The 144,179-nt window shown below is 42.1% G+C and overlaps 1 pseudogene; it reads left to right on the top strand.

Moving 5' to 3' along the window:
• The first annotated feature begins 16,427 nt into the window (after positions 1-16,427).
• Positions 16,428-17,456, top strand: LOC135986444 (histone-lysine N-methyltransferase SETMAR-like; annotated as a pseudogene).
• The last annotated feature ends 126,723 nt before the right edge of the window (positions 17,457-144,179 follow it).

The following is a 144,179-nucleotide window of genomic DNA, read 5'->3' as shown; positions in this document are numbered from 1 at the left end:
CTTCAGAATTGGGGGGCAAAAATATTACCCTGACTTTCCCGCCACTGTTGGTTGTTTGGTTTCAATTTAGTGTGAACATGAGTCCCACAGTTGCCAGCAGTATTAAAACACTAGACCATGCTTTCTGGTTCAGTTTGTGTGTCTCAGGAAGCCTATGGCTAGCACTTTCCAGCTGGGAAAGCCATGGTCACCCATAATATAAAATTACAGCTTGTTCCAATCAGAGCTTGCCAGTTCAGTTTAAAAACAAACAATCCCATCTAATTTTCTCCATGTATGTTTTTCCTGCATATTCTTTAGCTTTGCCTTGGCATTTCTATAGCAGCAGGAGGCTATTATCTTGTCAACAATGGTCTATTGCATTGACATTATCTCTTAATTACACAATTACTTTGTTATGTACTGTAGTACGAGCAATAAAACATTTGAAGTACTTCAAGCAAATATAGTTTTAAAGGTTTAAAAGAAAAAAAAAAGCCAACCCTTAATTCAAACTATCTGCTAAGTTTAAGTACTTTTTTGTTCTCTTGATAGATTAAGGAAGTAATTGTACAATTAGTGCTAGTAGGTAAGATGGTGATGGTTGTTGGGATTAGTAAAATGATGCTCTTTGTCTTCTTCTCCCTGAAGACGTGTCAAGAGAACTGAGCTACTTTACTCATATCACTCCTTGTCATATCACCATGGGACTCCTCAAAAATGGCTCATGCTGTGTGGCTGGAGTCATCCTGACAGCAATCTGCATCTGCTAGCTGCGCCGTCAGGAAGCACCGGCCTGACTGCAGTCCTGGGTACGTATGGGGTCACATCGCAGCACCAGGTACAAATCTGTGATAACTCCAACAGTGTTTCACTTCAGAGAAGCTAACCTGAGATAGCACACTGACACTGCTCTTGCCTGCAGGTATGCTGGATGCGCAGCTCATGGCCAGGTACTCTGATAACCCACTCCCATACCTGCCAGGTTATCACTCACTGGCAGCTGCATCTTGCTTCAGACTTGCTCCAAACTAAGTCAACAATACTTTGTCATTGACCTTGAATGGCAGCAAACTTGGGACTTTGTAGCCTAGATAAAACTGATGTATTTGGCAAGTATTTTATTTTAGAAACGAATCTCCTTAGCCCCTTAAAATTCTAACGCTGTTGACTTTTAGACTTATTAGTTTTTCCTACAACCCTTACTTTGCCTCCTGACAAAATCAATATCCCGAAAATAAATAAATAAGCATACAGTGTGAGCATCTAAATTGAAAAGCAGCAGTTGGCAGAGCCATGCATCTTTAATCTGGATTTAGGCAGCCAGATAAAGTGAAGCTTGGCAAGACCCCTCAGGCAAACCATTCAATAACTTACTGTACTGCACTTAAGAAGTCCATCAGTCCTTTCCCTTTACACAGGTATAAAACATCCATAAGGCAGGAATGCTTCCAGTCACCTCTCCCACAGCTCCCCTCTGCCCCTCTCCTGGGATAATGGAGGAGGATGGTGGTGGCTGTTGACTAAGGCCTTGTGTGTCAACACAGAAGGGAGGACTAGCCCCCAGGGTTGCTGGGGAGAAGAGTTGGGATGAAGCTGGAGGAGCAGGTTGCAGGTGTAAACATCTGTTACCAGCTTCACTGAGGTCCTTGCACCGCCTCAGCCCTGCTCTGAGTGGAAATGTATTTGAAAAGGAGGGTCATCTTTCAATAGAGGGTGGGGTTTTTTTTGTTTGGGAGAACCATACAGGGAGGGTTTGGGGGTGGTGAACTAAGCATGACTTATTTTCTTGTTTCTTCTGTAGCATTCTTAGCACTGTCAGTCAAGATCTAAACAAAAATGTAACAGAAAGATGCTTCCAGCTGCCTAACTTCTCACCCGCTCCTATTGCCAGAGGATTTTAACTGAGACCCTTTGCTACTTCTGGTAATCAAAGAAATTTATAATAATGTTGCATTATTGGAGAAGAAAGAGAGAGGAGAAAGTGTAGGTCTGCTATACATCACCCAGGGAACTAAAACCAGCAGCTCTGCGGTATTATCTGAATGTGGATATTGCAGTGATGGACAATGAATAAGGCAGTGAACAGAGCACGTAAGTTTTTACACCAGGCTGTTTGCTTCCTTGGGTTTCTCATCAGGTTTGCAACACAGTTTAGCTGAGATTCAATGTCTATTTTGTACTGAAATATTTACTAGAGCAAGGAATAAGACTAAGCTGCACTGAGATCTCAACTGAGATCTCAGCCCCTTGTGACACATTGTAGATGGGTCTAAGCCCATTCAGGATTTGCAGAAATGTGAATGTTTTTAGGAAGGATTTTAAAGGCAGAAAATATTAGCATTTCTCAGGGAAGGAATCTTTTGCATAGGACCAGCAGGGAATGAGTGAAAAAACAAGAGGGGAATGCTTTTTCTTTCATAGAAATAAATGTTTCCTAGTAGCCACTGGATAGTGGGTCAGAAAATAAATGAGATCTGTCTGACCTTTTAACATGTTTATGGCTGTGTGTTACATGCACTAACACCTCTGGCAACCCTGGTCTCAGGCTCTAAAAGTATTTTCATAATAGGATTTTTGTGTTTGCTGCTTTTGGCCTGATGAAGCTGTAATGCCTGAGAAGTTCAAAGGCAGCAGGTACTGAACCCTGGCTCTTCTTTTTTTTCTTTCCCAGAGGGATGCAAGTATCAGCTGTCAGCTAGACTTTATGCAAAATAATTCCTTCTGAATTACTAGAATAAACACTTTTCAAACATCTGCATGAAGAAGAAAACCAGAAGACAATGACAATCAGAAAGATGGGGAGCAGGGGGCAAGGACAGCATAAACACATAAAATGTCTAAGTAGACCTGAAGAGAAAGGGCCATGCTTTGTGAGCCATGTTGCCACAAGTGCTGTACACTACAAATAAATGAGCTTGTTTTTCTCTTCTGCTTGTTGGCACTGCTGCTCAGATAGGTCCTGCCCTCCTGTCCCACCTCTGCAGCTCTGTGGAAAGTGATTTGTAAGTGCCTTCTGAGACATCTCATTTTTCAAGCCCTGCATTTGATTTAGTTTCCAAATGTTCTTCATAAAATTTTATATTTAATGGTTAAAGATGTTTATTCAATAGTAAAGACAAATGCTTCATATTTTTTTAAAAAAGCTAATCAAATTAATTCAGGCTGTGGTTTTTGTGGGGGGTTTGTTTATATTTAAAGGAAAATATGAAATATTTTGCCACATTTTAACGTCGTTTAACTTTTTATTCTATTTAAGAAATGCAATGAAAATACAGGTTTCTTGAACAAAATCCTGACCTATTATGTTGTTGTATTTTCACTGTTCTGTACAGGTTGCTGTTTTCCAGCAACAAACAGCCCTGTAGGATCACAGGGGAACTTTGGTCTTTTGCTCTGCTCTGCCTTATTCCTCCTGGCTAGGACTCTCTCTACATTATAGCATAAGCATTTGTTTTTTACTCTTTTTCTTCCTTGTTCAGTCTTACAGCATACCCGCCTCACCCCACTCCCACTCTTTTGAGTCTTTCTGCTTTGTCTGCATTTCTGCAAATGAATCATATTTTGCATCTGTTTTTGTGAAAAGGGAAAAAAACAAAGCAAAACAAATGAGCTCTGTGAAATGTCAAGGAGGCTGTTAGACAACAGTCTTGAAAACGGTGCCTTAATTGCATCACTAATGGGAGTTTTTATCTAATTGAAAAGCAACGAAGCAGATCATTTTTTGTTGTAGCTTCCATTAAACACTGCCTGAGAAGTGGAGAAATCAAGAGAAACCACAAAACAAATCTTTACAAGGGTTGGGGGGGTCTTGTTTCCAGAGAGAGAGATGTGTGTCGTTGGGGACCTGGCTGCCTATCTCACTTTTGTAGGCTGATGCTGCCTACAAAACCCAGTGGAAGGTTTAAGCAGCCGTGGAGAGGGGGTGGTGGGCAGTCACTAGGTGTGCATCAAAGCTACCTACCCACAGGGTGGTCTAATACCCTCTCAGGTATAGGGAACTGTAAGTCTCTAACTTCTGGGGTTTGCAGAGCCTGTTTTCATTTGGATTTTATTGCTTGACACCACCTACCTGTGAGTAACTGATGTGGGCAGTTGCAGTATAAACCTTATTTTTTTATAAACTTTGTTAAATCCTTGCACTGTAGATTGAAGCACACAAAAAGGGTATTTTATACTTATGATACCTATAGGCTCTAGGTATATCAGGCTTACTGCCCATGTGGAGACTGACTTGCACATATACAAGGGCCCTGAGATGTCTCTCTAGCAGTGCAATTACTTACTCCAGGATATACTGAGGTGCCGTCCCTCTGCAACTCCTTTTCAAAACACATCCACAGGCAATCAGCATTTCTCCTGTAAGAGAGGAAAAGTGATCTGTACTTGTCCAGTTAAGTCCTGCCCTCCCATCTCCAGAAAACCTTGACAGATTCAATCAATTCCATAACAACCAGCAAGCTGACAATAAAACTAGAGGCTAGCTGGAAACCAGCCTGGAGCAATGCCATCATACAGCCAGAATTTAATAATGTGGTCCTTCGGGAGTGAAAATGAGATGGGATTCCTATCTCACTGCTCTGTGCTCCTTTGGGAAAGCAGTATATTATTTTGTGGACTCTCCTGGACTCCCAGGATGGGAAACACTAGTGAGTGGAACCACAAGGTATGCCTCTGCTCTGGTATGTTAACATGATTGTGCCAAGCAGCATCAGCAATCTGGCCTTGGAAAATATGAGATTTCACCAGTAGCTCTTCTTGTCCCCTTGTAGGGGTGCAAATCATGACATTCAGCCCAGGGACGATGGGGATTCAGTATCAGGGCTTAAGATTTAACTATGTTTGCTTCTACCTGATCAATAAAAAGAAAAGCCATATGTTTTTCTTGCTCTTGGACGTGATCTCTGTTTGAAAGTAGATATCACAACAAATGAGTCTGGAGCTTTAGAGCTTATTCGCACTAATATTTATGAGTGCTTGTGGTGCATAAGTGAAACAAATGGTAGCCTAAATTGTACTGGGAGAATATGAAGGATCAATTCAGCAAACAAAAGAGGCTCTGATCTTGTTAGCTATACAAATACACACAAAGCACATTCAGAGAATAATAAATATCTCCCATTTCAGCAGCTTCTTTCATTCTCTGAAACTCTCTCTAGAAACTGTGTATGCAGACAGAGATCCCACCAGGCACCTCTTTGGCAATGTATAGTATCTGCAAGCTGTGTGTACAGCGTCCTTCCTAGCATCCTGTCCTGCAGGTGCTTCACAATTAACCCAAATCAGATATAATTGCAAATTGAGTAATTGAGTAGCAATTGAGCAGCAAATGCTGCTCAATTGTCCAAGCAAAAGAGAACCGACTATCCAGTGAACTGGCTGGGGAACATAGCTTGGCAGATTGTGACTCCCTGTATGGAGAGCTGGTGTAGATAATATTCTTTTCCATGGAAAACTGCCAAGGGACCTTTAGTTATAACAGATAAGTAAGAAAACTCAAAATGTGTGTGCCATTTGAAATACCTCTGTGCCAAAGGTGGATCTCTGTCTGTAATAATACACTGGGGTGATGGCTTGGTATAGACTCTGGTCTAACACACTGCTTACTTTCTTATCTGTACCCCTTCCTATGTCAGTGTGTTTATTCTTCCGATAAATATTCTGGCCTCTGTTAGCAGAACAGGCTAAACAGAATTTTGCAATAATTAATAAAATCAACTGGTCAAATTAATTTTACTTTAAAAAAAAATCCTGAATGGGATAAAATGTCCCAGGTTTGACAGTCTCCTCAGGGAAATTCTGCACAATTACATTTTGTTATGCGTGGCATTTTCCAGCAGCAGAAATTGTGCAGCGTTTCTGAAACAGAAGCTGCTGTGCCGGCTTCCTCCAGGCAGCCTGGCTCCATGGCAGCTGCCAGATATGTTGCTGGGGCTTTGCAGGTCCCAAAGTTTTTTAAGGCACTGCCGTGTCCAACTATTGCACCACAGAGGGGTCACTTGGTGTTAGACAGTGACCTAGACCATGGGACTGAGGTCCAGAGGTGGTTTTCAGACCTCCTTGAGCTGAACGTTATGGGTGGTGATTTTGGGGCAAGCTCTGACATTTGTGTGGTTGCAGCTTTGAGGCTCAGAAAGAGCCTGTGCTTGAGGCACAAATGCCGCACAGTGGTGGCACACAGGGGTCTGTTGCTGGAGGGCACATCTCTGTGGCAGCAGGTAAACCTCCTTCCTTAGATGCCAATGGGGGCATGGCAGCCTCCAGAGGCTGAAGTCTTGGCCCAGACTTTCATGGGCTCTTGAGGCTCCTGCAGCAAATGCAGACAGAGTAAAATGTGGTGTTTTGGCATCTAATGAGATGTACTGTTTGGGGGTTGTGGCTAATTATGTTCCCTCCTTAATTTTCTTGTTTGTTTGGGGTTTTTTTCTCTCATTATTAGTTTGATACAACAGTGCAGAAGAAAAGAGTAGTAGAGGTGCTGAAGCAAACTATTTTTTTCTTAACTGTGGTGTGAGCAAAATTACATGTTTCACTTTAAATGAAAAGTACTATTTGAGGAACAGAAGGTGTCCTGGAATCTGTTTTCTAAAAGTGAATTTCTATTTTTTTTCTTCAAAAGGTGTCTCTAGGAACATACTCTATTTCCATCTGGCTTTACTGAGGGTATATGCAAATATTGCCTTCCAAAGAGGAAAGAGAACTGTGAGTCTTTTTAGCTCACTTTCCATGATCCTCCCTTCTTTGTCCATCATCTTTCATGTTCTCCCACCTCTGCTGTGCTGGTGATACTGCCCTTATCATTCATTCATTGCATTGCCATGGAAGTACCTTACTTATCTCTGTGAACAGGCATTGCTTCTTTCTCACCCCTACGGTGACACTGCCCAGAGTCGCTGTCACGTGCAGGGCTGACTGTGCACAGGAAGAGCATCCTGGACAGGGACCCCTGCTGTAGTCCATCAAACTCCTGTAGTATTTCTCTGCTCTGATTTTTGAGGAAAAGCAGCTATGGGTGAGGGGAGAGCGCTGCTTATCAGCCTGAGGCGATGGCTTCCCTACTTCCTTGGGCACCCCCAGGTGCTCTCTTGCACCTGCCCATCTCAGCATAGTGGTCAGTGCTCACCTGGGGGGGCTTTTATCCTCAGCGTTGGCCCCACTACGTACACACAAATAAATGCAATGTTTTTAATGGCGTTCCTGGGCTGAAAATAATTTGGATCCTGTGTAGAAATGTTTTCAATAGCCTCTCTCAAGCTGAAGGGCTCAGTCTACAGAGGTGTTTACAGGGGAAATACTGTTAGAAAGGAATGGCAAGAGACTCTTGGAGCTAATAATAATACTAATGTTACAGAACTAAAGCAGAGGAGATAGAAGTCATTAGGAATGAAGAGTGTTATTTAAGTAGAATAAGAAGGTATTTTAGAGAACTTGGATAGATTAGCGGGGGGGAATGCTGATGAAAAAAATGTATCTACGCAAATAGGCTTATGAATTAGTGAACATAGTTAAGAGGATTAAAAAGAAAAAATTAAGCTAAATAGTTGAGATAGGAATAGTGCAGTGGCTTTAAGCAGGCTGTGTTTTATCCTGCTCTGCAGAGAAGGAGTACAAAAGAGCTATCTGAGCAGTGAGCCCTGTGGCACAGTGGGGACTAGTGGTGCTGGGCATCTCCTGAGGACTTCTCGCACTGGCACGCTCGTTGGTGAGGCTGTGTCTGAAGCACAAGGCAACCTCCTCTTGCTGGGGATGCCCCTCTAGGTTTTGGAGATAGAATTCCCTATTTATAGGACCAGTTAATATCCTTCTGCTGGAAGTTGCGTCTGTGTCAGTGCTATTTCAGTAGACATCAGGTGCTGTATTTTTCAAACATGAGTGTTTGCAATTATTGCTATCCTTCTTTCCAGATAGCTATTTGGACATTTATGATACTTGAGCATGTAACAATGGCAGCCTCTGCCTAGTAGCAAGCAAGAGGTTATTAGCACCTTTTGAAGAAAAGTGCATTACAGGAAAACCTATGGGCAAAACCTGTGACAATGAAGTCAGTATGCAACCTGATTTCAATTACTGAGCAGTTTATTTTCTCCTCCTCATATAATTATCTCTACTAGAATTGTGCTGCTGGCATTACTAAGTGGGTTTTGACAGTCCTTTGGAGCATTTAGGTCCCAGTCCTCTAGCAGCACTTGTTTAGCATGGTTTAAACCTCCTTTTCATGTGGGAAGTGATTTCCAAGTGGACACCAGTCTGCCAGAGACATTGTCATGACTGCAACCTTTGGACCCTGCAGTGCTCTTTTGTTGCAGAAATTCCATAGGACCAGATAAAAGAAGAAGATGCAAATCCCTTTTCTTTAGCAAAATGCAATACTGGCAAAAGCTGGACCCATTTTATTCATGCCTGTTGGAGTCAGGGTCCAAGCCATTAAAAAGAGAGCTTTAGGAGTAGTTATCAGCAAGGAAACCTGTGGGCCTTTATGCGTGTGATCTCTACACACCACGTGGTCATACACCCTTCATGATTGATTGCAATAATTGTGACTATTCCACTATAAAATAAGAGGAAAAAGGTTTTCCACTCCAAAGTAACCTTAAATGTTCATGCTGAAATGAAACCTGCAATGCTTTGAATTTTCCAGACTTCCTAAGAAAAGCAATGGTGATTTCAGTCCTGTTATTGGAAGTACATGAGAGTATAACATATCTCTAGTATTACACTTGCTCTTTCATTAATCTCATCCTATCTATCTACTGCAGTGGTTGCTCAGGGTTGTTCTAAATGTTTGTGTCAAACTCAGGGGAAGTGATGGGATATAGAGCAAAAAGGAGGGCTCCATAGCAAACAGTCAAGAAAAAGGAGAAACAGTCAAGATGAAGGGGTATGTGCAACTGTCTCAGAAGACGGGGCTGAGGAATTGCAGAAAAGCCTGTGCAAGGGCCAGGAGGAGAACAAAGAGAGCAAACACTGCCTGGGAACAACCTGCAGTAGGGTTTCCAAGATCTATCTGGTGGCTGGGCTTTGTTGTTAATGCTGTAAACCGTTGTCAGCTGTGAACAAAGTCTGTCCTCAAGTTCAGCCCAAAATTTCTGTTTCTTACATGTCCTGTATGTTTTCTGTCTTTGGGAATTGTTACTGTCTCATGTAACTGTGCCTAGTTCTTATTCCCGTCATTTACTACAACTCTCCACAGGCATCGCAACTACTGAGGGCTGGAGCTTTGCTTGTAACTCTATTGTCTGTCTTAGGAATATGAGGCACTGGCTTCAGGATGCATTTGGACCTGTATGTAAAGGCAGCTGGAGCTGGAAAATGCAGTTCTGACATCACCTTCAAGGCCTCAAAAACTTTATTTTTGAGTAAAAACAAATCTGTGTGAATATTCTTCCTACCATAACAGAGCTCTGTAGGAACATTTCTTTTCAGACTGAAAAAGCTTACAGAGGTGTTCTTATTTTTCTGCTAGGGTCTATTTCCTGGTCTGATGGGAGGGCCAAACCTGCTTCTCAGAGATCTTCCTGATGAGACTCCTAGTTACAGGTAATGTTCCCGTCAAATGTTTCAACTTCGGTGAAACACTGCACTTCAATAAAAATGCTTCATCAAAAATATTCTGACTGGCTCTACATGTATGGTCCTTTTTTTTTTTTTTTTTTTTAAGCATTGCAGAATTAACATTTCCAGCTGAGCTACTTATGTTCTTAAGCTGTTATTATGCCGGCAGTGAGCATTCTTCTCTTGCTGGCTGGTACTGCAGCCCAGATCCACCGGCATGTAAATCATGAAACCTGTGTTAGCTGCAGAAAGGCACTGTAAGAAAACATTTGTTCCCTAAGTCAGCCAGCCCCATAGGGGAATCTGTCCCACTGATTTGAATTTCTTCTTGATGTTCACTGTCCTGCATTCCTCCGCTGTCCTATTTTTTCTTCCTGCTCCTCTGTCTCCACTCGAGGAGCAGCACATAATAGATAGCAGGATTTTTTTTCCCTCCTTCAGCAAGCCTGATTGAGACTTCCATTTTTTGCCTTGCTTGTTGATCCAGCAGAGCTAAGCTCATATCCTTCATAATCCAAGGCGACGTGACAAGGCTCTCTGGGGACTATCCCTGCACACTACATGAAAGTACAGTCCTATAAACAGTCAAATAGTTTTCCACTACATCAAATTTGCATTGCCGTGTTGCTCAGCTCTTGGGGAAAAAAAAAAAACAATGACAAGATTACTCTCAGCCTATAACATGCTGAATTTGAAGAGATCTTTTGTCCTCTGGTTTTTGTGGGGTTTTTTTGTTTGGTTTTTTGGGGTTTTTTTAATTATTGTTGATATAGTTGTAATAAACAATTTTTCTTGTCAAGAAATGTCTGAGCGCTCTTCCACTGTGGGAGATGCTGCTATTTCTAAGCATGCATGAGGACACTGAGGTGGAGAGAACTTGCAGGTGTGGGTTTTATAGTGCTCAGCGCTGCCATCTCCAGCTAAAGTTTTGTTATCCAGAGCACCCAGCCATCTCCTCCAGGGCAGAGCTGATAACAACAGTCTTTGGAGAACACAGTGTATTTTCCGATGACCACAGAGCAGGACAGCGTCACAGCAGTGAACTCCTGGACTAAGAATCAATTTCATTGACTTGCCCTTCCTCTGTGCATCCAGCCACTCACCACTCTCACCTTGACAAAAAATTCCTCTCCAAAAGGACATTTGGGCAACCAGCAAGGACACAGATGTCAGAGGTGGGACATGACTCTGGTGCAGACCCTTGAGGCATGTGCCCCAAGTGGGGAATCCCCTCTGACTTTTTGGCCTTTTGTTTCCCTGCTGCAGCCTCATTCACTGCAGTCCCAGCAGAAGGAAGGAAACATTTTAAAGGGTTTCAGCCTGCCAGAGGCTGCAGGAATTATTTCCCACCTCCTTAACTTTGTAGAAGCTTTGCTATTGCCTAGATGCAAAAACACATCAAGGCGATATCTGTTGCACACCTGGACAGACAATGTAAACTTCCGGTCCTGCTTCTCTATCTCCACCTCTGTTGCAACCCAGGCACCCTGTGAGCTGCAGCCGGGAAGCACAGAGGAAAAAGTCTGGTTGTGGTGTCCTCTCAGGTGCTTTCTGCACACTCCCCAGAAGGCCTGCAGGCTGGCAGGGCAGTGCTGGAAAGCTGCCTGTCCCTTGGTCCTGGGGAAGCCACCTGTGACCAAGAGTGAGTGTCAGGCCAGTTAAATCCTGTTGAAATGGGTTAGTGACGTGGCTGCATTTTCTGGGGCATCAAGGCCCCTCACTCCAGACAGCTCCTGAGCAGCAATCGAAGGACCCTGGTTTTCACCAGGGCTGAAACGGTTTGGATGTGAACCTGTAGCTCTGCATGCTAGCCTCAGTTTACCCTCTTTCTGGGTGAAATATCTCATGGGAAAGACTGCCAGGGCCATTGGCTGATTTTCCCGATAACTGTGCCATGCAAAACCACTGAACAAGTATGTTCTAAGATATCTTTTTCCTTCCTCACTCCAGATCTACTCTTTCCCTTGCTTTTTTTTTTCTCAAGTATTTTCACTCTAAGTGCTTTGTGGCTCTCCCTCACCCATCCGCACACACCTGCCATGGCTGTCTTTCAACCAGGGGATTTTGGAGGGATTAAGCAGGCAGACAATATTACCAGTGTCCTGTTCCCTCCAAAGCCCTGAAAAGCACTTGTCTTCTGGTATTTGCATATACCTCTCACTGCCTGCTTGAAGTGTCTGACCTGCAGAGACATTTTGGAAAAGAGGATCAACACCTTTGTGTAGCTGCTGGCCAGGCAGTGAGTCAGGGCTGAAGCTGGGATGACGTGACAGGAGACGCAGCTGTCAATGCTGCTCTCTGCAGATGGGCAAGCCAGCCTGGATAAAGGGGAACAAAGACATGCCCTCCAAACTAGAGCCAAAATAAAAAGAAAGTTTAAAAACCAACCAACCAAACAAATAACCTGTTATGTGATACTTATCTATAAGCTGTCATAGACAGAAATCAGTCTGTGATCCTCCTTTCCTGTAGTTAACTTCCTGCATATACAGAAAGTGGAAATTTAGAAGATATTCTTTGGAGGCTGGTGATAGCTGAAAGGTCCAGAACAGGGCAAGGACATCTAGAAAGACTCAGCCTGTATTAACACCAGCTCCATCAGTTCCTGGTTGCATTGCTTGTTCTGTGTTACAAATTCAGCCTCGATTTACACCCAAGGAGAAAGAGCTTTTTTCCAGCTACTGCACTGATTTCCTGTAGTGATCTACATGTGGTCTCCACCATCCTGAGTCTATTGCATCTCACCTTCACCTTCATCCAACCTAATCACATCCATTCCTGTTCTCAGCTGAAGCCTCTCTCTCACCCCTGTGTCAGAAGATTTCTTCTGCCTCTTTCACTCTTCAGCATACCCGTCCCACTGCTCATCAGAACAACACTCACAACAGGTTTTGCTCCTACTCCCTGGCTTCCTCCTGTAACTCTGCTGCTTCTCTGTGCCCCTCAGCCTCGCGTGCGGCGTGCTTCTCAGTTGTTCTGTGCAGTGTGGCACTGCTCAGCTCCTGTTGCCTTGCCCAGGAGCCCTTTGAGGATGCTTTGCAATGGCTCAAGCCATGAAAAGAATGTTGTGAAAATGGTTTCAACAAGCAAACAAACAAAATGCTTCCTGTTTTGCTGTTTCTAGAAGAGAACAGAGAAATGGAAACCCAGAATTGTTGGTTCAGTCTTGGTCATTTTTTTTTGTGAATGAGTGGAGGGTCAGACCAACCTCTCCGTTTTCAGGGGATTAAACATATACAGCGGCGCCATAGCTGTAAAGGTCATAAAGGGTCAGAGGAACATGCCTTTCTTCTCATTATCCCTCCAAAATCTGCAGAAATCTCTCTACCAGATTTTATTGCTATTTTTTGTGGCAAATCAAGGTTGCTCTGCTGGGTGTTTTATAGCACACACAGGCACAACTGTGGGCTGGTGCTGCCTGCCAATCTTTGCACCCAGCAGTGGTAGAAGACCTGCTGTTGATGTAACCTCCTGCATGTGCAAGTTCCTCCTCAGGCTGGTTAACAAACATCCACTTCTTCCAGAAGCAAAGTATCACGATCCCAACCTCGGCACCCAGCTGCTACATTGTTGCAGTAACAATAGTGCTATTCTAACTGGAAGGAGGTGATGTTTTCCAGGGATTCATTGAGCAAGAAAGGCTCTGAAGTGTGTGAGATCTGAAGAGGGCAACAAAAGACCATTCAACATAAAGGTACTATCATTTTCAGAAAGTGGAAGAGAAGAATAATATGATCTAATAAAAAGTATTACATTTTGTCCCTACATACCTTGCCTCTCCAACACAAAAATAGACTAGAACAACCTAGTTTGGCCCAGATATAGATTTAGCAACTGTTGAATGGTTTCCAGTTGGACAATAGGCAATTGGAAGTGTTGGAAGCAGCGGAAGGAAATTGGGAATTGCTGTCTACCCAGTCCTGGTGTTGATAAAATCAATTAGCTTTCTTCTCCTTGAACCACCATTGCACAGACCCATACTGTTTTGCACGTTTAAATGTGCAGGCATGACTGCTGGAGCCAAGGGTTACTCACGCATCTGTGTGTTTAATTGCATGCACAGTTGCAGTGTGAAATATTCAGGCAAACAATTCCTGCAGCTTTTGCCTCCTTTGAAAGTATGGCCCAGTGAACCCCTGCAAGCTGCCTGAACTGCAGTGACAGCCTCGCCAGTCAGGCAGTGTGTCTGTTTTGAAGGCCAAGCTGTCATGTCTTATGCACCAAATCCGCAGTTCAAGAAACCCCCTCTTCACATTCCGCAGCCTGCATCCGAGATATTCACCCACAGACTCCTCATCTTGCTCCTTCTTCATCAGGTCACCTGCTTGAGAGGCTGAGACCTGGCATGGATAGAGGGTGGTGGGACAGGCTCTTCACTTTTTCCATCCTGCAACACTATCCCAGGAAAGATGTGGTCCATCTATCACCTATTACGTATGGGTTGGAAAAAAGTGAAAGCACCTGCTTAGACTGTTATTAGTTTAGGAAGAACCTGGGTTTTGTGATTAAGAAAACAATTACTGGCTCAGACCTCCTGCCCTCTGGCTATGACACAGGTGTCCAGATGGCCTTGGGCAAGTCACTTGAACTCCAGGGAAGCCTTGACCCCAGCTGTTTTCCTCCACCCTGTTGCCTACCTCACCTCTTTGCATCCATTTGCCTGTGAATCCCTGTGGACCACTGAGATATCTGGGCAGTTAAAAAAGAAACAAGCTCTCTGGCACTAGCTTTATAATAGATCCATCTACCATATTTTCCACTTTCACTAGAAATAAATGGAGTATGCCAGAAAAGAAAACAAAAAACCAGCAATGGAAATCTCTGCTTCAGTTTGTCAGTTGTTGGAGCAAAGAATATCCTGGTTATCACAGTATGGGTTGTCTCACGCAACACAGTGCTGACCCAATGCTTCTGCAACACCAAACCAAAGATACCCCACTTCTGAGACTAGGTTTTGTCATTACACTCTTTTTAGGTTTGGATTCATAGTTCCAAGATGTGAATACCTTCCCCCTACCCCTCACTCACCCTCTGCCAAGCCCGTCATAATCTACAGGTAAGGCTGAAGACAACAGTGGGATTTGCTCTCTCTCATTTTTTTCTGTGATTTGAAATCTGCTGCATTTCTTTACTGTGGGAGAAAAAACGATCTTCTAACATTGGTGTTAAGTCTGTTTTCACCCCACGCCTCCTTCTACATCTCCTCTCATTCCTTTTAAAGACAGCTTGACTGTGGGTGTGAAATACAGCACGGGGAGTCCATACATTACTTCCCTTGAAGTAAATCAAGATTTTCGCTATTTCACAGTCATTTTGCCTGAGCTATTTACGTAACTTTTCCTAGGCGCAGGTCCAGGCGGTTTGCAGGGAGGTTCAGAACCCAATTGAGCTGTCAGTCCCCACTTTCCTTCTCAGGGCAGTTGCCTCAGTGCAGCCACTGCCAGTCTACACCTGGGTGCAAACCAAATCAGGTTTGTGCTGTATGAAAAATGTAGCCACTATCACACTCCTTTTTCATTCCTCCACCTGATCCACTGAGGATAGCTCCAGCTATCAATTATTTGGGAAATTGGAGCCACCTGTGGGGCACAAAGACCTTTATCTTTGCATACTGTGCACAGCAATGATAGGAACTGGGACTCCCATAGGAAAAACACTATTATTATTTAAAAGCTGTCGCCTGTCATTGCTCTGCCCTCCTCCAAGGTCTCTGCAGCTTTCTGATTGCCTGACGGTTTGGCTTTATACTGATTTATTGTACTCACGTAAATAGGATGACTAATGTGTTTTCCGAAAGGTAACTCCACACCCAACTGTAACACCCCTTTTTGTTCTGCGTGAGCCCTTGGGTGTTATTTTCTTTCCCATATCCATCCTGAATTACCTTGTTTCCCTTGGGCTTCAAGGGTGTTTCCAGTATCTTCAGGAAGTTTTGCTTGTGTAGCAGTAGCAGCTCATAGCTGCACAAAGGGTTGTGGTTTCAGATCCTGTTTAGATTACTGAGCTGCTTTCCATGTGCAGCTCCAGAGCTGCTACCTCACCAGCATCTCTCCTCAGCAGGAGACTGTGTCTGGAACCACTGTGTCCAGTTTTGTGCCCCCAGTACAAGAAAGACATCAGCAAAATGGAGCAAGATCCTCTTGGCAGGATGTAAGAAAAAAGGCGGAGAGATTGGATTTGTTCAGCCTGGAGAAGAGAAGACAAAGGGGCATTTTACTGGTCTTTTCACCTGACTTAAGGAGGTTATAGGGAAGATGAAGCCAGGCTCTTCTCAGAGGTACACAATGTTAGGTAAGGAAGCAAACGATACAAGTTACAGCAAGAAAAATTATTCTTCATAATGAAAAATAAATCCCCCAGGAAGATGGTGCAGCACTGAAACAGGACCCAGAGGGTCTGTGGATCTCCACTAGTGGAGAAATTCAAAATTCAAGTGGACAAGTTGCCCTGCTGGGAGCAGGGATTAGAGCAGACAGCATCCTGCAGTTCCTTGCAACCTGACTTATTCTGCAATTCTGCCTCCCATCCCCATCTCTCAGGAAAGTGCTGGGGAGCGGAGGGGAGCCTCACCCAGCTCTCCTCCCTACTGACTCTGTGTGGCTATCCACCATAAAATATTGCTGGGAAAGGAGATTTTGAGAGGGGGAGAAATATATTTGCATGCTGGAAAAACGAAAGGGATTGTGTTTTTTCCATTATTGAAATTTGCCATTTGATATTGGAATACATTCTTAAATAAATGCGGTTATGTTATACATCATTTTAACGTACTTTTCTTGCCTTTTTTTTTTTTTTTGTTGATTGGTTTGGTTTGATTTTGGTGTGTTGTGTTTGGTTTTTTTTCCCTACCCCTACTGACTTATTACTTGCTGTTTATTTTATATTTATTTTAGACTATGGAAATAATGTTAGACAAAAAGCAAATCTGAGTAATTTTCTTATTTGAATTCACAATGGGTCATAAAGCAGTGGAGACAACTTGCAACATCAACAATGTATTTGGCCCAGGAGTTGCTAATGAACATACAGTGCAGTGGTGGTTCAAGAAGTTTTTCAAAGGAGACGAGAGTGTTGAAGATGAGGAACGTAGTGGATGGCCATCGGAAGTTGACAATGACCAATGGAGAGCAATCACTGAAGCTGTTCTTCTGACAGCTACATGGGAAGTTGCTGAAGAACTCAACGTCGACCATTCTACAGTCATTTGGCACTTGAAGCAAATTAGAAACGTAAAAAAGCTCGACGAGTAGGTGCCTCATGAACTCACTGAAAATAAAAAAAATCGTTGTTTTGAAGTGTTGTCTTCTCTTATTCTATCCAACAACAATGAACTATTTTTTGATTGGATTGTGACGTGCAACAAAAAGTGGATTTTATACAACAACCAGCAATGACCAGCTCAGTGACTGGACCAAGAAGAACCTCCAAAGCACTTGCCAAAGCCAAACTTGCACCAAAAAAAGTCACAGTCACTGTTTCGTGGTCTGCTGCCAGTCTGATCCACTATAGCTTTCTGAATCCTGGCGAAACAATTCCATCTGAGAAGTATGTTCAGCAAATTGGTGAAATGCACCGAAACTGCAACACCTGCAGCCGGCATTGGTCAACAGAAAGGTCCCAATTCTTCTCCATGACAACGCCCAACCACACGTGACACAACTGACACTTCAAAAGTTGAACAAATTGGGCTACGAAGTTTTGTGTCCTCCACCATATTCAGCTGACCTCTTGCCAGCCAATTACCACTTCTTCAAGTATCTCAACAACTTTTTGCAGGGAAAATGGTTTCACAACCACCAGAATGCAGAAAATGCTTTCCGAGAATTTGTTGAATCCCAAAGCACGGACTTTTATGCTACAGGAATAAAAAAAGTGATTTCTCGTTGGAAAAATATGTTGATCGTAATGGTTCTTATTTTGATTAATAAAGTTGTGTTTGAGCCTAGTTATAATGATTTATGGTCTAAAACCGCAATTACTTTTGCACCAACCTAATAATTCCTTCTGCCTGTTAACATTACCTGTTGTTACTGTCTTTTCCATTTGGCTAGAAATTTTTCTGTAGGGAAAAAGAGAAATTTGGCCTTGCGTTTATGGAAGTCCTGTGCAAATGGCCTGACTGTCTATGCAGTCTCTACCAAGCTGGGCTGAGCTAGAAACAAGCAATTTGTGAGAAGAAACCACAACAAGTTGAATAAACCTGTGAGGAAATTTTCCCAGTTGTAAGTTCAGGGGAGAGGAAGGCATTTATTTATTGAATAAATCACTGTCTTGTGCTGTCTCTGTGTTTGTCTGTGGCTTTATCTATTAAATGGAGCCATTAGGAGAACTAAAATGCTCATCAGACTCATTCAGGATGAAAACACTTTCCCTTATGTACCAGCTACTTCTTACCACGAGAAACAATTTCCCGTCTCTTGGAGGCCTTTGCTATACACAGCATGAAAGTGATGGCCTGGGACAGCTGAATGGTGCCATCTTAAATCTCTACTTTGTTGACCATGATGAGTCAGAATAAATGCAATAAATTGTGCTGTGTTGGTAATGGGAAAAGCAATGAAGCAAGTTCCAAAACAAGAGCAGGCCACTTTGCAAATAATAATTCCACAGTTGGTAGCTCAGTGGTGATCAGAAAGCCATGGCAGTCTGGTGGCCAGACCATCCTCTCGTGAAATGGGCTAAGGGTTTTGGTCCAGCCCTTGCCAGAGGTGTGTGTAAGGTGCAACAGGCCTACAAAGAGTGTGCCTGGAGGTAGATTTGGCAGCCTCCATTTCTTGCCTTTAGGTTCTTCATATGTATCAGGATGAAAACACTTTGTTGGAAGTGAGCTGGGGGATCTTGACATTGGTAGTTGACCTGGACAAGCAAAGTAAGTACATCTGCTTGTTCTTCCTTACCACATTGCTAGCAGGGCTAGTGGGAGTATTTCATCTAATGTCAATGGGATTAACAATCATTTCCCCCTCAGTCAAAGTTTGAGTGAAATTTTTTTGCCTTAGATGACATTTTCCTGCTTCTCCAGTCTGATGGGACCTGAAGCCAGACTGAGTGGAGGCTGATCTGTCCATGCTTATGCCTTATACTTAGAATAAACTCTTCTAAACCATCAGGTTGTTAAGATCAAAAAGCCAAGTTGTTTTAAGGATGCTGACTAAAGCGATTCACTTTCTAAGAAATGGAGGAAATTCAGTTAAGGCAAAAGATAAATAAAGGGCTCTAGAAATAAGTGTTCCCTGACTTATTGTGTCTTTGGCCCTCTACTTCTCTTGACCTTGCTCAAAGTGCAGCTCCAAACCAGTCACTTGGTCCCACCTTCCCCCTTCCAGCATCTTCCTCTTCTCGTGAGCTCAAATCTGCCATCTCTTTGGAGGCAATTGGGTAGTTGCCTCAGAGGGACCCCTGACCTTCCCATGTCATACAACCAGCCTCCACCCAAAGCAACATCACACAGCTGACAGCAAAGATGCAAAACTATCCATTTCATGAAAAAACTATGCTCTTTTCTTGCAGACAGGTTGGTTGCTTGGCCTCCTGCAACTAAGCCTTCTCTGTTTCAGTGCAGGAGTGCCCTGGCTTTTGGCTGGTACCCGTGCTGGCTGTAACCAAGCATGGATGCTACTGGCAGCAAGGTGGTGGCATTGTGGAGTGCTGCTGAGGCATCGCTGATGCAATCAGGTGGTGTCTGTGGTCTGTGCTGAGCCTCCTCAGTGCACATCAGGGCCACTCTGCCCCGCGCCGGCTTGTGCATGCACGGCTGGGAGTCTTGCACAGGCGCAGCCTGCTGTAGCTATTGGGTGAGTAAAGTATTTTCAGGGCATCGCAGGCAGGGGAGCAAGTTAAGAAATTATTCAGTTTGCTGAGAGTGCTTTGGACAAGAAAGCAGGTTTGTGATGGGGTGAGGAATGAGAAACTGTGATCTGTGGTGACGACAGAGCATTTGTCTGCTCCTGCACCTGCCTCCTACACTGACCAAAATCTTTTTGGACAGAGGACATATTTCCACACCAGAAATTTAAAAATTCAGGGAAACAGAGAGATCTTTCTCTCTTTCCCACCCTTCCCACTGCTCACATCTACAGCTGATGTCTCCTTGTTGTGACTTGTACAAGACAGATGAACAGCCCTATGATCAGCCAATATCTCTTTCAAAACCCAGCCAGAGCACCCAGGTCTGACCTACTGCCTTCCCTGTACTGCCAAATCCTTGCAGGTGTCCCCAGACCCATGTAAGAAATATGAAGCTCTGATGATGTTTATTCATCAGTTACTATATGTGATTTATTGTTTCCTTTCCCTGCCCTGACCCCAAGCTGAAGCATGCACACACACATACACATATATTGTTGGCAAGCTGAAAAACATGCAGGCTACAGTGAGCATTTCATGTAATACCTTTATAGGATTAAATATTTGAACAGTTCCATTAATCTTGCAGTTAGCTGCACTGAACTGCATTACGCTCACCAGCAGCAGCTGGAGGAACAAGTGCCCAGCCACACTGCCAGCACAGTTACCCACCGATCCCACTTTGGCGTCCCTGATCATCTAATCTGGGGAACCTTTTACAGAACCAACATCCCACACTGGAGACTGGAACCAACATCCCACACGGAGTCCTCAAAATCCTTTACAAATTGCTTATTGAAAGAGATTCCCTCCTATAATTTACCTTCCTTTACCTTCCAGTGTTAAGCAGCAAACAGGCTGCAATCTGATTAGCGAACTGTGCAGAGCATGGAAGGGGAAAACAGGGAATTCAGGCAAACAGTCCAGGTGGAGGGGATCCAGCTGCTCACCTACCCACTTCTCCATGACTATCTCCTTCCAAAAGGAGTGAAAATCAGTGCCTTCTTAGATCACAGTTTTGAGATGTCAGAAACAGACCCTGTGTCCCAGCCCATTTCTTATCCCAGCCTGCTTCTGCCCAGGTTCTGCACCAGGTGGGATGCTGTTGCACAGGTTCAGTTGAGAAGTGCTGAGTCCTGTGGTGGTTTTCATGTGTTGAGAGTTTGACTCAGATCCATTCAGCACACCTTGTCTTTCCCTGACTCCTCTGCAGTCCATGTCATATACAGGAGCGATGACACTCGACTTCAGAGGTTGTTCAGTTCCCCAGCCATGCTCTGTCCTATTGCAGAACAGGGACAGGTTCTTGGCACTAGAATGAATGACGTGTGACCAGAGTAAAGTTGACACAGGTGGGAAGAAGAGAATCAGGCTTAAGGTTTGTGTGCAAAGTATAATCATCTGGCAGTTTCTCCAGGCTGCATAATGAACCTGCTCAATGTAAAAATGATGCAGTTTCTTGTGATTCTAGAACGCCTCCTCATTAAAATTGTACATTTGCCTTTCTGTAAAAGGTGACATGAGAATGTGCATATTGCATCATATTATAAAGCAGAGAAAAACTGCAAGCACCATCTCACATTCCTAAGTACAGCAAACACTGCTGGCATCTCTAATATGAAAGTTTTTAATTTGATAGTTTATATTCCATTAGCATCCCTCATCTATCAAACCTGAAGTGCATAAATGCAACATGGCATATAGTACTTTGCATTTGCAAAGACAGTGCTGTGAGGTGCATAAGAAAATATTTCTTGAGGGTCTGAAAAGTCATTTTCAACATGATCTTGTATTTGCAAAACTAAAAAGGAGACTGGAAGTGAATGGGCTGTACAGATACTATGTGAAACCATTACAGAGTTAGATTTCACAGACTCTCCACAAACATCTGCCTGTTTACCTACTGACCAAACAATTGCCTTATCTAATGATCCATTTAGTCTGTTATTGTGCTGCTCCCAAAAATATCAATGGCACTTGTTTAAGAGGCAAGGAAGAAAATAGTGCCTACAAATGCTTTTTCTTGGAAGGAAGCTACTTCCTGATGTTTCAGATTGTGATCGACACATGATCAAACATTGGTGTCCTTAGTTTGTTGAATCCTCTAAACAAAAATTTCAAATACTTAGAGGTCTTTAAAGATCTCTGTTTTGTAGTCTAAAATAGGTAATCTCATAAAAGAGAATGAATTTTTAGCTGCCAGGTGTTGAGTGCTCTTTGAAAATTAGGCTACTTTTAAAGGAGTGTACTAAAAATCCTACTGCCCTAAATCACTGCATGTTTTGGAAAATGCTGGCTGCTGCTTTTGGAGAACATTAATACCCTTTTGGGATGAGCAAAAAAATGTTACATCTCCTTTCATTTGTGTGCAGAAGTCCATTGATTCAGACTCCCATTGTGGGTTATTCAAAGGATTACACATAAGGTGAGTAGTCCCCTGGTATGTATTTGATTGTATACTTAATAGGGGGCATTCTGCTAGGCCATTTGACACTAGTCAATAACACAAGCACAAGTAGTGACTGAATGAAATTAAAGAAAGACAAAAATCCCAAGACAACTATTTGTCTTTGCAGCATGCAGCTGCCCAGTGGGACTCTATTGCAGAAAGCCGCTCAGGCAAGGTCAGACTTTGATAAAGGACAGATACTCTGTGACTACTTGAGCTGTACAAGATAAAGTAAAAGTAATCACCCATGATTCAAGATAAAAGCCTGTTTCCACAGAGCTCTCAACCTTTTCTTCTTCTGCTTTGTGTACAGCAAGCATTACACCAAGACTCTGCTGTCATTAGACAATGCTTGGATCATTCACTGACTTAGCTACATAATAACTTCTCTTTGAAGGGAGATTTCATCTGCAGTGCTATGGATAGCATCATGGTCTCTGACTCTCATATGCCCTCAGTAGTAAATGGAATTAAGTTAACACTTAGATGGTAGGTGCAGTACGGGGATCAGTGCTTGACTACTCCAAACCATTGCTTTGCAGTCTAACCTGATATGAAGAGGTGTTGCTTCAAATCCTCCCAGGAGTTTGTTCCTGACTCGCAGAGGTACTACTCGTGGAGGTGGTCATGCTGTGGAGGGCTCACACAAGCCAGGGCTTCTTGGGTAACCCCTCAGATGGTGAACAAAGTGGACAGACGCAGTCTTGCTGTGTCCTGTCATAGTAGGGAGCCAGACTTCTCCCAGAGACATCAGGAATCTTGAAGCTCCTGGGAGTGACTGGGAAGCAGGAGTTGCTCTATGCACTTGAGAAAGCACCCAGCTCTTAGTCAAGATTTTGGGATGCTCCAAGAGACAGGTCTTTCCATAGTGTACTTCATTGCTCTTCACTGCACAATGCTACTGGGCTCAGCCTGTATCCAGGTCTGGTGTCTATGGAAGGAGCTATAGAAAAAGATCTGGTGCAAGTATTCATGAGGTTTGTGGGCAGTTGAGGAGACTGGGATTTGCACTTGCATTTTATACTCTCCTCTGTCTCTTTAATTTGGTTAAAACAGAACATCACCTTGCATGTGAGAATCCCTACATGGATTTGAAGTAGGCAGTTGAGCCAAAAACCTGGATCTAAACATAGTCAGTGCATCAAAATGGGGATTTGTTCACAGTCCCAGAGCACCTTCTGTGCCTTCATCTCTGCCCAGTGGAAGCAAGCAAACAAAATGTACCAAAAAAACCACCAAGAGAAACTTAGCCATTGTGATTCACAGAAATTTTGCAAGAAACCAACAGAGAATGACAGCACACAAATCCCAAAAGTTGTTGTTTCAGACAGCACTACAGATGCAAACACAGAGCCCAGGTGCTTTGAGACCAGCTGGGAAGGACTGAAGTCAAACAAAATCTGTTGCATTGTGTTACTTTAGAACCACCACATAGAGCTGAACACCTTGAATCATGGAACCTATAGCCCCTTCCTGCAGTCATCAGCAAATACTTATATTTGTGAAGAGGCTGAATACCCCACAACTCAAGTTGATACCTGCACATCAAGTGCACTTACAGATCCCTAAAGGAAACTTGTCACGAGCCAAAGATGACAGGACATCTGCCAAGAGCCATGTGTTCAAAGTAAACTCATTTATGGTTGCATCCATTTCAGAGTGGGATTTCAGCCCTGTGTGCAGGGGTGGATTTGAAGTGTGTTTTGGGGAATCATTAAATTCTCAGCTCACCATTTCTTCTTCACTCCCTCCTTCCACCCTCCATCTGCAGTGGATTCACATGTGATGTCCGGCTGTGGTCAATACCTCAGGTTTTTTTGGTAGCTTCAGTCTGTTTGCATTTCTGCAGTGTTTGTATTTAGTGCAATAATTTTATTGTATACTGTGTACCTGGTTGCAATCTATTATTCTGGCACTCAGCGTTCATGCAATGTGCCCCCTGGTACTTGCTTCTTTTCCCACAAAATTTTGTCATATCTGGCATCAGCTTCAGACAAGAGTCCTCTTCTGTAGGAGACAGATCCTAGGCTTTTAGGTCACAGCTTCCACTCCCTTTTCGGTCACACCTGTAAAATTCAAAGATAAATTGCCTTTACCATTTCCTTCAGAATATCCTTAAAAGTGCTCTGGAGACAACTACCTTCACCTGGAAAACTGGAATTGAGTGGAAACTCAATTTTTGGAAAATACAAGTGCCCCAATACAACACACTGGGGTGCTGTTGGAGTGCAGCAGGCCAGAAGTGGAGTCAGCACAAGGCTTCTGTGTGAAGGGAGAATGCATTTCTGGAAGGAGACAGGTAGCACCTTTCAAGCTCAACTACTTCATAGAGAACTTAGTGCCTCTGGTGTTGTTGCAGATGCCCTTTAACTCTTCAGCCTGGGCCCTTAGCCCAGAAAGAGGCCAGCACCATTAGGTCACATATTTAAAAGGAAACATCCATCTGAGGTTGCAGAGCCAAATGACAGCCTCAAATGTTGTAGCTCCTGTGATGCTCCCTGCTTTAGCAGGTGGATTGGACTAGATGATCTCCAGAGGTCCCTTCCAACCTCAACCATTCTGTGGTTCTGTGATTCTGTGCTAGGCATAGCCCATGAAGAACAGAGCATGCAGCTTAGGGATGGCATCAGCCCCTGGCTTCTGAGTGAGGGTTCCCTTCCCACCCACGTGCTTTGGGGTCCTGCAGACTGGTGCTGGAGTCCCACACCTTTGCTGGTTGCTGCTCCTGGGAAAACCAACTGCTATATTTCACCCAAACAGGCAAGAGCAAGCTGGGTCAAGATCCACCTGGCATGTGAAAAAGGAAACTAAATGCAGAAGGAAATCACACTCAGTTTCAAACAAAGTTTATTGAACTGGTCCAAATCACAGAACCCAGTCTATCTGCTGCTGTCTTAAATACCCAAAAATAGAACTGTGGGCATGTGTGGCTGAAGATGAGGGGTGACACACACACATCCAAATAATTATATGTGTATATGAATGCATTACATACCTTTGATCTCATACATATATACATTAATATATATGAACTCCATTTTTACATAATCCTGTCATATCACAGTGAAGTAGGTGAGCTGCTTTTACTGAAATCAGCACATGTGAGTTTTTCAGAGCAGAAAAACAAAAGAACAAAACCCCTGCAACTTCGCACTGCCCAAGAGTGGTTTCTAGTTACAATCACTATCACAAATCACCACTGCTGAGGGATGCAAAAGAGAAAAGCTGAAAGATGATGGCAGAATTACCAGCAGCTTTCAGAACAACCTGTGGAATGCTAATGCAGAGTGTGGAAAGCTTTAACACTGAAACCCTCTGAGCAGGAGAGGCAAATAGAAATAGACAAGGAAGGAGAAGACACTGGCCTGTCAAACAGTCATTGACAGGGCCCCAAAATGGAAACTTTTCAGCCATGTTTAGCCATTAACTTACAAACAAGTGAATAACCTGAGATGTGAGCCGCTAGTGTGTCTATGAACAGTTATAAGGATTTGTGTGAAGGGAAGAAAATAAATAATCAGAGATATATATTTGATATTTATTCAATAGTTTGCTGAAACATTCACACCATGAACTGAAACAGACCTGATACAAACTATGCCAAAATCAATCTCAGTTTCAGTGCATACAGGGAGCCATAGGGCCAGAATCCAGACTGCTGAGCCTTTTTCTCCTGTTCTTTCACACCGGTTTTATGCTATATTTATTCTGCAGAGTTATTGCAGCACAGTGGAATGGAGAATCCATTTTAGTACATTAGGTATTTATAGAAGAAAATCCATCTGATGTTAGCTCATACTTAAGTAAGAATTGTGATACAGACCAGTAATGCCATCCCTGAGACAGACTGCAACTACTAAGAGTTGTCTTTTGTTTATTAACCTTTATTTGGTATTTATTTTCTAAAGAAAAACTTTAAGGGCTGTCCCTTGAAGTCAAACTTATTACAAAAGTGTGATGGTTTTCATGCTAAAACACCTCAACAGAGTTTTACAGAGATGGATATGACCTGCACTAAGGCAGGCACCCAGAGGAATGCTGGCTTCAGGCAGAATCCTGCCCCAGGCAACATGGGACACCTCAGGGATAGGAAGGGAAAAACAAGAGAAAAGGATATGTGGGTGATGGCAGGACACAGAATATAGCAGAGAGAGAGAACAGTGATCAGTGTTCCCAGCAACAGCCTGTATACGGACAACCTCTGGATGGGAAAAATTTGTAGGTCCTTGGAAGTGGAGATTTAGTCTTCTGTTCCACCATCCTTTAATGGGTAGGATTCATCTTCCTTAATCTCAGTGGTTTAAAAATTAGTCTGAGGTCATTATCTAGACTTGTGTAGACAGCAAAGACAGGGAACACCACAATACAGGACTGATGAATTTTCTTCCTGAAGTGTTTTTTTTCTGTCTCAGTCATATTATTTAGGGAGTTATTTAACTTGTAAATGGTTGCAGTTAAGAGAGACGATTCCCACCTTTAATGGGTGGGACATTTTGCTGGAGATGTGGATGGAACCTCCACAGGAACTTGAAATTTGTGACTTTCTGTCTCTGACTCTCATCCTTCCCCTTGAGATGGGAAGTGGTAAGTTTGTGATGTAAATGCATTAGGGGATCAGCATTTGGTGCATTATGATAAAAATTCCAGCCCATAGGATTTAAGAAGCTCCAGAGCCCTAAAACATACAGCAACAGTCCAGTGGCTGAGGTGCAGGCTATGAAATAGTGCCAGCTTCCCCAGTGCTACAGGCTGGTCTGAGCACTGAGCTGAAAGAAGAAAGTGAATGCAGAGCCCATGGGTGGTGACTCTCACCCTGAGCTCCTTTAGGAGGACCTGTTTTCCTCAGGGTCTCTGAGGCTTGTACTGCTCTGCAGGGGAAAGAAAAATAAAGCATGGGTAAACCAGAGAAGCAGTAGGAAGAACAGACATGAGACTAGACAGACCTCAGACCTGGAGAGAACGTCTCCATTAGACGTACCACATCCATAGCTGAAGTATTGTTTTAGCAGAAAAATGAGAGGAGGAATCTAAGGAAGCAGGTTTTTAAGACAGACATTGCATATAGTTCTACTTAGTTCTAATTAGTTGTGATGAAATAATGGGATGAAAACATTGCACTAAAAGCTGAATCTCTGTGTCATAGCTGGGCCAGAAGTGAGACCTAGAAGTTCTTCCATACCAGCTTACTACACAGGCACACTGTGTTCAGGCCAGAGTGGGAACTGGTGACCCTGCTCAAAGATTTTTATTTAGCTCAAGCGTATCTATCAGTGCATCTACTATATGCAGGTCCAGCTCTGAAAGAATGTGATGAAGAACAAATGCAAGGGGATTCTTCTGCCAGTGGAAGCACCCTGACTGTGTTCTGCAGCACTGCACTTGATTTGTCATGGTGTAAAATCATGATAAGACACCATATTTGCTGACCTGCAAAATTAATGGCTAAAGACACAACAGAGACACAATAGGAATTCTGCTAAAAAATGATAAGGGGGTGGGAAATCAAGAAGAACCCAAAAGAAACAAAGAGCTGTGGTTGATACTGTAAAAATACATTTTTTTCCATCAGAAAACTGGATTTTCTATCCAAGACAGAAGTGTTGCCCTTCCACAGAAAGTTGAATTTTTGTTGAAAAAAAAAAAAAAGGACCAGATTGAAATTTTTCTACAAAGAAATCTCTGGTTGTGTAAGCCACAGAGTGTCCCAAGGGAACTGCAGTTCAGCTGACTCACTGTCTTGTTCTCATGTATGACATTTGCTCCATGGCAAGACTTCAGCTCCTGGTAGAAGCTTGTCTGAAGGAGATTTGCAATACATTACCTTCCTCTGCCAGGAGAAGAGTTTGGAGTGCAGCAGGAGAGATATAGTAACCAGACATCATGATTGACAGGAGAGGAGATGATATGGTGCCTCAATTTGAGCCTTCATTAGGCTCCTTGGCAGCACTATGGTTCCTAAACACCTGGGTTTTCATCCAGAACACTCCTCTTCCTCCCACTCTCTCCAACTGAGAACAACTTCCACCTGCAAAATTGGATTTGTTATTTTGGAACTTCGTGTGCCACCTATCAGGAAGCCCAGTGACAAGATCTTTTTGCTATTATTGTGATTTTCCCTGCTTTTCCTCATTTAAACTGCCCTTATCATTCTTTCTCTTGTAGCTGCCATTTTCTCCCATAACTACTGGTCCTTCTATGTCCTCACTTAAACAACCAACACTTTTCATTATTGTCTTGCCAGTTTCTTGTAGGTCTCCCGTAACAGGTACGATCATTTCCACATCTCCTTGGTGCCCTTCCCAATGCAGATATTGACTCATGGCTGTGCAAGTCTACCCTTGTCCCAACACTAATGTCTTTGTAAAATTAAGCCTGGGTTTAGACTGAATAAGGTCTAGAGTTTGATTTTATTTTTTCTAGGTTTTTCTATGTCAAGACATGATATTTTTTGGGCCCGTATTCAAGCTCTTGAAGTTTCTATTTAGTATTTATTTGGTACCACCTTTTCCCCATTTTTTTCAGTTTCCTCTCTGGCAGACAAGCTGGAAAGATGAAGGAATTTTTAGCTTCATAAGAATATCCTTTGGTGATATAGAGGAGCCATAATTTATGAATGGGGAAATGAGACACAAGGAAATTCAGTGACTTGATCAAGGTCACAGTAAGAATGTTGTAGCAAAAAGGGCGGATTGAATTTGAGTGTCCTGAATTCATGCCTAAGGTACAGGTTCATTCTTCCAGGTAAATAAATTAATGTATGACTAGGCATTACTGAGATACTAACAGGTGGGTTTGGCAATGATATCTATCAGAAAATCCTGAAGATTTCATGCAGAATTGACCTGAAATGGCATGTTTTATATTTTCCTTTGTTGTTGTTGTTGTTGTTGTTGTTTCTTTTCATGGAGGAAAGAGGGAACTAAATTAGAAAAATGCAGTAAGGCATACAAGTGTTGCTTCTTATTACACTGAGTCCAAGGCTACTTCTCTTATCAGGAGAGAAAGAGGCTTTTTTTTTTTCAAGGAAGAGTAGTACTGGAGGGTGCCAGCTGGGAAAGATGACTGCCTTCTGCATGCTGCTTTCTTAGTGAAGAGGAGAAACAGGTACATCTCAAAGTGTCTGACTGAAAGGAAAAGCAGACTGCATTACCAGCTTCCAGCAACTTGCTTACCACTACCATTTTTAAAATTAATATGTTGCTGTGCTCTTTTCTACTTCATGTAGCTTGTCAAGGACTTTTTATATTACCCAGAAATAGCATGTAATGCTATGTTTTCATAAAAATAAACTAAACAGCTTGCTGCTGGTGGTTAAACACTGTCACTTAACTCCCTGGTATTCAGATTTTTGCAGAAATCAGCCTATATTGTCAAGAACCAGCATGATTTTGGAAATCTTTGGTGCAATTGCTATAAAGATTGTTAGATATTTCAGATGTAAAGAACAATTCTTTCTTTACAAAATGGCCTCTGCTATATGTCCTTGAGGACCTCCTACAGACAAGGTACAACTAAATCTGTCTTCCTGCTCTGGGTGTGTTCGTGCAGTGGTCATTTAGTTGGATCCATGGGCTGAAATCTTTGCAGACGTCTTTCACTGGCTCCAGCCGAGTGAGCTTGTGTCACTTCAGGTAGCATCAGAGTGCTCTCTGCACAGTGCTTAAGGTTTGTCCTGGATATAGGTTGCAAAGTCCTTCAGTTTCTTGACATCTCCTCCACCTATAGTACTTCACCAGGAGGGTGATGAGGCACTGGAGCAGGCTGCCCAGAGAAGCTGTGGATGGCCCATCCCTTGAAGTGTTCAAGGCCAGGCTGGATGGGGCTTTGAGCAACCTGGTCTAGTGGAAGGTGTCCCTGCCCATGGTGAGGGGTTGGAACTGAATGGTCTTTAAGGTTCTTTCCAACCCAAACCATTCTATGATTCAGTGATTCTCTAATGACAGCTTGTAACATGTAACCTTGAACTAGATACCTGTCAGCCACCAGCCAGCTCCCAGCAGAAGTGCCAATTCTTGTCACGATAATTTTGTTGTTCTAACCAGCTGCAATATAACTGCTTTTTAGCTATATCAGTGTTCTTTCCTTTTCACTCAGGAAGCACACTTGGTGCTGATATGTTGGCATTTGCTTCATTTTTCTCCTGCAGCTCAATTGGAGAACCTAAGATAATACAGTGAAACTTTTGCAATTTGGATTCCTTGAATTAGGATGTTCCTTGCTATTTGTACCAATTTCTAGGCTCAGTTCAGTGATAGAAATTAGGACAATGTAAAATTATAGATGGACATATACCCAAAAATTCTTAATACTAGCAACTTCCACAGTGAGGCCATCAGCATAAAATGGCATATATTTGTGCCAATATTGTTTGCACAATATCACAAAGTAGTGATTCTCTGTGGACTGAAGTATGTGTTCACTTTCTGAGTGTAATAATAGAAGTAGATTGAATAGGTGATTCCCAGCATTTCTCTGTATGTATGACAGTTGAGATGCATTCACTGCCTCTGGTTTCTCTTCACAATCACTCATATCTGGAGCCACTGAGAAGATTAACAGCAACACTTTGGAAGCCTTTCTCTGCCCCCTGCCTTATTGCCTTTCAGAATAGAAACCAATAGACTGTGTTTACCAAAGACTGAACATCTTCTGAGCTTTATGTTGACCAGCTGGATGCACACAAAATTTCTGGTAAAAAATATTCGTTATTTCCTGACCTCACAGACATGGAGTATGCGAAGTAGTAAAGGCTTAACTCGTGGTATTGTGACACTCCTCAGTATTTATGATTCTGCTTTAAAACCAGTTTGAGTGAAATTTGCATTTATGCTTGAGCTGATAGACTCTTCGTGTGCTGCGTGTGAAGGAGTTGGCTACGTTTGTCAGGAAAGACACAATGGTTTATCCAAGTCTTGGCTTCTCCAGAAATCTCCATAACATTTGTTTTCTGTAGAGGACATGGGGACTGTGGTGGCTGCCAGGGCAGAGGAGGCAGAGAATGCCACTGCAGGAGAACTCATGTTCTGATCAGTGAGAAACTCCATAACCTCTCTCAACCTCACCAAATGCAAGATGACAACATTTCCCTGTGTTCCTATTCTTTGGAGCACATCAGGAAGGAAAAGAGGTAGTTACAGGCTGAGAAAAGCACAAAAGCTCCTGGTGCCTGGCATTCCTGGTTGCAGAATCCTTCCCAGCAGCAGACATGTGTCCCAGTTCATGCAAGGCATCGCACTGGAGGAGACAGTAATGCACATCAGAGGGACAGTAAGGGATGGCGTGCAGGCACAAGAGAGGCCAAGGTGGCAAAACAGGTAATAGCTTTTGTTAGACTGGCCTATCTAGTTAGGAAAAATGGATAAACTGTCGGGTTTTAATCAACCACAAACCAACCACCCAAACAAGTGGCTGAATAAACCATTATGTCCAGGTTCTTTTCCATGCAGCATTCCGCCAAGAATTTTGCTTTATAAATCTGGAGAACTACCAGCTTTATAAAGAGGAGAAACTACTTATGGAAAATCTCCTATTGGGATGCTTTTCAGTAAGAGTGCTTGGACTGCTCAGGGTACCCACCAACTGATTCTTCAATCTGCTGCCTAATTTCATTTTCCCAGCCTAGTACTACATAATCAATAATATCCTGCAGTCCCATAGACAAAAAGTGCAAACAACATACCTATCTGGGTTTGCATTTACTTTTAACCATGGATTTCATTATCTTGTAATTTCCTTACTTACTGCTCTACTGGAGGTAACACTGGATTAATCTGTTCCCAGTTCTTACAATTTGGTAAGGAAAGATTTAACAGTGAGAAATTATCAGTTTTTTAATGCACATTGCCGATGCATTCCTGTGCTGGACTTCAGTTACTTTTTTCTTATGCATTTTATTATTGTGCCCATTTATCTTGCTTTTTTGAATGTAGAGCTCAGGTGTGATATTTTACATGATGGTGAATTTTGAGATCCCTCTGGAAAGCAGTAATTTATATTGTTTTCTTGTCATATTTTTCCCCATTCCTAACCCCATTTTAATACATTTAAGACATTTTGATATATTTACAATGTTTTTTACAAGATTCTTCCTGGATAAGATACTGATAAGTTAATTACACTTAATGCCCTATGGCTTTAGTAAGAGAAACAATAATAACATCAATGTAAGGCAAATATTAGGTGGTGTGTTCTTATTATAATGAGTAGTCTTTCATATGTCAACCAAATGTAGCCAACCAAGCTGATACACAATTGGGACAGTAGACGCATGGCTGACATTATCAAGGGAATGTAAAGGAATTCACTGTAGTTCAAAACATGCAAAACCAGATGCATAATATTATTAAGGAATTAAATATCATAACTTCCCTGTGTGTCACCGTTTAATGCAGGGCGACAATAAACCGTGGCAGATGCTTTGTTAACCTCCTCCCCTTTCACCCCCCTCAGCCCCTACCTCCCCACTAAGGAAAGGCAATAGGAGGGCAAAGAGAGGCAAAAAGAGGGAGGACTTGCAAGTTGGAAAGAATTTAAAGTGTTTTACTAATGCTACTAATAAAATAGAGAAAATAATAGAAAATATACAAAACCAATCTTGAATTTCCTGGCTCTGCACTGCTCCAGCAGCTGCAGGGCAGGCACCCGGAAGTCCTGGGTTGGACTCTGCAGCAAACTGGAACTGGATTCAATCTGTCACTAGACCTCAGATCGCCAGGACGGCAGACGGGGTCCTCCCCGGTTGCTGGCCGTAGTCGAAGAGAGTGAGACCCTCGTGATCTCCCACCTATATATGACGTATGACGTGGATGGGATGGAATACTTAGTTGGTCAGTTTTAGTCACCTGTTCAGTTCACTCCTCCTTGCAAATACACGAGGTGCATTCTTATCAGAGACCTTGCATTTCATTGCTATGTCTACCAAAACATATATCCAACTTCAGAAAAGTGCAGTTACTAAGAAGAACTTAGCTGAAAGGAAAAAAATCACTAAAAGAGAAACTGGTCTTGTTTTTAACAAAACCAGGACACTGTGGAATGAGTATTACTGTTACAGAGAGACTGAAAACTGAGCTCATGTTCCTGATAAACAGTCATACAAAAAGGGTGAGGTTTTCAGACTAGGTTGGTTAGATTTGCGCTTTAAGAGTAAGTCATTTAAAAATATTGATGTGAACTGCTTCCACCGAAAGCCATGAATTTTAAGGCATGTCAGAAGCAGTCTGATTTCAGAAGCTATGAGACAAAATCAGATCCAGTGTGACCAGCTTTTCTGAGAAACGAAACCACTTAATGCGGATGTCTAAGTAGGGATATAGGTTCTGCATATAGATATCTTCATTTAGAAGTTGAGTTTGGAATTTTGTTATTCTCTCAGTAAAGTTTTTACTGAAGACATGGATTTGTATCAAATGTTTACATGGTATGTAAAAAAAACATGTATCTGATCCAGCAGTCACTGTGTCTAGTGAAAGCTATTACTCAGTTCTGAATAATACATTTGTTTTTATCCTGGTCTTTAAATGAATCATTTTGGAATGTGAATGTAAAGCAGAAGTCAGTGACACTTGACTTTCACAGCCATAGCACAGAGGATACCTGATCTAGCTCCAGAAGAACTTCGTGCATTTAAAACATAACCATTGTGAATTTCATAGTACAATTAATAGAAAGTTAACGTTGTTACTCAAGATAGAAACTGGTCTGGATTAATAACTATTGTTTGCTCCTTTCAATATAAACTAATGCACTTAATTCTCCTCTTTCTTACTCTGGTGTAAAGACAGAGTAACCCAAAAAAATGAATCCCTCAATGCTGGGCAAATTCCTATACTGTCAGTCATATGGTCGTCAAAATCAGAAGAGTTAACAGGCTGTGGACATGTCCGTCACCAGGCAAGAGGAGCTGATCTAGACTTTATGCTTTCTGCCTGTAACAGGCTTCTGTTCTTCCACACCTGCCAAATAAAACTTTATTTTACACTCATCTCACTATATAATATGCAAACAAGTTGGATTGCTAGTCTAGTTTTATAAATGCAGTGAGCTGTAACACACTGATGGGAACTCTAGTTTGTTTGACTTAGAGAGGAGATATGTAAATTGCCAGTCATCTTCAATAATTTAGTCTGATATGACATTATGATGAAAGCTGAATAAACTGCCAGCAGCTGTGGCCTTGCCTCCTGCACTTCTGATCTGGAATTAAGACTTTGCTGGAAATTATTTAGTGGACTTCACTGTCTGATGGAAGCAGCTTATCACATAGATATTGTTAACACTCCATTAAAAAGCCTAAAAGAAAAAGGCAATTTCTCCGAGAGAAGGCAAACAAGTTTAAAAGCTCCTGCCCTCTTCTCAGTGTAATAAACATGACAAGCTTGCTATGAACACAAAAGACTGGGACATTACCAAGAAAACAATCATTAAGCTATTCATAGTTTTCTGTTTTATTTTCTAGGGGTTTTATACAACACAATTCATTACATCTTTCCTGATACATCTTAAGCTGGATCCTGAAATGCTTTTTGGTGTTAAATAATACAACACAGTAGACACCATAAATTACAGGAAATGATGGTACAAAGGATGTTGGATGGTGAATAATTTACAAAGACTAGAACAGAGCAAGGGTGGACCAGTGCTGGAGAAAAAAAAAGTGGGGGAGGGAAAGAAGTTTTCATGTGAGATCTGAAGAGTTAATGGAAGAGGCAGACTCAGGAAGCTATTTCAGATGGCTTTAGAAGAAATTTCTAGACTAGAAACAGGCTCATACTGGTAGAATGGACAATTTGTGACTGAGGTGGAAGCAGTCTAATTAGTGGTTCAAAATAGTCCAGGAAATTTTAAAACAAAACAGCCTTTGGAACAAAACCTTAGCATGAATGCTGGATTCACTTATCTGTGTGTCTCCAGGGAAGGCCAGAGAGGAAAGTATCATTTTTCTTCTCCAGTCCTGGTAGAGGTCACATTCTCATCTAGTCCTGCAGTAGGTTCCCGGCAGCCCTGCCCAATCATTCCCTCCAGCTTTGGCTGAGGGTTCCACAGCCATATTATACATCCTGAGGAACAGGGTTATACTGTGGATGAGCTTATGCTACCCCAAGCTGCAGAGTTGCTGCCACGATAAAGAGGCACAGGAGCACTTCTGGGTGAGTAGTTTGCTATTAGAGACAGCTGATGTGCTGGTCTCTTGAATGTGAAGCAAGGGACTGCCATGACATGTTTACTACCACCACCAGAGGAGCAATCTGGGATGCCATTGTGAAGTATAATCAGTAATAAATGATTAATTAATGGCTTTTAAATGTGCCGAGTTCAGTATACAGTGGTGAGGATGTGAATGGAGCAATTATTTAAAAATTCATGTGTTCTTGGTCGTAGAACTGATAAATGCTGCAAAGTGCTCTTCGATTACAAAGTGGCAGGCAGTTCACTTGCACACTGCATTTCTGTTTTTAATTGCCAATAAATGATGGCTGTGCCCTTGTTTGCCAGACCCCCTGAAAGCACTCAGCTGCCATTTAGCACTTGTGGGCACACTGGCAGAGTACATTTTTCTGAGTGTTTGGAGACTCTGATTTAAATGCCTGAGACGTAGTCTCAGCTCTCCTCACCTCTCCCTTTCTTCTTTAACCTCCCAGCCCCAGCTTTTATAATGTCAGTCAACAGAGCATAGACTAGGAATTAGGAGATTTAGCTCGTCTGCCATTTACCTGATATCTGGTCTTACAGATCAGAGAGACATATATTTAAGAGTTACTCCATTGCTAAAACAGAAGAAATGATGTAATCACGCGCCTCCACAGAGCACTTTGATATCTAAGGATGAAAAGTGTTATCATTAATTTTTGTTTTGGAGAGCTTTGCAGACCTGAAGAGCCTGATTTGTGCAGTACAGTATTAAATCCTGTTTTTCTATAAAGTAAAAGGAAAGACAAAGTATAGACAATTGATTCAATTTGGGCCCCTCTGGTGCTGCAGTTGCAATTTTGCACCAAGAGAGTTATACCTACTTCACTGCAATGACAGTAGGGGCATAGATTAGCAGCTAGGGCCATGATTTCCAGGTAGAGATTGATAGTGAAACATCTTTTAATACCAGTACTTGAAATTCACTGTGTACACTAAAGAGAAGGTGAGATTATTTCTTGGTAAAGAAATTGCTTCTGCAAGGAAGAAGTTTTGTTCCTGCAAGCTGATGTGAGCTGGGTTCATCAGAGGATGCAAACGGAGCCACTGCTTGGCTGGAATTTGAGAATCCTTTGCTCCCTGTAGCTTGCTCTAGGCTGATCATCAGAGCAGTCATGCTGGAGGCAGGGAACAAACACAAACCTCCAGAGGCAGAGGCGGGAACTGAATCTCTTTCTCCAAGACAGTTAAAAAACCCCCATGCTTAAGCCATCAAATGCCGGGGTGTTCTGGAACAGAGCTCTGCCCCTCCGGTGCAAGCTGTTCTGCTTCTGCTTGACTTGGTTAAACATTCCCCATCCTGACATGGCTCTACAGGGCATGTACAGTTAGAGGAAGAAAGGCGGTTTCCAGTCACTGTTCAGAAAGGGGCTTATGAAATAAAACTACAAGTCTAAGAAAATTCAGGTCAGTTCAGGTTAGTGAACTGCAAAAACAGAGGCGTGTCTCAATGCAGGCTGAAAACAAGTGTGGGCTCTTTGAGAGGAGGATGGAGGCCTCAGAGCTTCTTCTATCCAGTTGCTCTGATGATACAATCCTGAGCTACCCAGTTACATTGGTACTCCCTGTAGGATAGCAGGCATTTTGTTTAGACTCTGGGGCCCTTCTAGCAGCAGGGAGCATGATCCCTCTGTGGGGGCTTACTCCTAAGTTTGAGCAGTGCTCAAAAAAGTTGGGATGCAAGAGAACACTAATAAAATCTTGATTCCAAACTACCCATTCTCAAGGCACCTTAAAAAATCAGAACACTACTAAAATAAAATTAAATCCCCATCTAGCTGCAGGAGCCTGATTGCAGCAAGCAGCCTTTGTCTTTGGCAAGAAAAAGGTGAATCTTTAGAGAGTTTGCGTTGATGTCAACATTCGTACCCTGGAAAATTATCTTGAAACTAGTAATGGGCTCAGCCCAGACCTTTGGGATGTTGGTTGTTTTTTGCAGCTCTTGGAACCATGCCTATATGACAAAGAGCACTGGGTTGCTTGCACAGTTATTTGTAAGAAGTTTCAGGCATATTTGGGTTTGGGGCCTTTGTTTATGCAGGTTTGGGCCTTATTTGCCTGTCTTCTTTAAGTCCGTAAGAAAAACTTGGTTCTCCCATAAAAAGAAAAAAAAAAGAAATAAAACCAGGGTATTTTTGTGCCATAATAATATTTCAGAATAAAATTAAAATCTGTGAAAATGCCAAAGAGAACATTAAAAACAGGCCAGTTCAAACCATTTCAGAATGAACTGAATTTCAAAATGTTTGCCAGGTTTGTTTGGTGTTGGCTTATTTCTAATTCAAAGTAGGCTGCAGCTGCAAGTTGAACACACAATGATGTGCTGGAGCAGGCTTAGCGAACCTACAAATTTGATATCAAGTTTTGATCTTGCTGCACTAAAGCTGTATGTCAAGGAAAGAAGAGCTGTCCTGGATTCTAGCCTTTCCCTGTGGTGATACCAGCATTTCTTTGTAAAGAGCCTTGCAATCCTCACATAAACAGTATTACTGAAGAAAGGAGTAGCAAAAGTATTATATGTGAGAGCATTGCTTACAGGAGATGAGAGAAATATTTGAACACATTAGATGGTGGGTGAAAGTCAGATCCAAGTCTTGAGTAAACAAATCTTTGTAGAATGCTCTTTTGCCCTGCCAAATCCCCCTGCTCTCAGAAGGCTTTGGTCTGAAAATGGAAATTACCAGGGAGCTCCAAAGGAATAAGCTGGTTCCCTGCTGGAAACAGCAGATGCCCAAGATGCCACAGTTGCTGCTCTATGCATATGCTGATTTCCCCAAAGACATGGCCTGGGCTGCTCTCCTCTTCATCTTTTTCAGAGGGAGAAAGACTCAATTATTTTCATGCCAGATGCACACAGCCATGCACATTTGAGCCCTCACACTGCAAAGCTCTAATTTCCTTCCCATTTGAGCCTCCAGTCTCTTTAGAATTCCTTCAGAAAACACGTAGTCCCACAAGGCCCAAAGACGTGCAGGGATGCCATAATTCCCCAGTCCTGGACATAAAATTTATTCTTGTCACCTTGTCCATAACCTTTCATTCATTTGCAGCCTAGTTGCAGCTCCCTCTCTTTCTCTTCCCCTCCTATTTTCTATACCTCCATCAGACACATTTCAAGGAAAAGAAAAAAACAAAAAAAGGAAGAGAAGGATAATACCTTTCTTGCTCCAAAATGTTCCCTGTAATTCCCAGCTGGACTCCAGTTTATGGAAGCAGAGCACTAGTTCAGTGATCAGACCCTGGTCACTAAGATTTTGTCCTTAATTTGCTTATGGGTGAAGTCTAGAAAGACTGGGAAGCTTTCTTCAGAAGTCTAGGGCAGGATTTCAAGGAACACAGGGCAAATAGGCCTCATTGATGCTCTGTTGATACTGTGGTCTCAAGAGACCATTGATTGCAGAGGCTTTTACTGACTGGGAAATTGCATCTTCTCTTTACAGATGATGTCCCTGGCTCCCTTATCTTCTAGTTCGCAAGTTGCCAACATGGGAAAATGCCTCTGGCCCCAGTGTAAGTATCAGTTTGACTTCGTTTTGTTTCTAAGATCTTCTTTTCTGTAAGCTTGATGTTGTTCCTCCTGAATAGCTGGGTCCACTGTGAAAGCACATTTGTGTTTAAAGATGTCCCACAGAGTGCTAATGGGATAGGTTAGAGAAGCACGCAGAAATAAGGGTGTGAGAGCTATTACTCTCCTAAAACATTTGTCTTTATTACTGCTGCTACTGAGATGGCTGCCATATTCCCTCCCAGAGGTGGTCCAAGCCTGTCGACTGCTGTGCTGCATGATGCCCTGTTTCAGGAAAGACTGCAAGACTGCAAACATGATACTTTGCTCCTACTAGTGGCCATTGAGTGTACTGGGTACTGGATGAGCACAGAAAACACAGAAGACTTGGAAATTAGTGAAATATCCCTTCTGTCCATTTTCCTTCCTGGTTCAGGATGTCAGATGTAACATGTCACACCTCCCCCTGTCATGAAGGGAGGTAATTTCTCATGACCATGAAGAGCAAAGTTGCTAAGACACTTGCAGGAAGACCAAACCCAGAACCTTCCTTACTAAAGAAGGATGAAGAACAGTTAAGAAGAAATTGTCCCCAGACAAGTAGAGGGCTCCTCACTTCAGGCTGCAGAGCTGTTGGAAAGCTGAAGACTTGGACCTTCAGAAGGGGCTGACTGCATTTCACCCACCTGAGCAGAGGGCAACTGTACTAGCAGAAGCTCCACCTGACAGACACTGTTCAGCAACTGAAAGAGCTCCACTGCATCTATACACTGGAAGAAATATCTATCAACTTCTGAAACCCAAATCTCTCCTATTTCCCCAGTCTCTTGGCTTGTACCATGTTGTACTGTGCCTCACAACAGGGGAAGGCACATGGCCATGTGAGTTTAGAGAGGGGGTAAGCTTTTCTGTGGTTCCCTTGAGAATGGTAACAGTGTCACCTTGCCTCTGGAAAAGCACAGCCTCTCTGGTCTGCTAGAGTGTCACACTTAGCTTACCTTTCACACCAGCAAAGCCTGCTGCTGATCACAGTTTCCTGGAGGACTTGTCACTATCCACCTTCCCTGCTGGAGTCTGGTCCATGTTCACCTGTGCTTCCAGGGAATCTGGTGGCTTATGTCATTACTAGCTTGGCAGTCATCCTTTTAAGCAAAGTCAGTGCTGGCAAATGGTTTTGAATTGGCAGCCCTGGAAAAAGAAGCCCTTTTGGCAAAGTGCTCTTGATCTTTATTGTTTATGCTACAGTGATGAGCTGGTGATGTCAGGGCCTTCCTCCACTGGATGTTAGCTCTCTCCAGCAGATAGCTAGTGAGACACAGTTCTGCCTGCATGAGATTATTCTCCTATCAGTGATTATGAAGAGCAAGAGAACTCTTAAGACACTGTTTTACAGAAAAAGACATACTGAATTGCTTCCTCAAACTGTCAGAAAAAGTTGGAGGAGTACCAGCAGGTGCATACAGGTCTTCTGAGGACTAATGTAGCACACTCTTTCCCATCTGTATTTCTCTGTAGCAGCTTTGTCTTTCCCTGTCATTTACACCACCTCTTGAAGCTAGGGAACAGCCCAGGTCCCTTGACTTCTTGGTGTTGTTGTAAAGAGCCCCACAAGTGTGCTGATGGAGCTCTTTGTGGTGCCAGCTCTTATGCAGCACCACTGGAGCTCAGTCCAGTGAGTGGAACATCCAGGAAGCTTTACGGTATTTTTCCCCTGGAAATACTCATTTATCAAAGATTAAACTCCGTGTGGGACTTGCTATCCTTTTGGAAAACAGGTTTGCTTCTTACATTTCAAATATTTTATGTGATTTTTTTTTTAAGGAAAAAAGTGATGTGAGAATAGAAAAGATTTTTGGTTTTCATCTCATTGCTCTACTTTTAAAGATTAAAAACTTTCATGAGGCTGAATGTGATATACACTCAAAATACATCTGGCAAGCCACCAGATGGATGTCATCTGGGAAGAACTTTCACCATCATTTGTTACCAGGTTAGCTATCACTTAGAATTTCACAGAATAAGTATTTAGGAAACATATTGCTGCTGAGATGAATGCAGACGTTAAAGATGAGACTCATTTTCCCTTTTCAGCCATGGATTCCTTAGTTCTTATCATTTAAAAGAGTGAGATCACCTACTTAGCATTTCCTTCCATAGCAGTCAAGCCAATCATACATCCAGAGCTGCTGCACTTGGCACTGCATAAGTCTGAGAATTCAGCTGTCATTTCCCCATTTGTCCACAATTTCCCCTGAACCCTGACACTCCAACCTGGAGTACCATCAGAAAGAAAGCTCTCTTCAGTGTTGTCTAGAAAAAGAAATAGCTAAACGAACAAACAAATAATCACCTCTGAAAATTCGCCTTTATTTTATTACATTTGTGTTTGAGGCTTAAAAAAGTTTTGTTATAAATCCCAGATAACAAAATGAATATTGTACAGCTGGAGCTTGCTGCACTTGATGGGGGATAAATTTTTGTTTTCTTCTCTGTGTTGTTTCCAGTATTTATGAATTATCAGGGTATTTCTTGTTGAGTGGTACCTTACTTTTACTTCTTCCCTTTTTTTTCCCACTGTAGAGTTTGCTGTTAGTATTAGTATTACTATGTTGCTGTTCCCCTTATCAGGTTTATATAATGCAATTGCAAGTGAAACATACAATAGGTAGGAAATAAAAGTCTGAGCACTTCCATTGTATTGCTTTATAACCTATTATATTAGCTGATGTAGATGAGGGGCTCCAGTAAGAGACTGGAAGGCTGGATATTACTCCCACCTCTGCTGCTGGGTGGTTTCAGCAATTTTCTCTGTCTTAGTTCACCTGTGAATGAATACAGGCTATAACGCCCCTCATCACTGTTGAGCACTTTACTATCTACGGATGAAAAAGACTCCGTAAGACTTTCATATAATCAAGAAGGAGGAAAGACGCTAAGAGTGAAAGAGAAAGAAGTTTCACTAGATTACAGAGAAGGTGAGGTGGATTAATCTCACTCTACCTCAGATTCAGTATGTTTCAAGGGAAATGTAAGATCTGACATTATGCAGCCTGAATATATAAAAATAAAAGAATATTTCCACTGTAATATCCTTCTTTGGATTATGTACACTGATATAATGGTAAAAAAAATCACTTTTCACTGCTTATAATGACAGTTTACTTGGTTCTAGTACTTGACCTGGTTTAGAGACTGAAGACAGAGCACGTATATTTTCACTGTTGGCTTGCCTTGCCTTGATTTGCACTCATGTATTTATTTCCTTCAAAAACAGTACCACTAAGGGGAAAAAAGTCTGTGAGTGCAGTTACTGAAGCTGCATAAATCTTCTGAGGCATGGGCTTAGAAAGGCCAGACACAGGGCACTGTGATTTGGCACTGATAGACTGAAGAGAGACAGATTTCTATTCAAATGGACTTCTAGTTTCCAACTCCTTTCAAGGAAGGTGTACATGTGAAACACCATGTCCACTATTCCTTTCACCAGTGCAAAATCCATTAAATTGAGAATATTTTTTAATGGAGTAATTATCAAGGAGAATAGTTCTGCTCCTTCTCCCATGACTGACCATACAAACAGTGGATTGACCTATAAGTCAATTAATAACACTGAACTTGAAAGACCTGGAAAGGAAACTAATGCTCTTTTGTCCTTCGTAAGGTATTTGCTCATTCATTCATTCATTCATTCATCCTAATTGCATTTGCAGGTAGGAGACCTGAAGGGTAGAAAAGTTCCTTTCGACTCACAGCCTGGGGTTTGCTCATAATTATCTTAAGGAAATGCTTTTGCACTCTGTTGCATCAGTTGTGCTCAAAGTGCTCCCCACAAGGGACAGACAACTGAGGGGGGATTCAGGATGGAGGAGGAAAGGAGAATGGGATCCTGCTTTGTGCCTTGGCTCAAGTCCTACTTATTTCATGGGAACAGGGCATAAACGGGCTGTTGTGCAATGCTAGGATCAGAGGGAGTACACAGAGCGCATCATGTCTGCCCCCTTCTTCCTCAACCCAAAACAAGCTGGAGGGTGTTTGCAGTCTCTGGCCGTCTCCAGTGCTGGGAAGTGCACTTCCCCAGACACTGGACTACCTTTCATGTATTGCACTGGGCTGCTCCCATCTTTTGCTGGCAGGGAGCCTCCAGCATCAGTGAAAGAAGGGGTCACCTGCTGTGTATCTAGGCAAAACCAGCAGACAGCCAAGAAAAGTAAGATTTCCTGCTGTTGTTTTTGGTGGTGATACCCCCGTCTCTATCTTCTGCACATCAAGGAGCAGGATCATAGCTCTGATTCCAGTTACTATAAAAGAGGAAATTTTAGTTTTGGGTATCAGGACGAAATGGTCAGCTCTCCTGTGCCCACATCAATATGCTTTTCCCTGTTCTTCTGCATCAGTAACCCAGCACAGCCTCCTGCAGAGTCTGTCATTGTGGGTATCAGAGGGGCCTTAACTCATGAAAGAACCAGATGAGCAACCTTGTAGCTTCTGCTGACAGCTGCCTGCTTTCTCTCATCTCCACATCCCTCATCTCTTCCCTGTTCATACCCATCCGGTGCTTGTCTACCTGCAGAGTAGTTGGTAGATGTTAGTGTCCCTTTGGCTGCCTGGCCCACACGGGACCCGCTTTACCTCACCCCTGCTATAAACAGCTGACTTCTTGCTGGTGGTTTGGGCCAGTATCTGTGTTTTGCTTTATTCCCCACTCCAACCATCATGCTCAAGCTGCTAGATAGGGGTATGTTCTTTTAAAAATTCACCTATTTTGAGGACAAAGTTAATGCCGTCCTTTAGGCCCTGTATCACTGAATATCCTGGATGTTGATAAGTTCTCTTCCAAGGGACATAAGTGCATGTATGGAGCAATAGAGTAAGCAGGTTGCATGAAGCTGATGAGATGCACTTTCTTCTGGTTTTAGGTGTCTGTGTAACCTTATTTTTTTTGTGTGTGTATGTGGAAAGTCCCAAGGAAGCATCAGTGACATGGAAAAGCTTATGAAGGAAAGGGAAAGAGGTTATTCATTCCCATTAGCTTCCTTTGGCACCTCCTCTCTTTTCTGTTATCTGCAAGAAGAAAAGGCCACACAAGCTGGTCTGGAGAATCATTGCCCTTCATTTTTATTAAGACATTAAATCAATAAGAAGGCTGTCTACTGAAAATGCAGAGAGCTGAATAAATGATTTATGAAATGCTTGGCATAACAACTTGTGTTGCCTGGGATGAGTCACTCTTTCCGAACAGTCACTGAGGAATTATCTCCTTCCCTTCTTCCCATCTCCAAATATAAATCTGGCAAAACCCCAAACTAGTCCAGCGGCTTTATCAGTGTCTTCTGAGAAGCAGACTAAGAGCAGGAGGTCTGAGCTTGTCTGCACCATGTGATGGAGGGTGGCACAGAGAGCCAGCTCTGGTTTGGGCTGTCTGGCAGCACCCTGTCTCTGTCAGAGCAAGATTGCTCCTGAGCTGCTGAGTCCGGCAGAGGGGCAGGACCCGTTGCCTCAGCCAAATTGTTCTGCAGCTACTGTTTTTGGGCAAGAGCCACACTGCTCTGTGCCCAGAGCTGAGTGCTGCCTGTGGCCAGCTGGGACTTCTCATGCTTCATTCTTTTTCTGCCCACTTAATCCAAATATCACATTAAACATCGCAACTGTCCCCATTCACCAAGTTATCACTCAATTTTCATTCATGACCCACTTCTAACAGGCCCCTATGAAAAATGGCATAAAAACCTCACAGCCCCATGTAAGCTACATTGGCTCATATTTTATGAGACATAACACAAGACATTCATATCGCCCAGACCATTTCATCTTGGGGTCAAAAGCATTCAGAGTGCGTTTTGCTTAGCTTCTGGCATAGGTCCAAATCCCACAGCTGTCTCCACATCATTGAACCTTGATGCGTATAAACAGCATTAATATTTTTTACCTGACAATAGATGGTGCTCTTTCTGTAATTATCTGTCTCCACAGTCCCTGCATATATCTTTTTTTTTTTTTTTTCTTGGAAAGAACATAACAGATTATCCTTGGTTTTGCACTTTACAAGATATCAAGTAGCAATGCTAATAAATAACTACCTGTAAACTAACCTGTGGCATACATAATCTCTCTGTTATTGCTGATCTGCAACAAGGAGTCAGAATAGATACTCAGATACTAAGTGTTCAGGTGATGAGAGGCAATTAGATAGACAGATAAGTAGGCAGGACAAGTTATAGAAATAATAGGGAATGATCCAAATCTCTTCCCTAGCTTGCACCAAACAAAGCTCCTGCTTGCTGTTGTGATACTTACTTCATTCTGTGTTTGAATAAAAAGGAAGGAGATGCTAAGCAGCATCGGGCAAAATTCTTTTACACTTCCTTTTTACCTGTATTCATTTTGATTCTTTGTAAAGTATAGAAGAGAGTTATTTTTTTTCAGGACTTAAAGAAGCCACAATTGTAAGTAAAATCCAAGGCAGTAATATTTCCCAGTCAAGTTTAGAGGAGGAAGGATCAAAAACTACCTAATATTTACCCCTCAAATAAAACACAGTGAATAGTATTTAGAATTATATAACGACTTTCAAGCAACTACTGTGAAGTCATAAGTTTTTTGACATGACTTCCTCCCATTCTTGATGTTATTTATACCCAAATGAAAGCCTTCAACCTGACATCTACCTTCAGTCCTTTTACATTCACACAGGTTGCATAAGGCCTCTAATTTTCATTCTAAATTCATTTTATACTTGAACCTCAACTTGGAGGGCTTGTTCCTCGGGCTCTTTAGAGACTGGACAAGAGCCTTAAGAGACTGAGCAGCATCTCAGCCTCTTTCCCCAGGGCATTTGAGCCCCCTAAATATATTCCTTAAAAATATTCTTGGGTGCTCACAGCTTGCATCTGTCTGGCTTCCAGCTTCCACTTTCCAGCTAATATCTACCTTCCTTTTCAAGCACAGCAGAAATGTGTGGTCTGTAGCTTCTTGAGGGATGCATCCAGCTGCCCTACATCAGCCAGTAAAGTAAACGCCAGTGCAGACTCACTCCTTTCTTATCCTTCACCCCATGCCATGAGGCCTACCGCTCCATTGGGAGCGCAGCTGGGGAGGCCTTGGTGGTGGCTCACTCAACGATCTCAAGTCTGCATCTCCAGTGCTTAAATTTGGAGGAGAGTCTTGTGAAGGTGATGACTTTGGTGAATGAGGACAAATGGACTTTGGAGAGGGAAGTCATGCAACAGGGCCAACAGGCTTTGTGTTCTTCCTTTTTCCTTCAGTTCTTCATCGTTGTGCCAGCAGATTATACTAGTCTTTTCACCTTAGGGGCTTCAATGATGCTAGAGATCTCATGTTTCTTCTTTCCTGCTGCTTTTCCTCTCATTTGGACAAATATGGTATCTCCCGTTACTTGTGCTTTTTTTTTTCTCCCATTTCATCAAAATGTAAAAATAAAAGAGGAAAAAGTCCTGGTAAATGGGCAATTTGTGAAAATACTAATCGATCTAATTACCTTTTTGTCAAATAATAAAAATATGACTGACTTCTAAGCAAAATCCTTAGGTTAACAATATTTAGATAAAGACATTCCCTTATAAGATGGAGGAAAAAAACCCCTTGCTTTTTTCATAGGAAGTCTTAACATTTCTGACTGTTGGTGTTAGAACTTGATGAGAAACAATCCAAAATTATTAAATGAGATCTAGATCAATTAATGCTTTAGACTGGAGAAAACAAAAATGTCTTACAATGCTGAAGTGTTTTACCCTTGTTTTATAATAGGAAAAATAAATATAAAATGGAAATGAAAAACAATCAGAATGACAGAATAATCTTGCTATCATTATCAAAAGTTTGGATTCTGATGAAGAGCATTGTTTATCTAGGGAAGGAATGTTCTACTAACAAATGATTAGTTAACCTTTAACATGCACCAGCATGGAGTATACTGTAAGGAAAAGAGTGTCATGCTAGTGATGTAAAAATGGTACTCATTCTTACAGAGCTAACAATATTTCCATTGTTCTCAATAGTCTTAATTTTCAGAATATAGATATGCGCCTTAATGTAAAGTCTAGACTGTAAAGGCCAAATTGTGTTTTCATTTAGAGTTCTGTAAATCATTACTGCGTCTGCTGAAGTCAGTGGGATTATTAAATTTATACCACTATAATTAAGAACAGACATTGGCCTGTGATCTCTTATGCTCCATGTACACCTAATGTGTCATAATTGGTAATCACTGAGGAGTATCTCTGAAGAAGATGCACAGTAACATTTCAGTTGAGGACATAAAGGTATTGAAATAAAGCAACAGTGAAATCAAATGACCTTTCAATCTGTTTATGAGAAACTTTGTCATCTCCACTTCGAGGCAGCTGGAACAACGACAAAGGGAACTTAATCTGTATCCCAGAGACTCTTCACTTCAGTGAAATCCAAAAATACACACAAGCTCCTCAGCTGTTGTAGTCGCGTTTGTTTTCCCTCTGTAGGTCTGAGCACTTGAAGAGCTTATGTCTTTTGCGTGCTCAGGGTGGGCTCTCATCAGCCTTTCCCCAGAGAAGGATTCGTCTGTAATATACTACAAGCAGTCCTTGAGCAAAGATATAAAATGGATAAGGATTAGCTTGATAAAAAAGAAGTTTCTTTTTTTTCTGTTGTACTGCAAATAAAGCTCATCGCTGGTTTACATCCTTGGCTGCTTACCTTAAAGCTGTAAAATCCCAACAGGATCTGCTGTCCTGTCTTTCTACAGGAACCAGCAGGACACATCACTGAAAAAATATTCACTGACTGTCCTATTCATACTTTGTCCTTGCCAAAACAAGGTATCTACTACATTTTAGTGATGTTATGGGGGTGGATTCAAGGGATGGAGATTTTGAGCCTTAGGAGCCTCTGACCAGATAGATTTCTCGTAGAAGGTCCAATGCTTTAATGACAGGTTGAGTGACACAGGAACTCCAGTGCCTCATTAAGTTTTTCCCCTCAGGTGAGTGAAGGGAAAGCCTGTACTCTATAGAGACTCAGACACACCCAGAAACTTCATTAAGGCAAGACCTAAGTGTGTGCCAGCTGATCCTCAGTCACAATGTCCCTGTATGTGCTCTTAAGATGTGGGACGTGACATGGTGTGTGTTAGTTTGGCTGGCACTGGCAGAGGAAGATAATGGTATAGATGCTCCCTGGGCACCCTTGGGTGTCCTGCTCACCCCCAGGCAGAAGGGTGTTAAATGTTGGTGTCTGCCTTGGTCTGGCTCCCCAGCTGGTGTAACACCACTGAAGCCAAGGCAGTCAGACTCCAGGAGAGTGTAAGCTGGCACAGATCCACTGAAACAAATCGAGCCATCACAAATGCTGGTATCAGCCTATAATTAGTCTCCTGTCAGCTTTCCCTGGGTTTTACTCAAATTACAGCTCCAGAGAAGAAATGACCCTGCTTTCTAGTCCCTACAGCTATCCAATCTTTGGTTATGGATTTCAGTTGCTGCTTGGAGGGTGCAGTTCAGCCCTGTAGATATCTCAGAGCAATCATTTACCAGAAATCCTGCTTAATCCAATAAAGGGCTCTAAGGCAGGGGTAAGAGAAGATGATTGCACTCTGAAAGGATGCAATTAAAGCTTTAATGACAAATACACCAGGTTGAAGAGAGATGGAGGAAAGCAAGCTTCTGGTACGATTTTTAGTTTACAGAATTATATTAAATTGTCTACTGTCAGAGTTTCCCTAGCAGTGTGAGCTGTCTCATTGATGGCATGCATGCTGTGCTATACCACATATTTAGCACAGAACATAAGTGGCATACTATGGAAAATGGTTTCTATCAAATAGTGGCACACTAGTACAAGAATGCTAAATGCCTTCTCATGCTTCACCATGCAAATCATCTTGTTTCTCTGGCTGGCAACACTGAAGAAAGTGATACTGGTTATGTTATGGTTATGAAAATTTGCCAGAACCAGGTCTATGGCTTTGTTTGGTCCAGTCTCAGAAGGGTCAAGTATTTCCACTGCCTTCATTGTTTTGAAAAAATAGTCTATTGGCTGAAGGGGCTCCCTAGAATAGTTTTTTAACTGAGGCTCAATTTAAGTTTTCCTGTGCTCAGATTCACTAAACCCATGTGCTTAGCAATATTAACAGATTCAGGGAATGTAATCCCTGTTGGTAAATAGCTTTGTGTCTGCTTTGCATAGGAAACAGTTAAAAGGACTGGTTTCTGAAGAGGAAAATGTTCCACTTAATAATTGATTTTTTTTCACATCAAAAATACTGGCTAAGACGGTGAGTCACAAGTAGCAACATCAGTGGCTTGCGTTTCGAAGAACTGCCATAGAGAAAACATGAAGAGTTAACCTAGTAATAAAAGCTTCATAGTCCATGCAGCTTAAATTATTCACTGGGACACAAAACCATAACCATAAATTATAATGCTATGAATGATTGAGGGTTTCTAATGGGCACAACATAAAAAGAAGTACATTGAGAAACTGAGCCATTGTCGGACTAATTAAATGGCTTTGAAAAGGTTCTGATATCCGACTCTGAATTCTCTCATCTCTGCAGGTGCCTTTGCAAGTTCACGCCAGCTGCCAAACCTGGTCAGACTTGAGCTGATGTTCATGTCTGTTGCTTGTTACTTGAAGCAAGGCCAGGGGAGCCCTTTGGGGCAGAAGTCACTTTCCCTGGGCAGGAGCAGGAGGCAGGAGCACTGGGTGGCTGGACTCAAATCAAGAAAACCCCTGAGCGACCCTCAGCAGTGCAGAAGTCTGTTTCAAGTCCTTGAAAACAGCTGCTTATTCTGCCAGCTGAAGAAGGAAAAAGATCCATCTCAAGCAAAGAGTGAATTTGCCCAACGGGGCTCTCAGAGGAGTCTGTTGAGCCCCATCCTTCTGCCACTCTGGGTTTTACTCCTCACATGGAGCTGGATGTGGATCCTGGGGGAGAAGAAAAGCTTTAGAGTAGGAATAACCCTCACATTGCTGCCTGAGAGCAGAATTCCCACCTTCAGGTCACTGAGAAAAAAAACCCTCAAACTTAAGAGTATAGGGGCTGACAGGAAACAGAGAAATTGTGCTCTAGGTTAGAACGAAAAAAACAAACAATGGACAAGGCATAGGGTATGTATAACAGCTTCCAGCCTTCAAAACCCAGAAAGATTAGGAATATTGTAGGAAAATAAGAGAAACACGCACTTCTGCCTAGGAATCTTAACTATGAACTGGTCCCTGAAAATGGAAAATAATATGGAAAACTGACGTTAAAAACACTGAGGAGAAATTGACTCCTAAAGGAGGTGGTTTTAGCATTTTTAGTGTTAAGTAATGTCTACTCTTGTGATGCTTGCTGTATTATATTGATGTATTATAAAGCTTTACTGCTTGTGCTCACGTGATTTTGAATGATCTTCCATTTTATTTGAAATAAAGAAGATCTGTTGCTAGCTTCCATGTCTGTGGCAAATGATTGTGACTTCAAAACCCACATAAAATATTGGGAGAGTAATCTAAAGGCCTAGGAGTTTGTTTTGTCATAAGACTTTGAGTTGTGACTGAGAACTTGTTTCTGGTGATACGGTGACCGTTTTTCCAAGAAAAACTGGTGCTAGCAGAAGCCTTCAACCGAGAACTTGAACATTACCTGAGGCCAGGAATATCTAGCTTTTAATCATTTATCCTTTAATGGCATTTAAACCTTGAAGCCAGGTGTCTGTGTTCACTGTGCAGTCTGTGAGGAGCGATAGGTCTTGTCAGCTCCTGGAGATGAGGCATGCTGTGGAGACCTCGCAGCAATGCACATGTTGGAGATGCAATCTGTACGCAGTCCAGCTGTGGTAGCTGAGTACTGCACTTGAGCTAATAGACTCTGTTTCCTCAGCAGAGCCAAATAGCAGAGGTGCAGTGCTGTCTTGGGATGTTTGGCATGTGCCTGTTCCACATGTTGGGTTAAGCCATGAGCCTGGGAAAGCCAGCATGGGTCCCAGGAGCACAGGGAGGGTCCCAGACCCTTGAAGGATGACACCCTACATGGCATGGCACTGACAGCCAGCTGATGGGAATCTCTAAGCTTGGAGGAGTCAGTCTCTTCTGTTGCACTGGGGTACATTCATGACTTGGTCAATCTGGGGAGCTGGCACTTCTGTGGCCTTGATGGAAGTCCCTACTAAGTTTTGTAACTGTACTCCAGAACAGAAAATGGATGCAGCTTGTTAGAAAGCGGTGATAGCATGATCAGAATTTCCTGTGATCCTGACTCAATCAGGGCTTTGAGATGGAGATGTTCATTTTACAAGTTTCACAAAGTAGACCAAAAATCTTTAAATTAAAAATGAACAAACAAACTCAGAAACAAAAAACATAAAAAACATTCATTAAAATAAAGACTACAATCTGTTGCTCTGTAAACAGAGAAAACTGCCAAAATCAAAATAAATAGAAATAGAAGGGATTTATAAACTGACCCTGCTGAGTCCACTGCTTCCTTCCATCCTGCTTTGGTTTCAGTCATTCAGAGACTTTAGCAATGGCAGTGAACCAGGCACAGTCCTCTTGGCCCCTGTCAGTCTGATGCTGTGATCTGACATGGAGATTCTTTGTAGAGACAGTTGCAGTTTAGGCAGATAACATGCATATAGGAAAAGCTGCTCTTCAATGAAAAATATTAGCCAATCTTAAGTATTGGTGCTGTTGTGACTTTTGCCTATAGGTTTTAAGGCACTGTCCCTTTGGAGAGGCAGGAGGACTGTTGCTGGTGAATGTACATGTAGGTGGGTCTCTATCCTCCCAGCCAACTGGAGCTAACACACAAGATAAACTACTCTTGCCTTTAAAAGAACAATACCATAAATAAATAATCAAACAAAACCTGAAATGGGTTCTAAATCTGTCCATGCAGCACTTTTTAGGTATCTAAGCACTTTTATGCCACACTGGGAAAGTTTGCTCTTCAAAAGCTGCTTCAATTTAAATTTTAGTGCCTAATAAACAGCCTGACCCACAGCTCTGTTCTTTAATGAAGCAGATGGAGGCTATTTTGAGTGTCAGCACTGAGAGATTTGTGACTGTGATATCAGGAATAATGTGTCCCGCTTGTCTGAAAGTGCAATTTCCATGGAGGGAGGAGAGTGAGCAGCTGAGCCCCACAGCTTTGGGGGGCTCTGACCCAGGCTAATGCTGAGAAGTCCTCTGCATGTGTGTGGATGTGAGGAACCTGAGATAATGTTATTTGCAAGTTGTAGGCATGTTGTAGGTATAGCGATCTCAGATGAAGTAGTGTTAATCATTTGGGTGGATGATATAATAGCCCTGGTGGTGGGAAAATGGGCTGTTGAAGGAATTGGAAGTTATTTACTATGGCAGATGTATGGAAGGGGTGCAGCCTGATGAGCAGTCCTCCCAGAGTGGCACAGGAGGAGGCAGTGGTGCTGCTGAGGGGCTGAGGAAGGGTGGAGATCCTGGCACAGGAATCTGGTTATGTGTGGGTGAGGACCTATGTGTGTGAAAATATGACTTGCACAACAATTTGAGATGCAGTCCTGGGGAAAACAGGGCAAATGCGGTGAGGTTTATGGAGGATTAACCTTGAGTGTATGGAACAGAGATCCTGGGGCAGTCTGTAGGAGCTATGAGTGGGAACGTGGTGTCTGGAGGGCAAACCCTGAGGGCTACAAGCGGCAGCTGGAGTAGGGCACACGTGGCAGGGCCATGGGACATTGGCTCAGGCCCTGGCAGAGAATAGTGGCTGAATTTGGGGTTGTGTGGGGCGGCTGATATGGCATAATCACCATGGGAGGAGTAAATTGTGGTCCTGGTGTCCTGCTCATGGCAGAGATGCTGGACCATGGGAGACACTGAGCAGGATGGTGTGAGCCATGTCTGAGGGCTGGGTTATTTCCCTGTCAGGGGAGTGAAGGCTAATCCCTATCTGCATAAGAAGATCTTGTGGTTTTGGTTGTATTGTCTTTTTATTCAGGAAGGAGGGAGGCAGCAGTACTTAGCTTCATTCCCATTCATCATGTGTCTGTGTGTTAAGGACTGTGCCATTCTTGCTCCATAAATTCCACGATGCTCTCTAACTCCTTGCCAATAGCCAAAAAGTTACCTGCTGAATCAAAGCTTCTGCACTGAAACCTCCAGGAAAGCAAGGGAACAACATGACATCTCTCTCTGAAATGCCTGCCAATTCTGAGAAGCTGATTGAAAAGGAAACATCAAGACAGAGAGCTGCTTAGTCCAGAGCTGGATAGAAGAGGCTGAGAAAGTCATTTAGCCCCAAGACTCTATTACCCAGGCTTGCTCTTGTGCTGGTTTTGTTCCAAGATTATCCTTTAATGTTAATACAGACAACAAAAGCAGCAGACTGAAAAGGCTCCTTTAATATACTACTCCAAGTACCCCAGAGTGTGGTACAGATGGTATTAGTGTGGTTACTTGTTTTGCAGCTACTGTTGGAGATTTTGACTTCTTTATACCATGCAAAGTTCAGGTCAGCTCTGCTAAACCAGATTGTAATGTGGCATGGATTAAGGCTGGCATATGCTGCTCCTTCCACTTCTCAGACCCTGTACTCAGAGGGGCAGGTTCTGGGGAGCTGTGGGTCAAGGAAGAACTGGGGACAGGGGAGCAGGAAAATCATAACACCTTCAGGAGAGGGGAGATTGGTCTCTGGATGTGCTGGTACATAGGGTATCAGGGAAAAAATATGTTAGAATGATAGGAGAGCACAGAAGCCCTCCACTGCTGGGAAGAACATAAGAAAACCCACTCCAGCACTTAAATTAGTAGATTCCTTTCCCACTCCCCCTCCTTTCACAGCAAGCCCAGTCCCTTCTTGCAGTCTTTCTGTCACAGCCTTCCCATTCAGGTGAAACAAAAAGAAATATTTTTCTTTTAAAATTCAGCAGAAGTGTCAAGGCTTAACTCCTGGTAGAATAAAAAGTGCCAGACAGTGGCAGGGCAAACAACTTAAAGAAATCATATTGTTTCTGGAACTGTAAGAGTGGTACAGACAGCTCTGTATAGAGAAAGCCAAAATTTAAGCTCAGGAAAGGCACTGAAAAGGCTGTACCACAGCAGTGCATGAACACCACTGCCTGCTGCTGGACAGAGACGGAGGGGCCATCTATGTGGGGCAGTTCTGTTCTTGTTTTCCTGAGATCATGAGACCGAGGGCAGAGCTGCGAGGAACTCTTCTGATCCTGCTGCTTCCTCTGTTAAGCCTCCCCCAGAGCTTCAGGGAACCAAGTATCATGCAATTCTCAGGCAGCAACCGTTGTCATGATACTGTGTGCTAATAACTTCTCCATTGCCCATCGGACACTGTACTGAACCTGCTTCAGTGCTGATTGCCTGTTAGCAGCTATTTGTCTTCTGTGGAGTGCAAGCCCCTGCCCAGAACTCCAACAGTTGACTTTTCATCTTGCCTCAGCAGAAGAAACATGGGCATGGGGTTTCCTGAAGGAAGGGATCTTTGTGTTGCAGTGGGCAGAGAGGCGGAGACCTATGCTCAAAAAACATAGAATCATAGAATCATTTCGGTTGGAAGAGATCCTCAAGATCATTGAGTACAGCCATTAATGTAACTCTGACAATAAACCATGTCCCTAAGAACCTCATCTAGCATCTTTTAAACACTTCCAGGGGTAGTGACTCCACCACTTCCCTGGGCAATATGTTTCAGTGCTTTACAACCCTTTCCATGAAGAAATTTTTCCTCATATCCAATCTGAACCTCCCCTGGTGTAGCTTGAGGCCATCTCCTCTTGTCCTATCTCTTGCTACTTGGGAGAAGAGACCAACACCCTCCACGCTACAACCTCCTCTCAGGTAGTTGCAGACAGTGATCAGGTCTCCCCTCAGCCTCCTTTTCTCCAGGCTAAACAGCCCCAGTTCCCGCAGCCGCTCCTCATCAGACTTGTGCTCCAGGCCCCTCACCAGCTTTGTCGCCCTCCTCTGCACTCTCTCTAGTACCTCAATGTCTTTCTTACGATGAGGGGCCCCAAACTGAACACACTATTCAAAGTGGGGCCTCACCAGTTATACAGTCAAGAGACTTTAGCTGATTTATCCTAGCTGTGGATCCATTCCAAATTCATTTATGTAGTTAATCCATAGAGAGAAATATATCCTGATAAAGTAACTGTATATACTGCCGCCGTGGTCTCTTTTGTCTCCAGTTACCTGATTCACAGGGCCTGATCCCCCTTTATGCTGGAGAGATGGTGTAGGAAATCGACTAATGCGTGGACCTGACTCCCATTTCTTTTACATGCCGAGGATGTGTGTGATTCTGCAAGAACGCACAGGATTTATTGCTGGAAGACTTAAGCTCTTTCACAGTGTTTTAAACAAACCTTCTGCATCTTGGATGTTGCTTTCAATAAAGCTTCTGTCTCTTGGAACAGTTCTGAAGAGTGATGCCTGCCTCCTTGCTCTTCATGTAGGAAAGACCTGGCCTGATCCACCTCAGATGCCTGGTGGAGATCACACTGGCTGGGAGCTGGAGCAACGGAAAGGAGGTTCAGGCTGTATCTTCAGATCACTGAACTTGTGGAATATATCTAGACATATGTGAGGTTAATGAAGAGCAAAACACACTCCATTTCTTCAGCAGATTCATTCCTCTGTTACTGAAACCATATTCCAGCCTCCTAGATTCGGAGGGTTAGAAGTGGAGCAAATTAATGAGGTGCAAAAGTGAACTGAATCTGGCCCCTGCATCCTGCCAAGACCTCGCCTTCCCAGGAATTCGGCTGGAATGGGGAGAACAAGGCAAGCTTTTTATATTCCTTTTTGTTTGAAGGATCTGTTTTTATTGTTACAGATTTTTTTAAAAACAAAACAAAAGCCAGTTATGATTTTTTATGGTGCTTTCTTGTAAGGAAAAGGTTTATGAGACTGGGCTGAGTGCATTCAGGCTATGTGCTGGCAATACTCAGTCTGGGGAGAACCCACTTCTCTCTCATCTCCTTTTTGTCTGTTGGGGAAGTTTCTGCCAAATGGACTGGTACTAAATGCTCCTCAGATGAGTGATGCCAGTCTCACCGGTTTGAGTCCATTACTTTAATGGTAGTTATTCATCAGTAATGAACCATGTAGTTAACTTGCCAGAGACAGCATGGCTAATTGAAGATGAGGCAAGAGGTTCTTTCAATATTATTTTTCCTCCATTTGTTTTCAATACCTCTTTGCTCCTCAATGAGATCTCATATAAGTTTTAATTACCTCCGAGAACAATAACTTTATAAAGGCCCTACGTTTTTGTCTGAAGCCATTTGCCTAGAGATGAGCAATGTTGTATGTTCAGGTCTCTGAAGGAAGCTGAGGTTGGCAGGGATGGTAAATTCATATTACCCACTGAAAGCTTGGAGTAGTAAACTTTTAAAACTATCTCCATTCTGGCCAATCTGTCTTACCTTTCTGTCTATTGTATTTCTTCCCTTTTTATCTGGGTGTCACACACAGAACAGTGTAAGTGGAAATATTAATATGCCTATGAAATATTCTTTGCCCTCACCCTCATCGCATTTTGGGTACGGATATTTCTTCCTCTCTTCGTTACCTTGCCTTTCGTGTTTCTCTGCACAATGTTATAAGTCTTTCACAGGTTATAAGGCTTTAGGCAGATGATGTGGAGGACAGAATATAGAGAAAGGCTGAGCCCAGACCTTTCCATTCAGCCGAGTCTCTCCCATAGCATCAGCCTAGATGTCACGGTAGTGAGTGCACTAGGAATCTAGGAATACGTGAAGTGAACAAATGGCACTCATCCGCTGCTATAACGGCACTGTTATTTATTCCACAGTATTATGATAAAATGTTCCCTACCACACAGAAAACTTTTCTTGTGGAAAGCTGTTGATAGAAATTAATAATTGAGAAATACGTATTATGTGGAGACTTGCAAACTGTTTCCATTTTACAGAGATTTGGATTTGGTTTTGTTATCTTTAGAGTGCACTGCAATTTTTTTAGAATATGCTCTAGAAATTATTTGTGTTACATTTACCAAAAATTTTTTTAAAATCTAGCAAGGATTACAAAAGAACACGGAAGTAAAAATTCTTGATAATGATTTCAGTAATGATTCTGACAGCCTGCTTGTATGGGAATGTAGTGGAAGATTTGGCGAGGAGGTTAGTTAAATGTAAATATGCTCAAGTGACTTGCACCTGTCTGTAGAAAAAGCATATACATCACACTAATTGTTTTACTGACCTTGTGTGCTCGATGAGTAGAACCTCTGTGTTAGATAACATAGGCCTGTGAGAAACTCCAGGCACCTTATCACTATGTCTGAGATTCTTGCTTTGTTGTGAGAAAGAGCAGGAGGCTGCGCCTGCCTGAAGCCTTGAAATACAGGTGAGCTCAGCAGGCCCAGTGATCTTCCAGCAGGGCTGAACTTACCAGTGCCTGCGTCCCCACTTGTGTCACCTCTGCCTGGGAGCTTAGGTGCAACTTCAGAGATCCCCAAGTAGAGAGGTAACTAAAATAAAACTTGCTCTTTGCAATGCATTCGTGGCCTCTGGCTCTTCTTGCAACGTGCCTGCGTATGTGTACACACTGCTCAAGAATGCCATCCAACACTTCATAAGAAATAGACACTGTAATATCATATTTACTTTTCGGTGTGTTTAAATAAAAAAGCTATCTATGAAAGAAAAACTTTTGCCTTTGCAAAAATTCTAATTAGTTCTGCTATATGTTTGAGAACTGGCTTGGATCAAAAAGCAGATTGACTTGTCCTCCCACCCCAAGCTCAACAGAGCTTATATAAGTTCAGAAAAGAGTTCAAAAAAAGCTTTTCTCTTCATCACTTCTTGTCCTTTTTTAGCCTTTGCCTTTCTTTCCAGGAGGACAGTGGCTTTACATCTTACAATTTCCAGCCTCACCCAAGATGCCACAAATCTCAGGATGAATTTTATCCTCAGAAGACCTGGAGCCCTTGCCCAGGCTTTTCAAGAGCTATAACTCCACAGCTGCCTGGAGAAATTAGGTGGTCCCTTTCCATTGAAAATTAATGGGAACAGAGTCTTCAAGTCCCTTAAGTGGATTTGAAACTTGCAGCCAAGAGACGTAGAGAAGCAACCCAGCTTGAATATCAGGCTGAAGCTGCATTTGTCTTACCAGCACTGCTATCACCCCACCGAATGCTGCTCCATGGAAGTCCTGCTGATCTCCTCATCCTTTTTTTTGTTTATGGTTGGCTTTTGTTTGTTTAGTTGTTTGTTTGTTTGTGGTTTTGGTTTTTGTTGGTTTTTTTTTGTTGCCGTTGTTGTTGTTTTTTCTCTATACATTATGATAAGGGACCACTGCACAGAAATAAAGCTCTTTGGGGGCATCTTCCAGATGGCAGGGAAGTTTCTATGGAGATATGGGAGGATGCAGCAGATTTCTGCTGCCAGCAGCTGGAGAGGACCGGGCTTGCTGGTGAGGCTCAGCTTTTACCTGTTGTTGTGCTCAAGGGTGGCAAGCAGCGATGTCAGTTGGCTAAATGCATGGCTCTAGGTCATGCCTTTCCCAATTAGGTCACCCCCATGTTGCCTCCCTCCCTTCTCCCTCCACCCCATAATTCTGGAGTCAAGTGGAAACACTCCGGGAACTGGGACTTGTTCTTAACACACAGCAGTCACAGCATCTTCAAAAATCATCATCAAAGAGACAAATTTTAAAATTCAGAGGTAAGAAACAGCAAACCAAAGAGCTTCTGCCACTCTCTGGGTATAACAGGGAGGTGATTCAGTCATATACGTGTCTTTGGGCAATTCAAAAGCTTTTGGAGAGAACATTTTCCTCCTTGTCACAGGCTGCTGCTCTAAAGGAGTCAGGGAAGACAGGCAGCTCGTGGCTGCCTGGTTCTGCCCATCAGCCCTGGCATGAGCCCCACACCTCCACCTCCGCTGCTGTCGAGGTGGGAGCTGGTACAGGATATTTTTATAACAATTGTGCTTGGTTTCTCTCAAAATGAACTGTTTTCAGGAAAATTCCCCCCTTATGAAACATACTGTGGTGTTGAATTTTCATGTGATTTTGGTGGATTGCTTTTGGGGGAACACAAGGAAATTCATAGCCTGTTGGGCAAGAGAAACAAAATGTTTTTTTCCTGGGAGGAAGGCAGCTGCAAACTTAAAATGCCTTCCCAGAATTACAGCACAAGTCCCTCTCACCCATCATGCTGACAGCAGCCTGTAAAGTGTACATGGGGAACCTGCACAGGAGCCATGCACAGGCAAAGGGATCCTCTTTGGGACATCCTCCTGGCTAAGAGCCATTCTGGACTTCTTGAGCCAGGAACACTATGTTTTGAAGGTTCCCAGTTTTCCACTGTTTATTGTGACCGGCCCTGGCAGGGAGTGCAGCAGTAATGTGGCAGGTCCCTGCAACACTATGCTGAATTTTAGAGCAGGAATCAAAGGCCTATACTGTATCTGAGCTGGGGATGGAAGTAAGGACGTAGTCAAAGAGTGTTCAAACCAGTATTCTGGCTAAGTCCAAATGAAGGCTGTATGAACCCTTCTGCAGTGATGAAGCATCACAAATGGTCTGTAATAGGAACCTCAGTTTGACACCTCAGCCAAAGAAGGGGTTTTCCAGCAGCTAAAAGGCAGTCATTTTGTGCAGAAAACCTCAGCTTATTAAGGTACAAATACGGGGCTTTTCATCACCACTTAATAATTTCAGAATGACCCACTAAAATAGTTGAAAAACCATTTGCCTGGTCTCTGCTCTCTCCCTCTTCTGGAACGGCAATGAGTGTGACAGAAGATCAAAGCAAGCCGTCTTTGTTGCTGTGCTTGAGCCACTGCTGCTGAGAAGCAGAAAAGTTTTTACTTAAAAGTATTCTGCCATGGTGGAAAAAAAGACAGTCACTTGGTTAATTCAGTGTGACATGCATCTGCTCCCTTCCCAATTATCATGTCATATTGGCTCAAGTTTATGAGCCAAAGGAGCCTGACACTATGCAGGGTCTTGTAGGGCTAGCAAGCTTGAGAGATGGCTTGATATCTTCATGTCTCATTGCTTTAAAGTGCTGGATTTTGGCATGTACTTTGAGTTAATGCAGGAACACCTCTAGAGCTGTCCCCATCTCTTTTCTTTCTAGCCTTTTTCCATGTGAGCCATGTATGTTTTTGTTACTTTAAATTACACGAAAAATAATAGTGAGGTAAACAGAGTTTATTCTAAGGCCCAACTGCTCAAACTTCAGAGGCATATTTAGTTCCTTCCAGGTTGATCAAAATGTAAGATGGATTGGGTGATCAGGAGGGGTTACAGGGTGGAAGTGGTGGGAGCAGTTCATGGGCAGGTAAAGATGCATGATGGGGAGCAGGGAATGGCTGTTTGGTCAAGCAGTGCAACAGTAACTGCAGGGGCAAGGAGGGGGCTTCAGAACAGCAAAAGGATTTTATTAAACTGTGGCTGGGTCAATGTGGGAGATGATAGCTGTACGCAGTGGCAGGGCTTGACAAAATCAGGGACAAGTTAATTGTGCCGACCTGCCTTAGGAAGGTGGTAGTAAAAACCCAAGGATTTTTGTGCTGTAGAGAAGGTGATCTTGTTGTCAGGGATGCATTGAGCACATGAGATCTGACGAGACAGCCAAGCATGCTTCAGACATGAAGGACAGCAAACTATATGTTTTCTCCATTGTTGGGCTTTTTTCTTTTTTCTCCTTCCAGAGTCAGCATGTTCTCTAACAGAGTAGTTAATTACTACTTGTGTTGTAAGTGACTTTCAAACTTTTGATAGTTCCTTGATGGCTACAAGGAGCCATCAAAATGCAACCAGGGTAAATCAATATATGTGTTTATATCTTCTGTTGCAAGAAAAGACATTCCAAAACAACATACAAACTATGTCTACTTATCGATTTGTTTACCTTTGTCTTTCAAACTGCCAAGGTTTTAAAGCATTCTTTTATTTTAAAGGAACTTGTTTCTAAATTCAGCAAACCCAGAATATTTTCCCAGTGGGATCTGCTGTTAAAATCTAGATATTTGGTACCACTGGCCTGTGGTTTTCTTATTAAATTGATTTAATTCTAAGTAGAAGAAGAAAGAAAACAAATGATCTTAATTGCTAAGGACATTAAAAAAAGACAAAAGAGATAGCTTTTTACTTAGGTTACCAGAGCAAAATAAGCAATTTTGTTCACAGAATGATAGAAACAATAAATGGAAAAGGTCAGTAAGGATATCTTATCCCTTTACCCTCACGATCGAGGCTCAGCAAAAAACATTTCTGGCAAATTTTCAACAGACTAATGATATCTGTATAGCAATGGGTAAAACTCACCCTTAGGCAGAAATTCAGCATAAAGCTTGCGACACAACCTATGACCTACTGCTTACATCATTTAAGCTCAGGGGGATGAGATCTTCATTCTGTAAACCTAATGTTTTCTCCAGTTTTTCATGGTACATCCAGGAGCATTATTTTTAATGGTAGTGAAAATACTCCCATCTGGAAATATTTGCTCAGGAATACTCTCTCTCAGGCAAATGACAGAGCCTGAAAAGCAAACAATTACCTTGTCCCTGCTTCATTAGTCTGTAAGGTGAAAGCCATTATGTGTCACCCTGACTCTGGCAGTAAATCCAGAGCCCCCCTAGGTATTTGCCTCAGTGACTCTGCCCCCTTTCCTGAGGAGGTAAGCACTCCCGAGTATCTGCTGATAAGCTCAACCTTGAGTGGCTAAAACTGTTCACAAAATTAATATACATATATATGTAATTTCCATTCATCTACAGCTAAAATTTAACTCATATCATTCAACTTAAAGACTGGGAAAAAACAATTCCTGAGTATCATATATGATCCATGCCATTTTTGAACAGCAACTCCTATATGCATTCAGCATGGAAGAGAAAATAAACCAAAATTCTTTCCATTTCCATTTTATAATGAATTTTGCATTCAAGCAATGCATGATAGGATTAATCAAGGTGTTTGGCTTTATCTCAGTTCTTTCCAAATCTAATGCGTATTTCCTAAGTGTGAAGAAACACACATACCTCTCATTTATAAACACTTTCTTCTTTGCTCTCAGGAGCTAAAAACCAGCCAATGCCTTCCACCTGGGGTTTGATTTGTTTACATTTATAAAATCTTGAATTTGCAACTACTGTACCTTCTCATAAGTCTCACAAAGGTGCGTATTACCTGAAACTGCTTAAAGAACTAACTCATTATTCCTTCCAGTGTAGCATCAAGGAAGAAGGCTTTTCCCCATTAATAGAGAGTAACCTTTTCTAAGGATCTGTCCATGCTACATCTGCTTCTATAACTATTTTTGTGTAGCCCTATCACCTCCTTAAATAACATTAATTGGGCTAACAGGAGTATTAATCTTCTGACATAAGTAGAAGTAGAAAAGCACAAGAATATCTGTCTAAATATTGACCAAAGGACCATCAAGACCCACACTCTGTCCCTGACAGAAATGAATAATGTGGATGTTCAACAAAAACAAAACAAGAAAAAAAATGGGCCAGCATAAGTTATTTAGTCTTTAGTACCTTCATATTCCATGCTGCAGTTCTAGAGCATTCGGGTCATTAATTTTAATAGCTGTTTGGGGTATCAAACTTCTGAGTAGTCATCTACCCTTTTTCCAACCCTTTTATACCTTTGACCTCCATAAGTGTTCTGTGGCAATGTGTTCCACAGTTATACCACACGCTTTGAGAAAAAACATCTTTTTGTTTGTTTTAAACTTGTCTTAAAGCATCTGTAGGGCATCACTGTATTAGTAAGGAACATCAGGTTCTCATGGTCTCAGGCAATGTAGTCACATCTTCCAAACTGGTTTGGCGGCTGAACATAATTTTGTTTTCTACTACTAAAATTCGTAAATTAAACTAATAAACAAACAAGCAAGCAAGCAGGCTTGTAGTGGCAATCTAGCAGAGTGTTAAAGGAAAGACTTCTTTTTCCTAGGATCTAAGTAGTATTCAGCTGATGGGACTAAATCTTCTGTATCACATATGAAATTTCAAAGATGCATGGGTAAAACCTAGTTCTCTGTAAGCCTAGCAGACTCTTGCCCTTTCCAGATTAGTATTTCCTTTTCTGGTTAAAAAGAAAAATAAAGTAAGAGTTATTGAAAGCAATGCCTTGTATGTGCTAAGGTCCTGCTCTGTCTCCTTGCTCTGACGATGTAACTGTAAGAACTGCTACTAATGTGATTTGGTTCCCAAGTAAAGCAATAGAGGCTTGCGTTGTTTTGTGTGCATTTTTTAAAACTGTGGCATCACCCACAGCACTATCTTCTTTGTTAAGACTGCATGAACAGTTAAAAAACAAACCAAACCAAACCAATTATCTTGAATTCCCCCACAGGTTGAGCTCAAGTTCAATTTGTGTGACAAGTAAAGTTTAGTCATTTCTGATTTCACTGTAACTTGCTTGCCAATCTCTGGTCCTCCCACCTGTCAGGAGAGACCTAAATATAGTGTCTTGCTAATGAAGAGGATTTGCAGCAGTAGAAGTCCAGGATTGCTCACTTCAGGTTTAATCAGCAGTCTAGGGCTACTTGTGTTCCAGGATAAATTTGAAAAACATCTTCTTGTCTTTCTGAAGGCCCTCCTTTCTCCTGGCCTTGTTGTTTCACCAGTAAGCAGTCCTTCCCCCAAAATACAGGGATTTAGAATTTCCCTAGAATCTGAAATATGCCCCAGGTACTGTTTTATCTCATTCTCCTGCCCGTCACTTCTTGTATCCTCTTTTCCTATTTTTCCTTTCCCCCCTTCCTCACATTTCTTTCCTTCTCTTTGTCTAGCTCAGGTCTGTCTTCCGCTTCAATTTCTCTTGGTTAAAATTAGGAGTAAGAGCTACCTTCATTTGATGGCAAGTGGATCCTTTCCAATGGGGAGCTGGTGGGAGGCTAAAAAGCTACAATGGGCCTAAGACTTAGCAAGCATCCCTTTTTTTTTTTTTTTTTAAAAAAAAAAAAACCTTTTTTTTTTTTTTTTAAAAAAAAAACCCCACCTTTTCACCTTCTGGTGAAGTGTGCAGTTTCAGAGATTAAAACTACAGTGAGGAACAAATATTTTTCACCTTTTTTGTGGTAACTACTGGTCTGAACTAGAATTTCATCTCCCCTAGCTTCAGTGAGGAACTCATTCTAGTTGAGTGTCTAGGCTCCCTTTGCAGTCAATAGAGAGAGATGGGCACCTTTAGAGAACAACTCATTCCACTTGCCCCAGCCTCAGGTCGGCTACTCTTTGGAAATGACACCATCTCCCTACCATCTTGTCTGTACAGAGACAACCACAGACCTATGTCAACCTGCATATCTCACACTTGGGTGTCTGAAGTGAGGTGAAACCCACCCACAGAGCCAGTCCTGGGATCCTCAGCAGCAAAGATGGAGCACTAAAGCCTTCAGGTAAGGGTGGTGGTTTCCCAGAGAGACAATGCATTCTGAATATTTCTGCTCCCACCAGCAAAGTGCTAGGGTCAGGACAGTGGTGGTAGCTCCTGGATTCTTCCTATGTCAGGTTGGTAAATCACCTGTCTGCTTCTTGCAACTTGAATGGCATTTATTCTATAACTGAATTGATTTTTGGGGCCCTGTTAGCTCAGCCTGGCCTGATCCACTTACATCAGCCATGATGTATCACAAGGAAAAGACACGGCCATGCTCATTCCAGAAGGGCCATGCTGATCAGTTATAAACAGGAGCTGTCAGATCTATCTGGTGACTAGCAGGGGCCTGTTGGGAAGTCATCTCATTTGAATTGGCAGCCTAAGGGGCTATGGGAAAAAGCAGGGTCAGAACAGCCTGGCAGTGTTCCCCAAGCCACCTCTTTCATCTTGAAAAAACGGAACTGTGGTGAAGACCTGAAGCTGCATTCAGAATGGCTATCCCACCACAGGTGCACACCCTCTTCCAAAGGTGGGTTGGGTTATCATTGGGTCTAAGAGGTCCATGCTGACCTGGAATAATTCTGAGAAGTTCCTGGACTGACCACCTTCAAGTATTTTGCTTTCCTGGGGAGATACTTACAAACCCCAGGGTCTGGCTGTGACCTGGCAGGAGGCAGGCTGCCCATCCACGTACGACCTGCTGGTGTTTACACACAAAGACAGTGTCTGCTTCGTAAGTATGTAATTTGTAATTGTCTCTAAATGCTCAACAGCTTGAATATCTAGGGAAAGGAGATCATTTTGAGAGTGGTAGAACTCAGTCCATGTAGCTTTGCACCCTGTCTTTGATGACAGCAATGCCCACGTAACACATTACACAAGAATGCCCAGAGCAATGCTTCTCCTCTAGTGTCTGCACAGCTTCTGGTACTTTTGACAGCAATGGAGTAGAGTAATGGTTGGCAAGCTTCTCTCTGTTTGCAAGATCATCCATGTATTATCTCTCCCAATTTCTCAGATTGGTGGCACAGTGCTCACTGCATCCTGACACCGGAGGTGTGCATGCAGCTTCTTAATTGTGTGCCTTTGTGAGTAATTCAGTTCATAATCTGCATCTCAGTGAGGAGCCCCTCTGGTAATTAATTAAAAGACAAACTACAGCACAGATCATTAGTTTGCGCATGGACCAGGAGTGAAGGACCACTGTGGCCCTGCAAAATTAACAACAAATGCCCAAAAAAATCTCTAAGCAGACCAAAGTAGCATGCCCTGACAACAGATCTTGTCTGATAGAGAGCACTACTGTACCACAACTCAGGTGATAGCAACAGTGCTAGCTCTCTGTGATTTCTCATTGCACAATGTTACCAGTTCAAACAAAGTAAATATGATTGCTAAGAACATACAGCAGGTAGCAAAATGTCATTCCAGACTTTTAATCTGCAGTAAAATTTTCACCTTCTTTCTAGATAGAAGCAAAAGGTGTGCAACTGGCAGAAGTGATAAGGAAAAGTGACCAGCTGCCTCCTGCTAGTAGAAGTTTCCATCCACAGAAGAGATATAACATAAAAATTCCTGTACATATAGCTGGCCCAGAGTGGCAGCTCTCAGTGCCTGTCTTTTAGTTGCCTCACTGAACATATTTGTGTTTTTGTCTCCCTTCAAAACCATCCTTTTTTTTTTTTTTTTGGCTCTCCATCACAACACTCCTGCAAGCTTCACCTTGGCTCTGAAACCTAGAGAAAATTTCAAATCCAGAGAGGTTTTCTGAGATTTGTTGTTACTTGGAGCACTTCTTACTCTGGCCCACTTCTCTCTCTTCTTTCCTTTCTCTTATTTGTCTTGAGTTGATTTTGAAAGCTCTTTAGGCCAGGGTCTGCATTTTTGGTCTGTATGTATAGCAGTTACACATCTCGGGGCTGGAATCTGGTCTGGGAAGATGCATGCAGCTTACAACCCTCTGAAATCTGTAAAAATACCAGGGTCATCCCCAGGGAATTTGTAGAAAAAAAGTCATCTCTCAATGCCTTTTCATCCAGTCAGGGGACAATAAGCGGGGCAGCAGGCAAGGGCTGAAAGGTGAGGTTGTTATGACAAACTTAACAGAAATCTTTGGAGAGGCAGAGGCATTGCCTTTCTATGAACACTTCTTCCTCAGCTAAAAATTCAGAATGGAGAGAGGGGCAGGGGAAGAAAACTTTGAACAGCTTGGATGAGTAAGTCAATAAATGACTGCTTTCTGTTTCCTAAGAAAGAAATACTCCAAGGAAACAGCCTAGCTGAGTGTCTAATAAATAGCAAAGAAAAAGTAGAGAAGTATTTTAGTTACTATTTCTCACGACAGAAAATGACAGCATGTGTGGAAAGGTAATACAGAGAGATTAGGCTGAGGTAGGATGGGGAAAGAGAACTGAAGTACTTTCTGTAGGTAAGGTCAGAAAAGGAGGTAAAAAAATGAATTATACTGGCATAAAGCTAAGTAAGATAGCCATGAGATAGTACAGCGGGATTTTGTGTGTACAGGCAAAGCCAGGCCAAGTCTCCAGTCTAGAAGGGATCCATAGCAGTTAGTTAAGGCTGTTCAAAACTGCTTTCTCTCACCTCTCCCATCCTGACATTGGTCTTGAATTCAAATATTCGCTTTATCAGATCATACGTACACCTCAGAGGGAACCATGCATATACACCAGCACAGAGATGGGGCTCAGCCAGAGTGTCCCTGGAGCCAGGAGCTAGAAGGGCTTCTCATGTTTCGAAGACAGTATAAATTATTGATCGATGGCAACCTTAAATCTTTGTGGCTCACCAAGGCACCCAATGCTGAGATCAGACTGACTCTGCCCTAGTGCAAGTTTTATGCACACAGGGAGAAGAATGTTTTCTTGTGGCAGCCAACTCCCTGGGTATTTGCACCACAGGGATACTGCAAGGAGGATGTGTTTAAGAGACTCTGGCCTTGGACACCTTATTTTCTGCAACCTTGCAAGCTGTAAGATGAGGTATAACATTGCGAAGTCGGCATAAAAAGCTGTCAGACTGAAGTGTGAGATTATTTGACAGCGATATTTTATACCTAAATGATAACGCTAGACACAAAGCAAAGGAAAAAAGATTATGCTGTTCTGTTGTTAGAGCAACAGTAGATCCAAATATTCTATCAAGAAAGTCACAGCTAGAGAGAGTTACAATTAAAGACCATTTGATGGAGAAGCTACTAAGCTTGGTTCATGTACCAAATTCCCAGTGACCATAAATCAGCACAGCCTTGCTAACTTCAACGATGTTGATTTACAACAGCTGATAAATGAACCAGAAGTATTTCTATTTAATTGGAAGAGAAAAAAAAAATCTCAGGGATACTTTTCTGTAGCTGAGCTAAGAGAAATGGGAGCACGCTTCCAGTGCTGACAGTTTTTAGAGATGCCTCAATAGGACAGATTTGTGTCTGGGTCCTATTAATACATAATCCACAAAAGCAGCAGCTTGCAAAAGCAAACTTTGGACTAGGTAAGACTAAGAACAGAGCTATCAAACAGAGAATGTCTTGAAACAAGCAATGAGTTGAAAATGTGCATCCAGTTCAGAGAAGAAATTTAAAACGATGTTTTCATTGCAGTAAATGAAGGAACTCACTTGGCATCTGCCATTATATATACAAAAAATGCCATAAATCCCTAAAGACTGAGCACGTGTAATTGGGCAGAGAGGAAATAAAGCAGCTCGGATAGTGTGGTAGCACAAGCTGCTTAGAGAAGAGGTTTAAAAAGGAAAGTCATGAGTACAAGCAAATAGAGTCAATAAACAAGAATGAAGGCAGCTGCAAAAAAAAAAAAAACACCAAAACCAAACCAAACAAAAAACAACAAAAAACCCCCCACCAAACCAACACCCAAAAAACTAGGCAGTGAAGTCACAAAATTTCAAAGAACAGGCAGAAATCACGTCTGGATTTGCTGTAGCATTTACAGGACCAGTGTCTTTGCTGTGTGCAAACGAGCTTACTCCTGCTGACAGAGACACACTGCAGCCAGCGGAGCCACCAGTCGAGGATCTGACTCAGTGCCTGGATGGATGTCCCCAGCAAGATTTAAATAGCCCTCCCAAAGTGCATCCTCTTATGGTTTGTATTAAAGCCGTGGCAAAGCAAAGTGAATAAAAGCAAGATGCTCAGTAATGAGATGCTAACAAGGACTACAGTTTTTAGAGGTTCCCAGGAGGCTCGCTCTGGGACGACAATTAAGTAACCATTCCCTAACTAAACTTTATCTGTTTGTACAACCCGAGGCTAATTCAGCCTCTCAGGATGCAGCCTTCAGGCTCAATAGCTCCAGGTGAGACATACAAACACAATCAAAATGACAAGAAGTTATTATATATACTCATCCCAGGTTAATACTAGTGGTTCCATGAAGACTTTACACTTCATTTTTGCTCTATGTAATGAATTAATATCTGGTAATTTATCAGTGTTTACACTCACACAATTCAGTAACATTTTAGCAGGTTAACGAAATGTAACCTGTTTTATCTTGCCCCGGCCCTCTGAGATCTCATGGAGAAGTCAATTGTTCTGTTAGAACTTTTTAAAATGCCCTGGCAACTAGCAAGGGAGATAAACTACCTCCACATCAGAAAATAACATCTTTCTTGCAATCTTATCAAGTGCAAGTATATAGCATAGCATACAAAGTATACCTGTGCTGAAAAACTAATGAGATGTTTATTTGTAAAAAAAGGTAGCTGGGAGGTCTGATTTGTATAAATATACAGGAAATTAAAAACCGAAACATCCTCCATCCCCCATCAAAAATGCCCCTTGTACCTCCAGGGGACAAAACACATTATGCAGAGGTTTGAAGACTTAGCAATAGTTTGTGGCTTGGGAACAGGGAAAAGAAATTAGGTATCATCCTAAAAAACTCTAAACCTCAGGAGCTATTTTTCCTAGAAGCATTCGTCACCTTGAAAGCAGCTCCTTTTACAAGTTCTTGGTGGTGTAAGAAGACTTTGTCAGAGAAACTTTTCCTTCAGAATGTCGCTTTTTGAGTGGTTTGTGCTGAACATAAAAGCAATTATGTAGCTTTTGGATGCAGACACAGCTTAAATAGAAGTGAAATCTGGTTTGCTGAGTCAAAGGAGTATCAACACTAGCAAAAAAATGTTGAGATTCCCATCTGTGTCTTCTCCCAAAGAGAATAATTACAATTTTTCTGCATATGGAAGGAACAATAGTTAGCTTTGAAGGGGTAAAGAAAAATGTGATAAGCACAAAGTGCAGAGAATCAAGCAGTGGCAAAGATAAACTTCAGAGTTCAGGTAGGATCCTTGGTTCCTGCCACAGTCTTTTAAATTTTGGCTATGCTTCCTTTCTGACAAAATTCACAGGTTATAGACAGGGTCTAAAAATACTTAACCAGCCAAATAAAAACAACCAAACTCCCTCACCAATCTGTTTAAGATGTAGCTCATACATTTATGGAAAGTCAGAAAGTGTGACACATGGAGGGAGCTGTGCATCTCAGTGCTTCCTGACTGCTTCCTCTACAGCACCTGGGAGCCTTTAGAGTTGCTGGAGCCTCCTCTGGTGACCCAGACCAGAGGCAAGGCTGGTCATGTCAAGCCTATTCCATCCTGTACCTGGAAGCACTGCTGCAGGGCTCGCACTCTCCTAACCACAGATACCGGGATTAAAAGAGTTTACCCAGCAATAGATTATGTATATAAAACCTGATGACCCATGTCAGATCTGCATGCTCCAAAATATTAGCTTTTAAGATAACCTGTAATATTTCAAAGTAATTGCTCATAGGCTTGAGATGGAAAAGAAGAGTCTGAAAATAAACATACCTAAATTATGGTCTGCAGCAATAGTGGCTCCCAACATTACTTTGCTGCAGGGGAGCCTGCCTTACACACATAAGTATGAAGAAAACTGCAACTGCTCAACTGTCTGCACCTGAGCCTTCAGCTGAACAGCATTAAATACATTACAGCTGCCACCTGGCTGAGCCAGGAAGGGAGAGAAAGCAAAGAAGTATCTGGGATGACAGGCAGAATGTACTTTAGCTCTGAATTGAGGCAGACAAAACATGTCATGTAAACTCATTGAACTGAAGAACTTCTGAAATATCTGCTGACCTGGGGAAACATATTTTGTTCATAAACCAGTAGTAGATCACCATAAAAAGAACGATGACCAGGAAAATAATTCTGTTTGTTGGAAACAGTGCATCCTCTTGAAAAACCATTCTCAGAGAAAGTGCCTGGCTAACCCTTTACTTGACACTCCCGGAGGAAGGCATTACATTAAAAATGCATCAGATCTCCTGGGAATTGCAATAAGAGACTTAGAGCAGGCAAGATAAAATTCCTACAGGGGAAGAAGGGATTGTGTTGTTTCATTGAGATCAAAACCTCCCTCTTAAGAGCAAAGTCTCCATGTCACATTGAAGCAAATTACACAAAAAGACCAGGTGTTTGTACAGCACTTAAAGGGGAGGTGATGCAAACAGCATCATATGATCTGATTTATGTCACTGTCTCCATCTTGCACTCCTTTTGAAGGTTTGTTTCAATTCACCATCTTGTGAGAAAGTAGACAGTACTTTAAGTCTATTACAACCATTCTTTGTTATTTTTAAAATAGTTTACTTTTTGAGCTAGTGAATGTGTCTGAATATACAGGTGCAGATACAGCCAGCTATGATGAACAAAGATGACCAGGACCTCAGCAGGTGCTTCTACTGTAACATTAATTATTACTATAATACTAGTATACTATGTAATAACATTACTATAATACTATTATATCAACTATAATAGTAACTACTACTATAATAGCATTAATAATGTCTATGGCAACAAGTATAATAATAATACCCATTATTGCCACAGAAAGTAGTGGCTTAGCGATTCTAATGCAGGCAATCTTCCACTCCTCTCCCCAGGCAAGTACTGCAAAAACAGTGTAATTTTTTTAGCAGAGAAAGGCCCATTGAACTCAGGTCCCTGATTGTTCCAACTTGAATATGCAGGTCTTTGAACCGGAAACTTCATTATTATATTAATAGAAAGGAAGAAGGACTTTTTCGGCGCTGGATGTGAGGCAGAGGCACTGTTGCAGAGTGATTATGATTCCTAACTCAACAGGAGCCAGGAGCTGCTGCCTTGCACAACGATGTGACTGCTCTGATCAAGGCTGATGGGAGGTGTTCTGGTACCAAGTGCGATTTCCCAGCACCTGCTGGATTCCCCTGCTAAAAGAAAATGGGTGAACTGGGGGCTACAGTAAGTTAAGGCAATGCCTCAAAGGAAAAATACTGCTCTATTTCTGCAAAAGGAAAATCTCTACAGGCAGCTCCTCTCCTGGAGCGCATGTGAGACTGGCATGGCCTGCTCCTTTCAGAGTCAAGATGTCACTCACCAGCTGCTTGGCAATGTGTTGTTTCTGGGCAGGGAAGGGGTCTGGTTTTCCCTCTAAACTTCTCCTACTCCAATGTTAAGAGTCCAGCTCGCTGTGTAAAATGTTGGCTCATCCAGTGCTTATTCTCTTGTCACTGTGTTTGTGAAATACAGTCCACTAAGTACTGCAGGTTGCTTGAGGACTTATATTATTGTCATATAAAATTAAAATATTATCCTCTGTACATTCCTATTCCACACATCTTACAAGCTACAAGCCAAGTTGGCTAGCAGGTAACTCCATGCAGGGATCAGGAGCCTAGCATGTGTACAGAAAAAGCTCCCTTCCCTCCACTCTATATCCTGCTGGCCAGAAGGCACATTTCCAGAGCAGAGAGAGCTTGAGGGATGCTTTATTGCCCTTGTCTAGGCTACAGATAATGAGGAAGGTCTTTAGTCTCCAGGGCTGTCAATCCAGCAACTCCTCATCTGCATTAAAATTGGTCAAAAGATGGTTTTAAAAGAAAATATAATGAGGGGATGCACTTAGGAAAATGAAAAGCTTGGCTGCTTTTTTATCACTTCTCAGACACTTTGTATCCTTCTCTGATGAGAGCTATTGTTATTCAGGGCAGCTCTTCGGCTCCTTGTGCTGGGAGCAGATATGGGTTTGGCACCTTCTTCCTCTCCTGGTGACAGCCAGATATACACTCTGCTCATTTCCTCCCTGATAAAGCTTGCCATCCTGCTTCAGAGCTTCTCATATTTCATTTGACTTGTCAGATAGAAGGCCCTGGTACAGTCCATTCACGGAGATTATTTTTTTGTTTTGGCATTATATTAGCAAAGGAAATTTCTGAGTTGCCTTCCCCTCTTCCTCACTTTCCTTGTTCCTGGATAAGCATAAGGCTGCTGCAGCCCCTTTCATCCAGGGGTCTTCCAAGTGCTCATGAAGTTTTGCTACTCCCTTGTGTGACCTCTAGGTGTTATTATCTGAAGTTGAAGCTCCTGTCTAAGGAAATGAGTAGCCTTATTTTCGGAAGAAGTGGTAGTCTCGTAATTTGATGGGGTGCTGTCCTTGATGTTATGGACTGAGACTACCACGCAAATAGTAAAGGGAGCCAGGAGTTCAAAGCTGGATGCCCTCCACTGGTATAATCTGTCTTTTTTGGTTTTCTTAAGTGCTGCCAATTTTCATGTGAAGGGAAAGAAAATGGGAATGTGTTCCCTTTTATGAGATAATCCAGAAAGTGTGGTTGTAGTCCTCCAGAGACATGGTTCAATGCATATCTCAATGGAAATGAACAAGGCCTGACTGCAGTGCCAGTTACTCTTGAAAGAAAGTGCTGCCTGGAGAGTGCCATGGAGATATCAGAATTTGGCTTAACAAATTAAAAGCTGTGCCATATGGCAGGAGAGGAGAAAACAAATCCTGGAGAGTTAGCATTACCTGTGTGTATTATGGCCTTGGCAGAGAAAATGAAAAAGTGCATTCGCTGGCCATCTTGGATGGCATGATAAAGTTATTTAATGGAAACCTGCTATTACCAATCACCATTGGAACAGTCTTACTTACAGCAAAACCTTGCCTGGAAATCCATATACACACTAGTGGAGTGAAGATGAGGAAGGAGCTTCCCTCAGTGTTTTGCTGTGCTATGTACAGTGGGAATTTGTCCAGATAAATTACTCCACGTGCTTTATATCTCGGCTTACTGTTGACTTATTTTGTCCCAAGTTTCAGCTACCTGTTTTCCAAAATGGAGACTGAACATGATGCATCCTGATGTAAATTGGAATGAAGGATGGAGGCCCCTCAGGGTTGCTCTCTTTCACTGCGTGTTGGGGACTGTAATGGGTGCTGGCCCATCTGCAGGCAGAGGGAGACCTTAGTCCCTTGCCCTCAGAGGAAGAACCTATTTATGAAGCCCAAATACTGTGGAGGCTTAGTAAGTGCCAGCACTTGGATAGAGAAGGATAAAATGGGCTACAGATGTGTCTCCACTCTAGCTTCATCTGTTGTGTAGAGAAAGACATCCTTATTTCACAGGGTTTTGATGTGAAGGTAGGATAAATTTGTGATTGTGAGCCTATGAAAGAGTATGGCAATAATGGCCCTATAAGGAGAAACTTATGAGCTGTGTGATTAGGATAAGGCCTTTCCCTGTTAACAAGTTCTGCTCCACAAATTTTTCAGTCAATATGCTGTCAGATTATAAAAAAGAAACTTTTCCAGCATGATTATGGTGTCCACACTTTCACAGATATATATTTACACTACCGTTCTTCTTTAATTTAAGCTCCTAACACGAGCTACAAAAATGCTAGGTGCTTGAGACCTGACTGTTGGAGATGCGGAACACCTGCAATTCCCAATAAAAATAGAGCAGTTAGAGCTAAGGTCAGTCTGGCTCCTTACATCTAGCTTCTGTATCACCAGTCTGTTTGTCCAAATATTTATCTTGCAAACACACTCAAAGCACTTTCTGTTTGTTTTAATGCAAAGGACACCATGTATAGGTCTGAGCATTATTTTCCTGTCTGACTTGTCTGCATTCAGTGTAAGAAAAACTTTCTTCTTTACTGAGGCACCAATTAATTGAGATAAAAAAAGACAGGACTGGACAATAAAAAGAAATTAACCAAACCAGCTAATAGTCCCTTTTCAACAGTGTCACTCTCTTCCCCTGTTTGTAAAGCTGGGACTTTCTGACAGCACTGCTCAGCAGTTCATTAAGAAGAACCATCACTTTGCTCATTAAAGTATATTTCAAGCCATTGTAGGGCAGAAGCCAGACTGTCTGAGCTTGAGGGAAGACCAGTCTCGATCACAATGGAGTAGAGTTGAAAACTGAAGTGGCAGTGACCGTGTTGAAGGACTTTGGAGCTCTGGCTAGGAGCAATGCTAGTCCTGAATTTACCTCCTGCAGGGGTGGTGCTGGGGGGTAACGTGTAATCATGGGCAGCTAAGGAAACCTTCAAGAAAACAACCTGGTAAATATCCACTTTTCAACTTCTCCTTCAAGTTATCATCTTCTCCCTCCCTTTCCTTGAAACTGTTGCTGAGCATAGCGAGCAAATATAATTAAAAAACTTTTGCCAACTTTGTAGAAGAGTGTGGGGGTTTAAGAGGTAATACCTTTGAGCGATGTAGCTGTTCTGACAATATCTGAATGTAAAATCTGGATTGTCTCTAAGAGTAGCTGCCACTTTACACGTAGCTATGACTACAGTGCAGAGATACACACATGCACACACTACACTCATACTATAGGATTCTTGGTTTTTTCCTTCTTGTTTTCCCAGTTTCCTCTTGACTGAATATCAAGGGCCTGTTCAGTCTCCACAGCTGCAGGGCTGGAGCTATAGGGATGCAGATACCTTACCACTCTCCATGGTGACTTTCCCCAGAGTCACTTGTTTCATCTATTCTTTTCCTTCAGTCCTTCTTGCTTCCCTTGCTTGTGGGCACATGTCAGTGGAGAAAGACAGAAGGTGGCAGAGCCCCCAGGTCTCATAGGAGCGGGGTATAGACACAGAAACCACCTCTGCTCTCCAGGCAGGGTGCCAGCCCAGCTCCAATATTTTCCAGCTGCTGCGGTTCTGACTTACTTTGGCAGTTGTCAGGGATGAGTGACTTTGGAGCCTGGGACCTGGCCAAACCACCGTAGGCAACTCATTGCACTAATCCAAAACTGTAATTAGGAGGTAGAAGTGGGCAGTGGGAAAATGTCTTATCCCCACTACAGCCCTGAGTTTTTGTTAACTTAGGATTATAAAAATAATGAACAAACCCAGAAGCCTGTCTCCTTTATTCTGTTAGTTTGGGGGTTGTAGCTAGTACTCCATTATTGTCTATGCAATGTATTCCCAGTCCCGCCTGTTATCAGAGGTGCTTAGCTATGCAGTGCACATAAGGATGCCCATCTGTATTGATATATAGATTCCCAGCACATCTATTGTGTTTTACACGTCTTGCAATTAGCTTTTGCTTTATCTGTTGTGTGCCTACCTCGTCGTATGTGTGCCAGGAAAAAGAAGAGAGCTACACTGTGGAGGAGGGGGAGAAGGTCTGAAGAATTACTGAGGGAAAGTGGAAAGCAATTTGCACTCTGATGAGAGCAGTGCAGAGCCAGATCCTGCCAAACACTGTAACTGTGGGGGCAGCAGTAGCTCTGCACTGCCCAAGATGATAATGTCTGCTGTAATAAAGCAACACTGGAAGTTCAGTAAGGCTTGGGGAAAGGTTGGGGTGTGCAGGGCAGAGCAATACTGTAATTCTTCAACAACAGTGCTGGCATTGTGCAATGATCAGACAGCTAGGAAAAGAAGAGAGATATGAATACAGAAGACACGGAATTTTTCCTGATACTCTGAAATGCACCTAATTTAGGCAGTTTGTATCTATGGAAGCAAATAGCCCTGTGGGTAGGAATGATCTAGAGGGTCACCATCAGCTTCTCCTTCACAGTCACTGCAGATTTTCTCTGTGGACCCTACTTCCTCCTCTAACCACTTGGACACCCAAGTTTCCCTCACACAGACTGCTTTCTGCAGCTGTGGGTCCCCAGGTCTTCTGCTAGCAGGTCTCCCAAGTGAGCCCAGGCCCTCTTGCTGAGGGGCAGATTGCCATTTGCTCACTTCCACTAAAAAGGACCTGGCAGAGACGCGGATGTGGGCAGGCAGTATCTAGACACACCAGCGGGATCTTTCCATCACCAGTGTGCTTCTTGGATGTCCCGCACTCCCTCAGTGGGTACTTCATAGGCTGCATTAGGCACATGCCCCTTTTCCATCTGTGTTCTTCCCTCAGTGAAAGCACATCTCATGCTCTCCATGCACCACTGAAAAATCCATGCTTATAGCTGGAAGTGTCAGATTTGGGTTGCAATTTTGCAGGTGTAGTCCAATACACCACAGATATCTAAATGTCTAGTATCAGAGACTCACTGGTGTATAAAACTTACTGGACTCCAAGGAGCCTAGTATTGGTAGAATATCTGCCTGCCAGCCTGGTCTCTGCTGAGAAGCCCACCCTGTAGTACTGTACCATAGTGCTAAAACTGCTCCTGAGGGCATGACTTGATCAGTCAAATCTGGCTTAAGACACTATGCTACACTGAGGTCCCACAAGAGAAGAGGAGGGCTGCATTTTGAAGCTAATTAGAGCTTGGTCCAAAGCCTCTGGCAATACGCTTAGCAATAAACACAATGTGGATGGCAGCTCCAAGACATTCAGCCACTTCTGCTCTCCTTTGTGCTGCCAAGTGAATAGCACTGGAGGAAAGGCCAAGGGAGCTGGGAAGAGCTCAGGGCAGGGTGCTGGGAGAATCCCCCCGCAGTGCGGTGGCTCGCAGTGTCAGGTTCCCTCTGCTTTATGCACTGTGTGGTCATTCCGATGTGGCAAAGCAAGAATACACTGCATGCAGCCCCTAAGGGGAGCCTCTTACCTGTACCCTTAATGTTTCTAGACCTCTGTCAGGTAGGAGAAAAGCAGTTGGACTGACTTTGTGTTGGTACTTTCACTGGGCCTAGAGAACAGCATTCATCCTGTACTGCAGTCATCCACTGCTTTTGTCCTAAATGTACTTCTAGGTTGCACCAGGCTTGTTCTCAGCTGTGGTGCTGACCCTCATACACTCCTGTTGGCATTGCTAGTACTGGCTTGTAATCAGTTATGATTGGTGTGGAGTGGACGAGGAGGTGGACCCCCAAGATCTCCTAAGTTACCATGTGAGTAGAACAAGATGACTTTCCACTGACTGGATGTGACCTTTTTACCATCATTCTGTCAGCAGACAGTTGGCAGAGGCAGCTGTGCTGCCCTGAGCTCCAGCTGCCACATGCCCTCAGACAGGAGGAGGGCAGAGGGGCCGGAGGGAGTAGGGGAAGAAGTAAGTACAGCTGAAAGAAGTGCTGCTCCTGCATCTGTTTTTATCTCTGCCAAAGGCTTGTGTTGTTTCTGTGCATTTTTTAATTTGTGATGGGGTGAGAGAACAATAACTGACTCCATGTGGCCCTCAACCTTTAATTACCTCACTGTCACTGTTTTTTATTTACTATTTGTTACCAGTCCACATCATTCACAGCCTTGGACACTGATGTAAGCAGTGGTTCCTGTTGTCTCCAGGAAACCAATGATCAGTACACACAAGAGGAAGAGATGAGTAGTCAATGCACAAAATATGGAGGGAAGAGCAGGGAAGGCAGTTTTTAAAAGGTGTTGAGAAGTCAGTGAGGATATGCAGGGTGAGATTGCCAACTGTGGCTGCAATGTCTCTGTAAATTATTCTACTAATAAAGACTCTGTTCAATTTTACAAGCAGGGCATCCTTTTATACTATTATCCAGTATGCAGTACATGAAGCATTCACCAAATTATCTAACAGCAAATAAATCTGTAAAAGTGCATGATAAATCCCCCTGTAACATGTTCAACAGCCTTCCTAACAAATGGTCTAATTGCCAAGAACTATAAGATTACACTCAGCCAAAGACAGAAATGAATAAATAAATACAATATCGATCTCAAATGCCACTAACAAATCCACTTCTATTTCAGCAAAAAAAATCAATCACTCAAGGCACTATCATATTTCTCATTCTTATTGTCTTAAAAGTCCACCAGCTAGCCCAAACTATGAACCAAGTAGGTATATTTAAAAATGCAGGGGAGGGAGAGAGGAAAAGAAATATGTCACAGAGAAGAAGAACGATGTATGAGATCTTCATATGCATATATCAGCTCGAGGACTCCAGGTTAGAATAGTGTTGGTGTGGTGGTTGTGAGTTTTGCTTGTTTGTTTGTTTGGATTTTTTGTTTGTTGTTGCTAGGGGTTTTGTTTGTTTGTTTGTTTGGTTGGTTGTTTGTTGTTGTTGGGGGTTTTTTTGTTTGTTTGTGGTTTTTTGGGGGTATGTGTGTGTTTTTGTGTTGGTTTTTGTTGTTGGTTTTTTTTTGTTTGTTTGTTTTTGTTTTTTGTTTTGTTTTGTTTTTCCCCATCGCAATCAAGAATGAACAGTCTAACACTAGGGAAAAATCAGAGCAAAATTTTCCAAAGTCCTGGTGTATCCAGGCATATGCTTTCTATTAAAACTGATGTGAGCTAGATAAATCCTTACCTGGCTTAGAAATGCTTCAACTCAAACCCGCTATGTGTCTGATATTTGGAACCTGTTTATACATGTAGGAAAAGGCAGATGTTATATATGAAGGAGGGTGGTTTGGGGTTTGGATAACTCAACTTCCAGCCTATGCTCTTTTACAAACCTCCTGGGCAAGTTCTTGATAGTTTGAAGAAGATGAGGGGCATTTACACACATAGGCATCCCATGAGGAGAGTCAGGTAGCTCCTCATCTGCACTTAGTAGTTGGTATGAAATACTGGGCACAACGCCTGTTTGAATTTCTCCCTGTTCCTAGGGTGAAGAGCTGTATGAGGGGTATTCCTTTGGATGAAGGATCCTGAAGTCCTCCTCTGAGCAATCTCATCCTTTCTGAACAACTGCCTCTGCCCTACAGCCCAGGTGCTGGTAAAACGTGGGACACCTGGGTTTGGTACCCCTGTGGGATGTGATCCCACACATACTCTGCTTCCCAGGACTTGCTCTTCTAACTGGCCTGTAGGTAGATACAGGTACAGAGGGGTGCTTGTACTCTGCTCTGAATTTGTTTCTCAGTGCATTAGGCACTCTAAAGATACATTTTGTAGACCCAAAAGTGGATGTTGTGTAGGTATTTCCAGGGTTAGGCTGGTGTACTGTGTTTTGTGTCACTTGTTTGAATCAATCACCTAAATATCTGATTTTGCTCTCAAAGAAAGTTCTCTATATCTCTTCACTTGCACTGACTGGTCTACATCTGGTCTTCACTCTAGGCAGCTCTTTTTTAATTCTCAGGTCTGGTAGTCTGCTGTATATCATTTCATGTGAGGGAGAGACCAGCTGGCCACAAGTCCTATTTTCACCTCTCTGTCTTCACCTGTGAAATAGAAATTACGGTGCTTTCCTGACTTGAAGAAATATCTTAGGGATAATGCACTAAAAACCTTCAGGTGCTGAGATATTTTCACAAAAGGACCTATACAGCTTTCTGGAACTGGCAAAAATATGATCTTTTACTATAGAAGATTATTGAATGAGTTTTTTTCTAACCACTGCAGAAGATTTTACATTGTCAAAGCCCAATTTGAACATGACTGTAAGACATCAAGACCAAGAGAAAAAGATATATCAGCAGCACTAAAGACATATTAGCAAATGCTAGCTATTCCTTCAGTGGAGATCTTTATGTTTCTAACTCAATGTCTGACAACCATATTGATTCCTGCTGATGATTTCCTTGCCTTTCTTGAAATATTGATATTATTTAAAGGAATATTTAATTCATAAATCCCCTCTATACTTCAATAGCCTAGTCAAATAAATCCTCTTATATAACTTTAAAAAATATTTCGTTGGCTAATACGCAGGGCTAGCAGAGGATTTTTACTCAATTTATACTGTAATAATTGGATCTGAATGTAATCTGAAAATATTCTTCATCTGATGCTGTGGTGTTTCTTTCCCAGATTCCCCATACCCATTTATTCTTTCAAATGTAATTTTTAACTCATTCTCAACTTTAACTTTGTTTTAATCACTGAAGCTGGGTGGGTACGTGTTTTTTGCTTTACTTCACTGGGATTCAGTGCAGACATAAACATTCAGCCATGAGAGTCCTATTACAAGACAATACACTTGTAAAATCTTTTCATTACCAGTGTGAACAGTGCCGCAGTCTCTGATTGAACCCTCTACACAATCTTGTAGTGAAAATAATCTAAGAGGGTCCATTTCATTTCAACTGAGAACCTGCATCTTACTGCCAATAAGGTCTCCTTACCCTGAAATGGGTAGAAAGACCTGCTCTTTTTCGCTTACCAGAACAGGACAAAAAGGAGCCCTTCTTTAAATGAAAGTAGGTCCCCAAATATCTTGCCTTGGAAGTGGTAGGTGTGTGCACCTCAGTAACTGCAAATCTGAGAGGAAGAGCAATCTGCTTATGGGAGATTAGTTCTGATGAGAGGACACTGAGAAAATTGTTCGTGAGGACAGGGAAAAAAGAAGTTACTTCAAAAAAAGCGATGGAAAGGACTGTTAAACAATTTACACTGTATCAAAATAAATTATCTTATAGAATCTCATCTGAACAGAGAAGTTTCCATGGTCAGTGGGAGCATCTGTGGAAGGTTAGAGAGGTGCTTTGAAAGCATTACTTCAGTATAAACTCAGAGCTGAGTTTGCTTTTCAAATGGCAGAACAAGAGCTCACCTCAGTTCTGGTGACAGCTGGTCCACAGTAACACAAATAACACAGTATCTTCTAAATTTCCCTACCTCTCTTGCATTATTGAGCCACTATAATGACCTTAGGTTTCTTCCTTCTGGAAAAGCTTCTTGGTCTTCTTTTGGGAGCCAGAAGATAATAAGATTACTATACGAACTCCTAAGCTCCTGGTTAAGAGCTTGAATGCTGGCAGGCACCATGCAGGCAGCCAAACCTGGGACTGTCAATGTCAGCAGAGAAGCTCATTTTCTACCATGGCCAGGACGAATGTTTGTAACTGTCTTCCAGAAGAGCAATTGTCATGGCACGTGTTGGTCAGACGTAAGACTGAGGAAAGACTGGTGAAATCTCATTTTGCAGATTTGATACCTTTGGAAAAACTTATTATCTTATAAATTATCTTATAAATTGAACTTTGGAGGTTCAAAACCAAAACCCAGATATCCAGATGATCTGACTGCTGGACTGCAAGCCAGGGGTTTGTCAATTCTCTTAACTGTCCCTGGTGTAGAATTCCTGTTGCAGCTCTCAGTAGCTTCCTTTACCCCTGGTTTCTTCATTGGTAAAGGCCAGTAAAAGTTACAAAAAGTTTTTTAATCAGTTGTTACATATGAATAACTGTTTAACTTAAAATTTTCTTTTTTCCTGTGCATGAATTGTTCATGAAACAATCCTGACTATTAGTTTTTCATAAAGTATTCCCTAAATAATTTATACAAAAAAGTTGCGGGCAGTGAGGAACTCATCTGTTTTAGTTAATCATACAGGCCCTAGTTTTGGAGTCTTTGAGAACACCTCACTCTCTTTACTGAGCATGTAGCCTCAAAATCTCTATGTGAGATAAGGCAGCCCTCTATTTCACAGCTGAGGAAATGAGGCACCCAAACAAAATGCATCTGATTTGGAATAATCCAGACAATTCAACATTGAACTCCCATTTCCCAAACTAAATATTAAATCTCAGTTATAAGTGAAAATACAGCCAGCATTTAGTAGCAATAGTAATGGTGATAGTAATAGCAATTCATGCTAAAATTGGTAAAATTTTGATTATTCGTGATCATGAATAAATCAGAAATAAGTAAAAGACCAGTGAATAGTTTGCCATCAAATATAATGGGGATGGTGAGGGTAAAAGTCCGCATGTTACACAAAACCAGTATATTGGTACATTATTTTACCTGCCACATTTAGTAGAATCAGAAGTACATAAAGATGGCTGAAGAATATGTAGAGTCTGTTAAAATAATGTGTTACTGCAGCTGTAAACAGCTGAACAATTGTACATTTTACTGCACCGTACAACCTCAGCAGCATCTCGAAAACTGAACTCCATTCTTGATACTGACAAATACGGCTTGGACTACACAGCAGAGACCGAGACTCACTGACATTACCGGTGTTGCAGTAACGCTGCCCAGACTGAAGGGCTGGTTAGAAACAGCCAGGGAAATTTGAATTCTTGAATTGCTCAAAGTGAGCAATTATCACCTGCCTTCATGTTGTGCAGTACAGCCACGGACATTTGTCCCAGGTAATGAAGTCGTGAATCAGGGCTGCTGAGTTTTCACTAACTGAAGAGAAAGAGGAGCTTGAATTCAAATAAGAAGGCTTAGTCATGAATGCAGGTGGCCTCAATTCTTTTTTCTTCATTTTTCTGTTCATTTATGAAGGCTACTAGCTCCTTGCTTAACAGGCAACTAACACAGAAGGAAAGTCTTACTGCTTGCAGCTGAGAAAAGCTGGAAGAGAACACAACAGGAACAGGTATTTCCCAAGTCTTTGGGACATGCCTTGTTTCCTCCCCACGTCTACCACATTTTTTAGTCCCTTAAACATTCTTACAAATACCTACTTGGTTATTTCACCTACCCTGTAGATATTTTGCCTTGTTTCTTTCTGGCAAAGCTGTAAAGGCTTATATGAATTTTTAACATATCTATGGTTAAGGCTGTGGCACCATGAAACCATTCTCACAGATTATGTTGGCCATGATCAGTCGAGATAGCCAGTCTACCTACAAGGTAGCATGTTCAGGGGATGGGCAATTGCATGCAAACCAGTAAGCACAAGAGCACAAAGCCTGTGAAGCAGGCAAGGACACTGTAACTTGTTCTTCATTCCTAAAGATGCTAGTGACTAGAAACTAAATCAGAGGCTTTCAGATTACAAAAAACCCCCACCCCAGCCTCTTCAAGCTGGAATTAAAGAACCACTCTCTTTGGACATGGCTGTGATTTCTCATGGTCTGTGGGACTGGCCAAAGTGCCAGGGTCAGGCACCTGGAGGTGGCTTACCTCTGGGTCCCATTTATGGGTTCCCATTTCAACTTATATGTAGCAACACTCTAGATCCAGAGGAATGAGAATATGAAGACAGGGATAGAATGTACCTTCCTATTAATGTGAATTCCTTCCTCAGCACTCCTTCCCATCAGCAGGGCTAAAGGTAATTTCTGGCAGTGCTTGTGGGGTGGATACTGACCAGGAGCCATGCTGCTGCCCAGGGGTGCTCCTTCAGCTTGATACTTGTCTTACCAACATTAGGCATTTGCATTCTGCTCCCAGGCTTCCTCCTTGCAAGTGCATTTGGTGCTTCTACAAGTTGTTAGATTGCCTTTTCAGAGAAAACCAGAAGACAGCTCCTGTTTATCTGCAGGGCAGGTGTAGCAGGGTTGCAGCAGTAGCAGTTCCTGCTCATTTGCTGTCTATAGCCTGCTCAGGCTGGGCTAACTTGCCTTCTGCCTGTTTTCTCCTTACACTGTCAAAAAGGTGCCTGTTTCCAGGTAGTATCTAACTGCTGTCTACAGGATACTAGAGAGAGGGGCCTCTGTTAACTTTCATTCACTCCCCAATATTTCACTACACCTTATGATTGTGGTCAGTGATGTGCTGGCAATTCCCTGAGTCTGGGAAAGAGCCTTTCCTGTCTTCATATGTAATTTTGAGATGTCCCAGAGGTTTGGGCACAGATGATCTCACATGCGGCACTGTAGGGTTGTTCTTCACCTGCTGAATTCTAAGACACTTGCAGCAGAGAATATTTTTTTTTCTTACTCATCTCAACTCTCTTCCCTCCTGCCTCCCAGGCAGAGTCAGAGACAGGTCTTTCTCATCACCTCCCATTACCTTACAGACAAAGGAAAGTAAGAAGGAAATGATTCTCAAGTTGACATACTCTGGAAATTTCTAATAAGACTATAATTTGAATTATCACTTGAGAAGCACTTCCACATAGCAGAGCCTGGGGTTGGGCTGTGCTAGTGATGTTTACCAGACTCATGTGTCTGGAAAAAAGAATGTGAGAAGGTCTTTAAGATTAAACTGAAGGAGGGACAAAGTGGAGTGTAGGTGCTTGAAAAAGGGCTGACAGCACAGGAAGGAGACCCCATTCTGCAGAGAGCTGGGGAGATGCACAATTGCTCTCCTGCCAGAGACAGCAATGTCCACAAGGCTGAGTTTGTCTCACAACACAGGGCTGAAGCCACAGAGTCGAGAAAAAATATTTATACAGTGGGCCGTTCAGAGAGATTTGTTCCCAAAGCTGTCCTTCACCTCTCAGAAGAGCTCCACTGGGCTACAGCTGACCAAAGTGACCTGGATTAAAGCCAGTTTGAATCTTTCTCCTTTGAGCTACCCTTTTCCCCTTTACCTAACCCTGTCTTCCCCTGATTTCACCAGCACAAAAAGTCAACAGCAGATAATCTGGCTTCTTTCTGTCAGCCTGCCACGGTTAGCAGCAGCCACATTGATGAGTCTTTTTGCTTGACATCGAGTAGCTACGACAGAAAAGGTAGTCAGGTTCCTCTTTCTTATTTCACTAAGAATTTGTTCTCTTTCTGCTCTCTGATAAATTAGTAAGGAGTTTTAGCTGATGAGTCTTACCCTTTTCTGCTCTTAAATCCCAGGGCTACTGAGCTGTGACAATTTAAATGAGTGAGATTTCTGAAAACTGATGAGTGCAATTTTAAATGACTCATTGAAACACATAACCAAATCCTCTCTAAAGCTGCCTGCAGGACAGTGATGTTCCTCTTCGTGGATGTACTGGCATTTCTCTCGTTGTGAGGAATCCGATTAACTCAATGAAACTCACAATGCCAATGGGCTGTCGGTCTCTGTTGTTTGTCATGGATTATCTCCAGTGGATACTACCAGTAGCCCTTTCGATATCTGTGTTGTCATGTAATACTCAAGTGACAAGATGTAGATCCACCTTTCAAACATTTCTATGGTATGAAGATTTAGCTACTTATTTTGGTCCATTTCTACAATTACTTAGTACTAAAGCACCAACTGACCCTGTCTGGAATTTACTATTCTTCCTTTACCTGTTTACCTATAGTGAGTACTGAAACTTATTAAAAACACTTTATCTAAAAATATTAAGTGTCTACATGGACAGACCGAGCAATGGAAGGAAAGAAGTCTTTTTTCTCCATGTTGACTAATGGGAAATTACTATTCTGTGGGACTGGAGGAGTTTTTATCTGTCTCTGCCAGGGACTTCCTTTATAACTTGAACAAATTCCCCAGGACCAAAATTTGGTCACTTATTTCTCCGAGGCAGGTGTTTAGGTGCTTCCCATGCCACCCCATCCCCCCTCAAGTTCAGGGCAATGTCAAGTGCTTTATGCCACTTCTGTCCACCACTGCGTCACTGTCCAGGAGCATCTCCCCAGTCTCACCGTGCAGCAGCTCCCCAGGGATGGAGAGGGAGCAATATTTGTATCACCTGGTATGGGTGCTTAATGAAGATGGACACCTAGCCCTGGTACCATCAGAGCCTAAGGGCTGAATTCATCTTATTAAGTCAAGGTGCCCCTGCTGTGTAAAAAGGTACATCTGCACAAGTCACTGTGTTACAGAGTAAATGCAGAGAACTAGACACGTTTAGACTGGCTTCACCTGACTTATATCATATTCCTTCTTTAGGCTGGGAAGTATGGCACTCTAGAAGCACCTGTTTCTGGTCATTGGCTCAGCTGCAGAGGCCTACATTTGTTCAGGCAGACACCATCCTCTGATCTTCTTTTCAATTCCACACCAAGCAAAAAGCACAAGTTGGCTTATGCTCTCCAGAGTTTCAATACGGTGCCTCAAGGATTGTGGCAGCTGAGACTTTCAGCTCTGAATCTCTGTTCCCATTTCATCCTCTCTCTCCTGAGACAGGCTCAATCTGTGCTCATGCCTCATTTGCACTAAGGTGTAATCAAGGACTTCTCATACTCTGAGACTCTGAGTAGAAGTTAGTGGTTACAAAAATAGGACAAATGTAACATCTCAGGGGCAACTAAGGATGAGACCAAGAAAAAGCTGAAGAATGAGGAGGAGTGACAGACAGTTGGGTTGGAAAGTATTTCTTTGCATTCAGCAGCTGGCTGAATTTTACCTAGCTGAGACAGCATGGAAGTAGGAAAGGCATTTTTTTCTAATGAAATTCCTCAAGAAAATATTCTTGCATTCATTCAGGGTCATTTCTCTATTTCTCTCTTTCTTTTTTTTTTTTTTTTTTTTTTTTCCTGGAAGCTGTTGAAAGTAAAATAACTCAGATTCTCTTTCCTGGGAGAATTTTCTATCTTGATCACAAATTAAAAGGACTCCTTTGGACTCAGCATGTCACAGAGAGACTGAAGAGAGTTACTTTGAGATCAATTTCTGTTTTGTCACCAGTAAGTCACTTCCCTTTTCTCGTGCTTTCCTTCCCTTACACGATTCATTTGTAAGTGCTGGTAGGCAGAGTTTACTCTGCCTTCTTGGTGAGCATGGTGGGGTAGGGGTCAGTCACCACCTCAAGACAGTGTCAGGATCTGGTAGAAAATTCAGTGAGACCAAGCAAGAGAGAAATGGATCTGAGAAGAATCCCCCACCCCACCTTGGGGCTTAAAAGAAAAGGGAAAGGACATTTCTGCTTGTACTGTTTTACAGCTCCTAGTTCCTAAAAAAAAAAAAAAAATCAGGTACAGGATCTGGCATACATTGCAAAATATAGTCGTTTATGTAATGGCCACTCTTATATTGCAGCTGTGTACTGTAGCTGCTTTGCCAAGGTGCTGGCAGATGTCGTATTGTACTTTCAGGAATGTGTCTAGTGGCTGCAAAAGAATTTTTGAAGGCAAAGTCTAGGGAATAAAATTACATGACTCCTAGATGAGAAAATATGATCAATGATAATGTGCCATTACTCATACTCCTTTTTCACGTGAAGTATCAGAACTATGACCCACAAGTCCAGGAGCAGAGTCCCAGGATTTTTATTCCTGCCCCTCCTGTGCTATCTCTGGAGACCAACAGTCTGTAATTGAGGTATTATTCACTTCAGTAATACGTACTGATCAACCTGCCTCTGTTAGTACCCAGCACCTGAGCAGTACAAGTAGAGCTGCACAGTCAGCAGCAGAGGGAACTCTAATAACAGGCTACAAAGGATGCATAAACTCTGCATCAATAACTTCTCTTTATATTTGCACTGGAGATGAGCAGGAAAATGGTATATTGGTGTAATTTTCAGAAGCATTCAGCATCCAGGTTTAAAATGAAAAATAAGAAAAATATATGTTTCTTAGAAATTATTTCAATTTTATGTGGATCAGCTGATACGTTTTATTCATATCTTTTTGCTCTGATTTAATTTAACATATTCATTTTTTTAGGGTTTTTTTGTAGGCAAAGATTATGCTTGCACATCACTTTGTGTTACTAAATACTGTAAAAATACATATTAATGTTTAGTTAAGTCACAGTGAATAATTCATTACATGAACAGCATCTAGGATTTGATTTTTTTTTTCTTTTCCTGTTCCTGAACTGCACACAGAGAGCACCTTTTTTCTTGGTTTGTTTGCTGGTGAATAATCTCAGTAAATAATCCTTCACCTGCATCATTCTCTCATCAGCTTGCTAAGAATATTTGATTTTTTCAACTAAATGTTGCTTTTAGTTGGACAGATGTCATACATTGCTATGCCATGCTTTTCTGACTTGCATGCACATTTCTTTGTTTGCTCCAGTGATCTTGTCTCTGAAGTTGTTTGTGAACAACAGGTGGGGAAGAAAATGAGGTGAATTCACTTAGTCATTCTTACTATTTATATTACAGTGCACTTTAGGACTCTGATGTAACTCACATTCACAAAGCTAGATATTATCCATGCACATAGTAGGAGGTGATTCTGACCAAAACACTTTGCATGAAGTAACCAAGTTATTTAAAGTGGTATCACTAAATAGAGAGGACAATTTAAATTCCTATTCTCCAAGGCTCCTGGTGCCAGAGCAGAGGTTCCCCTGCAAACCATGGAGAGGACCACAGTCGAGCAAGTATTTCCATGCAGCCTCTGGAGAGGAGGAGTGAGAGAGTGTCTACATGGGTGTCTGGCTGCTGGCCAAGTTTAACCCAGCGCAGAGGAGCACAAAGTCCCTGGATGAGACTGAAGATGACCACCAACCTCAGCAAGGAGCTGAGCGAGGCACCCGATGAAGAAACAAGGAGGACAAGGAAATATCTTTATTTTCCTCTCCTCTGTGGAGTTTATATCCTAGTTTTTAGGACACTCATGGAGGAATGTCCCAGCTGCATTTCAGACTAGTTCTATGGGTTCATCACAACTAGAAACACGGTAACTGCCCTTGTAAGAGGAACTTAAACACAGGATTCTCCCCTCCCATGAAAACCATGAGCTGGAAAGGCAGCCTCCTTCCTACCTCCTTTTCTGGCCCAGCGAATCTTTTATTTATTCATGCTAGAAGGAACAGCTTCCATAAACAGGGTGTAGAGAGCTTAGATACTCCTTTGATCAGTGTTTTGAGTATTGCCCTAGAGCTAGGGAGAGGTGGCTCTAACTGGGTCCACAGAGAGTCCCCTTGCTGGGTGCGTGTTCGCCACAGAGCTTCCCGGCTCTCGTCTGGAAGGAAGCTAATTGCTTTTCCTTTTCCTTTTGCAAAGACTGTTCTGGTAAATGTTTTCACAGTGCATCTTTGAATTCAGCTGCTTTGGCCAGGCATACAGAAGACAGCTAAGTTTTTGGATTCTGGTGTGGCATCAGCATAAGCCCTGTCAAGACTGTGTCACTTCTAGCCATGGTTAGAAACAGGGCTTGGAGTGAGAAGGGGATTTAAATATTAAAAACTACGGAAACTCTCAACAAGAAGTATTGGACAAGCGACAGTTTTGAGCATTGCGAAATCTTCCTGTGTCCCACTTTAAGTGCTTAGCTTCCCTTTTAGATCTGAGCAGAATGAATTTATCCAACGTCACATATGGAAAAGGGAACTGGCTTTACATATCCTGAGCTACAGTCCAGTTGATAACACATGAGGCTACTCCTGGATTATCTGTGGAATATTTTTGATGCTATTGCTTCAGCTCCTTTACTAAGTAAGAAGGAGCAAGGAGACAGAACGAACTGAAGCCAGTGGCAAGAGCAGGCACAGAGAGAGGGAATATAATTTTCAGTAGGAAAAGAAAGAGGAGAAAAGGAAGTATGTAGCTGACATCAGTTCTCTCTTGGAGGCAGAAATGTGCAAAAGGTAACTGTCCCCTTCAGTTAAAAGCAAGAACCATGCAGCATCAGTGTCCCTGGCACCCCAATGATGAGAAAAGACAAAGGAGTCAGAGAGGGCTGAGGACCCTACCCAAAATACTAAAATGTCCAGGATCAGCAGGCACAGATTCAGCAACATCAGCACTGGAGGTTGTCAGGAAATTTCCACACATTCAAATACTCGTCTGTAAAGAAATCTAAACCCAACCATCCTCCTGAGGGGTTAGGAGGGTGTTAGAGGTAGGGGAGGAGTATGCAAACAAAAAATCTATATAAACATAAATTGGGTTTTCTGGTCAGAAATTCTGTAAGGATAATATTTTTCTGAACTCTGCCTATGAAACTCCCGAGTAATTGATAAGGATCAATTAACAGTGCACTGGGAGGATGCAGGTGCCTGTCAGAAGGAAGGAAAAACCCCTAATTTCATTGCAGTTTGTGGCAAGATTAGAAGAAGTGACTTCTTAGGAGCCTGAGAGAGCTTCCACAGGTCCATTGCAGGTTATTAACACGGAAGATTTCACTTCTTATCACTGAGTGACTAATTATATCTGCATAGTTCAAATGAAGATACTCTGAGACGTCTTCACAGACAGAGCAGGAATGCATGCCTCTACTGTTTGATCTGTTCTCTTACATTTACATTTGGTATTTATGAAATGGATCAGTAAGCAGAGCCAGAATCAGTACAGACAAATGCTGGGCCAGCCCAGCCCATGCAGCCCTGCCCTGGCATTTCAGCCCTGCTCTGCACAGGCATATGCTGATATGACCTGCCCCCAGTGCTCACGCAGTTGAATTGTGCCCTGGGTCAGCAACAGTATTTTCAGTTCAAAGCAAGCTACATTTATTCCCGTAGTAACTGCAAGCACCACGTGCCACATTATTTGGAAATATAGAAAGTACGAAATGTTGGAGACTTTGTTAATTGGGAAGTTTTTGTCTTGTTAAAGAAACATCCTTAAACTGGAGCCATGTGCTGTCTGCATCTTGTCTTCCAGAATGCAGACCCTCTGCTATGCCAAGATCCAAACTCTTCTGAGAACATAATATACAATACCGTGACTCATCAAACATATTTGTGTGCATCAGGAGCTTCAATAAAACTCAGACGCACCCCCTGCCAATGCCAACATATGTTGGTTTTGTCTTTCCTTTGGGCGAATTGTGACTCATACAAAATTTGCTTGAAGCATGCAATGTGTATTAGTATCCAAAACTGCCCAAGAGGAAAGCTACTATATTAAACTGCCAGTCCTGCAAAGGCCTTTTCCATCCACCTTTCGAGGAAGATTCACAATCAATTCCTCTCCCTCCACTCTCTCCTTGTCACCTTGCTCCTAGGAGCCTTATGATAGTGGCCTCATTATTCTCATAATCATACAGGCAAATATTATTTGTGGAGTGAGTCACTTTGGTTCATATGCTGATTGCTATCTTATCGCTGGCTCCAGTCAAAGCCATTTTCGTGATACTCAAACAGCTAAGTTATTAAAACAAACCCAGAGGCAGCCAAGTGTAAAGGAGCTGAAGTCAGCTGAAGAGACAGGGCTGGAACACTGCCCTCCTCTTCCTCCCAGCGCCGGTGTGCGGTGCAGCTGTGGATGCTACTCTGGAAGTCCCGGCTGTTGCCTGTGGATTCTGGGAAGGGCAAAGAGCTCTTTGAACACCAGGGAATGCTGCTTGTAATCTCAGCATTAAATTGTATTTAGGGGGTCACTAGAGTCTTGTCCGACAGCTTGGCCCTCTTGGCTGCTGCAGTAGTACAAGTGTAAAAAGTAAAAAGATGGTTCTGCCACAAAGGCAAACATGTTGTTCCTAATACAGCAACTCACCACACTACAAGGGCTTGTGACACAGACGTATGATTACCTACTGCTACCCTGGATAAAAACAACTTGCTTATGGGCAAGGTCTTTTAGCTAAGCTGAGGTCCTCCTCTTGTTTACTCCACAAGGATTAATTTTACTCTGGAAGTACTAAATTCAGCTATGCAAGCAGACAACAGTTGTAGTTTATTCCAGTGCTCACATGCTCCCTGCTACCCCTGTGACCACAGGGAGGAGAGGGAGGACATTCCCAGAGACTCAGAGAGGTCTGTACCACCAGAATAATTGTTGTTTGTGGAAGGGGCAGGTTGATGATCCTGGTTATCCATTTGCAGGTGTCAGAACTAGTGTACTTCCCACATGAAGCAGGGAAGTTCTATGTTTATGTCCCATAAAGGGACTGAGATTTTTATTTTATGCCCAGACTTTGAATCTAACAAAATTTGAAGCTTCTCCTGCTCTAATGGGAGATCATAATATTCCTCTGAGATAGTGGCACTCCTTGAGAATGAGGAAAGAATTTGCTTTCCTTTTGCAGCCCAGCATCTCCTGAGATCAATCCTTGAGCAAATGATAACAACACGTGTCTTTGTAGTGGATATACAAAAGTTTATGCTATATGATTCACATGAAAAAGAAGAGAGGGTAGAAGTGAGATGACCGCTTCCCACTTCATATAAGACTTTGAAAATGTAGGAGACTGAATTAAAATAAAACCTGCAGATCTATAGGGGAAAACTTCATCTTTCCTCTTTTAAGAAAAGACACAGAGCTCAGCCTGCAAAATCTTCTCAGTTGTACTTCAGGTTTAAGTCCCTTCGTATGTCACAGAGGAAATTCTTTCCCTTTATAATCTTCTTGGTGGCCTATAGGTAATTGAACAGCAGATCCACACACTACACCCTTCAAAAGGAATTACAAGGATTACATATTTCATATTCACCTCTTTTCACCCTTTGCAGTTGTTAAATGTGAGACATCAGTTTCTTCCTAGTCCACATAACTCAGATCTGTGGAGTTTTCTGCCAACACCCCTGCCTCCTTTTCCTTCTTTGCCTATCAACAGTTTTGAGACAGAACCATCTGAACTCAAAAAGTTATAGAGAACTTAACCTGAGAAGCAAACATAGCTCTCTGTGAGAGGGACAACTGAGGTCTGGAAGAAAGAAGAGAGCAAAAACGGAAAATAGATACAGAGGTGGGTCTTAGAGGGCTTTACTGGTAGAGAGAAGATCGTCGTCTGATCTGTAAGCTGATGTACATTAATCTTACTCTTTTCTGCAATGGGCTGAAAGTGAGATAAACATGAATCACTTCACTAATTGCCAACAAACCTGCAGTAAAGGACAGAATGTGGTCATATTCTAAAGGTATTGAATGGCTGCAGATGCAAAGGGGAGTAGTGAATTTAGTTAGTGAAGGCATTTCAAGGAGGTAAACTAAACAGAGACCTTGATTAAAAAAAAAAAAAAAAAAAAAAGGAAAGGAGTTTCCTGAATGTGCTAAGCCAACACCACTAAGAAATTTGTCAATGCAGTTAACTAATGGATAACGAAGTATGTTATCTCCTTAGAAACCAGAGAACATACAGTAGGACTAAAGTGGGAAAATCTTTACCTACATAACAAAACATAGGCAATAAGGAATGTTTTTGAAAGCAGTAACTTTCCCCTAAACCAGCTGCCAGGGAATACGTACACATTATTTAAAAGCTCAGCAAATGCAACTGCAATTGCATTGCTGTAGGACAATGTTGCAGGTTTACTTTGCTCCAGAGTATGCAGTAGCACAGGAAGCCTTGCTGCTTTGAAACCTACTGAAAAGTCACAGCTTAGATGATGTCAGTGAATAAGCGATCTTTCATAGGAACTAAACACGCCTGCCCCTGTTCCCAGGAGGAGGACCAAAAAGGTAGTGCGTTCAGTGACCACAGTGGTGGTGTAACACGAGTAGACAGAGCCTCCTAAAGATGCGGAAAATCACATCTCTGCTACAGAGAGACAATAGGGATTCCTGATTTGATGGCAATTGAGTCAGAGCAGCGAGTAACTCAGCTGAATTGCCAAGGTGATGGGAAGCCAGGCTTATGAGCCAACTGGCAGCAGTTCACCAGTGTGACCAGGCTGCTTCCAAGACCTGACCTGCCATATGCTGCACTGTGCAGACAGCTCCTCAGATGGCTGCGTTTCAGGAATCTCTCCCTCCCCGATCTGAGAGGTTTGCAAGCTGAAGTCCTGCTCAAAAGGGATGTTGGAAACACATACCTGAGCTTGCAGTTGGTCATTTTCCCCAGGATAAGCAGAGCAGCACAGAGCTTTGCCTGAACTTATTGGAAAGTCTTTATTTACTCTAAATATTGCAGCTCATTATGAACTCAGGTCAGCTTCACTGGTGGTGAACTGACTCCAGAGCCTGTCTAGCTTTAGTCAGTCTATAGGATCTGTAACTACTAGAGTGACTGTATTCACCATAGGTGATGTCTAAATCAGTTAGGAAAATAGTATGGAAAGTGAAGAAAACACATGATTCTCAGAGCTAGGTCTCTTTTGAAAAATGGATTTAGACTGCACAATTGTTTAGAAGGTTTTGGAAATGTTCTCTGATGAGCATTTTTACCATGGAAAGAGCACAAGAGTATTTGTGTTGACTAATCTAATATTCCTTTCTAATTTGTTTTTTGCTTTCTCTCATTTTCTCTCTCTTCTTTTTTTTTTTTTTTTTCCTTTCCCTGTAATATCAGTCTGTGTCCACATTCTGGCCAGGAAAATTTCAGTAGCGTTCTATTTCCTGTGTTTTTGGGGAATAACTAAGCCTTTACTTCCATCCTGATAAATAGAGATCATAGCCTTTTTGCCCTCAATTTGTTGTGGTGCTATCAATTTCTTATTCATACAGCTGCTGTCATGCTACTCCAATGGCTGATATTTGTGGAACAAACTGAGGAAGGAATAAAAACTCAGGGCCTTATCCAGTTTGCCTTAAATGTAATTTCTTGAGGTCAAAGAGTGATTCTTCTTTGGAACAGCTGGAGTACAAACCTGGCACTAATGCTAAGAGCTTCATACCTCATGCTGTGGTGTATGAAATTCTCCAACATGGGTCAACAAAGTTTCATCCTAACAGAGATCTGCTGTGCAGGTAGAGAGCACAGGAGTGGTGGTGGTGTGATCCCTGGCATTTCACACAGCTTGAAGGTCTGATCATTTTAAAACTGCCCTGTACAAATTCTTGTACTGTGGCACAATCCTGCCCTGTGGAACCAAGAAATGTCATGAAGAACCCATCTGTAAGTAGTATCAGTGACAAAGGGAAAAATGAATGAAGAGGCACATCTACATGCTGCTTTCCTTGACAGTCCCTGCATTCCATGCGGGAGGTAACTGTCACCAAGGTGAGATTAAAGGCACCTGACAGCTGACATCCTGTTTGGACTTTGCAGTCATTGCACTTCTTACGTCTTCAGCATTGTTATTTTACCCTTTACTGTCCTTCTCATTTAATACACTGGCCCAATATTCATGGTGCAGCAGTTCAGTTCTGTCTTACTTGTCTTCACAGGTATGAACTGGGCACTCAGCCTGCATGTACCACCATCCATCTACAGAAAAAGAATTGAATCTTCTCTCCCTCTGTGCTCTTGAGTGGGAAAAAGAGAGATGAGAGACTTCATGGTCCTAAAGCATCCTTATATGTAGACAGATAGAATAGAGATCCACAATAGGAAAGTTTCAAAGTCAAACACTGAGAAATCAGAAAATGCAGCATCAGAAATGCTTATGCAATCTTGATTTACCCTGCTTGTGAATATGCATTATAAAGTCTTGAATTATACAGCCACATCTTGTTTAGTTTCCAAGACTCTGTTTTAGTCAGCATGCAGGGCAATCAGTATTTTCTCACTGAGCTACTAGTGAATACTGTCCCTTCCCCTCCAGGCTCAGTGGATAAGATTAGCTTTTCAGTTACCATGTGCTGGTCAAATCTGAAGACAGAATGCACTATTTCTCTCTCTTCAAGGGTTCTCACCACTCCCATATTTCAGTGTTTCAAAAATGGTTAATGTGTACCCTGGTAAAGTGAGACACTACGTTTGCATGCAGTGTCAAAATTTAACCCTGACGGTTAGCGTCCATGCCCCAAATGTAAAACTCTGCGTTCGACCCATTTGGCAATGAAAGGGATTCCAAAATACAACTTGTACAATAACAGCACCTCCAGATTCCTAACATTTTTAAGAGGGAGGCAGTGGGAATAGGTAACAGTAGAATCTAAAAGTCTCTGGCCTAATGCATACATGGATGAGACGAATAATTTCAGTTAAGCACACTGAAGTAATCCAGAATAATTATAAAAATGGTTCCATAAACATACTGTTGTTGGAGTTGATGTTTATTGGAACCCATGTTTATTGTCCTTTCATGACTTTTCTATCAAAAGCACTTTGATTATAAGTAGCACTGAAGTATTTAATAAATACACTGAAATCTCACCCTGATTGGCAAGCTGGACTCTTTCTGGCTGCAACATAATTGTCAGTAATAGACTCTGGCAGTGTAGCTTCATTAAGCTTCTGTTGACAATTCATTTAGCACATTGAAACCTGCTTTCCTCTTCTATGGCTGTTTGGGATTGGCAAGCCTAAGGGGGTCAAAAGTTCCTGAATCTCATTACCTGGTGAGTGGGATTCTGAGCAGGAGAGGGGAATGGGGTATTTCAGAACACTGCTGGGAGTAAATTCCTAGTTCAAATGAGATTTATCTTATCTTCCACTCTTTGAATCTGAGATAACTTGATTAAGGTAATCTTCAGGCTCCCAGAGAGGGAGAAGTTAACCAACCACAAGTCATCCTCTCTCTGCTAGACATTTTATGAAGATGGATGCCCATTTGGAGGCAACCGTCTGTCTTTATCTGTTGACTACAAGGAAAACGTTGAGATTAGATGAGAAGCATAATGTTCAGATAGCTCAGATTTGAGGAGAGAAGTCTCTCCTATGGTCCTGGTGGAGCCTGCTTTGGTGGTATATTTTCCATTCAAAGGACTAGGACATGCTTCATCTAGCAGTTTCATCACATTCAACCTTTACTTTATAACATCCAGTCTTTACTCAGATGGGAGGAATGAATCAGGCTTACTGGAACCTGAAACTTTCTATTACACAGCAGCAGCCCCAAACCACTTTTTATTGGATGGCTAAAGGTCATTACATGTATTGATGAGGGGGAAAGAGAAAGGTGAAAAGCTACGCACACTGATGCTGCAGCTACTTTAGTTCTACGTTAACTCTGTTAGACTGTGTTACTGTCTTGTATAACTAGAAAAATTAAATATACAGTCATAAGCGTATGTCTGTATTCTGCTTTCAGTAACAAGGAAAGAATGACTCTCTTTTACCCTTCACCCCCATCTTCCTTTCACACACCATACTCCTTGTACACACATTTTTTACTCTTCAAGCTGACAATGAAAATACTAAAAACTCAAGAGAAAGTCACCTGGAGGACAACACAAATCTTCACACAAAGAATAGCATATGTCGTGCCTGACAGTCTCTCCTTTTTCTGTATCCTGACAGATGAACATGGTGTAGCATAAAAGTTGGGAACTGAAAATGAAAGCATGAAGAAGACAGAGAGGAAGAATAGTCCGAATGAAAAGAACATAGTGATTGATAACATAATGTAATATTACAACGTTATAGAAAAGGGATCTTGTAAATGAATTTATTAATGACTTCAGAGCTGCATAATTTTCACATGTGAAAATAGCATTCACTTGAAAAGGGAAGCTAAAACCAAATTATATATCCAAAATCTGTTTAAAGGAGAGTATTTTTTATTACAGGCTGGGTGGCCATAACTCTCCAAGATTAGTGAGCTCTAGCAGGATTGGAAGGCATCAACAGCTGTTAATGTTACAGTTAAAAGAGCTGCTGTCAAGTGCTTTCTATAGATTTTAATTTCTTTTTCTTAACTCTAACTATCTATGATAGCCCTTGTGAGGTTCAAGAACATGACACTTCCCTGCTGGGATTATCCTCAACCATGTAGCACACACAGCTGATCCCCGTTTCCCTCATCCCCACCATGACTCATTCATGACTTCAGACAGCATGGAATGTCTCTCAGTTTATGTTCCTTCCTTCTGAACACAGGATTATTACTGAAGATGTCAACAGGGACATGGTAAGAGGGAGGAAAAGCCCTACAGAGCTGAACATCCCCAAAAGGGAGAGCAAGGAGCAGGGAGCTGCTCTCAGCCAAGTCCATTGCCCGTTAGAGAACTTTTCTCCATTATTGGTTCTGTCATAGACTTTATGCACTTCTGGTCACCTAACCTCTTGGTGCCTCTGTTTCCTCCTATAAAATAGGAGGGTCCTTAATAATAATGATGATAATTTATGACAGTGGTGGAGTCTGAACAGAGGAATTTTTTTCTACTATAGTAACTGGGGACTCTATACAGAGAGCTGACATCCCTCTGTATAGAGAAGGATATGAACAGTAGACCCTAGAGGTGTTTGAATGGTACCAACAGAAATTCTCTGTTGGTTTTTTACTTCTTAAATGAATTGACACATGCTGCATGCACAGCCCTTTCAGGATTATTGTCAGCAAACAGCAATAAGGTGGAGTTTTAATTGTATATTCACACACAGAAACAGGTTTGAAGCCGCTGTACTCTTGCACCTGGGGAAAGTGAATTTTAAATTCTCTTTCTGGAAGTATTTGTATTGGATAACTAAGGCTTTCACTTCTGCAACTGGGGAATAGAAATACTACCACTAATCATGGTGTAACTGCATGGCTCTCTTGTGAATAGCGAGCTGCCGATAAAAGCAGCCTTGCAAAAATGTCATCAAGTAATTTTGAATAACAAACCGTTCTGAAGCAATCACAATCTGCTGGTGTCTTTCTCTACAAAGCACAGAGAGAAGACCATCAGGCAAGTTATTTACTGGTAGTTATTCAGCCAAATTTACTGAGAAATGATCTCAGAAACTGGAGATCAGCATAACAAGAGCCTTCATTTTCTGATTTAATTTCTCCCCATGCACTGCCATTTCTTGTACCTTTTCCTCACCTCTCAAATCCTTAGCACAGGATTTGCTTAAAAAATCTTTACTTTGAGGTAATTAATAGTAGCACCTGTACAGACCTTAAAGTCCTAAAAGTAGTCTTTGCAGCAGATGAGGTATGTACTTATTTTGAATTACATTCCCAGCTCTCTTCTCCCTGATTAGAGTGGGACTAATGAACTAACCCTGCAAAAATAGGAAGGCTGTGATATTTGCTTTGCTATTTCCAGTTCAAGGCCCACAAAAAGCTAAAACATCTGCAGCAGAATCCTAAGAAAGCAAAGAATGGCATTCAGATCTCCTGCAGCTGACACTGATGCCTTAGTTACAGAACCATATGTGTTCCTTACAAACTGAAAATAAAACAGAAGAGAGAAAAACTGCTCCCGGATCTTCTCCCACTCTTCTTCAGCTAAGATATGGATCACGACACTCTACATGCAGAGAACTGTTATAACAGTATGACCTAATACAGCTGCTTCATCTCCTAGAACATTCTTCCTCCGCATCCAGACCCTCCTCCTTCTAAGTACTGTCAGAATTAAAGGAGCAAATTGTATTGAGAGGAAGAGAACAACAAAGAGATTGTAGTTAAGAAGAAAAGGGAAGTTTTCAGCTGGGATTTGCAATGAGAGGAGAAGGAAGGAGAAGGAAGTTTAGAGAAATAGCAAGGGTGTTCTCTCACTGACTTCTCAGAGGTGTGCAACCACAGTGCTCGAGGGGCGCAGGGAGTCAAGACCAGAGGGCAGGAATCTCTGAAAACAAAGCTTTAGGTGCTGTGGTGAGGTTTGAGTTTTGCTATTTGCACTGTATTGCACCTACCCCTTAATGAGCACAACGAGGCAGGATGCTCCCAGCAAACAACTGCTGCTGCTTCTCCGAAGTTTTCTAGGACACTGTGGTGTTTCTTTCCTCCCTTCTGGAGACACAGGCTGTCTAGGGCGCTGAGCATGAGTGTGTCAGGGCAGAGAAGATGCTGGTCCGCATGCACTCCCCTGCTCATTAGAGCCAGTCTAACGGTCTGCAGCAAGTGCCAGCTTCCTGCTGTACCGCATCCATGTGCTTGTTAGCATTTCATTTGGGATCCCGAGAGCACTTCAAACCCCCTTACTTGAGCAGTGAGGTCCATCAATGGTACACATCAAGACAAGAAGTGGACAGGGGCAATCATCTGCTTTTGGGGACTGGACATCTTTGTCATCTGGATGAGTTTTTGCAGCCTGTTAGTTCCTAAGACAAAGTTGATATTGTAGGCATTAATTATTATAAGGAATATGCTGCTGACTAAATGCCTTCTTGTAGGCACTTTGGAGATGCAGATGATTTGACGCATGGCTGCTGATTGATTGTCCTGGGGGTAACATGTTTCTGCTTCATTTCCAGATTGTGGCGGGCTGTATGTGACTGAGCAGTCTGGCTGCTTCCAAGCCGAGCATTTGTAGCAATCCATGGGTTGTCTGCTTTAAGCTGAAGATGTTGATATGAGTGCAATTGTAATGGTGCCTGAATAAAGCCATCAGGTGGAAAAAAGATTGTCACTGGTGAGTTTTCCATGCACTTACAAGGACTTCAAACTGCCGTGGTGAAGTGGGACTGTTTTTAGAGATGTGTTAAAACTCAGTGCATCTGCTCCAAGTATGATTTTACTATTCAGACCAAGCCATTGCAACTGCTAGTCTGGTGTATCTAGCAGAGCTATTAGAGGAGTAGAGGACTCCTCTGCGCTATTTAAATTGTGTACAGCCTTGAGAGTTCTTACTGTCAAAGCTGTTGAAGGGTTTGCACTCAAAAGTCCTGTGTCATTTGTAAAATTAACAGTTGAAATAAAGAAGATAACACTCTCCCAGATCTCTGCACCCTGCGATCCCCTCTGAGTTTGCAATACCCTCTGTGTTGGTAGCCACTGTCAGCTTTCACTGTGACCAGCTAAGCCAGTATACCCATCTGTATTGTAAGTCATCAATGGAATTGGAAGCCTGAATTTACGGCACCAAAGATAACTTGTTTCTTTCTGAGCTAACAGGTCACTGCACACCTAAGTTGTAGGCCCTTCTCTCTGCTGGGACCACCTGTGACCTGGCTGTGGATGTTTCCATCAGAAGTTCTGTGCTCAGTGGCTGGCTTACATGTGGTATGGGAAAGTCCCTTCCTTGGGGAAGTTCAGCCCTGCCATTAAAAAAGACAGACGAGGCAGGGAAAGAGAAAGTAGCTGTTTTACCAGTGCTGTTCTTTGACTGGCACAGGACACCAGTAGGAACTATCTGTATCTGCATGACGATGTCCACTAAGTCCATGTGTTGTTAAACCCATTATAGCTGCACCATAAATATTTTGCAGTACCTTTCAGCAGAGGATTATTTTTGGCCTGGCAGACTTCTCCTAAGGCTTTTCTTTCCTCTCTTTTTCTAAGTTCTTGGCTGGGCTCTGAGTTTACCGCAGAAGGCTTGCAATCTGCAGCTGTCACAATAACTTTTGCATTGTCTGCAAATACCCACCTCCTTCATTTCCCTCCTGCCAACCAACCACCTGGTGTGTATGCTTTATGGGTGTTTCTATGTTTTCCTCCTGCTTTGCTGAGCAAACATGTTTATCCTGGCCCATCCTGACAATTGGACCAAGTGCAGAGGAGGGCCATAAAGATGATCAGAGGGCTGGAGCACCTCTCCTATGAAGACAGGCTGTGACAGTTGGGGTTATTCAGCCTGGAGAAGAGAAAGCTCTGGGGAGACTTTATTGCAGCCTTTCAGTACCTAAAGGGAACCTACAAAAAAAGCTGGAGAGAGACTTTTTACAGAGACATGTAGTAGCTTTACACTGAAAGAGGGTAGATTTATATTAGATACAAGGAAGAAATTCTTCACCATGAGGGTGGTGGGTCACTGGAACAGGATGCCCAGAGAAGCTGTGGATGGCCCATCCCTGGAAGTGTTCAAGGCCAGGTTGGATGGGGCTTTGAGCAACCTGGTCTAGTGGAAGTTGTCCCTGCCTGTGACAGGGAGGTTGAAATGATCTTTATGTCCCTTCTAACCCAAGCCATTCTGTCATTCTATGAATAGCTGTAGTGAAAGGCACAGAGAGAAAGGCATTGAGTTCTTTGGGAAATTTGTGCCTTAACTGTTCATTGATGGTATTTCCAGGTCATTATTGGTACTATGAAAGTGTAGGAGGAAAATCCAAAGGGCTGCCTGTGTTATACCCTCTGCAGGTCTTTCCCAGGCAGCCCAGGACAGGAAAGCACAGGAGGGAGGTGTGCTCTATCTGCAGGCAGCAGAACTGCCAGCCAGAGCAGGGCAGTGTAGCAAGGCTGGCTCTCCCCACATCTCTCTGCCTTGCAGGTGACTGGACATCCTGCTGGGCGGGACACCTCCACCTTGCCATACTCCTCATAGAGAGACACATGACTGTAATGAACAACAAAGCATGTGCTCTTGAGCAGACATGTTTTTCCCTCAGTTTTCCACCTGAGAGTCTCACCTTCATCTCCCTCATGACCCAGGCAAATCATGTTAAGAGCAAAGAGGAAAAGTAAAAGAGAAACATGCACAATTATCTAAGATGAAGGCAGTCAGTGCAAAAGGAACACTGTAGAACCAGGTGAGGGTGGATAAGAGAATAAAGGCACAGTGGTTGAAGAAAGTAGGGGTGTATTACAACAAGGTGCTTTTTTTTTTAAGTTTTTCTTTTTTAATGAAAGAAGAGTGTGTGAAGGATACCTGAGAGTGAAGGGGTTTGTAGGTAGGAAGGCAGGTGTGTGTATGAAGGACTACAATGGATGAAGGTAGTGTCAGGTGTAAGGAGGAGTGAAGACAGAAAGAGAGGTGTATATATATATAATACCTATATATATATAATGTTTAACTGGAAAACTAAGCTGGGATTTAAGATCTCTTTTTTTACCATGCAGATCATGTAGCATGAAATAGGAATGATCCCTATGCACTTGGGAAGCAAGCTCCATAAGGATTGACCTTGTAACTATGAGGGCAATCAAACATATAAATGGATAAATTGCCCTGAATGGCCACACCCAAAGGTCTTCTCTGACCCCCTCATTAGGAGCTAATCTTCTCCTCTGGGAAGCGCTTAGAAGAGACATTATTCTTTCTCCTTTTTCTAAGCACCCTTTGCCTTTGCTGCTTCTAAGCTTTCCTGCTGTGGGTCACTTCTTCTGCATCTATTGCCTTGCCTGGACTGCATTTTTAGGCTCTGCTGGTCATTTTCTCTTACAGCCTTACCAACAATTCCTCATTTGATATGCAAACAGTTACACTCCCCTCACGAGGAGCCAAAAACCTCTTCTAAATGTTGAATTGTATCACAACACCCAGATTATTGAGATATAAATATCTTCTCAGTATAAACAGAGAAGAAAATGACAGAGGAGCAAAGCTGCTTGTTGGCACCTCAGGAAACTCACTCATGCCTGTGCTGTTGCAGCGTGCAGTAGGGAAAGGAGATAGTGAAAGGGGGCTTACAGCAACTGAAACAATGCTAGGAGTCAGTTCTTATGGCTTAAGTAGTGAGAGTTGTGTGGGGCCATCATCACTTTGGTGGGGATCCCCTTAGGTGAGGACTGGCTGCAAGGGAGAAACGGATGAGCTGGCGTTCCCCTGCAACCTCTGGCTCTTGCTTCACAGAAAGAACTTTAGTTTGAAATAAAATAAATCTTCTCTGCTCCTGAGCCTTTGAAAATTTTGTGAAGAAACTCTGTCCTGCGCATTCACCCATGATAGAAGAAAGGGAAGTCAAATACTTAATGTGTGTTAATAAACAACACTTTATTTCCATGGCAATATTTAAGCCATTGGGTAAAGACATTTCAAAAAAGACAGAAGCCTCCTCTGAAACAGAAGAGTGGAGTGAAGATGCATTTCACCTAACTGTAAGTACTTATCTGAAGCACGCCCTTTGGAAGTTTTCTTGCCCTAAACTCCCTCAAGAGTCAACACAAAAAAAAAGAAGGATCTCCAGAGAAGATTCAATATAACTAAGGTATAGTTCACACCATGAAAACTGATAGTCTCTGATGGCTGCAGAAGGATGGAGTAATCCTATAGGACTGTCCTCTTTATCCAGATACTGCGCATTAGCTGGGATGTGTTCCAGCTGAGTAGGGTGTATCAGCACCTGGCATTCATCACCCATGCTTTTTGGAGTGATGGTACACCTCACAGCATCCTGTTGGGCACCACCATTCTTGCCTTCAAAGAAAAATCATAATAGCTCTTTTGTTTGACCCCAGGAACGCGGTTGTTTTGTAGGAAAGGCAAACACCTGTGCTCTGCCCAGAGAAGGTGCCTGATGAAGCGTGTATGGCTCCTGAAGACATCTCAGAAGAGCTAAGGTAACATAATGAGAAGGTACCAATGTAAGAACCAGTAAACAGAGAAAGTAAGTAGTTCCCTTGAGCTGTTGTTTTATACTGTCATTTTTTCTGTGTGAGAACTGTCTGCTGTCCTTCAAGACGGGCTAGGTCTTAAAGGGCTTGCTCTGACAGTGTATGAGTTCACAGATGTGCCTCGTGCATTTCTCTTGGAAACACTTTTGGAAATGTTATCAGATTCTTTTTATTTTTGCAATCAAGCTTTGAGAGAACAGAAAGCTGCTCGAAATGATGGCTCTAGTTTCCCAGAGGTACAATGCTGTCATGTCTGATGCCCCTCTGAGACCTTATGTGACTTAAATGTGTCACAGGACCCTGCCATAATTTTCAGAGGCTTGTCACTTCAATGTGGGATGGAAGTGGAGGCAGAAACTAAAAATGTTTAAGAATAATGATACACTGCAGTCTCTGTCTGAGTTTCTAATCCTTTAACTGTATGCAAACACCTCTTCAAAGGCTGAGTTTCCAGTACAGAACAAGATGCCTCTTAGTGCCAAGCCACTGAAGACTCGTTCTCTTAAAGGACCTTTGAAGAATGACAAGGTTTCTTTGTTGGAGAGTGCACTGATGTGGCTCTTCTTTTGGCAAACACAAGATTTTAGACTTCCAGTCCTTTCCACATTATCCAGCATGTGTTCCTGATGTGGCTTCCCGAGTACTTTCAAGCTTCGAGTCTAAACACTAAAACATTAATGATTTATTTTTCCAGTTTATTAGTCAGGTACCATCAGCTGAGAGATCAAGAATGAAATGTGGTTCATAGTACACCCAGCTTCCTGTGCTTCTAGTCCCCCCTACCCCAAAGCCTGGGCTTCTTTGCATTTTGTGTGCCTGCAGAAGCAGCAGTCTGCACTTACCTGTGCGCTTAAAAGCTGTGCTCCTATATCGTACGAACAGTGTGCAAAGACTCTGATAAGCAGTTAGAAAGATACATGAGCCAGATATAGATCTCATTAACCGGAGTGAAAAAAAAGTTAAGTAACTCAGTTTGCTACAAGGAAAGTGTGGCAATTGCATACCCGTCCCCCTGCGACGAGATCCGGAGCTTTCAATAGGACAGTTGACGGCTCTTTAGCACCTTTTGTGCATCACTGTGCCTGTCCTCATCTATGTGCCTTGGTCGTCCCCCAAACCCCGGGGCACGGTGACTCCTCCCGTACACCTCCCCCCGGCTGGGAGGGGCAGGAGGGGCGGGACCCCAGTCAACGAACAGGGTCCTCAGCCAAGGAGGAGCCCAGGTCCAGAGGAGCTTCTGAACTATGCTGGTAAGATCTGACCAGGCTATAAAATGAGACCCCATCGAAGACCCCCTTGGAGTGATCTTCTGTGAGCAGCGGGTCTGCGATCGAAGCCCTCCCCTTAGATCGGAGACACTGTCTAAGGAGAATTCCTGGGATTGAGAGCTCTCACCTTCTCCTTGGTGAGTGATTTCCTTCATGATATATCCTTGAGTGAACCCTTGTCCACCCCAGGCAAGCGATTATTTCTTCTGGGTACCCTTGAGTGAAAGAGACCTCAGCGAGTGTGTGTGTGCTCACTGTGGATCATCATTCTTGTGTGGTCGTAGGGTAATAATATCCCCACTGGTATAGCGAACCTGCAGTTTATTTAATGTTACTGGAGTGCTGAATAATTTTTGATAAATCCAGTTTCTAGCTGGTTTCTCTGCTAAACAGTTCTGGTTAAAATAAAGTCTATTTGGAGCTTATCACCTGCCTAAATTGATTTCTGGGGTGCCTCCTTGACAGAAAGTTTCTCACTTGTGAACTCAAAATCCTGCCTTGGTTTCTTTTTTTTTTTTTTCTTTTTTTTCTTCCTTCCTGTCCCTTCTCCTCCCCTTGCTGTCCCTAGACCGTATGACTCTACAGCAGAGTATTGCAACTACCTCTCACAAGTAATGCATTCAGATTACAATTTTCCTAGAGAGGAAAGATGAAAATATATGGTCTGTCAAATAATATTTTTGATTTGTCATCTAAACTGTACAATTTTGTAATATCCTTTTATATTTTATAATATTGTCATGCATTTTCGATACTGTGCCACATATTTCAGACACTTGCTGTCTGTGATGTATTATGCCAGATCAACCCATACTGTAACAAATTCTCAGTTATTTTTACCATCTTGTAAGACGATGAAACTTACAGCCTTTGGCTGTTGCTTGACTTGCCTTGTGTTACCTGGTGGAAGCCATGGGGATAGACAAATGGTCTTTTTCATAACCATGTGGCTAGAAAGAGAAACAGGAGGTGACCTGAATCAGAAAGAGGTGGTGTATTTGGAATAGTGCCATAATCAGGCATCTTGCAACTATTGTGCATCCTGTGCACTGTAAAGCAGTTATACTCTCTTGGGCTAATTCAACACAATTTGCTGGGAGATTAATTGGGCCCATAAGTCCTCTTCTCATTCCTCTGTGGCAACAGGTGTGTGGTGCAGGGAGAGATACTCATATGGAGCAGTTCTAGGACTTCCACTGATTGCTGGACTCCTAGTTCATGTGAAGTGAGGGCAGCCTGATTTATACAGTGCAATACATGTGGATTGCACTGAAATCATGGTCACATTGAGTCATTGATGGTGGAAGAAAATAATTATACAGGGTGTGTAGAAAAGTTGATTGGCAGTGTTTTAAGCTTGCTCTGCACAAGTGCAAGTGGTCTGGCAGAGTAAAAGCCAAAGGGGAACAGATCATAAAATCATAGAATAGTTTGGACTGGAAAGGACCTTCAAAGGTCATCTAGTCCAAACCCTTGCAATGAAACAGGGACATCTTCAACTACATTAGGTTGCTTGGAGCCCCATCCAGCCTGGCCTTAAACATTTCCAGGGATGGGGCATCTACCACCTCTCTGGGCAACCTGTGCCAGTATTTTACCACCGTCATTGTAAAAAATTTCTTCCTGACATCTAGCCTGAATCTCCCCTCCTTCAGTTCCAAACCATTATCCCTTGTCCTATCATAACAGTCCCTGCTAAAAAGTCTGTCCCCATCTAAGCACTTATATAAGCACTGTGAGAGGACATCTTATTGCCTTGCTTGGTGGTGGCCTTACTAGGAACTGGAGTAACCTGCTATCTCTTGGGTGTTCACCTCTGCTGGGCAGTAGGAAGGGCAGAGGTGTGGTGTTGGATGAAACCCTGGGCAGATGCATAATGGTTATACCTGTGCCCCAGATAGAGGCATGAGACTGAAAGTTCCTCATGACTGTAGCTCTGTTTATAGCCAGACAAATGACAAGGCTGGTGTGGCCTCTTGCATATTCATCAAAATCTCCTGCTAACTTGAAATATTAATGTCTTTTAAGATTAATTGCCACAGGGAGATGTAGATAGCTTGATATACAGTAAGCAGGAATTTGGCTCTTTCTCCAGGCAAATCTGAAATGCTTCTGAAGTCCTAAAACTCAATCTAAGTTTCCTTGGTTTTGAAGCAAGGTTCTTCCTAATTTCACTCAGTTGGAAATGTCAAGAACAAAATACAAGGTTTGGTATTTTTGACACATGAAAGTTCAAGGAGTACCCATAATTCACTGAAAGAATAAGTTGCTTTAGCACATCTGTACAGTCTCCCAACTCAGAGAGACATGAATCCACACCATGGATTTGGGATACTTTATTAAAGACCAATTATACCACTGAGATGCTTGTCCATCTCTGATTTAAACCTGGATATAATAGGTATAGATGATTCTGTTTTCGTGTTTAAAAATACTCTGTAACATGTTACTTAGTAGACATTAGCCATGGAGATAACAGACGTTGTCATTTCCATTTTGTTCTTTTTAGAGAAAAATGATAGTGGATAGAGACGTCGTTTCAGGGGCTCACAGAAACACAGCCCTGGATGCAAGATACTAGCAATGCTGAGAGAGCAACCACAGCTCAAGGGATAATGGGATGACCAGCTTCTGTCAATCTGTTTCTATGCCTCAGACAAATCTTGGCCCTGCTCTGAGGTGCTTTGTCATGGAATAAACAGCTCTTCTCCTAGGAAAGACTGAACAAACCACCTGGCTTCTTCATGTGAATGGATTGCAGATGCTAAGAGCCTTCAACAACCTTTTGGTTCATCTGAACTCTCTCTCTTCCGCACTCCATTGGTCAACTGATGCATCGCTGCTGATCTGGACCCTATTCTCTCCTGTCAAAAAAGGAATCTTTTTCCTTCCATGTGACATTTTGCAGACAGCTGCACTCTTCTTTGCAAGTCGCAAGTTCATACTTAGACTATTATTCACCCAGCTGAAAAATGAGAATTCAAATTGGAAGTGTTTAGTTGATTTCTAAATGTGTGCCCTGGAGGAGGTTCTTCATCTAGTGAAATCTGCCAGAATGTAAAACAACTACTCAGCGACTCCTATATAGTCTCTGTGAGCAGGTGAATGAATATAAAACCACAACACCTAGTGTGATGATGCTTTTGTTTATTATATCCAAAGTAATTTTTTGAAATAGTTCCAGAATTTTACTGTAAAAGAAAATATAGCTTAATTTAAAATAGATGAAGTTAAGTGCATCTGGGGAATAGGTACCCATACACATCTACTCTTCTAATATAGATTATTTCATGCTGTTTAGGCTGGCTAAATAAAAGACCACGTAAATATCTCCATCAATGTACACATTATAGATATCTATTGCACAGAGAAATTTTAAAAAAAAAAAGTGCTTGAACAGGCAAATTCCTGAAACAAAAGTCAAGCTTTCAGGATGTGAGTAAAATATTGGTACAACTGGGAAAAGTTTAGGATAGCAAAATATCTATGTCTGTCTGTTGGTTCTTTTTCATAGGCGCTCTTCTTGCAACATCAGATGCCAAATTTTACTGAATGTCTTGTATGAAGATGGACATTCTATAATTAGAAATAAGCTGATAGACTTCATAGCTGATGTTTATAAAACTGCGAAATGAACATGTTGCTATAGTCACTTCATCGCATGACCAGTAGCACTTCAAGGAAGGTGTAATGAGAGAGCATCAGTGCTGTTCTTCCAGTGGGGTCTGAGGCTATGATGCTGAATGGAGATGGAGGTGGTGGGGTAAAGGGCTCTCACATGTTGCTGAGTAATAAATGATACTGGTATATTAAATGGCTCATATGCTACCCTGGTGTTATTGTTGGCCAGGGAGTCTGTACACCCCAGCCTACTGTGCCCAGCTGCTGAGGTAAGCAACGGCCAGTGGAGATGGCCAAGGTGCAGGGAAATGACACCCCAAGGGGACAGCTACAGTGCAGAGGGTGGGGAGATGAGCTAATGGCTGTTTGCGGAGTCCTTGGGCTTGTTTCTCCCTTCAGTGATCTCTTCTAATACAGCTCTGTTTTGAGGTATATTCTGATCAGATGGTTTTATTATTATTTTTTTACAAGTGCTTTTGAAATTTAAGTGAGTAAAGACAGGAAATTAGCTTTTATGTTCCAACTCAAGCTGAAGCAAGGTATTAATTTGACAGGTGGGCTCTGCCTCTATTGATTTTAAATTCCAAGTGTAACTTCTGCAGTTTGGGCAGGGTACAGTGCACAGATGCTAAACCTCTATTAACATGCAGAACTGTGCTCAGCCTTCACCATGAAGCAACAGTTGACACCCTTGTCCTCATGATAATAATGCAGACCCTGCAAGCAAACACCCATGAATTCTTGGTCTGGATGCCTTTATCCTTGTGTATCTGAACATTTGTCCTGCTGGACTAGGATCTGTGGCAGTTTTTCATCTGTTTGGATTTCCAGGCTGTAACTAGGGAAAATAAATTCTTGCTGGGTCTCAAATGACAGCCAAATCCCAGGTCTCAGACTGACTTCTGCTCTAAGGACCTCATGTCTCCTCTCCCTCAGGTCAACAAAATTTAGGCATTTACCCTTTCTTTGTGGTCCAAGGGGAAAGATGGACACCTCTTAGAGGTTGTGCAGAATGTGTGACTCTAACATTGTGCTGAAGGGAGATGAAAGTGGCTGTCTGAGGCTTGGTTGTAAAAGGGGCAGAGATGATTGACTGAAACAGAGAGCAGACCTTGGGCAGCTGAGGTCCCCAATTGCCCATCCCCCTGGGGCAGTTATCACTTTCCTAGGTTCTGGGTTCTGCTCAACCCTAAACCTAATTTCTGGCTTAGGCTGAGACAAAGAAAGAGCCTCACCTCTGGTCCACACCAGAAACTTCCTCTCAGCATTGATGTCTTTGCTGCTCCAACTTGCCTTTGGTTTGTCCAGTTCCAGTGCTACCCCAAAGGACAGGCCATTTGTGGTGCATGCACTCGATGCCCCTCCCAGTACTCTAAACCATTCATCTGCAACACCATTGAATATACTTCAGCTTTTGTGTGGAAAATGACAGCCCTCATGGACTTTTTCTCCTCTCCCTTGTGTTAATGATTAGTGTTAGTGTTAGATTTCAGCTCTGTTGAAATCCACTCGGTTATGCTGAGATGACAAGCCCAGTCCTTTAGTGCAAATCAAGACTTTTTTTTTTGTATGGGAAGGGTTAATAAGGATCTGAAAATGTTGTTGAGTTATGTGGATGAGCAGCCATTGGACTGACAAATCTGGGATGTAGGCAGCTGTCTGTGGTGTTTTCAAATTACCCCTTGTCTCAAAAGTAGGGAATTGGCTGTATGTTCTGCAGAGATTTCCATGCATGAGTGCAGCCTCCATATGTTCAGAGATACCAGCTCTCTAAGACTTCTCTGCTGCTGGGGCAGCATAAGGGGAGCTGACTCACAAGCATGTTTGGGTCACTCATTTGAGTAAGTACTGCTCCTGTGAGCAAAGGTAATAGAAGTCATTCCTAATTCTTTAAGAAGGGCCTCTCTGTGAATTAAAACCAAAAGCGGGCCATAAGAACTGAAATCTGGAGGTAAATAATTTTGACTTTTCCCATAGATTGCATGTTTTACTGGATCATTCTTTCAACATCTCTAGTTTCAGCTTTTCCTGTTTGCCAATGCATGTGCCTCATAGCAGCACTCAAAATAAACTTACAGCCACCCTTCCTAAAGGGCTGCCTGTCATCATGGAAGATAGCTCACAGGACCTAGATCCCTGTGGTACTTTGTCCTAATCTGTTCTTGTTACAGTAAACATTAAATGATGTCAGACTAGCAGATTTTGCAATTTACAGAAATTCTAGGAAGATTAAAAAATAAGACTGTTGTTTTTGTCCTCTCTAGTGCAATTGATGTGGCAATTGCATGCTCTGTTAGAAGAAAAGAAGAAAAGAGTCTGCAGAGCTGTACTAAGGAAATCCGAACACACAAGTTTCCAAACAGCAATTAGGAAGACAAAAATAGAGAGCTAGTGGTTTCCCAGCTGCCAAATGCTAAGTACTATCCAGGGGTTATTGACTATCTGATTAGAATGAAATGGAGCTGAAATGCAATTGATTCAGGAATAAACAATGCATTTATTTAGGGTGATGGCCACAGAAAGCATAAGTGGTGAAAGAGTCCCTAGTCAATTTATCAGGGGTTTCTACAGCAGTTCCTCATATATATTCAGTATCTTCTCTCAGAATACACCTTCTCTCTACTCTGTACAAAAATGCAACTTCCTACTCAGTCTTTCTGAAATTGATAAAGGCTCTGTATACATCAGAGTCATTCATCTTGTATGCAGCAAGGACTCTACCTAGAGCAAGGAAAATAGCATTAGCCTTAAAGCTAATTAGCTTACTTTCTCTGTACCTCTTGGACTACTGACTAAGGCAGTATTTTCCTGCACCGTGAACATGCAGTTTACTTACCTTCACATAATTTTCTTTTCTTCCATGTAAACAATCAGAAAGAATAGAGGGAATTTAAGGGTCCATGCAAGACACTTCTGGCTTGCAACTCGTATTCCTTCTTATCTGGAAGAGGATTTTTCTTGGCTTATCTGTGTAAGACTCCAGAGTCTCTTTCCTCTGTTCACAATGTGATTATCTTCTTCTCTATGGGTTTGACTTCATGGCCTGCTTACGCTGCTCTTAAAGACCTTGTGCCAACACCCTGGCCTTGCGCAGCTGAGAGAGCAGCCAAGTCAGCTCGTAGATCCCACAGAAAAATAATTTCAGCAAAGCATGTTTTCAGCTGCATCCGTTCCCTGATGTGGCCAAAGGAGTGCTCATGTCAGGGCAAGGGCTGAGCAGGGATAAGAACCACGGGACTATCTTTTTCAGCACCAGTGACTGGCTTAAGCCATTTAAGTAATTATAACATCTGATTTCCAGGAACACTATTGCTACCTGATTTTCCTGAGATGCACGCAGTCTCTAAGTCATGTAGGTTTATTAAGCTTCATTTAGTAACAACAGACTCTATTGCCCAATATTTTCTCTGTCTGGTTTTATCAGGAACAGATCTCCTGCTTTAAGCTCTGCATCTATCAAACTGCAATTGGACAGCTAAAGACAAAGGTGTCCTGGTGAGGTATTTCTCAGCTTTACATGGCCACTTGTATATTTATCTTTAAATTGATTGATATTCTCATCTGCTAGCCCGTAAGCTCTTTGGGCTCAGTTTATGCTAATGACTGACAAGTTTTGCAGTTCAACAAGACCTAAGAACAGACTGTATTTGCTGAAGAGTTCTGCTAGCAATCTGTATTACTCTCTCCTCAGTCTGTTTTCTTTTGGGTAGGGAAGAACTGGAAAAATTATGCTTAAAACCTTAGCATATCTCAGTAGTTTAGAAAGGGTCTCTGCTACCATGGTTATATTTTCTTCCAGAAATACAAAATGGAAAAAAAAGAAGATGCTTTTAAACTTATATACCTTAACTTGTTGGCTTGTGGTTTGAGTGAAAAATAGGAATTTTAAAAACCGTAACAAGATCTAGCTTTGTCCATTAAAAAAATAAATAAATAAAAATCAAGCACAGTTTTGATAAGACACTGATTTAGAAAAGTGGATCATAGCAAAAGACTACCTGGGTGATTTGTTGATGAGTAACAAAGCAAATGGAATCTGTAGGTAGTGAAATCATAAACTGAAGTGAGGCCTTGGTTTTACTACCTTTTGTGACATTAAGGAGGTCAAGATAATTTTAGAGAGTGAACTGTACATGACAGTAGAGGATTTTTTTAATCTAACATAGGGAGGCATATGGACATTTAACACCTAAAAGATAAAATTATTCAAATTCAAACTACAAATACGGTTGCTTTTTTTTTTTTTTTTTTCCAAAGAGTGTAATTAACCACTGGAAGAATTTATACAGCTCCATGATGTAATCAGTGTCTCTTAAAGTCTTTACATGAAAAGCTTTCTAAAATATGTGTAATTAAAAAAAAGTTACAAGCTCTGTAGAGGAACCACTTGATGAAATTCTACAGCTTGTGAAGGTCAGACTACAGAATCATAAAGGTGCCTCTCAGTTTTTAAGTTTGGACTGTGAAACTGCAGTCTCAGAGGCTGAATGGACTGACTTTATTTAGTCCAAAATGTTGTTCGCAGAACCTTCTCAGGTCAGAGATTGTCATAAATGGAGTCTCAGCATCTAATGGAACAGAAAGAAATGCTTATTACAGGGACTTCTTAGGAGTTCGATTAATAGGAAAGTGACCGGGAATTATAAACCTCCTATAACATTTTAGGAAAAAAGCACAGGTCTCAGGGTCTTAGAGCCATTGGCCTTCCTTTAGGTGCCTGCACCTCATCCTGTGGAGGGATCTTCTGCTGAATGTTGAAGGTACAAACATACCCATGGGTGCAGCAAACTGATTCCCTCCTGCATAAGCCGATCAATAACCACCTGTCAGATTTTAAACAGACTGGGCATCTGTGAACTCCTTCTTTCTGCATCTCTCTGTTGGTTTCTGTGTTGTAGATTGCAACAAGAGGCAAGTTTGGAGTCAGCTGAGCTCCATGAGCAGTGTGCAATGGGACCCCAGGGAGGTCTGAGGCTTTGCTGTGGGAGAATGAGGACCTAGAGGAGTGGTGCACTCATGCTTAGAAAGCATCATCTCGAGTTGAAAAAGCACAAAGGAGAGTGTAAGGGGGGACCTAATTGGTCACTGTTTTGTACCTGTGCATGTCAAAGGCATGTGCTGATCATCCCAGAGAGGCAGGACCCATTGCACTTTCCCTTACCTATGCTTTGTTGTGCTTGTTTCAAGATCAGGAATTACCTTATTGAACATTATTCCTGAGCCAAAAATCCAACAATTAATAAACTCTTTGCACCTGAGACCTTAAGAAACTGAAGTCATTTAATTGGGCCTTAAAATGGACTTCAAGCATTTTGTACCTTATGAAGGCCTTGTCTGCTTATGAAGCAGCATAAAAAGGTTTTCTTGTCATGAGAACATGTGATTTTATTTCTAACAAGAAAATCTTCTGGTAGCATGCAGAGACTTTTTAAGCATTATTCTCTCTGAAGGACTTTACTGGATGCAAATGAAAGAAAAAGGAGCTTTTGCAAACTGGAAAAAGAATATCACTTTTGAATTCCAAGTATTTTAATGTTTCTGTTTTGCTTTCTTTTCATCTATGCTTAATAACATCAGAAAGGATTTCTATAACGTCGTTGCTATGGTAAAAGCAGGCCTGTGTCCCATCACACAAACCTTGAACCACGACTGACTGTTTAATGTTGTTGGAGCAAAGGAAGATATGAATAGCACGTTAACACCAAAACCTGCAGCCTTTCATCTTAATGGTGCTGGGCAGAGATTCTCCCTTTCATTAGGCAGATTTAGGGCTATTCTTTCATCCACATCAGGTAGCCAGATGGATACTGACAATGCTTTTCAATCCATCTTATTGAACTTATAAATTCATGCATTTGAGGGCCAGAATATTCTGTCTGACATGTTTAATATAGGTTATACCGTTTAAATGAATAAAAAAATGGTAATCTATGTTTGAATGACTGCTTGTCTGAAGAAAAACATCCAAACAAATTTTAAGACTTCAAATGTTGGAAAATTCATTGTGTCCCTTTGAAAGAAGGAGGAAAACAAAACAAAACACAAAAAACCCCAAACAAACGAATGAGCCACTATTATGCTGTTTAATTAACCTAATGGGCAAAGGAACGAGGCTTCTTTTTTTTTTTTTTTTTTTTTTTTAACTGCAGTTTCTGCCAGTTGGTCTTTTTTGGGCCTCTGTTACCTAGACTTTTACCTGGAAAACCTAACAGCTTTCTCTCCCTGTCCTTTCTGGTTGCTTTTCTGTATGCAAACATGCAAGGGGTATCAGTACAATGAGAGCAGACTAGGACTTTGTTGCAGTGGATAGCTTTCCACTATGCAAAAAGAGATGGTCTCTGCCCTTGGATGCTTATATATCAGGGACAGTAATCAATCTCAGTGAACAAAATAAATCACTCTTGTCAGTTGCAGTATCGAGATGCTGACAGTTGATTTTTTTGTTGTTGGTGTTTTTGTTCATTTGTTTTTAAGATGTATATTGAATTTATTTAAGGGAAAAATCTAATGATCTAAGAAGAATCATTTATGCCAAATTTTCAGCTGGTATAAATCAGCACAGCACCACATATTGCAATGAAGTGACACAAATTTCAGTTAGCTAAAGATTTCACTGCTGTCCTCTTTAAGGAAGTAACACCTTTTGAAAAGATAGGATTAGATGTTTCTCAAAGTACTTTATTTAAAATTAGTGTAAATTCACAGGAGAAGTTGGCTGGGTGCCCCTGAGTCACCAGGCATTTTGCATGGGTTTAGTCTTTTAATATAAACTAACCGATTCTCCTAGTGTATAGCTAACTTTCTTATATTAAGAGGTGTATATCTTTCTTTCTTTATACATTTCATCAGCTTTCAATAGAGCACTGATCTTCCTGAATTGTATAAAAATTGCATTCTCCACCGGTGATATCTTGCTTCATGTTCCACCCTTTGAAATGGAATTAATTGTTTAGTGTTGTAGTCTCTAAAATAGTGCTTTGAATTCCTTCTCTGATTATAGATTTTTATCTTTCTTCATATCAGTCCTCCAGTTTTATTGGGTTTTTTACACATCTTTATTCCACTCCTATTTGTGGAACTTTGCTTCAAGTGTGTTGAACAAACTCCACTCTAGCTGTTTATTTCTGCATTTGATTAGTAATTAACACTGGGCAAGTTTTTTTCACTGTTTAACTGCAAATCCTGTTGAACAGTCTGCAGCTGAATAATCAGCCGAAATAACTGCTCTTAGACTGTATTTGCCAAAGAGTGAAGAACTAGGACAGGGAAAAGGGGAAGAGGAGGCACAGTACAAATTCTGTAAGGAACTGGTGGAAACGGGGCAGAGAAGGAAAGCACAAAAACTAAACACAGGTCAACTGTGATAGGATGGGAATTCATTCTCTAATTACTTTTTTTTTTTTCTAAGTGAAAAAGACCCTGTAGACTTTAAAACAGTGGTGGCTCTTCTGAGTGAGTCCAGCCACTTGTGGTCACTTAAGGTCCATTTTTCTGGAGTGCTGGATGGATATTTTCAGGCCACAGCAAACCAAGCTACAAAAAAAATATTATTTTCTGTCTTTGATTAGACAGTGAGTAGTGAACAGAGGCCCAAGTAGGATGAGACTGTAACTCTGTAACTGTATGCTCAGGCCATCTGTGTATAACAGTCCAGGAAACATGCTGGGGATTCCTGATGTGTTTCTTTAATAGTATACTTTAGCACTTTTTTTTTTTATTTTATTTTTTTTTTTAGCAAGGAGTGCTTGAGTATTGGACATGTGGATTATATGTGCCCTGGCGGTTTTGGCTTGTGCTGGTTTGCAATCTCCACAATAATGCCCAGGCACAGTCTGCTGGTACAGGCTCTGCCAAGCACCATTTCAAAGCTGACAGCTTTGGATCCTTCCATTCTCCACAGACCTCCAGTCCAACCCTGGGAGGTTCTGTGCCTTCAGACTCTGTACATGCTCTCATGCCACCACCTGCGCAGGCAAATCATACCCCTTATTTCCTACTATGAGAAATACCTTTATACTTAATTCTTCTGATGGTCTGCAACATAGACTTCCCAGTATTTCAGACCCTTTGAACTGGAAAAGAAGGAAATTAGGCAATAATTGTGTCTTATGGGTCCCATGTGGAGCTCTGCAGCCTAGGAGACCCAAGGTCAAGTGCCATGAAGTGTAGACACATGCACACAGCCTGTCTATGTTATTTGGCCTTGGGACTGCTTTGTTTAGCAGTATAGACATACCCACTGCCTTAAATTGTGGTCCAAACTTTGGAAATACAAGAGGAAGACTAACATCCTTTTCTTCTGATTGTAATACATGAGGGCTGGAGTATGCTGATATTTCTATCTGCTGATTATTCCTGCCCATGCAGAAGAAAGTTTAATTTCTAAGTTATTTCAGAAATACCATAGCGGTTGCTTGACTCCATTAGCTCAGAGATGAAGGGAACTCCTATAAACACGTGGTTAATATACATGCATCTATATTCTCTCCAGCTGCATGCTATACCAGTCCAATGTACTTCTGGTTTTGGGCTTGACAGTTAGGCAGGAGCTTGTTAAAAAGCCTGTAATAATGAAAATGTCAGCTTGTGACTGCAAACATCTCTGTTAGGTTACTGCTAGAAGACCAAAGCTGGTCTAGCAATGTAGAGACCAAAGATTCGGAGGAGCAACTAAATGAAAGCAGTCCAGCAAAATGTTATAGGGATTCCTTCACTCAGCAGAGAGGCCTTGATTTCTTTATATTTTCAGTAATCTAAATCAGGGCAGGTACCCTTAGCACCCTTGCACAATATCCTTAGTTGTGCAAAAGGAAAATGAGATTTGGAAAGGAAAATTATTTTGGGAGCAGTATAAATAAACCTACACTGAGGCAGTAATGGATGCACCACTGCGCTTCATAATGTTGACTGTGCACTTGGGTGAAAGGCCTGTTAACCAGCACTGGTGAATGAACAGAAGGCCTATCTCTTTAAGCTTCGTCTTGGGGAAGGGTTAAAGGACATTATTAAATCACTGAGGCAAAAAAAGGGCCCTAGAAAAAAGGCCTGAGAACAGATGGGGATTTCATAAAAGAAGGAGGAGGAGGATGACATGGGGAAAACTTGCTTGGTACTTTAATACCAGTGCAGCATTGCAGGAAAAAAACTGAATGAGAGCTGAGAAATTATTCACCACAAGATGGCAAACAGTCACAGTTGCAAGATTATCTCAGCTGGAGAAGGCTGCCCTAGCATGTACCCTGCTTCCCTTCTTAGGCTAATTAAGGATCTTTTCAGAGGCAATTCCCATAAAACAACTAGGACAGTCAGACACAGAGTGGTTTGGTGGAATCCATGCAGTGCGGGGGTATCCATCCACTGAGCTGCCCAATACAAGAGTCAGTATCAAGCAAGGGCTTAGTCCAAAGGCGCTGAAACCAGTGAAATCACCGACACTACTTTCAATGGGATTTTGATCATTCCTCAGCAGCCCAGCAAAACATGGTGAGCAGTCACAGTGCTGCTGAAGGAGTTTCAGGAAGAGGGAAGTTTTGGCTAAGGGTACCCTCCATCTGAAAATTGACCATTAGCTGTGCTCACCGGAAAGGTTTCATTTGACTTGCAGTCTGCATTGTTTTGCAGCAAAAGATGCCCACAGCAATGGATGGTGTTTATTAGTGCTGGGGCTGCAAGGATCCCTTAACCCTGCTTGAGGTAGTCAAGCTGCTCAGCTACATATGTTACAGTTCCCTTACTGCTGGCTGGCAATAAAAGAAAAAAAATCATCTGTACCTCAGTTGGATACATTTCAGCCCAAACTTACACAGAAACTGATGTGCAGTTAGGAGGTGTGTGTGTACTTACAGCAGGGAGCAATGAATTTGCTGTTGTGTTGAGAAATATGTGTTAAAATACATGCAAAGAAAGCAAAATGAGCTGTCTTCTCTCTGTGCTCTGAAAATCCCTGTTAAAAGATGAAAAAGCATCATCAAAAAGTGTAGCTTGATACGAGCCACACTGAGAAAGGTGTGAGTCTTGGGTCAAGATTAAATACCTTACACTTAAGTTCAATAATAACAATAAATAAGTAAATTAAAAAACCCAAACATTGTCCTAACTCTTTGCTATTCCCAGGTGCAGAGCACAGGTGCATATTTAAATCTCCAGCAAACTACTCTCTGCCTTAAATGAACTCACCATCTGCCCAGTGCCTTTGCCTGGACTCTAAATCAGGTGCTAATGACCACCTCCAGATTACACCAGGGAATTAGAATGGATCTCCCTTGCTGCCACCACCAGCGGGATTTCTTCTGCTCTGTAATGCTTGGCAACTGAGATGTTAAGTTTGCTACTCAGCCAAGAAACCACCTCCACGTATGCCAACCAAGCAGCCTTCTGGCTTTGGAGGACAAAGTGGTTTTAATTTTGTTTTCCTGCAGCTTTGAGTTTTACTATCCAGGGACTGGCAGCAGCCAGCTTTTATCCCACTGGCGTGGACCATACTTCTAAGCAGGCTTTGAAGGGAGCTCAGGTCTCTGAACAGAGGGCAAGACTAAGACACTGACAAAAGAGAGGTGGGGGGAGAAGGAGAATGAACCATCTCAGGGATCCTCCAAAGATGTTGCCTTACCATGGGATTATTAGCACAAACCCCTTGGGCACCTTGTCAGGTCAGGAGGTCTTTTGCTTCCAAGTACTGAGAAGGAGCCTACGAAGCGAAGAAACAAAAGCTTGCTATTCAGATTACTACAAGCAGTTAAATATATTATGAAGGCTTCTGCTTGCCAAGGCTTCTCTTTCCCACAGACCAGTGTGGTGGCAGTGGTGGTGTCCACCTCTGAAGGAATGATTGATTTGCAAACAAGGGCTAATTTTCTCTGCTGCAGTTGGGGGATGTTAAAACTATGCCACTGATAATAAGGTTTGAGTGCAAAAAGAGAGGCAAGATGTCGGTAGCATTACAATAACAGTGAGGCACTGCAGCAAGCAAGGTTTTTTGTGTGACAAAGTGCAGTTTCCTGGGAGAAGTTGGAGGCTCTGAAATAAGCATGGTATGAGATTGCCACTGCTGACTGACAATTTATTAACTCCATGTAGCTTGCTGGAGACCTTAAGTGTGCCTTGCAAAGCAGAATTTACACTTTAGTGCATATTTCTAAAATATATAACTTATATTTAGATGGCATCTTTCATCTTGAAGGGACCCTAAGCTCTTTGCAGATTGTCTACAATGGAATCACTCAGCCACTAGTGAAATATGGTAATCTCTGGGGCATAATGAAGCGACAAAACTGTTACAGGGAGAAAAGAATAATTTCTATTGAAAGCAAACAGGAATTCAGGGGGCTGGGAGGCAATTATGCCAAAATAAAGATGGTTGCAGACTGAGCTGCAAAGAATAGTTAATACCTTGGGAAAAGCAAGCCAGAGTCCCTGGCCATAGCTTGCTGTGCTTTCTGCTGAGGCAGGAGAACAACAATAGCGAATGCACCATGGTAACCCCCATCTGGTAGGAGCTCTCACCTCTGTAATGCTCCAGGCCAAAGCCTACTGCCCCTCTGGGGTTTGTCAACGTGAATGTGCAGCAGTCAGCCAAAATGTCTGTCATTAGTAAGGAAGGAGAGAGCCAAGCCTTTCCCAGGCACAGGTGAGCAGGTTTGTGCGGTGAGGCGACAGCCTACATCCAGGGACATCCCTGTGGCCCTCGGAGGTTGATGCGACTGCTGCCGCCCTCCCCACGCAAGCTGAAAGTCAAAGTCAGAGGACATGGCCTCCAGGGTGCCCCCACGTCCGCTGGCTAGGGAGCGCAGCACATCCCACAGCAGAGTGCTTTGCTGTCTGCTGTGCTCAATTCAGCTCCTTAAAATGAGTTGGATAATGCAAGTGGTGACCTTAAACATGTGAGGGCAAGACTGGGCAGGAATGCTGCATACAAGTTTCTGAACCCTGGAAATGGCACCCTAGGCAGCCCAAATTACACATATCTGTATCCTTGACGTAAGGTGTATTTCGTTACAGTGATAATAACTATTAGATTGTTCTGGGCAAAATTACTGCAACTGTGTAGCTTTCCTGTTCCTACTGCTCAAACCTTACCAGACCCAGTTTGTTACTTGTTTCATAAATACTCAGAGTGCAGAGTGCTTGAGGAAGGGTTTGTCCTTCTAAGTTTGAAGTACCTTGTCCTTGGGTTTCAGAGACAGACGGTGCCAGTCTGACATTTAGTCTACCTTTGGCAGTAGAATTTGCAGCTTTTGAGAACAAAAGAGGCAGTCTGAATGAATGGGATTTCTGTGATTTTTTGAGTCTTGACAGTTGCAAGCGAATTGAATGGATGCTAGGTGACATTTTTGGGGGGTGATTCCCCCCCCGCCCCCCCAGTCAAATATTTTTATTTTAAAATGAGATTTCACCCACTTGCTTTACTTAATTTTTGCTGTATCAATATAAATAATTGCTTCTCCTTTCTGAAAAAAATCAAAATGTCTGATATTTGTTTTGACATTTTAAAAATTAAATTTTTTATATTTGCATTTAGAATGACTGTTAATGTTCTCTTCCGTGTTTTACTTTAGAAGTTTAAAACAATCTCTAAACCAAATTCTAACATTGACTTGGCTCAGCCTTTAATGAGTTTCTTAAATCAACTTTTCAGTTCAATGGAAAGATGAATGCATGTCTCAGATTTAGCAAAGCAATTTCCCTGATGTTTTGGGACTTACAGAAAACAGGAAAAGGTAAGAATCTGCACAACAGTATCAGAAATCAAAGTAATGACTAGTTGGTATATGCAATTTTCTGCATATTTCCATGACAGACTTTTGGAGTACTATGTGTTCATGATACTGAGTGACTGAACATCTCAACTATAAGACTTAAGTTATTTGTAATAAAAAGTAATCTGAGTGGAAGAAAATCTCCTGTGTCCCTCCCTGCTCCTGACTAATTTATCATATAAAGCATCTCTCGACTATACCTAGTTGGGAAGCATAATCTTGTGATTGACAAAAAGCTGCTAATTCCCTTCTAGCTACCCCTAGAAATACAACATGCTGAAATAAGATGAATAAGACTTTATTCTGGCTAAAAGCATAAATCATTTATCATTTCATATCTTCAGGCTTCACCATCAATAGTGCTCTACTTAAATGCCACACTGTGGCTTTGTCTTTGACTAGTGCTAGCATTGTCTAACACTGTTCTTTGACTACTGCCAGCACTTGTTTCAGGGGCAGAAGACTTCGAAATCCATGGAAATACAGCTGCAACGTGCGGTTCATGGTCACGCAGCTCTTAAATGTGGAAAGAATGCAAATTTATGTTTATGTATCATTGTCCTTGTCTGAAATGTAGATATGGAATAAAAAAGATCTCCTGAGATTTCATCAATTCTTCTTTACCCTGGGCTGGAGCAGGAGAGAGACCCCATGGAATGTTTTTCAGTGTTAGGTTAACTCTGTTGTAAAGGATCTCAGTAATGGGTCTTCCATCACTTTCCCTAAGAGCCAATTCCAAGCCAGACATTTTAATGTGCCGCTTGCACTGCAAGAGACTGCAAGCCCTGCAGATGAGTCCTCCTGAATAGCACTAGGCATGTGAGCTATCACCACTCACCATTAGGAAACACACACAGGTGTCCCGCTTCAGTTTACCCGTACCCATTCCTGTACATTGCCAGCACTAGAAGCAGTTTCTGCCTCCTTTGGTGCTTCCTTTTAGCCTTCCCCCAGCACTTTCCATCATTACACAGTCATGTTGCATGCTGACACACCTCTGGAGTCAGTCCCCAAGGTAACACTGGGCGGGAGAGAGCGAGCAGAAGTGGGAGGATGGCAGAGATGTTTATGACCCTTCTCTGTCCTTCTAAGCAGATTTTATGACTACAGTTTATAAAACACTAGCATGGACAAAAGAAGAGAGAAACCGGCTGCAGGACCTGTAAGGCTCACACACTTTTAGGATCCACATTTTGTTTGAGTTCTTGTAAATGCCTTGAGAAGAAGAATGGAACAGCTTTCTGTATGAACAAAAAAAAGCCAGGTCCTTTGAGATTCCTGGATGAACAGCTGTAAGGAAATTACTGACCACCTTTTTCCAGTCCCACGTAGGTCAGCCAGACCCCATGTCTGCTGTGTCCTGGACATTTCGCAGTGTCAAACTTTTTGCTCAAACTGAGGTAATAATGCTAATTAGGCCTGAGGTCCCGTGTAAGGTTGTGATTTCACGTTGCTTTTTGATATTGCCTGAAAAGAATGTGTAAGTTCTGATATGGTGCTCAGGCATTTCGCAGAATTTCAGGCAACTATTTCCACTGTTTTTCCCACACATACACTACAAAAAGAGGTCATCTATCAAGATCTTTTTGCACGTGACTGTTTTGGGTTTTACTAATGGGACTGGAGATCTGTACTGTTGTCTTAAGTAGGAGCAGCCTAGAAACAAGGTTAGCTGATAATTGTCTTCCTCCTCAAAACTGACTGTGTCTATATATGAGCTTATTTGTGACTTTAGAATTCTTCAGGTTGAATGGGTGATGTAAATGCAACAGAAGGTTGGTCAACAGAAGACCTCTGGCTAATATCAGCTGGAAAAGTAGCTGTACTGACTATGTTTAAACACTTTGCTAAATCGACCCCTGGTGATAAGTGACCCATAACTTCAAAAGTAAATTGCAATTTTCCATGCTGAAAAGCATGTGCTCAAGCTGTGAGTATGCCATTCTTTGCGATGGGAGAAGGGAAGTCACTTGGGAAGTGCAGTTCCCTCTTTAGCAGTCAGTGGCAGTTTGTCCTTGCTGTGCTCTTCACACTTTTTGCCTCTTTTTTTGGAAATTACTTATGCTGGTGTAGCTCCAATTTGACCAGTGAGGAGACGATCAGGCCAAATTTATGATATGTTAGACAACATGATACGTTACATAAGTTAACAGAAGATGCATTAACTCTTTGGACAGATCTTAAAAAATGGTTCAGAATAATTCAGTTCCTCTGATATATGGCTAACGTTTTAGATTCAGAATCAGTTGCCTGCTGTCAGGTTATGTTTTTGACTAAAAATAACCTGCTTCCTACTACGTTTCTGTTGTTAAGCACAAATATAGCACTTTGTGGCACCGAGTCACCTTACAGAGTGGTTGGGTGCATTGTAAGAACAGTGGTTGGTGGGTATTTTGAGGTGGGTAGGATTAAGTGTTAAGGTTTTGCTCTTCTTCATTGTTATTTCTGTTTTCAAATTCTGATGAGTGATAATTACAGAATTTCAGTATTTGTAGGAAACTGTCAGTTTATAAGTATGTAACTGTGCAGATGATTTCACCTGTGACAACACCTATTAGGCAAAAAAAAATGATATCATTCTACAAATACAGAAATTTGTCAATTTTCACTAGCTTTTTCATTATTATTTAGAAGATGGATAAATGCAGTATAGCTTAGCTGTATAAATAACATCCTTCACACACATGGCACAAAAAGGCTTTCTGGAAAGAGGAAAAACAGAAAAAGGACTTGGGATACCGGACACTGCAAGTCTTAACCCACATAACTAAGAAGATATAACTTAAGAAAACATATGAGGCTGAAAGTAAAGCAAGATGCACTTTTAATAACACAATATTGAAACTGTAGAAAGGTCTCCATGTTGCTACCTGGTGCTAAATTAAATCAAAAAGGTTGAGCATTTACGTCACCTGACATGTAAGATAAACTCCAGCAACAGTCCTCAATCCACTTCTTCTGACTTGCTACAATGAAAAGTAACTGAGAAGAGCCCATGCTGGAGGGAGGTGGGGGAGATGAGATGAGGTGGCCTGGAGACAAAAGCTGGGGGAAGGAGAGATGGGAACGGGGATACTCAGAGAAGTGGGAAATGACAGGGATAGAGGTGACCAGGGGGATGGGCTACTACTAAGGAGACATGCAATACTTTTTGTTACTTCTGAAACATTGACATATTTTCCATGTAGGGTTGAGCTGAATTAGCCTAGTTAATTGCTAGTATAATTTTATCAACTAGAGGTAGTTCTCCTAGAGTAACCTCAGAAATAAATATGGATTTTTGTGACAAATTTGTACGAGAAAAATATCAGAGGGTTATGGCCAGCACAGAAGCAGTGTGACATATGTAAGCAGAGCAAATGAGCGTATCAGAAAAATTCTCTGTCCATTCACTTTGATTTTCCACATCTGCTAGATGGAAGGAGTTTGCGTTAGCCAAGAAAAAGAGTAATGGTCTGTTGGTTTGTTTTGCTGGTTTTAGTCTCAGGTTTCTCTTTTCAGAGGTGAGGATGCAGATGGTTTTGTTTTCTTTTTCCAACCTGTGTGAACACTCTTGAGCTTTGTGTGATTCTTCTACATGCAAGACTGATGGATGACAATTAGCCTACTGGAGTCTAAGTGGGGAGTTAGATATATAGAGATGACACTATGTAAGACTAAGGTCAAAACCATCATTTAATTTTTTGGTGTCCAGATCTCCTAAACTACAGCATAAATAAACCTGGAAGGAAGAGAAGTGGGACCTATATTCTCCACAGTTAGTAAGGTCTTTGCCTATGTGAACTGACTATCTGAAAAAACCTTTTTTATTTTTCCCTTTTTTTTTCCCCCAGTGAGTGATAGCTTATAAGTCTTACTTATTTTCCTTCATTTTAATGAAAAATAGCCAGATAGTCCAGTTATTCATGTTAATTTCTCACAAAGCTAAGACTTTACAGAACCTCTGATTTATCTCACCCATCAATGAGACCTATAGACAATGCTATGGGGCAAGCCAGAATATGGGTGGTCTGCCTTCTTCTGGTTGCTTGCTGGTGATACTGGAGTTTACCCAGTACCCTCCTTTCAGCTCTGGCTGTGTCTCTCATGGCTGAGCAGGGGCACAATGGCTGTGAAATGTATTTAGAAGCAGGCAGAATGATTTATGTTATGAATCATGACAAGCGTGATGAGTTCACTTTCTGTATTATAACATCACTTACGCGGTACAAGCACCAGCTTCCTGCTATGGTGGCGGTGGCTCAGCAATGTGATGCTCTATTTCAAGATCTTACAGATCTGTGGGCAGTGTGCTGGGCACCTACAGTGAGTGTCACCTTCTCCATCTGAGGCACACACTGAACTACTGTCTCGCTTTTCTTCTTCCCTGAAATTTGAGTCTGGTCTCAGTCCTCTGGCAAGTGCCCCCATCATACCACAGGGTTGTCAAGTTGGGTGAGATTTCTGTTTAGGGCAATCCAGGTCCCCACCTCCCCCTCCCTGTACTTAAAGCTAAATGGAATGGAAGAAGATGCTTTTCTCTTAATGGGATGCTCAGAGATTGAGACTTTATTTACTTCATATAGCTGACAGTTTGATTCAGCTCTGAAAATCACAGAGTTTTTTTCTTTTAATTTAATTTGGCATGCTAGAGTAATTTTTTTTGTTTTGGTTTTGTGGGTTCGTTTATTAGTTTTTTGTTTGTTTTACATCCACTATATCACTATTACTGGAATGCAGCTAAATTCAGTGAAGTGTCATTGCAGTGCATTTACAAGCCAATTACAGAACCCTAAAAAAATAAGAAAAGGATTTCCCAACACAGGATGTCTCTTCATTAAGGAAGGCATTTTCCTCCACAACACTATGGGGAAAAAAACATATGGAGGCAAATCTGAAAATAAAATAAGCAGTAATTGTGCAATCATTACTTTTATGACCATACATTTCTGCTCACCTTTAGGCTGATATTATGCACGTAAAATAAGATGGCAGTTTGCCTTGAAGTTGAAACATCACACAACAAGGAAAGGGCTCCATTCCTCGGCTGCCAAGAATGACTCCAGTGAAATCAGTCAATGCTGTAACAAACACAAGTCATCTTCCCTGGTAGCTATTTCTGCCCCAGTCAGGTAGACACCATAGAACATCATAGGGCACATATAGTTCAGTTCCAGCCCCTGCTCTTTGCTGGAGATCTCACTTATATGTAAATTTTTCACGGATTCCCCCTTGTTGCTTTATTCCATATTCTCAGTCATTTTCCCTAATGAAACAATATAGCAGAACTAATCCAAACATGGGCTTAATTAATCAACATTTGGCAGTCTATAACTCTACGCTCCAGTCCAAATTACTTGTGACAACTTTCTTAATGCACAACCAAAATATCTACAGGGAGTCTCTGCCTCAATCAGCTGACTAGATAGCACATCTTCAATTCGCTTAATATATTTTAATAAAACTGCAATAAACCTTTTATCCCTAGCTGCCCACAGAGCATTTTACAGCAGAAAGTGACATTATGTCACCTTTAACTCACTTAAAAAACCAACCAAACAAACCGAAAATAACCAAAACCAACCAACCAAAGAAGCATACAAAAAACCCCAAACAAACAAACAAAAAACAAATAACAAAGAAACCCCAGTCTTTTATAATGCAGTGATGTCTTGCTTGGATCATGAAGGCAGAAAAGGAAGCCATTGAACTGAAGAAAATGCAGCTGTTGGTCATAAGAAAGGGCCGAAACAAAATGCCTGACAAATAAATGCTCTCAGGTTTGTTTAGTGCTCAACGCGACCCAGTTGTAAGATTGTAGATAAAACTCAACCTCCATCCTGAGCCTGCTGTTTTCTGGCAGCCTGAGAGAATACGGGAAGGAAAAAAATCTCTTTCTGATCAGTTAGACATTCAGTTCTACTGTCATGCTTGAGGAGAAGAAATTGGGTCCACTGCAAGTTTTATGAACAGAGATAATTCAGCCCTCTTTTCAGTTGCAACCTCTCTTTTCAGTTCTGGTTGTGTTTTGTTAAGGTGAAGGGGCAGTTTTCTCATCATATGGTGTGAATTATTTGTGCTCTAAACTCTCAGGCAGACAAATACTTGAGAATTGGAATTCCAGGTTGGATCCAGACCTGAACTCGACAAGCAGTTCCTCTCTTCAGAAAAGCTAAAATCCGATCATCAGATCTAAGCACTCCTGACTCGGGAAAAACTTGATATACTGATGTGAACATGGATGTGTGGTCACAGCTTCCCTAGTTTGCAGAGAATCTGCAGGAGGACAAAGACAAGAGCATATCACTTCTGTGTTCCACAGCTGAGGAAATCAAAAGCTGGACTCTGAGGAAGATTTCTTATGTAACATCATACAAATCAAAATTACTTTATACCCTTTACCTCCTTATCTGTAAAATCAAATTCCTAGCTATTCCTCATCTTAATGAAAACTTCAATGACTTTGTACAGTGCAAGGTTTAATAGAAATTACTTGTATAGACAGGATGTTTGCTATTTGGTATAGGAAGTGTTATGTATGTAATTTCAGTCTGTTTCTGTGTTCACATTCTGTGACTTAGATTTCAGTTGGACCTCCATCTTCCTGCATGAGTTTGGGAACAGAGATAATTGACAACACAATTTAATTTGTCCAGACATCTGAGAACTTGATATCTTAATGAATTCAGGTTTCACAAATCTATGAATCCAAAGATGAGCAGAGTTTGCAGAGAGAGCAGGAGCCCTGAACTTGCAAGTGTGACGTGTGCACTGGCAGGGTACTCTCTGGGCATCCCACAGGCTGCTTGTGGTTGCTGGAATGCAAGTGGAGAAGCAGGGGATATAGAACAGCATGATGAACAGGGATTATCACACCAGCTGGCATCCGAAATTATTTCAGTCCACCAACTGGAGCTGCTTAAAAAACACCCGGGGAAGAGAGCTGGCATTGTATGCCTCTGCATGGAGTTCACCAGGAGGTGTCATGGCTGGGACCGGGATCTTGATGAAGACAAGTTCAGTTTCTGCTCAGAGGAAACACTGCTCAGAATCAGCTTGGATCCATCTATTGATTGTTCATAACGAAAGCTATTGATTAGGAAGCCTGTCTTCTGTTAATCTATCCTCACTCTGCAGTGCCAGGAGGGTTCGTACCACTTCTCAGAAAGTTATTGAAAAGGGGGGAAAGGCAGGAGAGAGATGAGTACTGACACACACTTGTGATTGAGTGGAATTTTGGTCAACCAATCTCCCCACGTTGCCCTAGGTGATGTTTGCAGCCTTGTCTATTTACTTGCTTTGAACCTCGGACAAAGAAAGTCTTTACAGAGAAATGGGTGACAATCCATGGTCTTCTTAGGTTCCCTCCAAGTACAGGCCTCATTCTGCCACCCTAGCTACTAGCATAATGTGCTTGTTTGAGAAATCCCACAGGTTTCTGCCCCTGGCATTTCTGAACGTGCCACTATTTGTGTCACAGAAAAAATATACACTATTCTTACGGCACTTTATTAAATAGCCAAACTGATTTTGTGGGGTTAACTTGCAATAAGGGTTGCTACTTAGGGTAAGTCAGGCTATTTCTGTGAGATAACTACTCACATCTACTTGTGTTGAATATCTAAGGAGGGGTGAAGACAGTATATATAAGAGTAACTTCAGAATCAGCAATAGTGATATCTTCTACCAAAGAATCCTAGAGAAACTGGCCAAAGAGCTTTCTGATCCGTTTTTTTTTTCTGAATATAAGAATGTCACTACGATTCCCGAAGTGTGGACATTTGTTAACACCAGTGTTCAGAAAGGGCAAGCGTGATAACTAAGATAAGCATAGTACAATTAGCCTAATAAGGTTCCTTGGCAAAAATTGAAGAAATTGATATAGGAATCAGTTGATGCAAGATTAAGTGTGGTAATAGAATTAATACTAGTCAATATCTTTTTTCATGGAAAATAGATCTTGTCAAGGAAACCTAATTTCATTCTTTGAGGAGATTATAAGTTTAGTCAATGAGAGAAACTGCGCAGACATAATAGACTTTTGTACGGCATTTGACTCAATACCACATGAAATTATTTTAAGCGAAAGTGCTATGCAATATCATGAAGTTAGCACTGAATAGATAAAAACTGGCTATCTGACAATTTCAAATGCTAGCTGTCAGCAAGGAAACATTATTGAATGAGAGTACAAGAAAGATCAATATTAAACTCAGTCCTATTCAAGATTTTTCATCAATTGTGATAGCAAATAATATTTTTTTTAAATCACAAGCAATGTACTGCTGAGTGGAGTGGTAAAAATGATGACATGGTAGCCACACAGGGAGATCAACTTCCATTGGATCAGGTGAGAATGTTCCCAGCCCAAGACACAGTCAGATATACATAGGAGGAGGCATCAGGCTCTCCAGGTGGGAGAGCAGCACCCTGTAGAGTGGCCACTCCAGGGAGGAGCTCGAAGTGGTCATAGACAGTGAGTCCAACACCATCTCCCAGCACGATACTGTGGAGGAGGAGAGTAATGCAATCTTTAGTGTATGAATGGGAAAGTGGGGGAGGATTAGGTCCCAAATGTGGCCTTGATGAGGCGGATGATAGCACAACTAGCATATTTTGGAGCGTATATAAATGAGCCGCAAATGCTATTTGAGGGCTGGAGAAGATGTTGCGGGGGAAGAGCTGGATCTGTTAAGCTTGTTAAGAAGCAGAAAGGGAGGTGAGGTTATTAAAGACAATGTCTTTGGGGGGAGAAGTCTGGGTCTGAGAGGGCACTTAGCAGAGGGAGGTATTATATTTATAGAACTAATGGCTGGAAACAGAAACCAAACAAATTCAAATGGGAAATTAGGGGAAAATGTCAAAGTATGGTAACTAATCAGTAGAAAAAAGTTACAAAAGGAGAAATGTGTTTCCTTCCCACCAATATATTCAGATCAAGACTTGATGCCTTCCTGAAAGATATACTTCAGTCAAGCATGAATTATTTGGCTTAACAAAGGGGTAACTGAGTGAAATTGAATGGCCTGTGATATGCAGGTCAGGCAAGCTGAGCTTTCATCCCTTTCTGGCCTTAATCTCTCTGAATCTATGAATATTTGAGTTAGATGTAGTAGGTATTTTTGTACTTGGTTAACATGCATCTCAGATATGATTCAGTAAAGCTTTCCACCACTTCAGTGACGTGTGTTGTCCAGCTGGAGGTCAGAAACAATGGCACACACTGCAGACACCTGTTCACCCAATCTGAGTAATGGTTTAATGACAGTGTTCATCTGTAAGCAGTGGTTACAGTGGATAATGTTCACACAGCTCATATGATGAATTGTTTCTTCAGAAAATGTTGGTAGATTCATTCTAAATGATGCTTGTATCAAAGCCCCATGATAGTTCCCAACAAAAACAACAATAAAGGTTTAAACTTGCCAAATTTTTTTTTCCTGCTTCCTTTTTTTTAACTTTGACATCAAAGAGCTCATTCCTTCTTATTACCCAAGCAGGTAAGGACTCTTGACAGGGAAGGCAAAACTTCATCTACTGACTGAGCTACATGGCAATATGCTTCTAAAAGCTGTTACATAGTTAAGGGTTTTTAGCACTTTTCCTCTGCTTTTATTGCTGTCTTCTATTTTATAGTTTGTAGACCAGTAAAGTAACTTATACTGTGTATATTAACAGATAATTATTCCTTGTTCAGCACACTCACACGAATGATTATGGCCATAGTGAGTGCATTTTTTTCAGGGGTTCAAACATTCATTTAGTGTTCCCCAAACACTGTCCTTTCTACTAATTTACCAAACTGAAAGGCAAAATGTATTCAATAGATGAAGGATAATTACTGGACTGATTTTTGCATGGTGCTCAGCACTCTGATATCTAGCCCATCACTAAAACACATTTACCTTAAATCATGGAAGTATATATGTTACAACTGCATGCATGATGATTTTTTACTCAATGGCATTATATCAAAAATACCTTTTTTCATATAATTTTAAAAAATAATCCATGTGTCTTGCCCTTGGTAAAATACTTATATGTGAACACGTGAATTGCACACTTATAGCATAGAAAACTGCTTCTCCTGGGTTGTCTGTAGTGAGTTTGAACATTTAAGATTAATGTGTTTCTTAATGTTTTGTGAGCTTAACAATGAAGGGAAAGCGGTTCACTGCCCCTCAGGAGTTTCAGCATACTGCCACCTGCTCTCCTCTTATTACACCTGAGGTCCTGGAAGGAGTGTGGTCTTTAAGAAACATTTGTCCTTTTGTTGAAGACACTCCTTAGTAACTTGCTTTTTGGGTCAGAGCAGTGAGAAGTACATTTTCCTCCCACTTTCTCACCAGTTACTTCAGAGCTGGTGTGGTTTTTGTCAAATGCTGAATCTGCACCATGCCTGACATCAAAGTGCAGAAAGGCTGCCTTACTTTCATTGCCCAAGGAACACCTCTATGCACTGCAAACATAAAAGGCAAAGAAAGCCACTCTCCAAGAAACAAATAGGCAGTCCTGACCTGTGTCATCCCTGCAGCATCTTCTAGTGAGGGGGATCTGATTTGTCACACTTTCCACTGGATCCTGTTTGGGCAACCTGAACTTCCATCTGTCAGGCATGGTAGGAGGTCTGAGATACCTTTGTTATTAATTCTCCCAGTGATGGATACAGGCAGCAAGGTTTGTTAGTAGACTTTTCAACGTCCCAGAGGGAAGATTTGTAACTATAGCAGCTTGTAACCTTGTAGAGTAACAAATAATGATCTTACATTTTGTTTTCTTTAGCGTATTTACTCTTTGTGTCCCTACCTGACTGGCAAAGCTGAAGTTAAAGTCTAGGAGATGATGATGGTTTTTCAAACTTTAGGTTTGGATGGTGTCTTTTTGTTCCCTGCTGTGCTGCTACTGAGAAAAACAGATGCACATGCCATAGCTATTTTCCATCCTGAGCTCTGTTTGTGACTTCTGCATATGACTTTAAGTAGAAACCAGGGTGAATCATACTCTTATTCCTTTAACCCAACCCCCTGCAGAAAAGCATTCTCTAAGCCATTACCCAATCCATATGCCACCCAGTACCTAGCAGATTTTCATGTGATTGGACTGAGTCTAGATCTAGAGGGCTTGTCAGTAGTTGTTTGGTGTGGTGTTTTGGTTTTATTTTTTTCCTCAGTGGGCTGGCAGGGGTGTTGTTTTTTTGTGAGTACTATCTTGGCTGATAAACTTCTTGGCCAGGCTGGACAGCCTACCATGGAGATAGCATAAATCCATCTGGAAGAAAAAAAGGAAGAAGAAATTTCCTGTCAGCAAAGATGAGACACATAAATAAGCATCTCAGCCAAATACGTGTAAGAGACAAATAACAATGGACTTAAATGTGAAATCAAGATGCACAAAATAAGAATGTCATTGGTTAGAATAGCAGGCCACCAAGTCCAAGGAGTGTGTCTCACCCAGTGACAGTATGGCTTGTGGTAGCAGCATGAAAATGCCTTAACAGTTTTGGCAACCTCATGCTTTCTCAGTGTATAATGTAATCAGATCTGTTTATCAGAGCTCTTTTTACGTGTACACACCATTCTCCATCAGATCCATTTCTCAAAGAGGCAGATTTGTTCCTCTGTTCCACCAGCAGCCTCAGTACTCAGACATGGCTTGTGTTCAAGAAACATACGTACCAACATAAGGTGTTTTAATTACTCTCATTACTATACTGCCTATATTGACTGGTTAAGTAGTATCTCATGCTAGGGTGATTTCCTCGTTAAGCCCAGGATACAAGCTGCAAAACAGAAGGTACCATACGGTGGATACAAGAATCAGGACAATTCTCATGGGAAGTTATAATTTTTAATGGCTTCCTCTGTTTATAAAATAGTTGCATATGTTCTTACTACTGGGCTGACAAACACTGCATAGTCTATCCTTTAACAGCCCCTGCCAGTGCACCTTTTTCTTTGCATGTCTGCACCTGCTTGAGGTCCAGGTGCTTCCCCGTAGGGCTTCATCATTGGCTCTGATCCTCAGCGTCATGTAGCTCTTTCAAAGAAGGATCTGTGCTGACTAACTTTCTGCTTTCAGCCGGTCCCCTCTCAACAGCTCCTCTGAGACTTTGTGTCTTGTCTCTTCAAGGCTTAATGACCCGAACTGTGTCTTTTTCCAAGCAACAAAAAATATTATGGAAAGCTGATGTGTTTTGACTCTTCATGTTTGGCAGCACTCCCAAAGCTGGTATGGCCCTGTTCCCTTTGGTATTCTTCAACTACCTCTACTGTGTGAAGCAGTCGGGGTCTTTCAGACCAATCTAAATATTTCTCTCCTCTCCTCTCCTCTCCTCTCCTCTCTCCTCTCTGCTCCCTCCTCTCTCCTCTCCTTGTTTTCCTTTCCCCTTTCCACTTTCCCTTTACCTCTTTTTTTTTTTCCTTTTCCCTTTTTCCTCTTTCCTTTTTCCTTTCCTTTTTCCTTTCCTTTTTCCTTTCCTTTTTCCTTTCCCCTTTTCTTTCCCTTTTCCTTTCCCCTTTCCTTTCCCCTTTCCTTTCCCCTTTCCTTTCCTCTTTCCTTTCCTTTCCCCTTTCCTTTCCCCTTTCCTTTTTCCTTTCCCCTTTCCTTTTTCCTTTCCCCTTTCCTTTCCCCTTTCCTTTCCCTTTCCCCTTCCCTTTCCCCTTTCCTTTCTCCTTTCCTTTCCCTTTTTCTTTCCCCTTTCCTTTCCCCTTTCCTTTCCCCTTTCCTTTCCTCTCCTTTCCTTTCCTCTCCTTTCCTTTCCTTTCCTTTCCTTTCCTTTCCTTTCCTTTCCTTTCCTTTCCTTTCCTTTCCTTTCCTTTCCTTTCCTTTCCTTTCCTTTCCTTTCCTTTCCTTTCCTTTCCTTTCCTTTCCTTTCCTTTCCTTTCCTTTCCTTTCCTTTCCTTTCCTTTCCTCTTTCCTTTCCTTTCCTTTCCTTTCCTTTTGTAAAAGTATCTGCAAATGAGAAATCAGCTTAGAGGATCTTACCTTCATATTGCCTGAGACAAATACTGTATGGAGGCAAAATGTATAGAAATGCAGTAAAGTCCCATTATTTCTCTCCTAATTTCAGTAGCAATCTTGCTGACTGTGTCTGTCTTCAAATTTCTGTTGTCATATTTGCTATATTTTCCATAATTTCTTGTTTAAACAAAGTACAATGAGGCCTTTAACCAAGAAGTTACTATACTACTATTTCAACAGCAATAACTACTGTACAACTGTTACTATTAATTCTGTCAGTTAATGAGTAAGCAGACAGAATTATTATGAGTAAGAGAAATACAAAATAAGACACATTATCTGTTAATTTTTTAGTGATTTTTTCCTGGAAAGTGGAGACATCTGAAGTAATGAAAAGACACCCAGTGCCCTCTCTGATATTCCTGGCAAGAGAGCCCAATTAGATCACAGTGTTGTTGCATTTATTCACCACAGAGAAAGGAAAAGCAGATGCTTGGTTTACGTTTCAACCTAGTTGAAATATTCAGAGACTCCATGGTCAGCCTCCTGAATAGAAACTCACTCCAAAGCTGCCTGCTTCACAGCTGAAAAAGCAACTTTTCTGCTCACTTTCCTCACTAGTATTACGAATTGTACAAAACAAATTCTGCTTTCTGCTAAGTCCCCAGCATGGAGTCCTGTCCTCTGTTTCCCACCAATCCTTATTATCTCAGGTCTGACTTAGGGTGAAATTTGGCATTGCAGCTGAATCTTGGGTAATAATTCTGATGATGATACATGAGTCAGGTAGTTTTCAGTTCTTTCTATCTCTCATGTAAGGATTGGCTTAGAGCTGCTGGGAAGAAAAAGTGAGTGAAATTTGTCACTGACAAGATTTAGGATATGACTGTAAACCACTGGGAACAAAGCTTTCCATCTTTTTCAGAATACGTTCTTTCTTCATCTTTGGATCGTGTCATAAAATTTCTAAGGAGAAGTCTATTAGGGTTTTCGTCTGACAGAAATTTTCAAGAACACCACCAGACAAGAAGGTAAAGCAACTGGGGGTTCCTTTTACAATGCTGAGATTCGCTGAGATAATGAACATGCACAAACATTTCCAATAACGCTTGTAGAAAAGCTATGAGAACATTACGCTTGAAAATTCCCTAGCAGCCCTGAAGTCTTTCCATAATACTTAAAAAACCCCCAAACTCTGAAGCTTGTTTTAACACAGAGATGAAAAACTGGTTTGTTATACCCTTAGCTGCGGTGCCCCCTATAACGTTGCATCTATCAGTTAGATCTTCCTAATTAACCTACAAGAGGTATTTTTACAACCCAGCAACTTTAGGGAAACCAGAGACTATGGAGAAGGCAACAGTGATAGGGTTAATGAGGGTCACTGTCTCACTTTCAGAAAGAAATTCTATAGTGAGTATTTCCTCCTTCTATAGACAGAAATACTGCAGTCACCTATGAATTTTTTTATCGTCTTTTAAATAATCTCTACTCTAAAAATCCATGTAATGAAGTCATCCAGAAGTACTGCAGTAGGAATGGTAGCTATTATACTGTTATATGTGTGTGAGTAGATGGGCAAGGAAAGAGACACTGCAGGTCTCTTCCCAGTAGCACATTATCACAGAGCAAGGATCTCAGCACAAATTATTCTCTGCCCATTAAAGTACTTTCATGGGCTGAACTAAGCAAAGCTGATTCTTCTTTTGAACAGGCAGCCTCATAAAATATTCAATACCCAGGCGTATCCTGCATTGGTTATTTTTCTTCATTCACGTTTCTCCCAAGGTCCTCTTGCATCAGATTTCGTGGGCTTCTTTCCATGTCATGTGCCCTGAAAGGAGCAGCAAATTCCTGCAACAGGAGTAGGTGGGGAATAAATAAAACAATGACAAGGAAGAAGAACAGGAGCCACAAAGGAGCTTTCCTTTCATCTCCAACCTGAAATCAGGTGTTACAGCTACTGTTAGTAGGGAAGAAAATGTGAAGAACAGTGGGTTTAGACATTATTATTTAAATTAAAATTATTATCCCCATCATTAACCTGGTACTCAGATGTGGTTCTTTACCTGGTCATCCTATCTACATTGTTAGGCAGCCGGATCCAAAGCTAGTGTAAATGCATGTAACACCAGCAGATTCAAAGGCACTGTGTTGATCTTTTGTGATGGAGAATGTGGACCTTGGTGATCTAATTTAAGAAAGGTTTGCAGGCACCCAGGCTGCCTTTCATTATTATTCCTTCTCTGTGGTTGTGTTTTGTATTTATACCCGCAGAAAGAAAAAATCTTACAAACTTCTTGCTCAGCAAGAAAAATAATAGTCCAAGAAGTACTGGTTGTTCTGGGATTCTTTTTATTTTCTATTAATAGTCACACTTCTAACCCTAGTGTCATGATTTAGTCTTTGAAGTAATGGAGGCAATAGGAAGTCAATTGTACATAGGAAAGGCAGCTGGGACAGGTTGGGGTAAACCCACAGAGAAGAACAAATGCCCCTGGCTTGGTGTTGAGGAAGGATGAATGGTTTCCCGGAAAATTAAAAGCAAATCTTAAAGTCATGATATTTGCTGGTATAGTAAAGAGGAGGGGGGCAGGGAGTAGAGGTGGGGTGCTGCATGAATATCAGTCTTCAGTTAAGAATAAATAATTCAACAAATTATTCCTTACAGTTCACATTTGTAGAAGAGAACTGGAAAATGCAATACAAGTTTGTACATCTCAAAGATAAGAAGAAAAAAAAAAAACCACACACAGGAAAAGAACCTATTTAAAAAAAAAAAAAACCAACCTTATTACTTTTGTGTGTCCTGACTCATAATGTCTAACTGTTCAGGGCTGAAGGATTGCAGAGTATTTTAAACTCTGCTTTCTAGAGCTCCAAGTAGCATTAACTCCTATATGTTCGAGTCACAGAATCACAGAATGTTCGGGATTGGAAGGGACCTCAAAACATCATCTAGTCCAATCCCCCTGCCAGAGCAGGATCACCTAGGTGAGGCTACACAGGAATGTGTCCAAGCGGGTTTTGAATTTCTACAGAGAAGGAGACTCCACAATCCCCCTGGGCAGCCTCTTCCAGTGTTCTGTCACCCTCACTGAGAAGAAGTTTCTCCTCAAATTTAAGTGGAACCTCTTGTGTTCCAGCTTGAACCCATTACCCCTTGTCTTACCATTGATTGTCACTGAGAAGAGCCTGGCTCCATTCTCGTGACACTCACCCTTTACATATTTATAAACATTAATGAGGTCACCCCTCAGTCTCCTCTTCTCCAAGCTAAAGAGATGCAGCTCCCTCAGCCTTTCCTCATAAGGGAGATGCTCCACTCCCTTAATCATCTTCATTGCCCTATGCTGTCCTTCTTGAACTGAGGGGCCCAGAACTGGACACAATATTCCACATGTGGTCTCACCAGGGCAGAGTAGAGGGGGAGGAGAACCTCTCTCGTCCTACCAACCACCCCCCTTCTAATACACCCCAGGATGCCATTGACCTTCTTGACCGCAAGGGCACAGTGCTGGCTCATGGTCAGTCTGCTGTCCACCAGGACCCCCAGGTCCCTTTCCCCTACACTGCTCTCTAAAAGTCATTTCCCAACTTATACTGGGACCTGGGGTTGTTCCTACCCAAATGCAAGACTCTACACTTGCCCTTGTTATATTTCATTAATTTTTTCCCCGTCCAACTCTCTAGCCTGTCCAGATCTCTCTGGATGGCAGCACAGCCCTCTGGCGCGTCAGCCACTCCTCCCAGCTTGGTGTCATCGGCAAACTTGCTGATAGTACACTCTATTCCCTCATCCAAATCATTGATGAATATATTGAATAATACTGGTCCCAGTACTGACCCTGTAAGTATATTCATCTGCAGAGTCCTGAAAAGAAAAGCATAAGCAAAGATGGCTTTGACCTAGCCAGTTCCCTTCTCTTGCTCCTCTACCCTTTCTTCAGACATGCTTTTTTCTCTTGGCATCCCTGAAGACTCCAGAATCACCAAAACAGAGGTCTTCCTTACACCTTCCCAGCACAGGTGGTAAATCTCTTTTTCATCTGCCTCTACTTTACATTCTGCTCTGGTTTTGAGCACAGAACTTTGTGGAGCTTATTTGGTTCTGAGCAGTTTTGCAATGAGTTTGCTCAGTGCTATATGCATTGAAGTAGAAGGAACAATGGCTGGTAAAGTAAGTTACCTCAAAGGTCTGATAGGATGAGGAAAACGCCAGACTCACGGTACTTTATTTGTGGGCTTCACCATATATAATTAATTTAGTGTCTCTCACTTTTCCACAAAATGCATTAATACACTGCCCAAAGTAATTTTAATTTTGGGAAACACGGCTGTTTATCATCTCTCTACACTCCATACTTTCTCTCTGGCCCTTGATTCCAGCAAATGAGCTGTCTTAATTCGGAGACCTTGCAAGCTGCCTGCATGCCTTGGTCTCATGTGAAAGAGGATTTACACAGAGAGTTCAGCTGTGACTGACGTTTCTACCTGAGATGGAGTCTGAGGCTGCAACAGACCAAGGTTTTAGGCTGGATTTTAGTCTGCTAAATTTTCACGAGCTGTGGATTTGTGAGATAAAAAATATTTCTATAAATATATAAGCAACAAAAGGAGGGCTAAGGAGAATCTCCATCCTTTATTGGATGTGAGGGAAAACATAGTGACAAATGTTGAGGTACTCAGTGCCTTCTTTGCCTCAGTCTTTAATAGTAAGACCAGTTCTCTGAGCCAGAAGACAGGGACAGGAAGCAAAATGAAGGCCCCATAATTCAAGAGGAAATGGTTAGTGACCACTTAGACATGCACAAATCTATGGGGCCAGGTGGGATCCCTCCAAGGGTACTGGGGGAGCTGGCAGAGGTGATCAACAAGCCACTTTCCATCATTTATCTGTAGTTCTGGCTAACCCGGGAGGTCCCAGTGGACTGGAAGCTGGTGAATGTGATGTCTATCTACAAGAAGGGCCAGAAGGAGGATCTGGGGAACTACAGGACTGTCAGTCTGACTTCAGTACCATGGAAGGTCACGGAACAGATCATCTTGAGTGCCATCACGTGGCATTTACAGGGCAACCAGACCATCAGGCCCAGTCAGCATGAGTTTATGAAAGGCTAACCTAATCTTCTTCTATGACAAGGTGACTCGCTTAGTGCATGAGGAGAAGGCTGTGGATGTTGTCTACTTGGACTTCAGTGAAGCCTTTGACACTGTTTCTCACAGCATTCTCCTGGAGAAGCTGACAGCTTGTGGCCTGGATGGGCATACACTTCACTGGGTAAAGAACTGGCTGAATGGCTGGGCCCAAACAGTTGTGGTGAATGGAGTCAAATCCAGTTGACGTCCAGTCATGAGTGATGTTCCCCAGGGCTCAGTATTTGGGCCAGTTCTGTTTAATCTCTTTATAAATGACTTGGATGAGGGGATCGAGTGCAGTCTCAGTAAGTTTGCAGACACCAAGTTGGGTGGGAGTGTTGATCTGCTGGAGGGTAGGAAGGCTCTACAGAGGGTTCTGGACTGGCTGGATCAGTGGACTGAGGACAATTGTTTGAGGTTCAACAAGGCCAAGTGCCGACTCCTGCCACTTGGGTCACAATAACCCTACAGAGCACTATAGGCTTGGGGAAGAGTGGCTGGAAAACTGCCTGGCAGAAAAGGACCTGGGGGTGTTGATTGACAGCTAGCTGGCTGAATATGAGCCAGCAGTGTGCCCAGGTAGCCAAAAAGGTCAGCAGCATCTTGACATGTAGCAGAAATAGTGTGGCCAGCAGGACTAGGGAAGGGATCGTACCCTCTACTTGTTGCTGGTGAGGCCCCACCTCAAATCGTGTGTTCAGTTGTGGACCCCTCATTGCAAGAGAGACATTGAGGTACTAGAGAGAGTGCAGAGGAGGGCGACAAAGCTCGTGAGGGGCCTGGAGCACAAGTCTGATGAGGAGCGGCTGAGGGAGCTGGGGCTGTTTAGCCTGGAGAAAAGGAGGCTGAGGGGAGACCTTATCGCTGTCTACAACTACCTGAAAGGAGGTTGTAGCATGGAGGGTGTTGGTCACTTCTCCCAAGTAGCAAGTGATAGGACAAGAGGAGATGGCCTCAAGTTGTGCCAGGAGAGGTTTAGGTTGGATCTGAGGAAAAAAATTCTTCACTGAAAGGGTTGTCAGGCATTGGCACAGGCTGCCCAGGGTTGAGTCACCATCCCTGGAGCCACTTAAAAGACATATAGGTGTGCTTAGGGACAGGGTTTAGTGGTGGACTTGGCAGTGGTATGTAATGGTTGGGCTTGATGATCTTCAAGGTCTTTTCCAACCAAAATAATTCTATGATCCTGTGATTCTCTGTTTCCTGAGATCAGCTGTTTCTGAAAGAAGTCAATTGCACTTTCCTTCTCTCTCCTGTATCGTCGTGTGGATTTTTTTTTTTTTCAATTTTTTGTTTTGGTTGGTTTTTTGGGAGTTTTGTGTGCTTTTTCGTTTGTTTGTTTGTTTTCCTACACTTAGTGCTAGAGTTTTTAAGTGTCTAGTTCTTACCTCATGGTCTGAAATCTCCTGGGAGCAGATATCCTGGCATATAATTGTTCTTGAATTGGCTTTTCTACTTTTGAATGCAATCTATATCTGATCTAGTTTGAATCTGGGGATTTCAATGTAATTGTAGGTGAACAACCATGTGTGGGTGTGTACACACAAATGCACATCAGCACACACACACACACACACGAAGGCTCTACTTTTTTTTAAAGGCACTTACTGTTATTTAAAATCAGTAACAAATCTAGTCAGACTTCATGATGAAATTTTGAACAAATAAACATTTTTTAGATGTAAGTGTCATTCATGAAAATAAGGTAGGAGTAACTGTTCTTTTGTCCTTTTGCAAGATATCTGGGTACAGTGTTGGGGCTCTAAGTGCTGTTCACACTGCTTTCTCCTTCTCTGAGAATGTGTGGCCTTCAAGTAACTCTTCTGTCCCTCAGGAAAGTGGCCCAACTGCTAGCTATTGCGTACTCTGAATTGAGCTGTCCTTTTGAAGCTCAGAATAGAACCACTTTGTATCTGCCTTAAATATTCACAAAGTGAAAAACTGACTCTAGTCAAGAGGTTAGAGTTATTTATGTGGTTTCTGGTCTCTGAGCCAGTGAATATTTAGAAGAACTGCTACATCCACTTCAAAAGACAAGAGTGAGACAGGCATGTCTTCAAATATTGTTCAGTTCAGTGGTTAAAACAAGCTCCTGTGAGTAGGAGTCTTTGGTTAAAGTCCTTGGTTTGAACATTGTCAGAGGAGTCCTGAACTCCATTCAGGTACAGTGGCATAGCAGCCATGCACTCCCTCCCTTTCATTCACTTTTTGACTCTATGCCTCTCTTTAATCAAGTGTATTTCAAACTGCTTTATTTTCACTTTGGACCCCAATGTGCTCATAATTTCAACCTTCCAAAAAAAGAATGTGGTTGCCATTAAATGTTTTTGTATTTCAGCCACACTTCAAAACTTGGCACCCTCACACATCCTCAAATGTAATCCTTCCCCTTCCAAACCTGAAGTGGTAATAAAGTGCTCCTCTTTTCACTCCAGTGCACTCTCCACTCTTAAGTAATCTTCCTCTCTACCATTTGTAGCATTTTGGGAACCTCTGAGAGAACAGCAGCTCTTTCTATTTATTTCTTATACTGCCACTCACCTATTTTGGGAGAACTGACTTCATGAAAGATTGAAAATACCATAATAATGTTGATGACTGTAATGAAAAATATGGGGGAGATGGACAGTGGATAGATTTCTGATGCCATTTCACTGATTGCCCCCAGTTGCTTTCTGGCTTTTTCCATTATCTTGCACTAATTTAGGAAGTCAAATTACCACGCTGAGGGAACTTAAAAGCAAAGTATTCCAAGTTTTCCTTTTTAATTAGTCTCACTCCATCTTCCTCAGCTCCCTTTTTCCTCTAGCAGGAAGCCATATGACAGTTATTAGACATCTGCATAACCAGCTGGTCGGAGGTCTCCAGGCTACTGGTTGCTCTGGTAAGATCTACGGGAAAGCTAGAACACTGTATCCTAATGTACAGGCAAGGCATCTGCCAGCTCTGCCTGAACGTCCGAATGCATGGAAAGGGAGCTATCGACCTGTCATTCTTATGAACCCAAAATATCCAGAGAGCTGGGCTTTACAGTAGCTGTAAAAGAGAGCATTCTTTCTATATCTCATTTCTAAAGCAGCTACCAGTTTAGTATTTAAATTGTTGGCTTAAATCCACTCCTCATTCTTTCAAAAGGCATCAATTCATGTAATACTGAAGCAGTCTGGTCCTAGCACGGACCCACAAATAAAGGTGCATGCAGAAAATTTGGCTTTGGGGGTTTCTGTCTGTAACCTTCAACTCCATGGGTGTCATTTTGCTCACACTAAAAGAGTGGGGGCAGGCTGAGGACAGAGGCACTGGAAAACTCTCTGGAAGCAAAAAGGAATTGGTATGGCCCATAGGAGACCTCTGAGCAAGTTCTGAGGAGGGATCTAGTTTGGCGAGTGACAAAAAATCGTACAGAGAGCAGATGAACAGAAAGAGCAAGCTGAGGGATATTTAAGAAGATAGTCAAAGGATTCAGTGTCTCTCTGCCTCATTAGATGCCTAATGTTAAATTTTGAGCACAATGAGTGGTAGATGAAGGGAGTACCATCCAATGGTGAACATATGTTGCTGAACATGTGTTGCTGAACATCCTCAGTGCCACACTGTGCAGAAGTGCCTGGTGTCTGACATGTGAGGTCAGTCCTTGAGTGGGTGCTGAGGAGGGGGAGAGGAACGTAAGCTTGAGGATAATTAACTGCAAACACAGCAGATAGCTGTTCTCTTATTCATTTTTTGGTCTTTTTAGAATGTACTTGTAGGTACTCATTCTGTGCCTCAGGCACCTTAACAATCAGTTACAAGTCACAGGCTAAATAAGGGGTGTACCTATGAATAGATTCATTGCTGCTCAGTGCAGCTGTAGAGAAAGAAGAAAATGGATGGCTTGCACAGAATGATAACAAAAACAAAGGTCTGACACACCATGTGAGTACAGATCCCCTGAGACAGCATCAGCATCTGAAAGGGAGACAGGGAGGGATTTCTAAGCTGAGAAGGTCTCAAAGCAGAAATGGCTTTGTAGGTTAAATCCATCACCTTGAATTCCACCTGGGAGCTTAGCAGAGGTCAGAGAAATGCATGGAGCAGAGTCTAAATTGCTCCCAGTGTGCAGCCTGTCGGGCTGCAGCATGCTGTGCTGGCGTCAGGATGAATATTTTGGAGGTGTAGCTATGTGGAGAGAGAGTTAAAGTAATCTAATCCTCTGTCCTGTATAATTGTGGCATGGTCCCAACAGGCAGGAAAGGGTGCCTGCATTATGCTGGGTGTAGATGGAACTGGGAGCCCTTGTTCATGGTGGCTGTTTGGCACTGAGGACCAGGCCCCGGCTCGGATGGTGTCCCCAGCCTGCACACTTGATTCACTGCCAGATGTGTTGCACCAACTGATTCTCCCTGAGTCTTTCTCAGCTGGTCAGTCATGGCCAGCCTGTCTGGAGCGCGTCTTCCCATGTCGGCAAGGCAGCAAGTGCCTTGTGTTCTGGACCCAGCAAGGCTCATCACCCAGGTTGATTAGTCTGTTCCAGACTGTGCGGCGTTTTTCCTCATGGCATGTCCCAGCTGGGAACCTAGTTGCTCTGGTGGACTATATACAGAGAAACAAATGAATCTGTGACACATGCTTCCAATCTTAGGTAGGCTGGAGCACCCTGTGGCCATGCCTATTGCTCTTCATTGACTACAGTGAGGGCGTTGGGCTTTACTGCTTATGCATAGTGAGCCTGCATCTACAATTTTTGATGCCTGTAGCCATTTCTTTGGTGGCTCCTGGGTGTTCACAGCATAGCTAGTAGAGTGGGGCCTTGAGATGCTGAATTCAGTACCAACCATAATGATGCACAGGTGGTAACAGCACAAAACCAGTCAGTTTTTAAATCTTCCCATCATATTCCTTATTCCTTTCTCTTTCATCTTCTTTTCCACCTTTTGATTGACTTCAGTATGAGGAGGTGCACAAAATTGCAAGTGGATTAGCACAAAAGACCTTGTAAGGTTTATCTCTAGGTTTATATTCTGTTCTCACCTGCAT

The sequence above is a fragment of the Caloenas nicobarica genome, chromosome 3 (assembly GCF_036013445.1).
Source record: "Caloenas nicobarica isolate bCalNic1 chromosome 3, bCalNic1.hap1, whole genome shotgun sequence".
Lineage (NCBI taxonomy): Eukaryota > Metazoa > Chordata > Aves > Columbiformes > Columbidae > Caloenas > Caloenas nicobarica.
Note: the sequence above shows the minus strand (reverse complement) of the source record. Positions and strands in the feature narration are given on the sequence as shown.